This window comes from Eumetopias jubatus, unplaced genomic scaffold (assembly GCF_037043125.1).
Source record: "Eumetopias jubatus isolate StellerSeaLion01/CBP00866 unplaced genomic scaffold, mEumJub1_p1.0 scaffold_6, whole genome shotgun sequence".
Classification (NCBI taxonomy): Eukaryota; Metazoa; Chordata; class Mammalia; order Carnivora; family Otariidae; genus Eumetopias; species Eumetopias jubatus.
Genome location: NW_028274812.1, coordinates 27,878,631 through 28,022,809, shown reverse-complemented (window position 1 = coordinate 28,022,809; position 144,179 = coordinate 27,878,631). Strand labels below are relative to the sequence as shown.

General features: G+C 40.2%; 2 protein-coding genes and 1 non-coding gene across 5 annotated transcripts; all 3 read right to left on the bottom strand.

Moving 5' to 3' along the window:
• Positions 1-78,351: 78,351 nt before the first annotated feature.
• IL22RA2 (interleukin 22 receptor subunit alpha 2) lies at positions 78,352-112,174 on the bottom strand. 3 transcript variants are annotated; one of them, XM_088023863.1, is made up of 7 exons: positions 109,105-112,174; positions 106,754-107,001; positions 102,409-102,444; positions 99,038-99,173; positions 97,186-97,364; positions 80,530-80,699; positions 78,352-79,079 (listed from the first exon to the last, which is right to left on the bottom strand). In XM_088023863.1, the coding sequence occupies exons 2-7, from the start codon at positions 106,767-106,769 to the stop codon at positions 78,930-78,932; spliced, it is 687 nt and encodes a 228-aa protein (XP_087879989.1). In that variant the 5' UTR covers positions 106,770-107,001; positions 109,105-112,174; the 3' UTR covers positions 78,352-78,929. The 3 variants fall into 3 exon arrangements, with proteins under 3 accessions (XP_087879989.1, XP_027977221.1, XP_027977220.1); XM_028121420.2 differs by lacking the exon at positions 106,754-107,001 and adding an exon at positions 99,761-99,864; XM_028121419.2 differs by having other exon boundaries at positions 102,409-107,001.
• On the bottom strand, positions 81,199-81,362 carry LOC114222803 (U1 spliceosomal RNA). Its single transcript, XR_003612021.1, has one exon. It is a non-coding gene; the product is annotated as a U1 spliceosomal RNA (small nuclear RNA).
• Positions 112,175-115,527: 3,353 nt separating the features above from the next.
• On the bottom strand, positions 115,528-136,872 carry IFNGR1 (interferon gamma receptor 1). Its single transcript, XM_028121418.2, is given in 9 exon segments — positions 115,528-116,391; positions 116,394-116,930; positions 118,820-118,947; positions 122,018-122,207; positions 123,690-123,859; positions 125,611-125,774; positions 126,905-127,019; positions 134,878-135,036; positions 136,704-136,872. Coding segments are annotated over 9 exon segments (1,584 nt in total). The 5' UTR covers positions 136,789-136,872; the 3' UTR covers positions 115,528-116,355.
• Between the last annotated feature and the right edge of the window lie 7,307 nt (positions 136,873-144,179).

Below are 144,179 nucleotides of genomic sequence, written 5' to 3'. Positions count from 1 at the left end.
TACAAGCCAAGGAATGCCTGGGACTCCCAGAAGTTGGAAGAAGCAAGGAAGTAGCTCCTCTAGAGGCTTCAGAGGGAGCACAGTCCTGCCAACCCTTGAATTTTGTGCTTCTAGCCTCCAGAACTAGAAGAAAATAAATTTCTGTTGCTTTAAGCCACTCAGCCTGTGGTACTTTGTGAAGGCAGCTCCAGGAAATGAATGTAGGTGCTGCTATATAGATATCTAATGGTGAATACAGACGGGTTCCCGCCCTTCTGGAGTTCCCAGACCAGCAGGAAGTTACCGTTAACAAGTAAAAAAATAAACAAACATGTACTTATAAATTTGGTGATTAGGCTATGAAAGGGAATAAGGTTGGAGCAGTGGGCCATAGAACCTACGCAGATAGGGTGTTAGGAGTCAGCTTGGCGAGATGGAAAAAAAAAATCTCATCCAAAAAGACATTTCCTTGGAACTGTCAAAAGGCCAGTGTGTTTGGGAAAAAAAAAAAAAAAAGTGAGGAAGAGGAGAGTGGCCAAGAAGAAATTGAAGAAGTACATAGAGCTGGAGTCCCCATCTCTATAAGCCCTGGGAGGGAATCTGGATTCCATTTGAAATTCAGTGCGGAAGTATTGAAGCCCTTTAAATAGGGGGTGCTATGAGCCTATTTATACTTCAAATAGATTAATTCATTACTGAGGGGAGAAAGATTGGATGGGGGCAGGAATAGAACTGGAGAGACCAGCAGGACCATAATTACAGCAGTCCTGTAGGACCGGGGAAGGATGGGCTTGCACCCCGATGCTGGCTGTGGATATGGAGATGGGTGGGCAGTTCGCAGCTCTGTTTTCAAAGTAGAAACAACAGGGCATCCTGATGAGGCAAAGCAAGAGTCTCAGCAGCAGAATTCCTATGTTATGAAAGCTAACAGATGAAGATTTATCAAGGAATACTTGCCCTTTTATCTGTTTTGATGATGCAAAGGAGTATTAAAAAATAGAATTAGCACTTTTTTTAAGGAGAAGAAATAGCACACTTAAAGACAGTTGATAACTAGTATTTTCTCGTGTTTCTTAAATCTTTGTGAAGTTTTTAGGCATTATGTTTGTTTCAAGTTTGGAAAACATAAAAGAAGACACTCTTGAGTAAACATTTAAATTGAGGTAAGTCATTTTTCTAACCTGCCAGTACTGATAAGATAATTTATTCAACACTGAAGTGAAAATATGTCACACCCACATCGATGTCAGGAGTCATGTGCCAACTTATGAGTAACAAAAGCATTTTTGTTCACATAGATTTATGGCCTGTAAGTACAGCTCTGATTCTCTGGTAGTCCATCCATTTCACATCCTAAATCATAGAGCTGTTGGATTGGCACACAGAGTTTTATTTCTGGGAATGCTGTAGGATTACAACTTTAGTTTGGAACACAAGATTCTTCATGATCTGGTCTAACCTTTCCTTTTGCAGTTCTGCCAAATGCACCATATTCACCAGCCACACCAAACTACCTGTGATACCCTAACTTGTTCCACTGTTCTGTGCCTTTACGATTTTGGTGCCCTCCTCCTAAAGCATCTTTTGGAACTAAAAGACCCCTCATTCCTCCATGTGTGTATCCATGTGTGAATACTGGCTCGGACTATTTTAATGACGTGATGATGCTGTGATGTTATGTAGGGTATGCATGGTCTCCACTAAAGGGCGGGGTGGGGGGCATTCTTGATGACAGTCATCTGGATAAGAGGCTGGTCTTTGAAGAGAAAATGGAACTCAGCAGACCTCAAAAAGGGATGGGAACTCTGGGCTCCTTTTCAGCTTCCCTGACCAGGTATGGACTTTGAGCAAGGGAGGGATACTTAATGGTGCCCCTTGAATTGTGGTTATTTAAGATGGCCTCTGCATTATCAAAGCTGTGAAAGTTCAGTAAGGAGGTGTCTACTTAATGAACTTCCAACTAATGATTGGCTAGCTCTATCTGTAAGCCACCTCATTCAGATTTGTGTCTGCTCTCAGTGTTTATTTTCCTTTTGTAATATCTTGGCCTTTGGGGAAGTTTTCTAGCCCAGCCTCATTTATGTTATACACCATAAGGAGAAAGTCTTGTCTCTGTTCTTGGGTCTTTTTAGTAGGAAGAGAATCGATAAATGACATTTGAAATGTAAATCTGTAACAACTTCATTGGTGGAATATTATAAAATGTGGCTACTACTTTCGTTCCAAGAGTTACCTTACATAAATATAGATCTCCAGGTGTAGCAAAATGGTATGCAACATTTTCCTAGTGGTCTCAAAGCTAATACTACATCCTCTAAGAATGTTGCTGTTGTACTTATATGCCTGACAGTCAAAGACATTTCCATTTCATTATACTGTGGGAAAAGCTCATGTATAAATTAGTGCCTAATGTATGCCCATAAAAAGTGGTGAGGTTTTCAGAATGAACTCACGAAGGGTCAGGGTAATCAGTCTTGAGGTTACCCAAACCTCTGTCCTTGGGTGCTGAGGCAATTTGATTTTCCTATTATGGACTCTATGCTCATCCACCAGTGAGGAAAATAACTAGGCTGTAAGAGGCTCAACAGTCAAATGTGTCCACCTCTGGTGACTTCCCCTGTGGGGGGAACTTGAATACCATTCAAGTTTCTCAAGCTCATGACTAACTAGGGAACCTTGGCATAGAGGAAACCCTGCCTAACCTTACCCAGAGAACGTTTCCAACCCCTAGCCCCTTCTGTCTTTCTGAAGCTAGAGCAGAGTTAAGGAATCACCAGGTTCTGAGCCATTGGACATTGGGCTCCATGTTTTATAGTCTTTGTATCCCCAGCACTGGGCAAATAAATGCTTTTGAACTGAACTAACCAGGGGCTGGTGGGGCTCATATAAATCATGAAGGCAGGGCAGGACCCAGATACACATGAGGATTGAATGGGGGTGGGAACCGCCTAAACTGCCAAATCTTGGTATCTTGAAACCACCTTGGTCAACTTACATTGTACACAGGGGATTGACACAGTCAAAAGACACTCAACAGATGCTTTTTAATGAAGGAATAGTAGCCCACACATGGCAAGTGGCTGCTACATATTGCAAGTCTCTTTTGAAATAGGAAAATACCTTAATATGCTTGTATCAGCTCTTTATTGTGGGGAGTGAGGTTAAAAAAGTTAACAAAAAGCACCAGAGGGTGATGAACCAATTTCAGAAAGCACGAGCTGTACACAACTCATCGTAACCACCAAATAAGCATCAAATGGTATTGCTGCCTGTAGACAGATTATCTTTGGTCTTGTTCTAACTTCATCATGCTGAAAGGAAAAGCAGGTTTTCTTTTGTCGCAAGTTGTAAACTAGTTCTCTTGAAAAATATTAACTCCTCTTTCTCCTCTTTTCTTTAATTATATATCAAGGACCCTTAAAAACTAGTCATCTAAAAACAGCCCTTACAATGTGATTCAGGAACTATTTTCCTAAGAAAAGTTACATAGCTGTGTTCTATAAAGGAGAGAGCATGGGTTGGCGTTAATATTAGTTCCTGTAAAATCGATGGTCTTCCCCGAACCTCCATCTCCACAGTTATTTCTCTACTCTCTCTTGGCACACTCACTGCTGGATGTGTGGGCTGCCTCGATGTTCTCTCTAATAATACTGTCCCTCACACAGGGCTGCCACCTGCCCTCCCTCACTGGCTTCTAGTAATTGTTTATGTGAGTAGGTCAGAGAGAAGCTCCAAGAACAAGAGTTCCAGAGCCACACTGGAGCCCACTCTCTGCTCTACCACTTAGCACAGCCATGTGCCCTCAAGTCGTTTACTTAACCTTTGTGCCTCAATTTCCTCTTTGTAAAATAAAACAATACTATGTGCTTCATAGGATTGATGGGATGATTAAATAAAATTCTTTACATAGACCTCCTGGAACAGTGCCTGGCACAAAGAAAGAGCTCAATCATTGTTCACTTAGTGTTCTCCTCCATAGTTACTATTCTCACTTTACAGCTGAATCGATAGAGCCCCAGAGAAGCTGCATGCCTTGGCCACGGTTATTCAACCATTTGGAGGATACCTGACTGAGGCCAAATGTTCTGACTATGACAGGGCTCCTATAGTAGGATACTCACCTACCGCCTTTAGGAAATGCTACAAAGAACACTGTTGTGGGAAGAAGGGATTGTATGATTATTATAAATTTTGCATGTGATAGATGATTTATTCTAAGGAGAGACAGAAGAAATGCAATGAGGAAAACCCAAGTATTTCTTCTTCACTGAAGCTTTTCCTGGTGGAACTGTACACAGCCATGTCATTCATTCAACATAGTTACTGAGCACCTACTGTGTGCTAGAGATAGAAACTGATAGGCACTAGTGGGCAGCAGAAGCCAGAAATACAGAGAAGGCTCTGCTCTCATGGAGCCAGCAGATATTGCTTGAATCTGGGACACAATCCATCAATATATGCTTTCCCTGCCAGGAATGTGAAAATTTATGTGGATGAGTGATGCATGAATCATACAGAAAAAGCAGTGCTATTTCTTTATAGCCACACCTCAACAAATAAATTTATGTGCTTAAACATGTTTTTGACTATTGCTGTTGGTACCTAGTAGCAAGCAAGACCTTAAAGTCGAGACTAATTTTTAAAAGAAATATATTGGAGTTTAGCCATCAAAGAGAGTGTGCATCTTCCATGTGGTTCCCAGGGGAGGGTTTATAATTATTCTTATGGTACTGCTCAGCTCATGGCATTTGGGGCATGCTTCCTTTCAGCTATAATTGTTATCAAAGGTAGCTTATAAACATGCAAGAAATTCCTTCTCATTTTTTTTTATAGTCACACCTTGTTTTCACCCATTCGTAGCCTGATTTCCCAGCTTGATTACCCAAGTTTATTGGAAATGGCTTGGAATACTTTGAAAATTAAATCATATCTCCAAGATGAAGGTTTGCCACTTAATGGGCTATTCTGACCAACATGTGCAGGCTCTATTTGGAACTCTGAAAAAAGGAGTTTAAGAAATACATTGTGGTGAGATTTTTGTGCATCACCTCCTAAAAGGCCTATTTTGAAGACACCATTATTAACTTGTATATGTCAGCCCCACTGCTAGAAAACCAGTTGTACTACCTTATGTCATATCTTATATAAATGTCTTCCTTTCCCTTTTAGAAGTTAGCCTTTTGTGGACAGGAATTTGATTTTCTCTACATTTTGTGATCTCTAAAGTATCTTGATTTGTAATAACGAACATCATAGTAACTGTGAAGAAGTAGATTTGAATGTGGGTTGGAGCCTCTACTACTTGATAACTTGCCTTAGAAAGGAAAAGATGAAAGTAAGAAGAGAGTTAAGGGTAACCCATTTGGGACCACTAAGGTATTGAAAAGAATAGCTGTTGGGAATTCCAAGTTCAATCAACAGGTATTAATTAAATATCATCTATTTTTCATCTGCTCAAGGTCACAAAGTTGGTCCATAGCCCATTTGTTTGCCTAAGCTGACCTCCCAGAAGAGGAAAGACTGTGAGTGTCATCTCCAAGGCTCTTGATGATGAGCACAATGGAAGCATGAAAGTCAGTAAAGGCTGAATGCAAAAATAAATAAACAAATAAATATCATCTATTTTTCAAATCATTTTCACAACTAGTTCTTCTTTATCTTCACAGAGCAAAGCCATTCTTTTTTTTTTAAAATAATTTATTCTACCCTCATTCTTTTTTTTTTTTAATTTTTATTTATTTGACAGAGAGAGAGACAGCAAGAGAGGGAACACAAGCAGGGGGAGTGGGAGAAGGAGAAGCAGGCTTCCCGTGGAGCAGGGAGCCCGATGCGGGGCTCGATCCCAGGACCCTGGGATCATGACCTGAGCTGAAGGTCAGACGCTTAACGACTGAGCCACCCAGGCGCCCCGCAAAGCCATTCTTTTATTCATATCTCTATCACTTGAAATTTTCAGAGAGAAAGTCAACAAAACAAAAATGTGAGAAAATAATTAATAGAAAAAGTAAGAGAGTTTTAAAAATAATTATTTAGTGGGAAGGAACTGGGAAGTAATTATTTAGGGGCGATTTGTAAGTCATTAATAGTATTTGCTTCTTGTTCATTGTGGACTGGCATTTTGAGGTAAATGAAGTTGATGGTGTGATCACCGTTATAATCTCAGATTTTCCAGTTGGACAAGACCAAAATGGAAGTGTAGAGTAGCCATCAAAAACACTGTCAGAAAGGTAAACATGGTTTTCAGTAGGCTAACTCTCCTCTATAGTGAAAGTAGAAGCTTTGATGTTTTTGAGGGTGACCAGGACTACGATCAGACCTCTCTGGGGTTGAACTATGCCTTGATGAAGTTGTGTAACTACATGCAATAAGATGAACAGAAGTCCCACATTCTGCCTGGGCCACACTGAAGATCAGCTCTTTTAGGTCCTTAACTGCCACAAAGATGTAAAAAAGCACGGGTCATTAGAAAAGCAGAGCAACAATGAAGAGGCCACCCACAACGAGGAGTCAAGGGCATTGCTGCACTGAGCAATGGGCATTGCACCAGCCTTGGAACTTCTCCAGGGACAACTGAGAGAATGGATCAATTAAGATATTCCCTTTGCTCTTGCTCACTAAAGCCAACAGAGCCTTCAAAGGGCTGTGTTGATTAAGGAAGTGGGAAATAGCACCTAGGACACCAGCCTTATCTTGCGAAACCACAGCTGTAACAATTGTGCCTTTTGATAACCGAGTGTGTGGTTTGATTCCGTATTGCAAAAAGCCACAGACCACAGTGATTTGAGGCTGCCAATGACCATGAAGTCAGGCTGTCCTATAGCTACCAAGCTCCTTACTCCTGCCCACGTTTTGTTTGCTGATTTGTAGTTTTATAAGAAAGAACTGTAGGTGTGAAAAAGGAATATTAACTACTTGGTAATTTATAGACAGAATATGCTTAGAGCAGGATTTAGCTTCACAGGTATACCTTGGAGGTATTGCAGGTTCAGTTCCTGGCCACTGCACTAAAGTCAGTATCACAACAAAGTGAGTCAAATGAATGTTTTGGTTTCCCAGTGAATACAAAAGTTATGTTTACATTATACTGTTGTCCACTAAATGTGCAACAGCATATGTCTAAGAAGCCAATGTACATAACTTAATTAAAAAATACTTTATTGCTAAAAACTGCTAACCATCCTCTGAGCCTTCTGCAAGTTCATAATCACCGATCACAGATCACTGATAACCAGGACAAATCTAATAATGATGAAAATGTTTGAAATATTGCGAGAATTACCAAACTGTGATACAAAGACAGAAAGTGAGCAAATGCTGCTGAGGACAATGGCGCTAATAGACCTACCTGCTTGATGCAGGCTTGCCACAAATCTTCAATTTGTGAAAAATGCCATATTGACAGAGTGCAATAAAATGAGGTATGACTGTATCTTCCTGCTAATATTTGAAATGAAAAAGAGCTGAATTTATAGTAAGTTATAATTGTTTTACATAATATGGATGACAGCCTACCTATAACTATTTATTAAATTTATGTTTTTTTCTAAAAGCATTGAAGTATTTGTTCATAACAAGACATTTAACTTCAATACCTCATTGCTTGTATAATGCATCTTTTCTCCTCAAATAGGGAGAATGTGAAGTGATATACATAAAATTTTGTATATATCTAATATCAAATTATACACACACACACACACACACACACACACACACACACATACCAGCAACTCTTATGAGTCTCAGTTTAGAGGACCCTTTTTATAGGAAGCCCTGCCTGCCTTCTAGATTTGATTGGTTACCTTGTTCCGTGCTTCTAAAGAAGCGTGTTTTTCTCAGTTCTGGGATTTATACTCTAACGTAATTACCTGTCTGTGACTAAAAGCTCTGTGAAGAAAGACACCTTGTTTTCATGTTCACCTCAATACCTACAACTGTTCCTGATGGATGTGAATGAATGACACTGAATGAATGAAAAGTGCTCAAATCACATTGTGTCGAGGTATATGTTAACTTCTGAAAACTCAAAATGGATGCATGGCGTGTTAAGGTAATTCTTCTTCGTTAAATCTGATCACCTCGAATACCTTATTCCCCTAAGTTATTTGCTCCTGAAATGCATGTGATATTCTATTTTACACTTAGAAATTATGAGCTAATTTTTAAAATAACGAAGTAGAGCATTTAGTAGATAATTTCGTGGACTTTTTGCAACACATATATTTTAATCTAAAATGGAGGAGGAAGGCTAGCTTGGAATTAGAATGATAGTTAGCCTTAAATATGAAAATGGTCCTTGTTGGAGCAAGAGCGAGGATTTTGCAGTGAAAGTGCCCCTAAGATAAGCCAAGGCAGGAGGTAGGGGTCTGAGGAGAGTGAGCCCCTCTGCTGAAGAAATTTGAACTGTACTGTCTTTATTACACACCACTGATGGCTCTCCCCCCGCCTTTTTTTATTGAGGTAGAATTGACCTATAACATTATATTAGTTTTAGGTTTACAAAATAGTAATTCCATATTTGAAAATATTACCAAATGGTGTCTCTCTCTTATGTTCATACCTCATAAAGTAACCTTAATTAGGTATAGTGTCTGTAGAGAGGTAATCAGTTAAAAAGAGGTCATTAGGGTGGGTCCTAATTCAATATGACTGGTGCCCTTATAAAAGGGGGAAATTTAGACACAGAGACACGCACAGAGGGAAGATAATGTGAAGAGACAGGGAGAGCACCATGCGAAGGCAGAGAATTGGAATGAAGATCAACAAGCCAAGGGATGCCGAAGATTGCCAGCAAGCACCTGAAGCTAGGAGAGAGGCATGGCACAGATGCTCCCTCACAGCCCTCAAAAGGAGTCAACCCTGCTAATATCTTAATTTCAGGCTTCTAGCTTCCAGAACCGTGAGATAATAAATTTATGTTATTTTTCAGCTACCCAGTTTGTGGTACCCTGCTATGGCGGCCTCAGAAAACTGATCCAGGAGGTGTCTTTTGCTTGCTTGTATCTTTCCTCAAAAATGAACACAGTGTTTACTGAGCAATGAATGCTTTAAAGGCTGCCCAATCTCCAGAAAGTAAAGATGAAGGGATTGACGCAAGAGGCAAAATATCTGCAAAGTTGAGAAGGAGAAAATTTAAATGGGGGAAATAATGTAAACAAATGCTTTAACTGGGACAATGAAGTTGCCAAAAAACCTCCTATCCCCAAAATACAAACGCAACTGTATGGGCTGGAACTTTGAGGAGGCTGGATGAAGAGCATACATGTTGAGAATCAAGAAGTATGAAGACAACTTACTGACAACTAGTCTGTATAGGAAAAAGTCTGCCAGTTCTGTGTGACTGAAGGCAGAGCCAGCAGCTGTACGGGAGCCATTGTGGCTCCCGTACAGCTCAATGTGCTCAATGTGCAACACAGTGGCCACCACAGTGGCTCAATGTGCAACACAGTGGCCACCACAGTCAAGAAACAGAACTAGCGTTGGATAGCTAATCAGTAAAACTTTTTTTTTTCCAGAAAAATGTATCCTTAATTGCATCACAGACCAAAGCTCTAGATAAAACCTTATGCCATACTTCCATCCTTTATCCGTCAAGAAGCAAACAGAAAGAACACTACCTCCACAAAGGGAAATTGTCTTAATATGAAAGCCTGAGTTGAAATGAGGGTTCAGAGTCTGTGTCTCTTAGGAGAGGACAACAAAGAAAAGGAGGGCAGTGCTTTCAGGCCTCAGGGACCCTATGTTCACTGAGAACTTGACGCTGAATCATTTAAGGACAAACAGGCCGGGCATAGTGCTTGAAATGTTAGTAGACCAGCCATCTCATCATGACCTACAGGGAGGCAGCGTGGGAGCTTGCAGACAAACTGGAACACACACATGCTAGAAAGACCAGGAGCGAGAGGCTGACATGACATAACTGGGAAGGTGGTTAGCTGAGAGCGGAGAAGACACAGACGGTGCGTTTGGCTATCTGCATGGCCTGTTCTGCATGGCTTCGACCAACTGTGGGTGAAGATGCAAGAGAGTAAGACCTTAGCTCATTACACAGAAGGGACACTGTAATAGCTGGAAGTCTGCAACGACAGGACATCCCTGCCTTGGGTGCCAGGCAGTGAGTGTCCCGTGATGACAGGTGCTCCAACAGACAGGTAATAATCTGGAAGTAATGCTTCGGAGGAGATTCATACGAGAAGCACTTGGATGGGACTTTAATAACCTCCTGTCAACCCCAGGTTTCTATTTCCAAAGGAATTCTGAAAACTAAAGTAGAGGATGTGTTTAATTTTAATGTTTCCAGTTGGCAATTATTCCCCTAAAATTTTCTTGTTCTCCAATTTTATAAGTAATTGACATATCTTGGAATTGATTATAAAGATTTAATTCATTTTTCCGGTATCAGCTTTTGTGTCAAATAATCATAAATATGGACCAAGAAAAATCAGAACACTTTCGGAATATCACACACATAGCATAAGTGTAATGTTAATAAGATGGATAAAATGATTTTACTCATTAAAATAGACGCTACATTAAGCTGCAGCGGATTCTCAGATGTCTATTTTTTAAAATTATCATGGAGATAAATGTGTCAATGATCACCTGGTAAAACTGTACGAAGAAGAAAAAGATGCAAATAGAAAATCGTTTTAAAAACGTCACATGCGTAATGAAAGGTGTTTTTAAGCAAAAACCTGCAAATGTACTGAGTAATATTTTGTGAAAAGTACTATGCCAAGTCCTAACAACAGCAACACACAGATACGCAGTTTTGTTTATTTAAAATACTATAGGGGCACCTGAGTGGCTCAGTCAGCTTAACGTCTGACTCTTGATTCCGGCTCAGGTCATGAACTCAGGGTCGTGGAACAGAGCCCCACATCGAGCCCCGGGCTCAGCGGAGAGTCAGCTTGTCCCTCTCCCTCCGCGCCCCCCACCCCGAGCCCGCGCCCATGCTCTCTCTCTAAAATAAATTTTAAAATCTTAAAAAAAAAATAAAATGTTATAAAAATAGGTAATGTTTTATGTCGAAATGCTTATCCTAACATGTTCATTTTATAACATGAATAATTCCATCTGCCTACTCCTTTGTCCAAAGTTTATGCTTAAATGGGAAATAATACGTCCTACCTATGGCTCTACCCGTCCGAGCCGTATCAAAGGTACAGAAAACTGTCAGTCCCTCCTCAGCCCTACCACATTTTTCCTATACCACACCACCTCCCAGGGGTGACGACTCTCCTTAGCTGGAGAGTGAATACTGCCTTTCCTGGGTTTGTTCTATAGGAAGCTCAATAAACAGTTATTACAGGCCGTAGCTACACACATTCTGAAGAGAGAGGCTGGTGATCCTATGCCACACAGTTGGATCTGGGATACATCATGCTCTCTAGACAGGCTGAGGATGCGCCTCTAGCTGATAAATGTGGAAGCCATGCAAATGTACAAGAAACGACCTTGTGTCTGCTCCAAAGTAACAGTAACTACACAATGAAAATCTCTGCAGACACCACTAACCAAGCGATCAAGGTTAACATCAGCATCAACAAGACATATTGATATCATAAATCCTTAGCTATGATGCACTGAGAAAGACAACATAGTTTGCTCAAAAGGAATAACCTCACTCTCATCAAATGAACCCAAACTGAGGGACATTCTAAGAAGAGATGACACTCCAAAGGGTCAAGGACATAAGCAAAAACAGGCTGAGGCACTGTCATAGATTGGTGGAGATGAAGGAGGCATGACAGCTAAAGGTAAAGCGGGATCCTGGAACAGAAAAAGAGCTTTAGTGGAAAAATGGCTGAAATCTGAGCAAGGTCTATAGTTTGGTGAGTATATTATACCAATGTTAGTGCCCTGGTTCTGAACATTGTACAATAGTTATGTAAGATGTTAAACTTGGGAGAAACCAGCTAAGGGATTTACAGAAAGCCTGCGGTTCCTGAAACTTTTCTGTAAGCTTCAAATTATTTCAAAATTAAAAGTTAAAGAAATAATGAAGGTAACTTAATTAGTTCACTGGAACCATCTGTGTGTGTACAAATAATTAACTCAGTGAAAGAGAATACCCAAATGCTGCCGTGTTGATATCAAAGAAGAGACATTTGAACAAATACCTTCACTGTGTTAATTATAGTAAATTGGTTCTAATGAGCATAGATGTAGTAGTAATATTTAGACTGTGGTCCACAAAAAACCTTGCAGGCGAGTTCAGAATTGTTCTACAGCAATGGATACCTCTGAAAGGCTTGAGGAGAGGAGAACATGACCTTGGGAAGTCATCTTCTCCCGCTCTCTCTTATTGGCTTTGGATGCTTGTTTATCTAATGCTGACCACAGTTCCTTATCTTCATTGAAGAATAAGCATGGAAATGGGCCAACAGGGCAGAGTTTGATATGCAACAGGGATAAACTTGCTGGTGAAACTTCTACCCCAGGAGAGTTTAAAGAATGAAAGTGAATGCGGGTGTCATGGCTGCCTTGAGGGAACAACACAGATGTTCTGAATAACGTTAAAAGCTTACCTGAAATTAAATATCAATATTTTCCTAGAATGTTGATGCTACGTTGAGTCTTGTTTTTTCCTTCTCTTTGAATGTTTGGTTTATACAGCCTGATCCAAATACTAAGTTTGGTGACTGAATATTTGTGCTAAAACGTTCAAAAAATTTAAGTAGTACCCTACCCAAGAGTGGCAATGCCATCTAACCCTTAGAAAGCCCACATTGTTTAGCAGATATTGTGGCTGATCCATCGGGATAGAAATCACTCTCTATTAAGAAGCTGTCTCTCCCACTCCCCTTCAATGGTTTGCCCATTTCCCACCCTTCTCCCTCTGGCAACCATGAGTTTGGTCTCACTATTTATGGATCTGTTTCTGCCTTTCGTTTGTTTATTCATTTGTTTTCTTTTTTAAATTCCACACATAAATGAAATCATATGGTATTTGTCTTTTTCTGCCTGACTTATTTCACTTAGCATAATACTCTGTAGGTCCACCCATATGGCAAATGGCAAGATCCCATTCTTTTCTATGGCTGAATAATATTCCTGTACGGGGTGTGAGGGTGGGTATCACATCTTGTTTAGCCACTCATCTATCATGGGCACTGGCATTGCTTCCATACTAACTGTATCAAACTTAAACAACTTTTTCTTTGACTACTAAGAACACTGCACTTTAGAGGACAACTTTCTTTCCGTATTCACTGTTGTTCAGCTCTGGGTTAAAAGTCATAAAGGCCTGAACCATGTCCCTCCAAAATACAGTATTCTGGGAAGCTTTGCTGGTTTTAGTTTTTTTAAAAAATCCCCGATATCCTGCTTAAAAAAAAAAAAATCTTTTTCTCGTATAACAGTGCAGAAGAAAAAGAGAAATCAGGTTAATGAATCATCCTGGCTTACTGGATTCCAGTTGGTAGAATTTAAACTTAACACAGCAAAGCAAATTTCAGTTACCTTATGTCATAAATCAGTTAAAAGTTTTGTTATTTCCGAAAAATCAAAGAGCACATATCTGTACAGGGTCTTAACTGCAAAGGAAAAACAAAGACGTGCTCAAGAGAGGCGATCTTAGTTTAGAAACGCTGCGTCTTTCTGGACCCTGTTCTTTCCGAGCAGACCCTTCCCCGGGAGTCCGGTATTTTTAAGCAAGCGCAACCGTCACCGCCCGCCGCGGGTTGGTCCCCGTTAAAGGGCGGCGGTCGGTGCGGGCAAGGGCGCCGCGCACGGTCACTGTCGCCAACCGCAAGTGCCGAGCTGCCGGTTCCACTCAGAGCGACCCCTGTCACCCTTCCTCCACCTCACTGCACGCCCCGCAGTGGGAAGAGTGAAGCTCTCAATCCTGCGAACTTGACGCTGGCGCGCGAGAGGCGCGCTGAAGTTTCTCCCGGGGCTCCCAGCGCCGACCCCCGCGCCTCCCGCTCGGCGCGCGCCACCCCGAAATCCGCGGGCGGACGGACCCCGGCGGCGCTGGGCAGTCGGCGGGCCGGGTCCCGTCACGTCCCGGTCCCTCACCAGGCTGCCCGGCCGCCACCCACCTACCTGCGCGTGCCGACGGCGCGGCCGCCAGCAGCTGCAGCAGCGGCGGCAGCAGCAGCAGCCGCAGGGCCCGGCGGCCGGGCCCCTGGGCCGCTCTGGCCGCCGCTCCCGCGGGGGGTCGCCGGGCCCACATGGGCTGCGGGGGCCGGGTCACATCTCGGCGGGCGTCCCGCCGCGTCCCGCCCCCTCGAGCCGCGCGGCCTTCCGCGGCGCCCCGGGCCCTCGGCTAGGGCGGCGCGCGGCGCAGTCCGCGGCCGGGAGCCCCGGGAGGCGGTACCCCGGCTGCGCCCCACCCGCGTCCCGCGGCAGCCCAGCTGGATGCCGGCGCGGAGGGGAGGGACCGCGCGATTTCTGGTCCCCGGCCACGCAGTTCCGAGAGTCTGGGTGAGTTTCCACTGCCACGACCTGTTGCGAGGTCACTGGTGCAGGTAAAAGTCTGCACTCCCCGGAGGAGAGAGTGAGGTGAGCACACAGAAAAGGGAGTCTGGTATTCAGGCCTGAGAGTCGCTCCTCTAAACTTTGAAATGTCAGAGTTCAGTGCCGGAAGAATGAAATGGGTATTTATTTCTCAACATACCGCCAGGCACTCCGTCATGCGTTGTATTTGATTTCATGCAATCCTCGCCACCGGCAACCAGGTTATTGTCCCATTGTACAGAAAAGGGAGACTCAGAAAGTCAAGATATCTGCTTGAATGAAGTCCCCCGAGCTTGTGAGCAGGGAGGAGCCTGCGGATTTCCACACGGGCCCGCTTCTAGGTCCCAGGCTCTTCATAACGGGACGGCGGGGGTGGAAGTGAAGAAATGTGTTGAAATAATTAAAATAGCATAAAGAACACCCGAGAGCCTGTCTCTGCTCTGGTCCTTGAGAGGGAGTTATAAAGGCTGGGCACCGCCTTAAAATAGAGAAATAAACGATTCATCTCGGGTGTGTTCCCTCTTTCCCTCACAGAAAACCCAAGTGTACCAAATTAGGTGAGCTACCTTCATAGAAAAAAGAATCTGAAGTATTTGAAAAGGAAGAAGTCTTTTTGCTGGGAGGGAGTAAGTATGCTACATCCTTCTCCCCAGAAAGACTTGGAAACAGAGAATAAATCCAGCTCGGTTGTCCCTTTGGCTGAGCTCCGTTGTTGGGTCGCGGAACCTAGGACTCTACAAACGTTTGTCAGCCGGGTCCTTTAGGTTCCATCGATAGGGGACGCTGGGTGAGCGCTGACAGCTGGAGGAGCCGCGAGGGGACTGGCCTTCCTATTTGCTGCTCTCCTTAGAGGTGCCGCACAGTGGCTCCTCACCCTGGCAGGAGTAGCTGGTGCCATACTCCCAGAATCAGCTTCATTGCACCCCCTCAGAAACACCAGCACTGGGCTGGCCAGGCCCATTCTCAAGAAGCCAGAGTTCAGCTTCCGGGGGGTTCCTCTGCCAGGATGTAATTCCCACATCTTCCTTTTGTTCCTTCAGCCCTGGGGGCTGAGTGTTGCTTCCCGTAGTTACTTCCAGGGCCTCAGTCCGAAAAATCCCCTTTTTACATTTTTAGTTCTCCAGCGTCTATTTAATCAATTCTACCTAGCAAATTCTGTTGGAAGAACTAGTGTGGTTTCTGTTTTCCTGGCTGAGGTCTTACTGATTCAGGAAGACGTAGGAAGGACTGAACATTTTAGGAAGGACTCTATGTTAGCAACTCATCATGAGCATTGTGGTGAGTCACTGTTGTCCTTACTGACTGTAAATTTTATTAGTAGGGCTTCATCCTTATCATTTTAAGTCTAGTGGGTTAAATGTGACGTATATTTGCCACAAACGCATTTGGGGCCAATCATCTTTGGTATCTAAACTTTAGATAAACTTATATGCGTTTCTGTTCAAATAGGAATCATTCGTGGTCCCAAAGGGGCTAAAGCAGACACGTACATTAGCCCTCCTTCCCTTATTCCCTACCCTTCTTAACTTGAGCAGTAACAGTTCTGTTACTTCGGCACACCCGTCTTCCCTCTGTCCTCAAGTTCCCCTTTGCACTTGTCAGACAGCAGGTCAGAATTTCACTGGTCTCATACCTGGTAACAAATTCACCACTCTGTCCTCAATAGATGCCTGTGGTTCTCGTAGGAGGAGTGGGACCTAAAACATTGTTAAGTGTTCAGTTGATGTTTCCCATGCCTTAAATTCAAGAGTGTAGTCATGACTTCTTTTGTTTTTACCTGTAACCTGGAACTCACCTTAGGGAGTTTCCTTTGTACCTTTAAAATCTACCATCTTACCCACCCTGCGAACTTCAGGAAGAAGCAGTCCAGTTCCCTCCCAGTCTAAACTTTCCCAGTCAAAATAAATCCTAGTATATCCTTCAGAAGATTTTTGAAATGACTCAACACATTCAAACTGATGTATTCTTCTGTCATGAAAATTACAACCTTTTTTTTTTTTTTTCCTGATTGGTGCTTTATTTTTCTATTAAGTTTTTAATTTCAGGGCACCTGGGTGGCTTAGTCCATTACGCATCTGCCTTAGGCTCAGGTCATGATCCCAGTGTCCTGGGATCGAGCCCCACGTCTGGCTCTCTGCTCAGCGGGGAGCCTGCTTCTCCCTCTCCCTCTGACTGCAGCTCCCCCTGCTTGTGTTCTCTCTCGCTCTGTCAAATAAATCAAGAAAATCTTTTTTAAAAAGAGTTTTTAATTTTAATTCCAGTATAGGTAATATACAGTGTTATTTTAGTTTCAGGTGTACAATACAGTGATTCAGCAATTCTACTCAGTGCTCATCAGGATAAGTGTGCTCTTAATCCCCTTTACCTGTTTCACCCATTCCCCACCCACCTGCTCTCTGGTGACCACCAGTTTGTTCTCTACAGTTAAGAGTCTCTTTCACAGTTTGTCTCTCTCATTTCTTCCTTTGCTCCTTTGTTTTGTTTCTTAAATTCCACATGAGTGAAATCATATAGTACTTGTCTTTCTCTGACTGACTTATTTTGCTTAGCATTATACCCTCTAGATCCATCCATGTTGTTGCAAATGGCAAGATTTCATTCTTTTTATGGCCTAATAATATTCCATTGTATTTATATACACCACATTTTCTTTATCTAGTCATCTATCCGTGGACACTTGGGCTGCTTCTATAATTTGGCTATTGTAAATAATGCTGCTGCTATAAACATAGAGCATGCATGTATCCCTTTTAATTAGTGTTTTTGTATTTTTTGGCAAATACCCAGTAGTATGATTACCAGATTGTATGGTAGTTCTATTTTTAACTTTTTGAGGAACCTCCATACTGTTTTCCACCGCGGCTGCTGCAGTTTGCATTCCCACCAACAGTGCACGAGGGTTCCCTTTTCTCCACATCCTCATCAACACTTGTTGTTTCTTGTGTTTTTGATCTTAGCCATTCTGACAGGTATGAGGTGCTATCTCATTGTAGTTTTAATAGGCATTTCCCTGATGACAAATGATATTGAACATCTTTTCATGTGTATGTTGGCCATCTGTATGTCTTCTTTGGAGAAATGTCTAGATGGCAATCCTTCTTGCCATGATTTACCACCTGCTGAGATCTTAATTTCGTGGAATCTGATGTATGGGTTTTTGAGCTTTTTGATCAGCAAGGCTGTAAACCAATACCTTCCATCCTCAACCCCAGCACTAATACAACAAACAAAAAAATACAAACTTTTCCTATTCCAGTTGAACTCCTAAATAGTTTCCAGGAATGATACATCATCATGATCATCACCATCATCGCCATCATGTGAGGCTACTGAATTCTGACTTTGAGCTAGGCACTATGCTAAGAAGGTTACACTTACCACCTTCTTAGGTTGTTACAACAATTCTATGAGTTAGTCAGATTTTCCCAAATGACAAAATGAGGAAACATGCTAGATCAGGTTGTTCACTTAATAAGTGACATAACTGGGATGTGAAGCCTGGTTAATCTAATTCCAAAGTCTGTATTCATAATGACTTCCCTATATGCCTCTGCACTTAAGAAAAATAAAGCAAATACATTTATGGGGTGAACTGCAAAATAACACACATATGAAGATGTATACTTATTAATTTATGAAAAATGCAACATTGGTGTGATTTCCATGTTGTAAACTACAACGTGAATGGAAACATGGGAACATTCCCATGGACACACAGTTATAGTCAGGGGCAGGTTCAGAATATACTAGGTTTCCAAAAGTAAACCTGAAGATTAGAGGGCAGATGATAGTTGGGGAAAAAGGAAGAAAGGAAAGAGTCCTGGGGAGATAATAAACATCCAGTATTTAGGAGATTTCTGAAATCTTTTTAGTCTACTCTGCCATTCGTTGTGGATATTTGGGACCACTAACAGTGTTTACATTATGCTGTCTGCTCAAATATAAATAATATCAAATAGTTAAAATCTTGTGGAATCCTATCTCATCAGATCTTCCTCTAACTCTTCCAAAAAATTTTTTTTGAGAAGTGGCCCGTGCATTTTAAAAATTTTGTAATTGCTAAGTATAATATACATCAGAAAAATGCACCAATACAGATGTTACAGCTCAATGAGTTATCACTAAGGGAATGTGTTGGCAAGCATCACCCGAGTCAAGAAATAGAACAATGCTAACCCTACAGAGGCTGTCCTCTTACCGCTTTCTTTCTCCACAAAATCAGGCATTGAGTGTGTATTCCATTGTATCTGGCTTCTCATACTCAACATTATGCTAAGAATCATCTGTGTTACTGCCTATAGATTTAGTGCAACACTGTAACATTATCCATTATGTGACTATGCTACAATTTATTTATACATTCTATTTTGATGACATTTAGAGTGTTTCCAGTTTGGAGCTATTAGCAGTAGTGCTGCTTGGAACATTCTAGTTCATGTCTCTTGCCTAGGTGCACATATTTCTGCCAGGTACATACCCAGAAGTGTAATTACTGGGTCATAGGACAGACATATTTCTGCTTACGTAAATAATACCAAACCTGTTTTCCAACGTGGTTATAACAATTTACATTCCCATCAGCTGCAATGCATTGAGAACTTTTTCATAAGTTTATTAGCCATTTGGATATACCCTTGTGTCAAGGATCTGCTCCCATCTCTTGCCTATTTTTTTCTAGTAGGTCGTCTTTTTATTTTATTTTTGTTTGAAGAAATTTGTTACATATGTTGAATATGAAGCCTTTGGCAGTTGTGTATGTTGCCAATATTTGTCCTTTTATTGTGGCTTGCCTTTCTGCTCTCTCAGTAGAGTGATAAAAGACGTTCCTAAATGTAATATGGTTTAATTTACCAATTATTTCTCTTATGGTGATTATTTTTTTGTGTCCTGTTTAAAAAATGTTATCCCACCTTAAAATCATGAAGATACTCTTCTAAGTTCTCTTCTGAAAATTTTATTGCTTTATTTTTCACATGTAAAATTATGATCTGCCTTGATAAACTAGGGATTCAAATTTTATTTTTTATATGAGTTTGACTGACTCAGCACTCTTTATTGAAAAAAATCATCTTTTCCCTAAAGCTCCATCTTCTTCATAAATAAATATCATTTATTAATGGGTCTGTTTATAGATTATGCTCTGTTCCATTGGTCTCTTTGTCTATTATTTTGCCAAATCTCACACTATTTTACTTCCTTTCTTTTTGCTGGTAAACCAAGTCCCTCTACTTTGTTCTTATTTGAGTACCTTGGCTAATGTTGCCCTTTGTATTTCCATATACATTTTAGAATCACTTGTGAGTTCCCACAAAACAACTGGCTGACATTTTTTTAAAGTTTTTTTTTTTATTAAGTCATACCATACATAAAATAAGGTGCCTAAAGCACACTAATCTTAACTTTTTTCATATATACACAACCATGTTACCAACCTCAGATCAAAATATAGGATATTTCCATCACTCCATAAGATTCGCTCATGCTTGTCATATACCTCTACCAGAGGAACTCACTGTTTTGACTTTCATTATCATCTGATTAGTTCTGACTCTTCTTGACCTTCTTATTGCTGGAACTATACCATAGGTATTCTTCTGTGTCTAGCTTCTTTTATTCAACATAATAATATTTTTGAGGTTCATTCATGTTGTTCCATGGATGAATAGTTTTTACCTTTTTTTTTATTATTGCTAGGAGTGTTCCATGATAAGTTTTATTCATTTATTTATTTTTAAAAGATTTTATTTATTTATTTGAGAGAGAATGAGAGAGAGAGAGTACATGAGAGGGGGGAAGGTCAGAGGGAGAAGCAGACTCCCTGCTGAGCAGGGAGCCCGACGCGGGACACAGGATCATGACCTGAGCCGAAGGCAGTCCCTTAACCAACTGAGCCACCCAGGCGCCCACCATGATAAGTTTTAACTATCTGTTTATTTTTATGCCAAAAGCAAATATGAGGTTCCCAGGACAGAGATCAGTTTCTTAGGATTACCCACAGCAATAACCGCATCAGTTCTCTGGCTTCCATTCCTCTCTCTCTTTTGGGGTGATGTGAAGATAGCCAGGTGGATCCTGTGCATGCACCACAGGAAAGGAAACCCAAATTTATAAATCTAGAAGTTTAGATAGGCTACACACCCTTAGCTGCTGCTCTGTCTTTCTGAGAGAGGGACAGAAACTCTATCTCTCTAATGTAAACAAATACTTTGGAAAGTAAATGAATGCCCTCAGGAAGGCAAAGGGGAAAGTCCCTACCCTGGACTGCAAACACTTGGCTCTGGGGGGAGGTTAGTTTTATTATCTTTTGAATGAGAACACAGGGCTCCAGGTCTAACCCTCTTGCAATGTGAGGAGCAGATAAGTCAGGGAAGAGGAGCTAGTCTATGATGTGCCAATTTCCTTTGCTTAAGAAGGCAGACTGTCCAGAAACATGAAAATATTCATGGAGCATTGTTTCCCTGACATTCTATTATACAAATGTATATAACCTTTGATTTATCCATTCTCCTGTTGATGGACATTTGGGTTATTGCTTGTTACTGAGTTGTAAGAGTCCTTCATGTGTTCTGGATACAAATACTTTGTCAGATTTAGTGTTGCAAATATTTTCTCTCAGTTCATGGCTTGCCCTTTAATTTTTACAATAATATCTGCAAGAGCAAAAGTTTTTAATTTCATAAAATCTATTTTTTTCCATTTTTCCCCCTTGATGTATGTGTTTTGGTGTCTCATCTTCAGAAATCTTCATGCATTCCAAAGTTGAAAATGTTTTCTTCTAGAAATTTTATACTTCTACCTTTTACAATTAAATCTATAATACATTGTAAGTTAATTTTGATGCCTGGTATGAGGAAAAAGTAGAGATGAATGCTTTTTCTCAGGCAGCTGTCCTATTGTTTCTGTGCCATTTTTTGGAAAGATTTCCAGTCTACATGAAATTGTGTTAGCCACTTTGTTAGAAATATATTGACCATATATGCATGAGTCTATTTTTGGATCTCATTCTTCTCATTGGTCTATTTGCTTATTTTTGCACCAATACCACATAATAGAAAATAAACGTGTTTGTTTTTTATTTGTGTACTTTTTATAGAAAATTGCAAAGGCAGTGCAGAGAGTTTCTGCATACTCCTCACTCAGTTCCATTAGCATGGTAAGTGTTCTAAACTATGCAAGTTACACTGGCATATTATTGTTAAGTCAACTTCAGACTGTATTCAGATTTCTCTACTTTTTCCATTTCTGTTCCAGGATCCAGTTGAGGGTACCAGAAGGGTACCAGACTGCCTGTCGTTCCCATGTGTCTTCGGTCTCCTCTGGTCTGTGATACTTTCTCAATTTTTCTGTATTTTTCATGACCTTGATAGTCTTAAGGAGTATTGGCCAGGTATCTTGTGGAGCAAAAAAACATCTATGGATAAATTTAAAATATTAACATGAGAGTCTAGCAGAGCTTCTAGGCATGAATTCAATCTCCAAAACACAATTGCATGTCTACACACCAATATTAAATTAGTAGAAAATGAAAGAAAAGAATCATTTGTAGTAGCATGAAAGATACCTAGGACATACGAAACCTTTATGGGAAAAAGTATGAAATCCCAGCAAGTGACATTGAAGAATATTTTTTTTTTTAGATGGGGAAATATGGATTGTGGTTATGGATTGAGAACTCAGTAGCTGTTAAAATTAGGTCATAGATATAATACAATTCCAATGATGGGGTGTCTGGGTGGCTCAGTGGATTAAATATCTGCCTTCGGCTAGGTCACAATCCTGGGGTCCTGGGATTGAGCCCCGCATCAGGCTCCCTGCTCAGTGGGGAGAGAGAGAAAGAAAAATGTTTTAGAAAAAAATACAATTCCAATGAAAATTTTAACAGGTATTTGTGAAAGGTGATTATAAAATTCTTGGCATGGTGATTATACAATTCATGTGGAATTTCAAGGTCCAGAAATAATCAATCAAGATGCCTTTTAAAAAGTTCAGATGGAGGGGTGTCTGGGTGGCTGAGTTGGTTAAGTGTCTCTTTTTTTAAATTTTTTATTGTTATGTTAATCACCATATATTACATCATTAGTTCTTAACCAATTATTTTTTTTAAAGATTTTATTTATTTATTTGAGAGAGAGAGAGAATGAGAGATAGAGAGCACAAGAGGGAAGAGGGTCAGAGGGAGAAGCAGACTCCCCGCTGAGCAGGGAGCCCGATGCGGGACCCGATCCCGGGACTCCAGGATCATGACCTGAGCCGAAGGCAGTCGCTTAACCAACTGAGCCACCCAGGCGCCCCACATCATTAGTTCTTGATGTGCGTCTGACTCTTGATTTCAGCTCAGGTCTTGCTCTCAGGGTCATGGGATCGAGTCCAGTGTAAGGCTCTGTGCTCAGCATGGAGTCTGCTTGTCCCCCTCCCTCTGCTCCTCCTCACCCCCCTTGTTCACATGCCCTCTCTCTCTCTCAAATAAATAAAATATTTTAAAAAAATACAAAATAATAAAAGTTCAGATGGAAGGACTTTCCCTTCCACATTTCAAGAGTTATTATAAAGGTACAGTAAGATCATGGGGTAGAATAAAAAGATCCATGAAACTCTATATAGTGTCCAACATTTACAGACATTTGATAAATGAAAAAGAGGGTACTTTAGATGAGTGGGGAAAGAATGGGATTTTCAGTGAATGCTTCTGGGAAAATTGGGTGTTTACCTTTTGCCACATCACATACAAAAATAATTTAATGTGGATTAAAGGGCTGTTATGGGTTAAATGATGTCCTCCCTCCAGTTCTCAGAAAAGTTAAGTTCAGATGAGGTCACACTGGAGTAATCCAATGTAACTGGTGTCTTTATAAAAAGAATTTTGGATGCAAAAATGCACACAGGGAGAATGCCATGTGAACATAAAGGCAAAGATTGGGGTCATGCACCTACAAGCCAAGAAATACCAACGGTTACTGGTATGCCACCAGAAGCTTAGGGGAAAGGCCTGGAACAGACTCCCCCTCACGGGTCTCAGGAGGAACGAGCCCTGCAAATACCTTGATTTCGGATTTTTAGCCTCCAGAACTGTGAGACGACAACTGATGTCAGTTAGACCGCCTTTTTTATAGCAGCCTTAGCAAACCAATCCAAGAGCTAATTTTGAAGGCAAAGCCAGGAAAATTTTAGAAGATGGTATAGTAGAATATCCGTATGAAGTTTGGGTAGGAATGCATTTCTTAAGCGTAAAAGCACTAACCATAAAAGATTGATGAAAATTAAGAATTTCTGCACATCCAAAGACAATAAAGGAGAGTTAAGAGACAAGCCACAAATTGAAAGACTATATGTTCACCATATGTGACATAAATTATGCAGAATATTATGTCATATATACATATCTTCTGGATATATATATATATACACACACATATATATTTCTGGATACTTGACAATTTTCATTTAATTTCAAAGAATATTTTTAACTAAGGGATCTGTGATATTGTTTTGGTCATTTCTATTTTGAGGTTCAGAATTACTGTGGAAAATGGAACAGTACTCTAGCAGAAACAATGGCTTCTGGAAGGGTTTATAAACAGCCACAGAAGTTACATTAGTCAGTACCATAAAGAATGGTGGCAATAAAGAAGATGAAAATCCTTGCAAATATTGAATGACCTTGGCATTCATGATCACCAGAAAGTTCTCAATGCAACAACTGTTGGTATAATAAGTCAGCTGGTGGTTGCACCTGCTGGGAATGCTAATTAGCCAGAGTATGTGAAAAGAAACTAAAGAGTCCTCGTTTCTGGTATGGAAAGACAAAGCACAACATTAATAATTTGCGTTGGTCCAAATCCAGAGGTAGTCTGGCTTTACTTGGCTGTAATTTAAGGAATTTAGATCTGAGGACTTTTGGGAAAATGCCAGGTTGGCACATAGGGCATTACAGAGTTTTTATTTCAAAAGGAATAGCCACGATAATAGTGAAGGAGAACAAAATTGGACAGCTGAGACCAAGATATCAAAGCTTACTATAAAGCTATAAATTGACAAATTAGAATTCATTAAAATTAACTGCTGTTTATCAAAAAACATTGTTAAGAGAGTGAAAAAGTACATAGCAGAGGATATTTGCAATATATATGCACATGGAAAGAATGCAGAAAATATGAATAACCCTTATAAATCGATGAGAAAAAGATAGACAACCCAATATAAAAAGGGGCAAAAGTTTTAACAGGTACATTAGCAAGAGAAGCTATCCAAGTGGAGGACAGGCCTCACCACAGCAGCATCATTAGTCATCAGGGAAATGCAAACTAAAACCATCATGAGCTACTAATCCACTCCCAGTATGATGGTAAAATGATACCAAGTATTGGTGAGGAGTTAGAGTGACTAGAACTGTCATATCCTGCTGGTGGAAGTGTTAGACTGGGAAAACTGCCTTGGAAAACTGTTTAACAAAACTGCTTCCAAACAGGGCCCAATTCAGGGAGAGATGACCTGTGTAGTCACTCAGGGCCTGAAACTCAGCAGGGCTCTGTGCATGGCCTAATGCCTGGCCAGCCACATCTTGAAATTCTTAATTATTTCCTCCTTAAACATGTTTTTTTTTTTTTTTTAAATTATGATCAGTTAGCCAGGATAGAGTACATTGTAAGTTTTTGTTGTGGTGTTCAACGATTCATTAGTTGCATATAACACCCAGTGCTCATCACAACACGTGCCCTCCTTAATACCCATCACCCTGTGACCCCATCCCCCCTCCCTTCTGTAACCCCCAGTTTGTTTCCTGGAGTCCAGAGTCTCTCATGGTTTGTCTCCCTCTCTGATTTCTTCCCATTCAGTTTTCCCTCCCTTCCCCTGTGGTCCTCTGAGCTATTCCTTATGTTCCACATATGAGAGAAACCATATAATAATTGTCTTTCTCTGCTTGACTTATTTCACTTAGCATAATCCCTTTCAGTTCCACCCATGTTGATGCAAAAGTTGGATATTCTTTTTGATGGCTGAGTAATATCCCATTGTATATATGGACCACATCTTCTTTATCCATTCATCTGTTGAAGGGCATCTCGGTTCCTTCCACAGTTTGGCTGTTGTGGTCATTGGTGCTATGAACATTGGGGTACATGTGCCCCTTCTTTTCACTACATCTGTGTCTTTAGGGTAAATACTGAGTAGTGCAATCACTGGGTAGTAGGGTAGCTTTATTTTTAACGTCTTGAGGAAACTCCACACTGTTTTCCAGAGCGGCTGTACCAGCTTGCATTCTCACCAACAGTGTAAGAGGGTTCTCCTTTCTCCACAACTTTGCCAACACTTGTTGTTTCCTGTCTCATTAATTTTGGCCATTCTAACTGGTGTAAGATGATATCTCACTGTGGTTTTGATTTATATTTCCCTGATGGCTAGTGATGTTGAACATTTTTTCATGTGTCTGTTGGCCATTTGTATGTCTTCATCAGAGAAGTGTCTGTTCATGTCTTCTGCCCATTTCTTGACCGGATTATTTGTTTTTTTGGGTGTTGAATTTGGTAAGTTCTTTACAGATCTTGGATATCAGCCCTTTATCCGAAATATAATTTGCAAATATCTTCTCCCATTTCGTGGATTGCCTCTTAGTTTTGTTGACTGCTTTTTATAAGTGCAGTCTTGTTGAGAGCGTGGAGCAGGGGCTCGAGCTGGGAGGCAGGAGCAACTTGTGAGCCTGCCACTGTTCTCTGCTGCCCCATTCATGTACAGCACGTGCCATGACCACAGCACCAAATCTGCGCAACCTCCTGCCTCAGAGGTCAGTGAGACTCAGAGGAGTACAAGGTGCGTGAGGGCACTGACATCTCTGAGCAGCCTCGTTTCCATTCAAACCAGAACTTGCATTGAATGGAGAAAGAAGGCAGTGCTGTTTTAAGAAATGTGAAGAACCAAAGAATCCTATCCTATCATTTCTTACTTATGTTACTTCCCTGCATTAGCCAAACACATATACTTGAAATGAGAACATGGAAGGAAAGGAAAGGAGAGGGCAACCTCCAGTTCTTTCTCCTTTCAGTCCTTCTTTCTCACTGGTCAGCTGAGGGTAGGAAGCATTGGTATAATGTGCATGTACCAGGAAACAAAATAAAAATATTTGATTTAGTTCAGTGCATTTTCACTGTTCTGTTAAGAAAGGAATCCGTGGGGCGCCCGGGGGGTGTGGTGGGTTGAGTGCTGACTCTTGACTTTGGCTCAAGTTGGGATCTTGGGATGGAGCCTTACCTCTCCACCTTGGGCCCCTGTTCAGTGGGGAGTTGGTTTGAGATTCTTTCCCTCTGCCCCCCACCCTCTCAAATGAATAAATAAATGAACCTTTAAAAAAAAAGAATATGTATATACAAGCTATGAAATACAAATTGTGTAATTGCAGTGATTCTGCATACAGATTAAACACCCTTACATTTGCATTTAAAACTACCACTGCCCCGTGCCTGGGTGGCTCAGTTGGTTGAGCCACTGACTCTTGGTTTCAGCTCAAGTCGTGATCTCATGTGGTGGGATTGAGCCCCACGTGGGGCTCCGCACTCAGCTGGGAATCTCTGCTTGAGACTCTCTTTCTCCCTCTGCCCCTCCTGCCACTCAAATAATAAATAAATAAATCTTAAAAAAAAACCAAACAAACCCTGTCAATGCACAATATAAAGGTGAATGGTGAAATTCATGCTAATATCTAAACATTTTAATTTTTCTTTAAAGTGACATTGAGTAGCAAATGAACACTGTGATAAGTTGAGAGTGATCATGGAAAAAAGGAAAGAGTTTTATATTTTAGTATTGTGGGTGGCACTTTTCCCTTACTTTTTAAGCAAGAGGACTTGCATTTTCATTTTGCGCTGGGTCTTGCAAATTACGTAGCTGGTCCAGTTTACAAATCAGTAATTTTAGTCCTGGAGACATACTCAACAAAGATGAATGCTTATTTTTGCCAAAAGACATGTACAAAAATGCTAATAATGGATTTACCCATAATAACCCCAATCAAGAAATAACCCAAAAGTTTCTCAACAGTGTAACATATCAACTGTATATGTATATATTTATACTAGAATACTAGACAGCAATGAAAACAAATTATTGCTACATATAGCAACAGGAATGAATCTGACAGATGTGATGTTGAACAAAAGAGCCCAGATATAAAAAGAATATATACTCTGTGATTTCATTTGTAAGTTCAAAGAACAGACTAAACTAAATAAACGCATAGTGATAGAGTCAGAATAATGATTACCTTTTGGGGGTTGTGGGAAGGAGGGCAAAAGAGAGGCTGAGGAGGTGGGAATGTTTTATATATTAATCTGGGTGGTAGTTAAATTTATACATATGAACAGGTGTAAAAATTAAGCCAGTTGTACCCTTAAAGATATGTGTATATCATACCTCAAAAAGAGGGAAAAGAAACAAGTTATCTTTCCCAAAGTTGTATCTTTACTATATACCATGATGAAAGTGAAACTTTCTCCATTGTGTGTGTGTGTGTGTGTGTGTGTGTGTGTGTGAGAGAGAGAGAGAGAGAGAGAGAGAGAGAGAGAGAGAGACGGAGAAACAGAGAAACAGAGGTAGTGCCCTTAGCTACCACTGGGTGGCCTGTGTTGTTAGGTTCCTTTTGAGTGTACTTGGGTAGGAAGGGGACTGAAGGAAGCAGGTGTCTACATTTCCAACCCTTTGCCTTTTCATTGAAATAAATTGTTTGTAAATAGTGGCATTTTGTTATTTTAGGGCACTGTTTTACTTTAGGTCTGAATTCCTAATTCAAAGATTGACTGTAATTAACTTTTGCACTCTTCTTTCTAAAGTATGGAAGTTGAGTTTAGGCTCACAGCTTGGGCTTTTATGTATAATTATTTTTATTTTGACACTGATGATCTCATTTTTAATTTTCTCTAGAATCTTGATTTCATATGACCGTCATTTTTATCATTTGCTTTTTTCTATGTTTAGAATGCTCTTCCTCTGATATAGACATTATCTGACCCTTCATTTCAAATGTGCTCAGAGAGACCTTGTATGATCACCATCCCAAACAGCACCAATCTCCTTGTCAGAGTCTATGTTTTCACCTTGTTTCCTTTTCTTTTTCTTTCTTTTTTTAGCATGTACCATGATCAGACATGTCTATATGTGTGTATGTATAGTTTATGTACATTACTGTCTGTCTTCCTCAGTAAGAATATAATCTCCAAGAGGATAAGAATTCTTCTTTTGCTCACTGCTTGTCACCTAGTGGGTGCACAATAAACATCTGTTGAATGAATGGCCAACCTTATTTTCAAAACTAAGAACAAATATAATTTTGGAATTTTACATTTTCTCAAGTGTTGAACATTAACAGTTATTAAATTTTTGATGCAATTTAAAACATGGCAACTCTGGAGAGAGATAGATGATTACTCTGAAAGAAAACCCCAGAAATGTGGAAGGATATATATTACTGGTAGAACCTGGTTGGTCTGACATCAGAATCTCCCTGGAGTGTCCCAGGGTTGCCAAATTGGAAAGACAAAGCAGAAGTCAGCCTCTAGAGCAAATAGTGAGCTTCATCCTTCAGGGTCTGTGTGCACTGCACGTCAAAAATGCACCCAGCTGGCCACTGGATGTCACTCTTCTCTCACGCTCCTGAGTCTGGGTGTCCTAGCCAGTCTCTCCGTGTATGAATATGCAATATCCTAGTTTACAACCATGACAGAGGGCGCAGACTCACCTGTACAGGCCTCCTCAATATGGGACCACTTACTGTTCCTAAATAAAATTGATTTTCGGTTCTGAACTGCACAGAAAGCTTTAGAAGACAGGAGTGATCTCAAGTGTGGCTCTCAGCCTCAGGCTCAGCCCTAAAACAATGCTCAGGAGAAGACACAGGGGCCAGAAGGAACAGAGGGGCCATTTTCTCTTGCAGTCAAGAGTGATGGATTCTTCTTCAGGCCCGGTCTTGGAAGCAAGGACCAGACGTCCTTTGGGTTTCACAGCTAGGTGAGATTACCTTTGAAGATAACACTAAAATCCTTCCATGAAAACAAAACAGGAAATGAAAAGCAAGGCTGAACGACCAGTTTATGTCGAAACATGATGGTTGCTCTCATGTTGAAAAAACTTCTTCACAGCACAAGGTTACAGCTTGACTCAGAAGTGTATCTTCAGCCAGTCCCATTAAGATTTTCAACCTACAGGCATTACCTGTTTGCCTCCCATACTTGTCCACACCTATAAATATAATAAAGTAGGCAAGTTGCTACAGCCTCCTTACCCATTGCTTCTCTCCCACCCCTTTAAGCCTGTGCTCACGTTTATCGTTCATATCAAGGTATAGATGTAGGAATTTGCTACCCTCTCATTAGGAATATTTCCTTTAAAAGTCATTTATTCAATTCTCAACAACTATTTATTGAGTACCACCTTCTAAGTACCGAGCACTCTTTTTTTTTTTTTTAAAGATTTTATTTATTTGAGAGAGAGAGAACGAGAGATAGAGAGCACGAGAGGGAAAAGGATCAGAGGGAGAAGCAGACCCCCTTCCTAGCAGGGAGCCCGATGTGGGACTCGATCCCGGGACTCCAGGATCATGACCTGAGCCGAAGGCAGTTGCTTAACCAACTGAGCCACCCAGGCACCCCCGAGCACTCTTTTAAGAGCTGGGGACACGGCAGTGACATAACAGATAAAGTCCCTGTTAACAGTGGAGCCCACATTCTAGTCAAATAGAGATTACAATCTTAGGGAGATGGCCCAGATTGCTTCTGTAGACGTCAACCAGTAAGTGGTGATGCACTGGCCTTCCCATCACTAAGACGGCGTTTGAGAGCTCAGTGAGTAAACCAGGCTCTAGTGAGTCACCGCCTCCCAGTATGGGCCACCCCAACAGCCTGTAAGAGGGCACAGACTCACCTGTCCAGGCCTCTTCAGTATGGGATCACTTAGTATTCCTTTGTAACATTGATTTTTTTTCTGAGCAATGCAGAAAGGCTTTCCTCGTGTACATTTTTGTTTTCTTCCATCAGTTCAGAAATAGCTGAAGAGATCTTTCTTAAGGCAAATCTTATCGTGTAGCTTTCTTGCTCCAATCCAATGAATCCAGTGATTCATCATGACTGTGAAGAGAACAACAACAATCTCTCCCATGCTGTGATTTGGCCCCTGCCTATTCCACCAGCCTCAGGAGGCACCCTTCTTTCCCTGTTTCATTTCCGCTCTCCAGAGATTTGTCCCTCACTCTCAGTTCCTCTCATTGTCAGGCACTTTTCTGAATCAAAGTTTCTGTCGATGCTAGTTCCTTTGGTGGGTGGGGGTGGGGGGAGGAGGCTCTTTTGTAATCATTCCTTCCCCTCACACATGCACTCACCCTTTAGTGTTGGCTTGAACTCCAAGCACTTCTGCAGTGAAATCTTTCTCTCTGATTAATCAGGTTTCCCCTATTCCATCATCCTGACAACGGTGATGCCCCCTGCACCTCTCAGACGCCTGAGCCCGTGCATTGCCTTTCCTGTCATCCTGTCCCAGTTCAACATCAGCTGAACCCTTGGACAACGGACCCCTACGGTGTGCCAGGATATCAGTTTCGTGCTTCCTGCCTCATGGCCATCTGGTCAGTGGGCAATCTATCTCCAAAATCCCGTATTAGAGTCTACTTCCTAGGGTCAGTTCTGTAACCAAGTGTCGTTGGCTGGGTCCCCTGGAAACAGCTCTAAAATGGAATTTATGGTCCGTCGTTTATTGGTGAGTGCTCCAAGGATCAACATAGGTGATGGACTGAGGGAATCATATTGGTAGAGTGAGGTTGAGCTGTGATGTAGTTGTAACAGAAGCTTCAGCCAGTCACATAAGGGGTGGGGGGCAATAGGGTTGTCTCAATTGAGGCAAGGGGTTGCTGGGCCTTATAACCCTGCATCCTTCAGTTATTGGGGCCAGTTGCTCCAGGAGAGGGGAGCATAAACTTGGGTGAGGCAGCTCCCTTCAGCCAGGGGCAGTTTCCTGGGAAGGACATACCTGTATCAGTCAACACTTACAGTGCCTGGAAAAGGATTATGTCAGTCTGAAGCGGGGATCTGGTTGGTATAGTTCAGTATTCGTTATGGCAACCGACACAGGCTGTTCTCACATGGGACTTCGAGAAATTATCAATGGGCTCTTTTATTTCTAGAAAACATGAACCTGCCGCTACCCTGAACTGATCCTGTTTTGCTACTCTCTCTGTTTTCAGATTTCGCCTTTGTTGACACATTATCTCTGCCTTTTGTTCTTTTGAACCTAGAGCACATGTTCCCCTGGCAGAAAAGAAAAACTTGACCAAAAAGCTTTCCACCAGACACAGTGCTGGATACTTTATGTATCTCCTCTTTTCAAATACTAAGCTTTATTTGTATTTTCTTCCAAAATTTGTTGAACTCTTAAATTACCTCTTTGTTTCACCATTTTATTTCTGAGATTTTCATAAAGTTGTTCTAAAATTTCATTTTTAAATGAAGACTTCTAGGGGTAGTGTGTATGCTAGTTACAGTAATAAAATGAAAAATAGACAAAGAGTGAAAAAAGATATTTTACCTATAGTATACTTAACTATATCATGAGTTACTTTATTATCTTCGCAGTTGCTAAAACTGATGCAGCCTTACTATTTAACATGAACTTTGCTAGAGCAAAAACTTCTAATAACTGCCTTTTACATTGATGTATGTATTTTATCTGTAGATTTCTGCAAACAATCATTGCAAACAAGAATGGATTTTTAAATGAATTATTCCACAGCTCTCCACAAGTGTGCTAAATCCTATACCGTGCCTTCTATAATTCTTAATGAGGTATATATTTCTAGCCCTCTGTAGTCCCAACTATGTAGTGAAAACTGAAATGTATATCATCTGGGTCGTCATAATATTCTTTTGTCTACTGATTTAATAGCCTTAAAAACCTTTGATCATTATATTTTGGTCTTAGAGTCTGTTCACTATTTTCAGCTGTGTTTTCATATGATTCATCTCTTCCAATATTCAATCTGGTGGTATTAGCACTGGCTGAGAAGTAGCCTGGGTGACTAGAATCTAGTGTGGGTTCTAGAATGAGGTTCCGTGTTCTCATATGTGAAAAAGAGCTTGTGTTTCTGTCAGATACTGCTGTGAGGTCAGTTAAGAAATTCTGTGTAGATGAGCTTTGAAAACAGTGAGATGTTTTTAAAATGAAAGCATTATTACTGAAAAGAAAAGACAGAAAAAGAAATGTCAAACACATTAATTGGCTGTACACTGTGTTCCAGCAACTTTCTACAGGCTATTTCACAGCTATGCCCCGAGGCAGGTGTTACTATCCCCATCTTCAGGATGAGGACACTGAGGCATTGAGAATAAAATAACCTCTTAAGGCCACTGACTAGTAAGTATCTGAGCCGTGATTAACACTTACTTCTTTTGGATTCCAACCCCTGCCTTCTGTTCCCTTCACTTAAGCTGGCTTTTAATTAATTGTATATAATCTGTGGAGACCGGTTTGCTATTGTGAATTTTCCCATTTCCCTCCCATCTCTTTCCTAGTCATCTTTGGTAGTGGCCCTTGAAATCTTAGGGAGGCAGTGGTTTATGATTTAAAATCTCTTGCTTTTGGCATTGCAGCTTACCTTGTTTCTCATATTTGTCTTTAGATCAAGAAATCTGAAACTGAACATGCATGTTATCCCTGCTAGTTATGTGGATCTTTCTTTTTCTAATTTCAGTCCTTAGAGGCAAGAAACTGGTTTGAGGATGCATCTCACAGGTCAGTTCCAGAAGGTCAGGAGGTGCAAATGAGCTGAGCTGTTGATTCAGTTGAAGTAATTTTGATGAGCACATGCTTGCATGTGGGTCTATAATGTGGTTCATCTCCATAAAATCCCAAGCTTTATGGGTTTGAAAGCATTAACTCATGTCTTAGGAACATCCCACATAGATTATTATAATTCTTGGTATGCTGCCTGACCATCTGCTTACCTACAGGAATTACAATCAGATGGAATGGCCCCGCTCAAATCTAGGCTCAGAAAAGAATTATGAGAATACCTCAGTGTTTTTGTTTTGTTGAAGCAGCATTATTTTTTTTTTTACTCTGCCCAGCATAATAGTAAAAAGTGTGTTAATTTGTGATTTTTCTTGTTTCACATTGATTAGAGCAGGAAAATAAAGTTATCTTCCCCCCACCTTGTATTTTTATGAGAAAATATCAGTGATCTCATACAGCATGCCTATAAATTAGTGATATTCAAATGCTTGCTGCCTTGTATTCTGTAAAGGTGCCCACCTAATTTCCATTTGCAGATTTAGCTAAATCACAGGGAAAAGTATATGGCAGCTCTGTTGGGTCACCTACTCATAGTTTTAGTGGAAAAAAGGAAAAATGTGACACAGAATGACCACATTCTCTTTTTTTTTCTTTCATCTCTGATAACCAAATATTAATTTTTTAAGCACGTTGCTAGCTGAATGGTAGCTGACAGGAAACACGCAGCACAATCTAGCGAAGAGTTTGTAGGACCTAAAGAGTGTCATGATCACGAAGACCATAATGAGATTTCTGTGAAAATCATAATGATCAAATACTCATTTCTTAGTTGCATGTAACCAGTATAAAAACACTACATTTCAACTCCCCTCATCCCATTGCTTTCTTCATATGATGTCATATAGATTATATGACTCTATCCAGGTATAGAATCCAGATGGAATCCATTTAGTATGAGAACTACATTTTTTCTATTATTCTATTATCATTTTTTTCTACTGTTGCAAAGACTGATCAAAGTACAAGTACACATGAAAGTGATGTCATTGGAGCGCTTGGGTGGCTCAGTCAGTTAAGCATCTGCCTTCAGCTCTGGTCATGATCCCAGGGTCCTGGGATCAAGTCCTACATCGGGCTCCCTGCTCAACGGGGAGTCTGCTTCTCCCTCTCCTTCTGCCTGCCTCTTTCTCTCTCTGTCAAATGAATAAATAAAGTCTTAAAAATAAATAAATAAAATAAAATAAAAAAGTGATGTCATGATTTAATGCCTATGTGGGTTCATTATCTCTTATTTCATGGCCATAGATTATACACTTAACCTTGGGGCCACTGAAAGAACCAGGCAAAATAGTGTAAACCCATGATCACTCTGGGAAAGCAATCAAACCTCAAAAAGACCCCATTCTTATTCTCTCCTTCCCTCCTGCCCTCCCTCTCACTTCCTCCTCCTTTCTTAACTTCCACAAATATTTTATTGATACATTCTAAGTGCTGGTGCTGTACTACTCTTGAGGACACAGAGATGAACAAGCAGACGCAGTACTTTTCTTTAAGAAGATCACACTCTAGTGGGTGAGACAGACATTAAACAGATCACTTCACCACAACCCTTGGCATTACAATTATGGAAAGTGCTATGTCTGGAAATTCCTGGATGCTCTGGGGGAAAATGTAGTATTAGTATTTTATTTTTTACTAATATTTTCTTTTACTTTTTGAAATTGAAGTATCATTGACATGTACCAATAGATTAGTTTCAAGTGTACAACATAATGATTTGATATATGTATATATTGCAAAATTATCATCACTATAGGTCTAGTTAATATCCATCACCACATGTAGTATTTTCTGAAGTGAGATTACGTTCTTCATTATTTTGCTGTCAAGAAGAAACATTCTGGAATTCAACAGGCCATTTCTCATCACTTTCTTTTCTATTCTTCTCTCTACTTCTTGACTATGCCCAACAATTGCCTGTTGGTGTTTGAGCTAATGGAATTTCATGAGAAAATAGTCATAGTTCTAATACCTTTGCATAGCCCAAACGCCATTACATACCTGTGAAAATGACTATTTAAAAATCACTTTTTATGTTTTTATTCTATTTTTCTTAGACATTTCCCTAACATTGTCCTACTTGGGTACATGTATTTTTTCAAATATTGCTAGCTTCCGTCTATAGACAGAGGTCTGTTTTTTACTGAAGCTCAAAGAACTTCAAAGAGTTTTGTCCTTAAAACAATGCTGATAGATAACTAGGGTGGCGTGGTGGGAACTGAAGGGAGGGGAGTTACAGTGTTTGGATAGAGCACAAAAAAGTAGGAAATGGGTTGGTGCAAACCCTAGGGACCAGAGTTGTGTGTGTGATTCTGGTTCTCTAAAGTATAGCTTTGAAGTGTAGCTGTGGAATTTATTATCAGTTGTTTTATCTCCCTCTTGGTTTATTTACAGAAGTTTTCCCAAAATGTGTCTGTGAATACTTATTCCATGAGATGTTAACAAATGTTAACATGGGAAAAAACAAACAAAAAACAAAATAATAAACCTGTCCATGGTCAAATAAGTTTTACTGCCAGACTTTTCAGAAATTTTAAAATCCAAGGCACATTGTGAACTGTCAAGAAAGGAATCGTAGGCAGTGTATATTCAAATTTATTTGATGATGAACCTCATTTTTACAGAACATCCGGTAAGAATAGCATTGCTTGGAAGGAAGTTTGGGAAATATAGGCTTAGATTACTTTCTGAATGAATTTGTTCTCTTGAGGATACCAGTGGATGGCAAGGAAGATCTTTCATAACATATAGAAGAGTAGAGAATAAAATAAGTCTGGGCTTAGAGTGTTGTTATAATTTACAAAATGGCTAATTCACAGGGATAAAATCATTGAGGATTGAGAGTTACAATGATTTAATTTCATAAAGGAATGATGAAGATGGGCACTAGTGTAATTTTTAAAAAATTTTAAAATCTTTAAAAAGATTTATTGGGGCACGTGGGTGGCTCAGTCAATTAAGAGTCTGCCTTCCGCTCAGGTCCTGATCCCAGGGTCCTGGGATCGAGCCCCACATTGGGCTCCTTGATCAACAGGGAGCCTGCTTCTCCCTCTCCCTCTGCTGCTCCCCCTGCTCTCTCTCTCTGTCAAATACATAAATAAAATCTTTTAAAAAATAGTTACTTATTTTAGAGAGAGCATGTGTGCGTGCATGAGCGGGGGCAGGGAGGAGCAGAGGGAGAAGGAGAGAGAAACTCTAAGCTGACTCCATGCTCATGGTGGAGCCCTATACAGGGCTCGATCTCAGGACCCTGAGGTCACCACCTGAGCCCAAACCAAGAGTTGGTCGCTTAACCGCCTGCACGACCCAGGCGCCCCACTAGTGTAATTTTTATATATACTGTGAAATTTGGCAATAGCAAATTGTTCCTAGGTACTTCAGGATCAATTATGTAAAGTTAGAATCATTTTTATTTCATTTCTTTCAATCCACCAGAGTTGATTTTTAAAAATTCTAGATTCACTCATGTGATTTAAGTAGCACTGGTTTGTGGTATTTCCATTCTTCTTTACTGGAAATGAATTTCCTGGTTAGGATATGGCTTCACTGGAGATGAATAAAAGGCAAACATAACTGAATGCTGCATGATTTCATAACTCTGTAAAAACATATCAACCAGTTTGAATCAGTCTATGAAGATCTCTTTCTGCTTATTTCAATACCAGCTTTCCTCATTACTCTAGCTCTTGCATTCAGTGGGACTTTATGGTGTCTCTTTGGATTCTAAATTCCAAATTTCATTTCCTAATTTATTTGATAGAGGTAAAAACTACAGTTGTGCTTTTTGCTCTCTGGTGTCTGAAAAAAAAAAGTTTGCCTTCTTTTCTGAAACTAGAGTCTTAAATTTGTCTTTCTTTATCATCCTTTAATTCATTGGCCATATAGTAAGAAACTTAACAGATAAAGTAGAAACACATTTCAGCTAGCTGGAACTGTCCCTATTTGAGGTTAAAAAGAGGATCCCAACTTACACTCCAGTGTGAAGTTGGGAGTTTCTGAGGCAATGGATTTGAGGCATGGGTTTTGATTTAGACATCAAAATTTTAAATTCCACCAGTGTGTTCAAATAGAAATCTTGTTTCAAAAATTAAAATGCTCTAAAATCTTTGCTCAGAAAGTGTACCAGATTAATAAATTATTATAATGCATTTGCACATAATGAGACATTGTCTAACATCAAATAATGATGGGAGAGAAGTGGAACTTAAGATCACCTCTGCTCTAGGATGTCCTCCTATCAATGCAGTTCATGGGACCCTCCTTATTGTCAGGTTGGATTTCAGCCAGTTCGAAAGTGGGATGTCTTTCTTTCCTTTCTTCTTTTTTTTTAAAAACAATTATCTATCCTCATGATATAATTATAACATAATTGAGTCTTAAGATGTAAAGAAAGCCAGACATTTCTTCAACAGTTATGGGTGGTTGGATATCTGATATCCACAGTGTTGTCTTTATTTTTCTTCTATCACCTGAGCCAGGGAAACACCTCAGCACATAGGGAGGGTATCCTCTTGGTGTTGGGATGAGCAGGAGGCTGACTGAGCACATGGTTTAAGGACTGTGGCTTGGGAGGTCTAAGGTTCACACAAGGTGAGAGCTCAGCTAGTTGGATATGATCATTCATTCATTCAGTTATTCATTCAGTATAGATTGAGCATCCACTGTATGCCAGGAAATACACTTGCAAGGTCAGATCCCAGAACAATCTGAAGTCAAGCTGACATTGAAATCGCTATCCAGTGCTAGGAAGCCTAGACATTGCCTCAGGAGTGACTTGGAACAGATAAAGGGTTTTATAATAAGGACCCAAACCCGTTTTAGTTCTCCCCTGAGGTTGAGGCTTCCAGGTATTTAAAGAGCTGGTGCTTTATGGTCTGGGTAGAAGTTTTAATTCAACTGGGATTGTAATTGCAGTGGTTCATGGGTGATTGAGGATAATGCTAACAATTTCCTATAGTTAAGGAAACATTATACTTCAGGAAGAGCTCTCATAGGAATTAATTAATTTAACCATTATAATTCTGTAAGGTAGAAGGCTGTGACCTGTCAATATCACATTTGAAGTAAAGATCAGGTGAGTCTGACTATATGACTGTTCTCATTTCTTTCCCCAACTTGCCTTCCCAAGGCTTAGAGAAGGGGTTAGCAAACTATAGCCTGTGGACCACATCTAGTCTTTGGGCCAAATCCAACTGTTTTTGAATAGCCCAAGCACTAAAAATAATAAAAGGATTGTAAAAATAAAGAAGAATTGGGCATCTGGGGGGCTCAGTTAGTTAAGTGTCTGACTCTTCATTTCAGCTCAGGTCATGGTCTCAGGGTCCGGGGATTGAGCCCCGCATCAGGCTCCAGGCTCAGTGGGGAGTCTGCATGAGATTCTCCCTCTCCCTCTGCGTACCACCCCCACCCTGCTCACTCTCTCTCTCTCTCAAATAAATAAATGCATCTTAAAAAAAAAAAAAAGAAAAATATGCAACGGAGACAGTATGTGGCCGGCAAAACCAAAACTATTCACTATCTGGCTATCCTAGTCTAATCAGGCTGCCACAACAACATACAACAGACTGGGTAGCTTATAAACAAGAGAGATTTATTTCTCACAGTGCTAGAGGCTGGAAGTCCAAGATCAGGGTGCCAGCACAGTCAGGTGAGGGCTCTTTTTTCAGTCACCGATGTCTCCTGTGTCCTCACAGGATGGAAGTGGCAAGCTAGCTCTCAGAGCCTTTTTATAAGGGCACTAATCTCATACATGACTTTTCCATGAATCCTTCCAAATGTCCCACCTCCTAATAACATAACCTTGGGCATTATAATTTCAACATATGAATTTTAGAGAGGGCATAAACATTCAGACCATATAGCACTGACCCTTTATTTAGAAGGTTTGCCAGCTTTTGGCTTAGTGGCTTCTACATGGGTCTTCATGCTTTCTAGAGACTATTAGTATAAACCACTCTGAAAAAACATTTGGAAAAATTAATAGTAACTCAAAAACTTGTCAAAATTCTTGTAACATATTCTTAAAACCAAAACAGTTTGGGCTTACTTGAGAGTATGAAGAATAGCAGCTTAAAAATGGGTTACACCTGGTCCTGGACCAGTAATGTGTCAGAACCAGCTTGCAAGAGCTGATTGTGCACATCTGTTCCCAGCTCCAAATCAACCTGGTAGCCTGAAATGGCCACAATGGAAGTAATTCCACCATAGAAATTGGCAAGATTTACAATTTGGGGCCTTTTCTCCCCAGAAAGCTGGTTTTGAGACATTTACCAGTACACCGCTAAATATAAGTCATTTGATGTCTGAAGTCATTTATAACCCAAGCTGATGTACTTATTCTAGTAATAAAGAGATTTGAGTGTTTTAATTTCATAGAAGCTTTTTTTTTTGACATGATACTGATACATTTTCATAGAACCCAAAGCCAAGGGCATATATAGATAGAAATCATCTATATAAGGGGAGTAATACAATTAACTACATTACTGGGTTGTTGTGAGAATTAAATATGTTAATACTGGTAAATATGCAGTAAGCTTTCAAAGGTAAAACATTTAAAGTAATGCCAACACATGCTAGTTATACTATCAGTGTTAGTCTTCAAATATCCATATCCAGATTCTAGCTCTGTGGAACAGAACACATTCAGATAAATCCCATCTAGGTCCCATGTGGGGATAACTTTGGGCTTGGAGTCCGAAGAATAGACTATCCATCCTGTCCCATTCTTTACTGCTCTGCATCTCAGGGAAGCCGACCTCAGGATGGCTGGCTCTACTCATCTGCATAAAGAGCTTAACATCACCCGCCTTGCCAGTTAGTGGGAGGATGAGACAAGATAATGGATGGGAAGGCACTTTTCTAATGGTAGTACATCACACAAACATAAGGTATTATTATCTTACAACAGTAAGATCTTGAAATGTGTGTGGTTAAGACTCAGGCTGACATTCTCTTGAAAAGAAGAAATAAATGAGTCACATCTTCCTTTGCCTCTCACCCTCTTATGTCAAAAGTGATGAATCACTGGCCAAAAATGTAAATGAGACTGTCACGAAGAGTCATTTGAAAGTTTTTATTCCACTTAGAGGAGCTCTGAGGGCCCTCTGTGTTATAGTAAAACTAGCCTATTGACAAGAAACCAAGGTACTGAACTCTACTATGGTAGAAAAGAAACATGAATCTGTTCAGTATAGTTCATTTATTTTTCTATTATGTGAAATATAAGTTTTATAAAAATATTTTATTTATCCTTTTAAAATGTTAGTTGTGTTATGTACTTGCAAAAGTGGTTTTATACTGATATAGTTTTACCACTATTGCAAAAGTTTGTGAAGAAATTTGTTGTAAGAAGCTATCCTAGGCGCCTGGGTGGCTCAGTTGGTTAAGTGATTGCCTTCGGCTCAGGTCATGATCCTGGAGTCCCGGGATCGAGTCCCACATCGGGCTCCCTGCCCAGCAGGGAGTCTGCTTCTCCCTCTGACCCTCTTCCCTCTCGTGCTCTCTATCTCTCATTCTCTCTCTCTCAAATAAATAAATAAAATCTTTAAAAAAAAAGAAGCCGTCCTAAACATAGTAAGATAATTAAAATGATAAAAAAAATAAATAAAATAAGTAGAAATTAAGCTCACGGTGTACAATTGAGTTGAGAGAGAGCAATAATTACTCTTAATATTTGCTACTAGCTCTTTGGAATCTTGCTACTCAAACTTTTTTTTTTTTGCTACTCAAACTTTATATATGAATCATCTTGGGATCCTGTTAAAATGCAGATCCCATTGCAGAAAGTGTGGGGTGGAGCCCTATATATAGCGCATTTCTCACAATCACCCAGGTAATACCCAATACTCTTCTGCAGACCACACTGTGAGTAGAGGTAGAGGCTATGCAGTATTTAATGGAGGAAAGAGTTTTTGAGCCTCTGTTGATTGACTGCAGATTCAATTCCAGCTACCATGTGAGGTCCTCAAGAGATAATGCCCCTCTTTTTGCATAAGTTTTAAACTAGTTAGAAAATGAAACAAAAAGGTAAATATTGAAGCAAAAGTAACACCTTTATTACTGATGGGAGTCTAAAGTAAAGAATGTAGCTTCACATGAGAGCCACATGGGCTTATTCTGGATGATGGCAGGCCAACTTACCCACCTGCCCAGCAGCACTGGACTGAGGCAGTGTCCTAGGAGAGAAAATTTCCTGCTCTTTTGACCTAGCTCACTCCCCAGAGGAAGAAGACAGAGCAGAGGTGAGAATGCCTGGTTATTCTTCCTAAATTGACCAATCAGGTAGTTAAAGGGATGGAGAGCAACCTGGAGTTATAGACCTTCACAGAAAGTAAACATTGGGACGGCGAAAAAAGCAGTCCCCATGCCCACCTGCTGCCTTTGAACCAGGCAGCTGCAGATCAGCAGTGTCTCCATCTTTAACCTTTAGGGAGAAAATGCCTTGGAAGAAGGCACACTCTCCAGGAATCATCAGTAACCTTAGGGGTTTGGGGGGCAGTCTGCCCCTGTTCTCATCAGTATTTCACCTGAGCTGTGTTTTTGTGCTGCCCAGATAGAACCCCTTGGAGGACAATACTGAAGACCAGCTGCAGTTAGTTGCACAGCAAAGAGGCAGGCAGGAATTGTCACATGACAATGTGGGGAGAGCAAGGGGAGCACTTCAAAGGTTTCTTCCAGACTCACTGCCTCTACTAAGTACCCTACTTCTCAATACCATATAGATAGTGGACAGAAAACATCAAGGTAAGAAGTAGAGCCTAAGTCTACATCAAAAAGGCAAGAATCATGGAAAAAATTCAGAAAAGATGTTCAGAGGGTCACAAAATTAAATGCAATTGATAGATCAGAGATAAAGTTAGATGTATCAAAGAAGATATGGCAAATAAGCATGGAAAAATGTGCTCCAGATCATTAATCACTAGGGAGATGCAAATTAAAATCAGGAGATACTACTACACATTTATTAGAATGGCTAAAATATAAAAAGAATTATAAACATTTATCAAAAGGCCCTGAGCCTAATAACTTCACTGATGAATTCCACCAAACATTTAAAGAAGGAAGATCAGCCCTTCTCATACTTTTCCAAAAACTGAAGAGGTGGGAAAACTGACTAACTCATTCTATGAGGCCAGTAATACCCTAACGAAAAAGTCAAAGATACTCCAAGAAAGAAAACTATGGACTAATATCTTTTATGAACATTGATGCAAAAACCCTCGACAAAATACTAGTAAACTGAATTCAGCAGCATATTACAAGGATTAAACGCCATGACCAAGTGAGATTTATTCTGAAATGCAAGGATGTTTCAATATGTGAAAATTTATCAATATGATACACCAAATGAACAGATGAAGAAAACAACCCATAGGATCCTCTCAGTTAAAGCAGAAAACTCATTTGACAAAATTCAACAACCTTTAATGATAAAATCACTCAACAAACTAGAAGTAGAAGGAAACTACCTCAACATAATAAAAGCCATACATGAAAAAACCCATAGCCTACATTATACTCAAGAGTAAAAGACTGAAAGGTTTTTCTCTAAGATCAAGAACGAGACAAGGATGCCCATTCTCACCATTTTTATTCAACATAGGACTGGAAGTTCTAGTCAGATAAGTTAGCCAATAAAAAGAAAGAAAAGTTATCCAAATTGGAAAGAAAAACTAAAATGATTTCTGTTACAGATATGATCATATATATGCACAAAACCTTAGCAATTCCACAAAAAATTGGTAAAACTAATAAATTCAGCAAAGTAGTAAGATACAGTCAACAGACAAAAAATCAGTTTTACATCTCTACACTAACAATGAACAATCTGAAAAGGTAGTTAAAAAACAGTTGCATATACAATAGCATCAAAAAAATACTTAGGAATTAACCAAGGTGATGAATGATTTGTACAATAACTACTACAAAACATGGCTGAAAGAAATAAAAAAAAATAAGTAAATGGAAACATATCCCATGTTTGTGGGTTAGAACAATTAATATTGCTTAGATATTCATACTGATCTACAGATTCAATGCAATACCTATCAAAACCCCAATGATGTTTTTTGTAGAAATAGAAAATCCATCTTAAAATTCATATGGAATCTCAAGGCACCCTGAATAGTCAAAACAATATTGAAAAAGAAGCACAAAGCTGTAGGACTTGCACTTGCTGATTTCAAAATTTACGACAAAGCTACAGTGACCAAAACAGTGTGTTAGGGCATAAAAAAAGACATATAAACCAATAGAATAGAATAGAGAACACAGAAATAAAACCTTACATATATATGGCCAAATGATTTTTGACAAGGGTGCCACGACCATTCAATGGAGAAAGCACAGTTTTTTCAACAAATGGCTCTGGGAAAACTGGACATTCACATGCTAAAGAATGAAATGGAACCCTTACCTACCACCACATACAATAATTAACTAAAAATGGAGCAAAGACCTAAATGTAAGACCTAAAACTAGCAACCTTAGAAGAAAACATAGGGTAAAAGCTATAGCAATGATTTCTTGGATATGACAACAAAGGCATAGATAACAGAAGAAAAAAGACAAATTGGACTTCATGAAAATTTTAAAATTCTGTGTATCAGAAGACAATCTTAACGTAGTAAAAAGGCAACCCACAGAATAGGAGAAAATATTTGCAAATCATCTCTTATAATGTATTAATGTCCAGAATATATAGAGAACTTCTCAGCCTCAATAAAAACAAAAATGTAGGGGCACCTAGGTGGCTCAGCTGGTTGAGTGTCTGCCTTTGACTTGGGTCATGATCTCAGGGTCCTGGGATCGAGCCCCGCGTCAGGTTCCCTGCTCGGTGGGTGGCCTGCTTCTCCCTCTCCCTCTACCCCTCTCCCGCTTGTGCTCTCTCTCTCTCTCTCTGTCGGTCTCAAATAAATAAAATCTTAAAAAAAAAGTACAACCCAATTCAAAAATGGACAAAAGACTTGAATAAATATTTCTTCAAAGAAGATATACAAATGGCCAATAAGGACTTGAAAAGATGCTCAATATCACTGATAATTAGACCCATGCAAATCAAAACCACAATAAGATACCACCTCGCAGCCATTAGGATGGTTGATATAAAAAAATCAGAAAATAGCAAATATTGGTGAGGATTTGGAGACATTGGAACTGTTGTGCCCCACTAATGGGGATGTAAAATGGTTTAGCCAGTGTGAAAAACAGTACGGCAGTTCCTCAAAAAATTAAAAATAGAATTACCATGTGATCCAGCAATTTCACTTCTGAGTATATACCCAAAAGAACTGAAAGCAGCATCTCAGATATTTGTAAACCCATGTTCTGAGCAGCATTATTCATGCTAGGTACACCTGGAAGCAACCCAAGTGTCCATCTGTGGCTAAGCAAAATATGGTACATACATACATACAATAGAATATTATTCAGCTTTAAAAGGAAGTAAATTCTGCATATGCTACCACATAGATAAACCTTGAGAACATTATGCTAAGTGAAATAAGCCAGTCACGGAAAGACAAATACTGTATGACTTCACTTATATGAGGTACTTAGTCAAAATTATAAAGACAACAGGGGGCTGAGGGAAGGTGGAAATGGAAGGCTATTGTTTTAGTGGGTATAGAGTTTCAGTGCTATAAGATGAAAGTGTTATGAAGATGGTTGGTGGTGATGATTGCACAACATATGAATGCATTTAATACCACTAAACTAGACAGAAATGGTTAAGATCATAAACTTGATCTTATGTTTGTTTTATCACAATGAAAAGAAAATTGGGAAAAGAATCCAGGTGAATGGATAAACAAATTGTGGTATACCCATGCAATGGAATTCTACTCCGTAGTCAACAAAAATGGTCTACTGATACACACAGTTCTGTGGAAGAATAATCGTGCTTAGTGAAAGAAGCCAGACAAAAATAGTATATGCTATAGGATTTTATTTATATAAAAATTCTATACAATGCAAGCTAATGTATAGTGAAAGCAGAGCAGATTGCCGGTAGACAGAGATGGGAGGGGAGGGGTGGAGGGAGATAACATGAAGGGGCAGGACGAGATGAGACATTTGCAGAGATGGGTGTGCTCAGTAACTTGATTGTGGTGATGGCTTCGTGGATGTATGCTTTTGTCATAAGGTATCAAATTGTGTACTGTAAATATGTAGAGTTGATGTCAGTAAAACTATTAAGTTTAAAAATCCTGGCTATCATTTTGGGGATACTCTGTTCACTGTGGTAGGTGTCTGACAGCTGGTAAGCAGGCCTCATTTAAAGGTCAAATGTGGTGTGGGCAGCCATCACGGTTGCCACTGATGTTTGCTGATGGTGTGGCTCTCTGGACCACGTGGGCATCCTGGGTGATAACGAAGTGCAAATGAGAGACCGAGGACAGAGTTACTGCTTCTGCACTGTGGGAATTCTATACCAAGTCCCTCTTTCCCAGCTGGTCCTAGATGCTGGCCACCCTCCCAAGGGCCTGGAGGAACTTCTGTCATCACTTACTTTCTTCCTCTTTCCCACCCCTCTCCAGAACTGTGCACAGACTCCCAAGCCCCACTGCCCAGGTTCACGTTCAGGCTTCACTAGTTAGTAGCTGTGTGGTCTTAGACAACTGTATCATTTTCTTAGGCTACCTAACAAAATAACACAAATGGGGGTGCTTGGAACAACAGAAATGTATTATCTCACAGTTTTGGAAGCTACAAGTCCAAAATCAAGTGTGAGCAGATTGGTTTCTTCTGAGGGCTGGGAAAGGGGTTCTGTTCCAGGCCTCTCCTCTAGCTTCTGGTGGTTTGCTAGCAATCTTTGGCCTTTGGCTTGAGGCAGGAGAACTCTACTCTTTACTTGGCCTTCTCCCTGTGTGTGTGTATGTCTCTTTTTAAAAGGATATCGTCATCCTGGATTAGGGGCCCACCCTTCTGCAGTACCATCCTGTCTTAACTAATTGCATCTGCAATGGCCCTCTTTACTAATAAGATCACATTCTGAGGTACTGGGGATTAGGACTTCAGCATATGAATTTTCAGGAGATGCAATGCAATTCATGACAACAACTTCTTTAACTTCTCAGTGCCTTAGTTTCTCTGCCTGTAAAACAGGGATATTAATAATCCCTACATCTTGGGGTTGATATAAAGATTCCATCATCAGAACACATGAAGCATTTTGAGATGCCCGGTCCCTGACACAGTGAGCAATTGTGAAGTGTCACTATCACTGTTGTTCTCTCCTGCTGCATGTGCAGATTTTGACCTGCAAAGAGTTTCGGTTCTGGATTCACAAGTCTACACCCCCTCCCAGCCCGTCACCACCCAAAGTTTTTACCAGCACACATAAAAATATACAAAGCAGAATATGCCAAGTACGGAGGTCCTGAGGGGGTGATAGTTCCATGTGCCGGGTAGTCATGGGGGCCTTCATGGAGATGTTAGCAGACTTTGAAGACAGGGAGGAAGATTTGAATCCTTTTTTCAAAGAGGAATTTTATGTTTCAGATTTGGGGGAAAATTACCGATCTTCGAACTTCAACATCTCATTTGTAAAATGGGAAAACCACAATTATTGCAATGATTAAATGAGACAATGTAGCTAAAGTGCCTGTCAGATACCCCAAATATAATAGGTTGTCAATGAATATAAACAAATAAACAAAGATAATTCCACACTGGAGTACAATGACAGACTGTTCCCCAAGGATGATACAGGAGCACAGGGATCACCTTACTAAGGGGACCTCTGCTGCAGTCACTTGGACACTTGGAGCTGGTTTTAAGTTGAAGAGGGCACCTTGAAATACAGCCACAGGGGATCAGTGGTGTGCTGTGGGTCTACAAAGAGGCAAAAAACTCAGCCCCCTCTGCTATCTTTAATTCATAAGTTCCTTATTCCAAACTAGGAGTTTCTTATTCCTTTTATATAAATTGACAGGTTAGCTTGAAGAAAGCATGTTCGCAGCTTATAAAATAGAATAGGCATTAACCTCTTCTTAAAGATTCATGTGCTTGAAGTATTTGAAGAAATGGTATTTTTATTAAACCCATGTTTGAGTTAAGGGTGTTACCACATACATCACATTTAGATCACAACTTTTCAAAGAGAGGAGACTCAAACACATCTATAATAGAATTAGAGTAAGCATAATTTCAGATTTCTTTGATATTTGGGACGGCACTTCAGTATCTTGGATTTTGTCATTATGGATCCTTACATTTCTTTTTTGAGCTTTAATTCTTCATCTTTAAAATGGGGATGATACGTTAGTATAATTAAATGAGACAGTGTAGGTGAAGGACCTATTATTATAAAGCCCTAAAATTTGTGGTTCTGGATACCCAGTGTTCTTCCTATTTGGGGAGAATCCAAAAACTGATGGTAGACAGGGCTTGGTTTACCCCAGTGGAAATCAAACGGAGGTAGATTCTGTTTCTACTCTTGACCCTTGGCTGCTAGAGCATGGATGGGTGGCCAAAGGGTGACTGGTCAGATGCTCCCACTGGGAGCATTCAAAGGCTCAGGGCCATGTAGATATTATTTGTGGTGGCAGCTGGTGGCCGTGCAGCAAGGACTCAGGACCATCAGAGCCCAACAGGGTGTTGGCTGGGCTTTGCCCACAATAGTTTCTGCCTAAACCCAGGTCCCCCAGCTATCTGGGGAACTAATTTCTATCTTTCGAACAAATTCATATTTTATTTAAATTAGCTGGAAAATCTGCTTGTTGTTTGCAACCTAAATCACTGAGCAGTGCAAGCTTCAACTTTAATTTTACAGCAAATGTGCAAAATTACTAGTTAAAGAAGGATTATGGCTGGTGGATGGTTGAGTTCCTCCTGAGTTTTACTCCACAATACAGTCGATTGTTACAGAAAACCAAGATTGGCGCGAGCCAAGCTACTCATGCTGTTTGACAAAGTCCAAGTATGGGGGATAATCCTGAAAATCAGGAGACTCCACAGCTGGCTCCTGCTACTTCCTTTCATTTTATTTGCGGCAATCTTTATAATCATGGGATTTTTTTCTAGGGTTTCATGATAAAATGATTTATAAATTTAGTTATGCCTATGCAAGCAATCATAATGAAACTGATTCCAAAAAGGCCAACGATGGGCCAAGAAGTAAAATTACCCAATGTCCTCCAATCTGTAACTCATCTAACATGAGCAACGTGGAGTTCTTTGATAAGCTTCATTTAAGGGAGCTGTTGGATCCAGGCCCAGTAAAAATTCCTATTGATGAGATCCCACAGGCACCTCAGAAGCACCAGGGTTCTAAGAGAAGGGGATCTCATTGTCATTCCCACAGTACAGGGACCTCCCTATGTTACATACAAAATAGGAGGCCACCTCTGGTATGCCCCTCGAGGCAAGCCCTGGAATAGGATTAACTTCCTTACCCCTACTCCTCCCATTCCTTATACTGGAGTTGATAATGAGGACATGAACAAATGGTATAAGATTAAGGGAAAAAGGGTGCGGGCATCATCTGACAACCTCTGGGAAAGGATTAAGAGGAGTAATCCTCCGTGGTGTCTATGGAGCAAGGACAAGAGACGAAAACATATAGAAATGGAATAAGTACTTTGATAAGGTAGGGTGCACACATTGTAAGCTGCCTTTGGAGAAAGAATAAACTTTAGATAACCTTTAAGCAAGAGTAAAAGAATGGAAAAACAAGGAAACATTCTAATGAATAAATAAAGTCCCTCCGAGGCTATTGAGAGGGAGATGCTTACAACCTGATCCTGTGTCCGTGTCTCCTCACTCGCCGACGCCGTCCTTTCCTTCAATGACCCTTCCCCTGCTGGAGCTGGACTCCCGCACAAGATTATTCAGAAGAAGGGTGGTGTCTTGATATTCCAATATAAATAATATTTTCTAGGCACCAAAAGCAGATTTTCAGCCATATAGTGGTTGTGCCAAGAAGTTGTTAGCTAGTGTCTGAGAATTGCTGTGGGTATTCACCATCCCAGACTGTCTAGATGAGTTACCTTGGTCCTGAGTGGCTTCTCCTTCTTCCTGTTTAAGAGGCTGCACCCAAACTCAGTTTCCCATTGGAAACAGTGACTTCCTCTCTCGTTTCCAATCCCCACCAGACCTCAAGGAGACTAAACGGAAATGCCTTTGAAATCCACTGGCAAGAGAGCAGCAGACGCCTGGGTGGCTCAGTTGGTTGGGCGACTGCCTTCGGCTCGGGTCATGATTCTGGAGTCCCGGGATCAAGTCCCGCATTGGGCTCCCTGCTCAGCGGGGAGTCTGCTTCTCCCTCTGACCCTCTTCCCTCTCGTGCTCTCTATCTCTCATTCTCTCTCTCTCAAATAAATAAATAATCTTTAAAAAGAAAAAGAGCAGCAGAAACATTGTGTATGTATGTGTGTGCAGACATGTTTCTGTATTAAAACATAGACTCCCGTGTGTAAGTCACATAACAATACCATATGGCCACCAGCCATTGTGTCAGAAGGTAAGTATTTTCCCTTCAGATGATATTGAGTATCATTTGTTCAGTTTTTAAAGTTAAATGTCATCTGTCTTTTAAATTTTCATTGTGATTGTAAGCTGGTAACTAAAAATAAACCAACAAAAGAAAATAAACCCCAAACCCCGCAAAATGCTATTTGTCTCTCCAAACTGTGCTTATCGCCCGACATGAAAACTCACCAAGACAATTTTCTTGACAATACTTTCGTTTTCTTCCTTCCTGCTTCCCTTCCTCTCTCTCCCTTTCTCCTTCTCTTTTTCTCTTTCTTTCTCTTTGGAAATGTATAATGTTTGGTTTAAATGCTTTTAATGCACTTGGAGGGGTGAATTTTTTCTCTTTTTCCCTTGCTGTCCCCCCCAACCCCGCTCCCATCCCCTTTTACCCTGGGAATGAAGAGGTCAGATAGAATGAGCTCCTCATAAATCTCTGAGGAAAATAGGTTTGCGATCCCATAATAGGGAAAGACATTTGTATCATTTATATTTTAGGTTGGTTGATAATACCATCTTATAAAATTGGTTAATTATGTGGGGGTTCAATCATTTATCATGTTGGAAAAGTGGGGTTTGGGGGAAGATCCAAGAAAAAGACAGTGGTGAGAAGGGAAGACTCAATTTATAGCTTTTACCAGCAGTAAAATCTGAAGCCTTATAAAATCTCAATAGGGCCCAGTTACATAAAACCAAGTTAATTTTCCTTGCATGATCGATATTTAAAAGCCACTTGGTGAGCCATGTTGGGACACCTATGTTTGGAAGCATGTGAGCAAACATCTGTGATCACATTTATAGGAATCTATTGAAAAAGATGCTTTTAATTCAAGATGTGTTATTTCAAATTTGTAATGTCTGCAGGCATCTCTGCATCCAGAGTACCTAAAAAATGAGGTAAAATCATAGAAACTCATTTCCCTCACTTCTTTTGCTTTTTACAAACCCTCTCTTTAACTAATGCTTTTTGCATGATGGTCCTTTCCCTCTAATCCTTAAATATTTTCAAAATCATGTTCAAGTCTTCAATGACTCCTTTTTGTGCCACGCAGAGACCTACTTTGCATAGCCCCTTCTTCTCAGCAACTTTAATATGCAAACCAACATACTAACATATGTCTGCAAAATGGTAAAAGGGATGTTCCCTTTCAAGAATAAACAAAAGAAAAATGTAGGTAACCAAATCCATTAAAGAGAATGCATGTAACATCATGGTACTGTAGAAAGAACCAAGTTACATTTTCAGCATCACTGATACTGATAAGTCACTCGAGTCATTTTGAGACACCTCTGTTTGCAGTGTGCAAAGTTATCAGCTGGGTCCCACTTATAACATTCCACTTAATAACAGGCTTCAGAGTCCAGGTTTAGAATTTCAGATTTGCAGTTTACAGGCATACTTGCCTCCAGATATCAGAAGACAATTTTAAATTGGATAAAATCATTGAGGGAAGGTAGATCATGTTACTGCATTATCTTTTAAAACTCTTTATGGGAGTACTGTCATTAGTATGATAGGTTTTTCTTGTATTGCTTTAGTTTTGAATCATCTTAAGATCTTAAACCATTCCCCTTCCTACCAGAGTCATACTTAGTAGCCTCTTTCCATACCTACCCTGGAGTACAAAAATATAATCCTCCAAACAATTGAAAACAACTTTTTAACATGGAATGTTGAATCTTATGATGAGTCTTGTTGAATTCTCCAGTCTTTGGAGCATAATATTTTGAAAAAACAAAAAACACATGGTTTGTGGAGGCTGACTGATCTGTGTTCATATAGCTATTCAGTTAGAACCTCTGCACTTGCCCTCACTGAGCCTTGCTTCACTCTTTGTTGAAATGGGTAAAATATTGCCAACTTTTCAGAGTTGTTTCAAGGACTGAATGAGAATGGCAATAATAGCTAAGATTCATGAAGGAATTTCTATGTGCTAGAAACTGTTGGGGAGGAAAACACTTTTCCTCTACCCTCAGGTTCATTGTCTGGGGGGGCCTGTGAATTTAACTGAAAAAAATACAGATTAAAATGAGAGAAGGTGGGCGCCTGGGTGGCTCAGTCATTAAACATCTGCCTTCGGCTCAGGTCATGATCCCAGGGTCCTGGGATCGAGTCCCACATTGGGCTCCCTGCTTGGCAGAAGCCTGCTTCTCTCTCTCCCACTCCCCTTGCTTGTGTGCCTGCTCTCGCTATCTCTCTCTCCGTCAAATAAATAAATAAAATCTTTAAAAATAAAATAAAATAAAACAAAATGAGAGAAGGTTCCATGTTCCATGTAGTGTTCCATGTAGTGATCCATTACTAATGATGTAATGTATGGTGATTAACATAACATAATAATAAAAAATAAATAAAAACATAAAAAATAAAATGAGAGAAAGAATACAAATTTATTAATATGTTTGCATGCACAGGAATTCACAGAGAAGAAGTGAAACCCACAGGAGTGGTTAGACTTGGGATCTTATATACCATTTTAGCAAAGGAAAGAGGGTTTAGGCTTCAAGGAACTATAAATTGTGGAGAAGTAACAAGGAAATACATGGCAGAACTAATGAAAGGTTATTTTGGTAAGCTTTGTTTATGCAGACTCATTGTGGTGCTGACTCTCTGTCTCTTGCAATGCAGGTTGCTTTCTTCATCCCAGTACAGGAGGGTGGGGAAATCTTATTCCAGCTTTACAAAGGGAAATGCTTGCCTTGCACGTAGGCAAGAAAGGGGAGGGCAGAGAACTCTTTCCTGTATCCGTTGATTCTTAATAGCCTCTAGTTGAAAATAATCTTTATGCTGGGTGCCTGGGTGGCACAGTTGGTTAAACATCCAACTCTTGGTTTTGGCTCAGGCCCTTATCTCGGTGTCCTGAGATCGAGCCCTGCATTGGGCTCCACGCTCAGCATGGAGTTTGCTTGAGTCTCTCTCTCCCTCTCTCTCTGCCCCTTCCCATCACTCCCTCTCTCTCTCTCTCTCTCTCTAAAATAAATAAATAAATCTTAAAAAAATAATCTTTATGCTGAAGTGGCATATTTTGGGGTAGCATACCCTGATCCCTTCAGTATCATACTGAGAGCTTTACATTGACTTGATAATTCATGCCGATCAAGTGCACATGGAAAAGGTGCCACATTGATTAGGCCAGAGAAATGTGAATTTATTCCCTCTTTCTATGTCATAAATTTTTGTAAGAAATTTTTACATAGTAGACATAATAGCCTAATGGACACATCTTAATATACTTTACCATTTCCCTATAGTTGAAGAGCATTTAGATTGTTTCTGCTCTTTGTTTTGTTATTAAAACTTACATAGCAATGAATATTACTGTGCCTGAATTTGTATTTCCATTTTGAATTTTTCACCTTTTTACAGAGGCCCAGAAATACAATTACTGAGTCAAGCTATATGAACACTTTAAGGCAAATTTGCTTTCCACGTGGTTACTCTAATTTATCAATCTCATCCCATCCTTGCTATTATAATTTAATCTTTTTCTGGTTGATGGTTGTAGAATGGTACTTTGTTTTACTTTAACATTTTAACATTACTAATGAATTGAATAATAAAAATATTTACTGGCAATTTGTATTTCTTCTATTGAGAACTGTTCATTTATGTCTTTTTCCTATTTATTTATGTTTTGATGTTTTTCTTATCGATCCCTAAGAGTTCTTCATATATTAAGAGAAACTCTTTGTTCATTATCTGTTAAAAAACAAAACAAAAACAAAATGCCCACACCTTTCTGTTTGTCTTTTACTTCAGCTTATGTTAAATTTTAAGGTCTATTATAATTTGCGGTTTTATGGGGTAAAAAAAAAATCTATCAACCTTTTCTATTAAACCTTCTTCCATTGTTTTTATAATCTAAAACTCTTCACCTTCCAGAGATCAGAAAAAAATGTTGAAGGGTTGTCTTCTAAGTTTACTTTTGGTTTGAGTTTTTTCAATTTAATTTTCTGGTTTAGAATTTGTTTTGATGTGTGGTGTGGTAAAAATATCACAGTATTTTTTTCTACTGTATCAGAAAGATAGGCCCTCATAACTTGGGCCCCATTAAAATAAAACGAACAAAGACATCTAAAGCAAAACACACAAAGCCAAAAAAATCAATTAATGGATTTTTTTTCTTGGAAAACTGTCTTTACAAAAGAAAGAAACTTAGAAAACTGTTATGTAAGCTCAGGTTTAGCCCAGGATTTTTAAAACACAAGAAAAATTTCTTTTCATATTAATTATTCAAGGCATACAAAACATTGTTTTTCCCTTATTCTAGAGTACTCATATCTGTTTCTCTTGCTATATAAAAATGTTGAGTCTTCTATATCTCTATCTCTATGTCTATCTATGTACATACATGCATACATTCCTCATGTGGCCACTACTCACCTCCTAAACCTCGTGAAAATGAAATGATCCTCCAGGTGAATGAGAACTTGTAGTTGTGGTACAAAGGACTTGCTGGATTAATTCTTTGCCACGCTGCAAGTTGAGACCTCAGGAGGGTATCCTGATTGAGATTGAAGCGTATACATAAATAAATCCCCAGCCAATGCTTGATTTGAATAGATATATGGGAGCTGGGGATGGAATTGACCAGATGCTGGACCATATGATAAACACAGAGGGTCATGGTGTGGTATAAAAACCGGGCATTTATATGGTACAGCTGGCCGTGCATAATCTTCTCCTAATTTATAAGCAGGAGCATCTGTTCTCTAGCTGCCACTCTTTCCAATTTTCTAACGGCCTTCTCCTTGAGTCTCTTGTTTAATCGAGCAGCTCCCCCATGCTGTGGGGAAGAAGGCAGGAGTTACCAGCAGGGAAAAATGGCATGGCCCTGAATCTGCCTTTCAGAGAAGAAAGGGAAAAATACCTCCAGAAAGATTCTTGGTCTCATTCTCAGTAAGATTTCTTTATTATCCAATGGCATTTTGAAAATGGTCTTAAATGCAGTATCTTGGGCTGCCATCATTGGGCCGGGTCATTATAAGGAGAAATTTCTCTCTGCCCCTTAATCAATAAGAGGAGAATTGAGGCCAAATTATAGCCTCACACTGCTTCCAGTCAGAGTAAGTATCTCTTTCTGTTTAATTTGGATCAGCTAGCAGTCCAGGAGACTACACTGGCAAAATTGGGAGGTAAGAGCCAAGACGTCCTTCTCACCATACAACTCATTTCAAAAAACAAAAAAATACAACACCCCCCCCCAAAAAACCCAAAAAGCCTTTGAGAGGGACTATCTCCCTACTCACTGTTCCTTCCTTCTGTTACCATTTTTCTTTCTGCTTCCTGCCAGGGCAGGGTGGGGTTGTGGTGGTGGTGGCATGCCCTTCATTACCTACTAGAGGAGGTCCAGCTTTCCATTGCCTCTCTGTTCAACCTCACTGATATCATAGGTGATGGAAACTTAGAATGTTTTTATTTCAAAAGGGACTTCTACCACTGGTATTAAAAGATTCAAGGAAATGAATATCTTGATGGAATTTTGGTTTTTGGGGAACATATAGATAATATAGTTTAAAGAGAAGGAATACTTTACCTTCAAATAAGACTATTTTGGAAGAAACTCATTGGTCTGAGGCTTAGAAGAGTCTTTAGTTCTTATTCTGCCCCTCCTAGTATTGTGATGTTGGTACAGTCCGCCTCTCTGAGGCTGTGTTTCTAGAACTTAACAATGGGAATAATAAGTACTCCAATTCATTTTACAAAAATACCTTTTAAGGTAAAAGACATGAGACAAATAGAAGTGACTATGATTAAATCCGTGGACATGTGGAATATTAGAACTACCTGAATTTTTCTAATTTATATAAGTAATATAATTTATCATCCAAACCAGGATACTTTGAAACAGAATGGGGGTAAGAACTGCACAGGAAGCTGTGATAATAGTAAACTGTCCTGGGAAAACCTGGACACATGGTCTCCTTGGCCTTAAGAAGCTCTAGAAGTCATATGCTCTAATTACTCATAAGACCAACTTTGTTGGGGTGCCTGGGTGGCTCAGTTGGTTAAGTGACTGCCTTTGCCTCAGGTCATGATCCCAGGGCCCTGGGATCGAGCCCCACATCGGGCTCCCTGCTTGGCTGGAAGCCTGCTTCTCCCTCTCCCACTCCCCCAGCTTGTGTTCCCTCTCACGCTGTCTCTCTCTCTCTATCAATTAAATAAATGAATAAAATATTAAAAAAAAAGAACAGCTTTGTCCCTGGACACTATACACATAAGAGAAGATAGAAAAATAAATAAATAAAAGGCCTTTCCACTGATTTGTTGTTATGTGTTAGGGGAAACTTAGAACATTCAAAAACTCAACGATGTTATATGTGATGATCGTCCAATGTTGCCTTTTGACCCAGTATCACCTTGGCCATTTGTATTCCCAGGAGCCTCCTGCCCTCTCCATCCAATAGTGTTGATAGAATAATAAAGAAGCAAGCCAAGTGGTTGAGATGATTTCTGCAGTGCTTTGCACACAGTGGGTAAAGGTCAAAGGAAACTGTGATCCTGATGATCCCTTCTCACTCCCTCCTTCAGCTTTACCCATTTCTCTTGGGGCATGCATGCTGTCCTTGAATGCCTGTGATCTCCCCACCATGTCCTGCTCCAGCCTAAGACCATAAACACTGATGGTGCTCTGTGTTTGATATAATAGTTTCCCCAAATCCTCTGATCATAAGAATCACCTGGGGTGCTCTCCTGGTGATTCTGAGTCAGTAGATTTGAAATAGGGTCTGCTGATCTACATATTTAACCAAGTTCCTGGGTGATTTTTATGATCACATGAGTCTGAGATATATGGATTTAATAAATTTGAGAGAAGAAATATGCCTTCCAGATCTTTTCAACCAGTGGTTATTAAAGTGTGGCTTTCCAACCAGCAGCATCAACATCACCTAGGGACTTGTTAGAAATGCAAATTATTGGTGCTCTATTGGGTAGGAAGTCTGGAGGGTGGAGGGAAGTGACCTGTGTTGTAACAGACCCTCCAGATGATTCTCATGTAAGCTAAGGTTCCAGACCACTGATTTGTACCAACCCTTTTTTCTTGTCCTCCATTTTATAGATTAGGAATGTTGGCATGCTCTTCTCTCACTTTGGGATCTTGGGGGTTGAGAGAGGGACCTATAATCCCCAGATGATTGGGAACAGGGTAGAAGACAGATGGTAGGTGATTATTGAAGATGGGCATGACCCTCCAATTTGTCTCTCTGCTCCCAGAGTGAGGGGTCTTGTATGTGTAGATAAAAACTCATGTTTGCCAAGGAATTGCTAAAAGACACAGGTTTCTGAAGAGCCACACCCCTGTGGTAAACCAGAGGCTGGGTGTTAATAGTGACTCCCCACCTAAGAAATCCCCTGAGAACCCAGACACCAAGAAGCCTCAGTTCCTTACAAAGAAAGACATGTTTCATTCTTGGTGAAGTTTCAGCTCTGCTTTTGGTGGTTAGTCTCTGTTTATTCTCAGGGTGGTTGATGAAAGACTCTTCTAATTAGTGCTGCAGAAGAACATCTGAAATTGTAAACTATAGGCAACTACTGATGTGGTTTAATTACACATCTTCCCCTGTCACACTGAAATAATGAGTATTCAGACATCCCTCATATACTCAAAACAAGTGTTCCCAGACTTCAGTCATTGACTACAATTTTCACAATGTTTTCAACGTTCAAGTACAATAAGTGCTATTATTTAATATTTTTCATTTATTCTACTTAAAAACTATTTTAGAACAGTTTTAAATTTCCAAAAGATTTATGAAAATAGTACAGAGATTTTCCCATATATCTGCCCCTCACTCAGTTTCCCCTATCATTAACATCTTACATTAGTAGAGTATATTTGTCATAATTAATGAATTAATATTGATGCATTATTATTACTAGAGTCCATACCTTATTCCAGATTTTCTTAGGTTTTACCTAGTGCCCTTTTTCTGTTTCTTGATTCCGTCTAGGGTATCACTAAATTAAATTTATTACTCATATTTGGCTTTTAACTGAGACTTATTGAACAGCGAACTAATGCGAAATGATGCTACTCTGGCTACTGCATTTGCTGTGAGTATAAAAGCCCTTTGTCTCTGACCCGAGTCTCCTGTCTACTGTCAGCATCAAAGAAACTTTGACAAGCTAACTTGTTAGCTTACAATACCAGATCTCTTAAAGTTCCCAACAGTTTGTTGTACAATTGAAGTGGGGCGCCTGGGTGACTCAGTCAGTTGAGCATCCAACTCTTGGTTTCAGCTCAGGTCATGATCTGGCAGTTATGGGATCAAGCCCCTAGTAGGGCTCTGCACTGAGTGCGGAGTCTGCTTCAGATTCTTTCTCCCTCTCCTTCCCCCTCTACTCCTCCCCACACATGCTTTCTCTCAAATAAATAAAATCTTAAAAAAAATAAATTCAATTAAGTTGTGAAAGCCCTCTTAAAAAGTTATTGTTAAAAGTGGCCAAATTTAAAAAGAATAATAAGCTTTATGAGTTGAACTGAAAAACTCAAAGAATATCAAGGGATTTGAATTTTTTTAGTTTCCATAAATTAAAATATTTATTTAAAAACATCACAACATTCCCAGAGTAAATTTTCTCGCATGAAGGATGCCATAAAACTTCTATAGGTAATGCTCTACTGGACTGTCTCATCTTGGGTAACTGTCATATGAACTTACCCAGAGTGTTTATGGCCACAAATGAAGGGCTTTACTGCCTCAAGGGCATTTAGCATATGACAAAGAGCTTTAATCCAAAGAATGAATCTCTAATGGTGGGTTGGGCACCAGTGTGGGACTAACATTCCTCAAGTCATATTATGAGGCAGGGACTTATTTTGCAGAATCAAAGGATGGAGCAAAGGCCTCTTATCTTGATCTCTCCTGAATCCTCATGACCTAGAGTAGGCATATCATTTGTGCCCATTAAACATGTGTTAAGGCCTTGTGATTGAACTAATTAATGATTTTAAACAAGAGAAAGCCATGATCAGATTTTCATTTTAGAAAAGTTATTCTGGCTATCACATGAAAATTAGATAGGAGGAGGCAACTCTAAATAGAAGACCGAAAAGGAAGTGGCAAGTGAACTTGATAGTAGACACACAGCCGAGACTTCTAGGGTTTTGGAGAAAATTTTACCCTCTTCAGCAAATAACTAGTCTGGTTCAGGAAAACAGCTCTTGGCTTGTTACCAGGCCCTTAGGGAGGCCAAAAGCCTGACCAAGTGTAGCTTGTGTGACCATGTCACCTAAGCTTCCCATCATTAATGGGTGTTCTCAGGGGCCATCAAGCTGGAAGGCCGGAGGGGCATAATCAAGACTGGACCCAAACATGTTCTTAGAGCACAAATAAACTGCAGGACCTTGAGAATCAACAGATAAGATGACCCATTCTGTGAATATGTTATTAAATAAAGACTACCACAGCTTTTGCCCTTGCTTCTGCTTCTTTGTTCCTGATGGCTGACTGGTAGGAGCCCTGGAAGTGCAGAAAGTGTCTCGGAACCATGAGGCAGCAAGAATGCGGACAAAAGCTGACAGGCAGAAGGATGGCAAAGTGGAAGAACAAAATGAGCCTGGATCCCCAAGGACTTGTTGCACTGCCATCATGTCTCAAAAATGGAGAATCTTTGTAAGAGGCAGGGATATGAGTGAAAATGGCTTTATTAAGTGTACTCAGCTTGTAATCAAAACTCAAGTTTAAATGGTTGTGGACTGTGTAACCCAAAAATTTGTGGGCTTTACCCCAGAATCTGCAGGATCAGCTGGTCTGTGATGCTTTTTTCTTTTTCTTCCTTCCTTCTTTTCTTTCTTTCTTTCTTTCTTTCTTTCTTTCTTTCTTTCTTTCTTTCTTTCTTTCTTTCTTTCTTTCTTTCTTTCTTTCTTTCTTTCTTCCTTCCTTCCTTCCTTCCTTCCTTCCTTCCTTCCTTCCTTCCTTCCTTTCTTCCTTTCTTTCTTTCTTTCTCTCTCTCTTTCTTTCTTTCTTTCTTTTTTTCTTCCTTCCTTCCTTCCTTCCTTTCTTCTTCTTCTTCTTCTTCTTCTTCTTCTTCTTCTTCTTTTCTTCTTCTTCCTTCCTTCCTTCCCTTTTTCTTTCTTTCTTTCTTTCTTTCTTTCTTTCTTTCTTTCTTTCTTTCTCTTTCATTTCTTCCTTTCTCTCTCTCTCTCTCTCTCTCCCTCCCTCCCTTCCTTCCCTCCCTCTCTCCCTCCTTTCTTTCTTTCTTTCTTTCTTCTTCTTTTTTGGATTTATTTATTTGAGTAGAGAGAGAGGACAGGCAAGAAAGAGTGCACATGCACGGGGTGGAGGGGCAGGAGAGTGAGAAAGTCTTAAGTGGATTCCTCGCTAAGCACAGAGCCCACCATGGGGCTCCATCTCAAGCCCCTGAGATGTCTACTTGAGCCAAAAACAAGAATTCGTGGCTTAACCGACTGTACCACCCAGGTGCCACATCCCTTTGTTTTCTTTAGGTCCAGTAGGACTACTAAAATCCTAAGTAAGTCATAAAACAGTAGTTGGCAAGATTATTGAAACCCCAAGAAAATGTAAAACATGAAAGCCTCAGACTTTTGATTTCAGTGTGGGTCATGATCTTAGGGTCCTGACATCGGGTCCCACATAGGACTCTGTGCTCAGCACAGTGTCTGCTTGTTCCTCTTCCTCTGCTGTCTCAAATAAATAAATACATAAATAAATACATAAATAAAATCTTTAAAAAAATAAATGAAAGCCTGGGAATGTGAAGGATAAGAATAAAAAGTTTATGCTATATAATCATTTTGGTACAATAGTTTTAATCGGTTTTATAAACTTCGCAATAGTTTGTCTCCTTTATGTTTCTTCAGGGATTTAGAGCATTTCTAAGTCTTTAAATTTTAAAAGGTCTTTGATTAAATTTTTATTAAGTGTTTAAATGTTTGGATAAATCTAATTGGTTATATTCATTTTTTGATTACTTGTGTACATAATATATGGTTAGGGAAATGCTTTTTTGAAGAATGTCACTTGGTTAATAAGTTAAACAGATATATAAATGGAGCACTAAATGATGTACTACTATTTTTTTTTTAAAGATTTTATTTATTTATTTGAGAGAGAGAATGAGAGACAGAGAGCATGAGAGGGAGGAGGGTGAGATGGAGAAGCAGACTCTCTGCTGAGCAGGGAGCCCGATGTGGGACTCGATCCCGGGACTCCAGGATCATGACCTGAGCCGAAGGCAGTCGCTTAACCAACTGAGCCACGCAGGCGCCCGATGTACTACTATTAAGAACATATTTCCTTCATAGGCTAAAACCCCTCGAACATTAAAGCATCTGTCCATCCCTTTCTGCTCTGGGTTCTGTGGCCTCAGCAGCACAAGATCCACTCTGTTAAGGTGACCTAACTAACCACAGGTTCTTTGATTCAATACAAATATATTGAAAATATTCTGCGCACCACAGCCCTAAACATCTGTTCTCTTGACAGACACCATCTAGACCATAGGATGGCACTGATTCCTGCTTCCTGCTCTATGTCTAGAAACGAGATAGTGTGTGGAGTGGTAAGTTCTGTTCTCAAGATGCCAGAGCAAACAGCTTCAGATTACATTAGGAGGACTTGAAAAGTAGACCTGCTTAGTAAGAGAAAAGACAAATTGATTTGCCACTCTTCCTTCTATTACACTAATTAAACTAATAAATGTTTGCATCCAAGGCATCATTTTCCAAAATCATCCATTTTCTTGCTTTGTTCATGCTCCAAAACACCTTTCCAGAAGTGTTCACAAATGAGTGTTGCATATGCAGCAGTTGCATGTAGTAGTAGCTAAGACATATTTTGCAGGACTGAACAATTCTTTTTTTCTATTGTATCTCGTAGGTGTAGATGGAATGTCATGAAAGGTGACACTGTTGCTTCTCTAGACAATCAGAAGGATACAGTACCTTAGAATTGTGAATTATTATTATAAAATATATAATATGATTTCATTGAAATCTCAAAACATTACATTTTCAACTTAAATAGCTTTGATATTGAAATATCCTTAGTTATAGATATAATTTTATTAATTATAAAGTGGTCATTAGTTATCCCTTTATTTTGCCTTTTTTACTTTTTTAATTTTAATTTTAATTTTTGTTTTAGAGAGGGAGAGGAAAGGAGAAGCAGAGGGAGAGGGAGAGAGAATCTCAAGCTGGTCATGGAGCCTGACATGGGGCTCAATCTAACAACCCTAAGATCAGAACCTGAGCTGAAATCAAAAGTCAGATGCTTAACCAGCTTAGCCACCCAGGCACCCCTATTTTGCCTTTTTAAAAGAAGGTATCCTAGATATTTTAATGGAAAATAGTTTTTTGAAAACAATACAATAAAAATATTTACATTTTGCCTTAACATTTATTTTAAAAATATAATCAAGTTCAAGTCCATATAAATTATATATTTTTTTAATCCTAAGTCATTAAGAATAGCTGTAAGTCAAGAAGGTGGTAGGAACTGAATTTCATGATAGAGCATAATATAATTTGTTCATCTGCTTATAGATGGAACAGTTTGGTGAAACATATCATGAAAAAAAGGTGAAAAGAAAAAGATATAGAAAATCTTGAAATAAATGGCCAACTTAACTTAAAATCTGGAAACAATGATAGAAACTAGACTTCACAAACTATTTAATGAAATTTTAATTACTCGTCAAAACAATGAAAACGAATAAGAAAATCACTCTGAAATACATGGTTCAATCATTTCAGATGGAGTCCCTGTGACTTTATATTCTTTATTAAATGAAGATTTAATTACGGATCATAAAATTGTACACACAAAAAGCACAGATGTAATCATTCAGCTGGAAAGAAAGAGGGAATAGATAGCAAACAATCAACAGTATTTGAGCAAGGCAAATTAACACCAACAGAAAACACTGATGTCATGTTTATATAGAATAATACTATATGTCCGATATTTAACCAAGCATAATGATGCTTTTCTGGTAATAACAGCAAAATAGTTAAGGAAAGCAATGTGAAATTTCTAGGTTCTGTAGAAATTATTCTGAAATTTGACTCAATAATTGGCCAACACATAAGACTTTTTAAATGCAAAAAGAGTCCCTTTCTAGGATAGAGAATTCAAACTGAGATCATTCACTAAATATGTAATAAAAAGAAAGAATGAATCATACATAAAAATCAAAAAGGCGGGCGCCTGGGTGGCTCAGTTGGTTAAGCGACTGCCTTCGGCTCAGGTCATGATCCTGGAGTCCCGGGATCGAGTCCCACATCGGGCTCCCTGCTCAGCAGGGAGTCTGCTTCTCCCTCTGACCGTTTTACCTCTCGTGCTCTCTATCTCTCATTCTCTCTCTCAAAAATAAATAAATAAAATCTTAAAAAAAAATCAAAAAGGCAAACATTTTAAGTTTACCTAGAGCAAGGACAAAGGTCAATGTTTTAACAACAAATATTTATCATACATATTGCTGAGCTAACATAAAAAGTAAACAAGGAAGTTGAAATTAATGATTACTTCACTATCTTATACCTAATTTAAAAAAGTACAGGTCTGAACTGAAAAAAATAACTTTAATCTTGAAATTTTAGTCATTGATTTAAAAGATTATCCAAAGCAAACCCATGATAATGGCATTAGCATTGGTAATGAAAATGGTATATACCCAGAATTTTGGCCCCAATTCCAAAAGGATTCTTTTTTTTCCTAAGATTTTATTTATTTAAGAGAAAGAGAGAATGAGAGAGAGAACACGAGAGGGGGGAGGGTCAGAGGGAGAGGCAGACTCCCCACTGAGCAGGGAGCCCGATGTGGGGCTCGATCCCGGGACTCCAGGATTATGAAGGCAGTCGCTTAACCAACTGAGCCATCCAGGCGCCCCAGAAGCATTCTTTGTGCCATGTATAGTATAGTTAGAATCTGTTACCAAGAGAAAAGGCTGATAGTAATGAAATTCTTTGGAACAGCACAGAGATTATATACATATTTTCCTCTGCCTAAAGATGAAGCAGTTTGATGAAGCACATATAAAATTTGACCTTACAAGTGCGCTTGAGTGGCTCAGTCGATTAAGTGTCTGCTTCAGCTCATGTCATGATCCTGGGGTCCTGGCATCGAGTCCCACATTGGGTTCCCTGCTCAGTGGGGAGTCTGCCCCCCCACTCATGCTCTCTCTCAAATAAATAAATAAATAAATAAATTTGACCTTACAAACCCTCTCAAAGGATGAGCATGCTGAATAATTGCTGTTAAATGAGTTGGTTTTTAATTCAGGCAAGATACAAGATGCCTTGAAAGAGTAGCGTGGAACAGCTGTTCTCCAAAAAGAAAATCATGGTCTTTGGTGGAATATCAAATTAATTTTGAATTTTTGTTCTCTACAGTTGTTTGCTGTGAATCATTATTCACTATTAATAAAATAAGCAAAACTTTCTAAAAATAAAATATAGACAACAAAACCAAACTAAGTTTGGCTATTTCACTTTTCCAAAACAGTCTGTGGGCCTTGGTAGAGGAAAATTTCTCCAAAGTGAAATCAGTAAAAACGATATCAGAACTACAGTGTCTGTAGGAAGGTTGTTTACTTCATGTTACTGACAGCAGAACACAAGATATGTGAAAATCTTGATTCAAACAACATAATTAGTCATTGTAAAATGAAGTGAATAGAAGTGAAGGCATGAATAATATTATGAAGTAAATAGATAATGATAATAATAAATAGATAATAATGTATAAATCACATACCTCTTTAGTTACTCGTCTGAATGTCACTGGCCATCCAGACATTGTAATAATAACTAAATTCAGTCATCATGGATATTTGACAAACTTTAAGTCACATAAAAACCATAGTTTTCCACACTTCTCAATTTCAAGCTTGTAAAGGCACATTTGTCAAAATTGCAGGAGAGGATGTATTTTAACAGCTTCTTTGCTTTTAAACACATAGTTTCTGAAATGTGAGCCTCATTTATTTCCACTCTTCCCTTAGTTGCTGTAAATGCTGGGAACAGTTCTGCTCTTCACAAAGGATTGGGCCTCCAACACACAGGGCCTCCCTGAGGCTGGCCTCACTTCTCCCCCTCCCACCTACCTAGCAGGAAGTGAAAGGGACGTCTCCCTTCATCTTAGAATTGCTGTGAATGCACAGAGCTGAGGCCCACGTGAGGTGACTACCTGCAAAAGTTAGAGTACCGCCAACTCCTGTCAGTTATTTTTCTTCTGAAATACAAAGTGGAGGCCAAACTGGTCCTTTAATCCTCATTCCTATTCCCTCTGCCAGTTTATACAAGCAGTGATAAAAGTTTATTGAAAAGAGAGGAATTCAGGGGTTCCTGGGTGGCTTAGTCCATTAATCGTCTGCCTTCGGCTCAGGTCATGATCCCAGGATCCTGGGATCGAGTCCCAGGTCTGGCTCCCTGCTCAGAGGGGAGTCTGCTTCTCCCTCTCCCTCTGTGGCTCCCCCTGCTTATGCTCTTTCATTTTCTCTCTCTGTCAAATAAATAAATAAAATCTTTAAAAAAAAAAAGAAAAGAAAAGAAAAAAGAGGCATTCATAGGAGACTTGGTGCTTTCCCCCCATTGACATCTGAGGGGAAGTCCAAGACGACCAATCCTGCTTCAAGGGGAGACTGCGTCTCACCCCCATCTGGTGCTTGCTGACCTGCCACCACTTACAGGCTCCCCTGAGTGTTCCAGAGAGAAGGCTGATGAGAGAGCTCTGGTGGGGAGCATGGTGGCTGAGAGTTCTTGACTTACAGGAGAAATAAATGTGTTCCTCAGATTTGTGAACATGCATACTGGTGCCTGCCTTCCTCCTGAAGAATTCTGATAGCAGGAAGCTGGCTAGAGTAGACTTGAATGGCTGCACAAGGCAGGAGGGAAGGAATAGTAGAAGTGCATTTCTCCCATTCAGTATGTCAAGGATGGTGATTTTCCCAGAGACAAGTAGGATAACTGGGTTTGAGCTGTCTTGGAACCTAACAGCAGAGGACTCAAGGAGTAACATGCTATGGGGTGGTTTGCTGAGGGCAGAAAACTGAGGGGGTCATAAAAGATCAGCAGTTGTAGTGGTCAGATTTCAAAACGGCCCCCAACGATCCCTGCATCCTGGTATTTACAGCCTCATGTTGTCCTCTCCCAGATTGTACCTGACCTGACCATCCTAGCAGAAGGGAGGGCATGTCACTTTTGAGACTGAGTTATAAAAGACACTGCTGCTTCCATCTCTTTTTTTCTCTTTCTTTCTCTCCCTCTCTCTCTTTTTCTGTCCAATCATGTGCTTTGGGGGAAGTCAGCTGCCATGTCATGAGCAACCTTATGGAGAAATCCATATGGCAATGACCTGAGTGAGGCCTTCTGCCAACAGCCACCTGAATGAGTTTGGGTTTCTGTCTACATTCTCCAGCCTCAGATTAGCCTTGAGATGACAATATCCCCAGCTGACAGCTCATCCTCAAACCAGGGTGGGGAGAGGGATGGTAAATGGCAGGAGAGGAGAAACTTTGAATTGGGTATGGTATTATGGTTTTGGTTTATCCTAGACTGGAGTTTTTAATACCTGAAATTGTCTGGAAAGTTAGTTTGCCTGAGACGCCAAGAGTTAGGGAAGGGAGATTCAACATAGCATGAATGGAAGCAACGATGAGAGACAGACCCAATTAGGTCAGCCCATTCAATATAACAGGAACAAGCTAGGTGGGTGTTTGTATGTGTGTGTGTTTCCTCTGATATAGAGGAGGTAGGCAATCTTCTCTGTGAAAGTCTAGATAATATTTTAGGCTTTGTGGGCCACATATGGTCTCCTTGTACAGTCTTGAAAAAACACTCTTAGCAAATGTAAATACACTCAGCTCATGGGTTGTACAAAAATACAAAATTCAGGGCAAGGACTAGATTTAGACTTTGGACAATAGTTTACCAACCTTTGATCTATGTGATATACATGAACAAAGAAAGAGACACTAAGAGAAAACAGTTATCAGTGATAAAATGAAAGTTGTTCAAACCTAAGGATGGCATGACCAGAAGAACTAAATCTATATTGAACTGAATGAGTAATGTGATTCTTAAAATCTTAAAGATTTAAAGATGCTAATTAATGTACATTTCATAAAATCCAAACGTCCTAAGTGCTCATTAATGGATGTCTTCATTTGGGTCATCTATGGCTCTGCACATTGGTCCCAGACCCTTTTGAAACTGGGCATTGAGTAGCTAACTCCTACACAGTGAATTTAGGCTATTTGGAACAGAGGAGGCCATGACCAGGCCATTAACTTCCACATTTGATGTGTTCAGAGTCCAGAAATCTTATGGAGAACCTAATTTCTTTTTCTGAATAATGACAACAAAACAATACTTCCTTTCCTGGAAAAATACATTAATTCCATAATCCAAAGTACTGTTTCCTTATTAAATACTATTTAGTCCCTTAAAACTTTGGCACTAAAAGTGCCATCTAAAAATAAATATCAATTTCAAACCCCAAGCCCAAGGTGTAGATGCAATAGATATACATTTTTTGGTATGTTTTAATTCTATTTTTATAAGTCATGAAGCAGTTTGGAATTCCAATTTACAACAACTGAAATATAAGAAGGTTCAAAGCCATAGGTGTAGCATGTAAGGATTTCTTTCCTCATTGAGAGGAAATTCTTATTTTTAAGGAGGAAACTTTTATTCATGTTAGCATTTGCCTAAAATTCAGTGTGGTACTGAAACAGATTACTTGTAATAAAAGAGAAAAGAACACAGAAAATAAATGCTGATCTCAGTGCCTTATGAAATAATTGAACACCATCACCCAAAGTGTTTCCTGTTTTTAGGAGAAGAACCTCATTGCAGAACGTTTTGTGAGGTGGAGTGAGGGTAGGACAAAAATTAAAATATCTCCCCAAGAAGATCCAATAAAGTCATGGATAACAGAGTCAAATGGAATACTAAAAGAAAGTTAAGATAAGTCAGGTTATCTTTCAATGTTAAGAATGACAACAAGGTGAAAGCCTCACTTGTCTGAGGGATTATTTCCATCGTTTAAAAAAGGTTTTCAAGTGGCCTTGTTCTTTGGGACACACAGAAACAAAATACTGGGGTGCTTGGGTGGCGTTGTTGGTTAAGCATCTGACTCTTGGTTTCAGGGTCATGGGATCGAGGCCCATGTTAGGCTCTGTGTTCAGTGTCTGCTTCAAAGACTCTCTCTCCTCTGCTCTCCCCACTGTGCTCTCTCTCTCTCTAAAATAAACAAATAAATCAAAAAAAAAAAAAGAAAAAAGGAACAAAATGCTGGGTTGATTGAATCATGGGTTGATCCAAAGTGGCACTTCTGATCTATATGTACACATATATACACACACACTTCACATCATTCAAAACCGTAAACTAATCCATATGTGAATACATGTATATCTGTGCATATACATATAGGTACACTTGCATATCAGAATTGTTTCCTAAAGACAATTGTTTTCTTCTTTGACATTTAAGAAATCTTCATTTTTTGCTTTTCCCCGAAATTTAACTATTTAAAATAAAGTTTTACTACTTTGAAAGAATTTTACACTGCCTCAATGACCAGACATAGACTATTATCAGTTGTACGTGCTTGGAAATCCCAGTATGTTTCTCTTAATACTTTGGTTTATGAATAGTAGAATGTGGAGGGAAAAGGAAATGGAATGCAGAAGAATTTAAAAGAAGTCTGCTCAGAAACTATGCCTTTCTGTATTCTACTACTAACTCATGTTTCTCAAATTTTGGTGAACTTAAAATTCCATGAGAAGCTTTTCCAAAATACATGGGTATAGCCCCCAACACTGGAGATTCTTTCAGTGAGTCTAGGGTAGGGATTGACAAACTTTTTCTGTAAGGGCTTGGAAAGTAAATATTTTAGGCTCTAGGCCATATAATAATTTGTAATGCAGGAAACTAGACTATGTCACTCCAAAATAGGCCTCTTTGACATAAAAAAATATTGTGAGCTGAAAGCAATGAAGAATCAACAAACACAAGAAAACACTCGATACCCTCCCCCTTTTCTGCCTAAAGGCAAGATATAAATTCTCCTTTTATTGGAGACAGACTTCTTGGCCCAGGAGGGCACCAGAGGAGTCTGCCAACAAACCTTCCGTTAGTTTCCTCCCGTATGTTGACCTTACCAGTTTGCCACCCTCGGAAGCCTAAACCTGCCTTCCTGTGTCCCGTCAGGTCTGTGTGAATGTATTGCTCTTTGTTGAAGATGCCAGATGAGCTGGAATACTAAACCGCCATCTGAGTCACTCTTTGCTTATGTTCCTCCCTCTTGATACGTGCTGCACGTGTTAACGAATGATTTGTTTTTCTCTCGTTAATCTGCCTTTTTGTTAACTTAGGCTGAAAGCCTAAGATGGGGCAGAGGTGAAGTTTTCCTCACCAATAATCACAACTATTTAACAGGGCCATTCCAGCGCAAAACCAGCCAGAGACAATATGTTAGAAAGTGAGCACTATTGTATCCCAATAAAACTTCAGTTATAGGGTGGATTGGGTCCACAAGCCTATTTTTTGCCCATCTCTGATGGAGAGCATGGCCCAGGTATACTGTATTCGGAAAAGCACTATGTCTTTATAAAGTGCTCATAAAAATTTGTAAAAAAAAAAAAAAAACCCAAAACCCAACAGAAAAATGGCAAAAAAAAAGAAAAGAAAAAAATAAATAAAATGATTTTATAAAGAAAGGGAAAAAGCAATATAAGCAATACTTAAAGAAATGCAAAATGAAACAGAATACCACTTTTACCTGCTAAATTAGCAAACCCTAAAAGATTGGATAAGATGCACTTTTGTCAGGCTGTAGGAGAGCAGGTATACTCAATGCCCTTAGTAGGAGGATAAATTAGTCCATCTTCAGAAGACAGTTGAAGCACAGCTATCAAAATTATGTATAAAGAAGGTTTACAATAGCAATAAATTGAGAACCATTTAAAAATCCACCAAGAAGGACATGGTTGAAAATTTTTGGTATGTCTTTTTTTTTTCAAATTTTATTTACTTATTTATTAGAGAGAGAGAGCACACACAGTGGGGAGAGAGGCAGAGGGAGAAGGAGAAGCAGACTCCCACTGAGCAGGGAGCCTGAAGCGGGGCTTGATCCCAGGACCTAAGCCGGAGGCAGACGCTTAACTAACTGTGCCGCCCAGGTGCCCCTGTCTGTTCCGTCTTATACTATAAAACATTATGAAGAATAAGGCACATCAGTATGCTGACCATGGCAGACTGTTGATTACCCTCCCAAATCATTCTCTCCCTTTTTATTGAATGTGGCCGCCCTCTTTGGGACATTCGTCCAATTCCCTTGCAACTGGGTGTAGCCATGTGCCTAAGTCCTCACCCATGGGAAATGAATGCAATTGATGTGTATAGTTGCCAGTTCATTTTCTTAAAGATGTTTCCTTTGAATCACTCTTCCTTTTTCTATTTCTGTGGCAGCCTTAGAAAGCTATGTGTTAGAGATTACAGCCCCCCCCCACTTCATTCCAATGGGTCCCTGAATGATTTCCTGGGGCAGAACCTACTTTTCTAAAAGTTACAGAACCTGCACTGTAATGTGAGAAAGAAATTAAGAGCTATCATACTTCAACCAGGATGTTTTGGATTCTCTTTACAGCAGCTTAGCCTTTGCCCTAAAATAGAAATGGGAAATGGTGTGGTCATAGTTAAAACATAAAATGTGGCATTGGTATAATGGGAGGGTGGCAGGTGATGGGGTCCATACGGCATTTCAGGCTCAAAGGCTGATGACCCTTGTTCCTGTTGACATACACACACATTTGGAAAAATAATCATCTGCAATAATGGGGAAAGCAGATTCCTTCCTTTGTTTCTGCAGAGGAAGCTCTTAGAAATTCTGAGTCAGAATGTTAACCGTGTTCACCGTTTTTTGCTGTTTGTAAAAAGGCTTTTTAAAAAGCAATGAACGAAGGTAAGAATTGGTAAGTTCGTGAGGACAGATGGAAGAAAATAGCATCCAGAAAGGGGAGGCTTATCATGTTTGAAAAGCCAACGGATTCTACATCCCAAACTGTAGAGATAAACCAATGCTCAGAGCCTTTCTCAAAAGCCTGTCAAGACTCCTCAAAGAGAAGTCTCCAGTAAAGAACACATTCCGAGTGCTGACTTCCTACCTGACCTGATTTTTTTTTCAGGTAGCTTTGAAGTACCTGCCATTCAAATAAGGAAAAGTGGGTCAAACCTACAAGGCAGGAACTATGTCAGTCTGAAAATCTGTGTTCAGACAAGAACTTTGTTCTGATGTCTGAAATCGAGGCTTCGGGAGGGCATACTCTCTCTGAAGGCCTTGGGGAAGATCCTTCCCTGACACTTGAAGCTTTTGGTGATTGCTGGCAACCCTAAGCAATTCCTTGTTTCGTGGCTTCATAACTCCAAACTCTGCTTCCATCTTCATATGGTTACCTTCTCTGTGTCTGTGTCTAATTTTCCCTAGTTTTATAAGAACATCAGTCATAAAATTACTTCTGGATGAGTTAAGTTTTCTTGCAATTTTGTCACCTTTTGCTATGTTGATTTTTAAATGCTATCTGATCACTCTTATCAATAGGTGGCCAGACTCCTTACTATGGTCATTCTCTGATCATTGATCACTAGTACCTATGTTATTGAGTCAAGTGATCTCCTGTGTTAATTCTATTGGTTTTGTCTTTCCAAGGTCAGATCTTGGATGCATCAGAAGATTTTTTCAAGATGTTTTACAAATAACCTATTACAAACTGTGTTTCCCGGGAGGTCCTCCAGGCAAAAGACCTAAGTGTGAATGTATATATGTATGTATTTAACTTTATTAAAGAAGGATGCTAAAAATAATTAGGTTTGGTGTGGCCCATATTTTTAGTTAGTTCAACACTGTTATGAGAGCTGCATGGGAGGGGCACCTCGGTGGCTCAGATGGTTAAGTGTCTGCCTTCGGCTCAGATCATGATCCCGGGGTCCTGGGATCGAGCCCTGCATGAGGCTCCCTGCTAGGCAGGGAGCCTGCTTCTCCCTCTGCCTCTGCCTCTCTCTCTCTCTCTGACTCTCATGAATAAATAAATAAAACATTTAAAAAGAAGAGCTGCATGGGAAAAACTATCAAATAAAGGAGATGCTCAGGCTTTTGTAGGTTAATTCTGTGTTGATAAAGTATTACTGATAAATGTGTTTCAGAGCATAAACAACTTTACAGGATAGATTGGAAGGTCCTGGAAATTTGTGAATGCCCTGCTATTCACAAGCCATTCTTACCTTCAGGGCATGTTCTACTGACTGAGCCAGCCAGGACCCCCAGGCTTGGTGTTTTAAAATATTTTGGGGACCTTGAAAAGAGAGGAACTCACTCGCATCTATAGTAACTGCAGAAATCTGGTGGAGATGAATTTCTTGGGTTTAGTTTTCTAAACTTGGAATAGAACAATTGAAAAAACATCTTTGGAGAGATGGAAATTATTGAAAATACAATTTCTGCAGAAACACACTTCTTTAACACACACACACACACACACACACACACAGAAAATACAATTTCTGCAAAATTTTGAGATAGAAGTTAATCTTCTGGTCTTAGTCAATGCTTAAGTAGGTGCAGCTCTAGATTTGCTTATTATAGCACAAGTTGGCTTCTATATGTTAAATAATAGTTTTTGTTGATTCTATATAAGTGTGTCAGGCTGAAATACAAGATTATGATGACAGCAATGAAGGAACCATTAATAAAGGATAAAAGGGATTTTATCTTCATTTTTCTTCCTGTAGAGATATATGTGATTTTCAGAAGATAACCCTAAAGGTTATAGTTTCATTGACCTCAAGACATTAACCAGATTTGTGTCTAACATTCTTTCTTTCAATGACTATAAGTACTTCTCTGTCTCCTGTAGTCCTTTGAATAAGCTTTACCATTCTTCTGGTACTCTCATTCATGAGTTAAATCTCTAATACACACTCATTTAAAGACACACACACACCACTGAAATATGACTAAATACCAACCAGTATGGCTAAAATTTAAAATATTAACAATACCAAATATTTACAAGGATATAGAACAACTCAAATTCTCTTGTATTGCTGATGGGAATACAAATTAAAATAATTACTTTGAAAAAATGGGTTTGTTAGTATCCACTAAAACTAAACATACTTACACCTAATGACCTACTCCTGGATATATATATATATATGCAACAGAAATCCATGCGTATGTCTACCAGAAACATACATAAGAAAATTTATAGAAACTTCGTTTGTGATAGTCCCAAACTAGAAGCAACTCTGTCCATGAATGGAATAGATAAATTGTGTTTTAAATATACAATGGAAATCTATGCATTAATTTAAAGAGATGAACTATTGATACATGCTACAGAATGGATGGCTTTTACATAGCTAACATTAAATGAAAGCAGACACAGAATACTACATACTGTATGATTCTATTTATATGAAGTTCAAAAACAGAAACAGCTTGTCTCTGAGATAGAAATCAGGATGTAGGTACCCCCTGGGGAAACTAAGTGGGAGGGCTATGCAAAGAAGCCTTTGGCTTGTTGGAAATATCCTATATCGTGGTCTGAAATACATACAGAATACCTATGTAAGAATTACTGACCTATATCCTTAACACTTGTGTTCTTTTTGGCATATAAATTATAACTTAATTTTAATAGAAAGAAATAAATGTATTTTGGATAACCCACAGGCTCTGGAGGGTGGGAGTGGGGCAAGGAAGAGGACCTGATTTGGAGGCTGCACAGCCAGGAACAATGCCCAAGTTGTGTTTTAGACTGGCCCATTAAAACCTCCTGTGCTGCAGTGGGCACAGCAGGTGCAACTCACACCACTTAAAGCTCAAACACTAGCCATCAGGTGCTGCCACCAAAACCACAGCCGCGGCTGTCTCTGTGCCACTCTCTCACCACTCTGGCCAGCATGGATTCTGTACCAGACTGCTCATTTGAAACCCATTTTGGGATTCAAAGCCTGGGGCCAGGCTGTCAGATTGGCAGAGCCTCAGTACTTGCCTCTTAGCTACAAGGGAAATGTGGAGAGAAAGCACCTGCTACTATTTCATAAATGGGGAGGGGGGGATTCCTCAAACATAAGACAGTAGTTCCAATATGAAGCATCCTGAAAGAATAACCAAAGTCTGTGCAGGTGACGTAATTCAATTAGTCAACAAACACTTCAAGTGTGCCTCTGTTGTCCTAGCTATTGTGCTAGCAAAGGAAATCCTTAGGCTGCTTTCCTATTAGATTATTTTTCCTCCCTTTTTAGTGGGAGAGGAAAGGAATTCGCACCCATTCAGGGTGAAGGTGTTGAGAGATTAAGTTCAGATCCTAGTAGTAGATTTTTTCCTTCCAGAACAACATGAGCTCACTTTTCTTTTTATAGGTTTATGAAAAGAAAATGATCTCAACTACATTTTCCTTAAAAGAATGAGATTTATTACTTTTAATAATGAAGTTGAACCACTGGAACACTATATATTGATGGCAGTGGGTCCCAGCTTGTGGAGGTCTTGGCAAACTGTCAGTGTCTTATCTCCATAGCTCCATTCTTGCTACTGTGGCAAAACTACTGATGCCTAGGATTGTGTCCTGGGGTACCATACAACATCAAAAATAAGAACAGAAATATACTTGTAAGCTGGAGTTCTGTTAAGGAGTTGACAATGTTTCCGGAAACATTCTTCTTTGCTAAAGTTATTTTGAGAAAACAAAAAAGAGCAGATTAATTTTAAACAACCCAAAATATTATTCTCTATGCAGATATGGAAGATAGAGGTGAAATCAGGTCTTGGCTGGAATTTAGACAGAGTTACAAAGCCCTGTTCTCAAACCAGTAGAGATGACATGGTAGGAGACTATAATGGCAGCTGCTGTGTGTGTGTGTGTGTGTGTGTGTGTGTGTGAAAGAGAACAAGAGAGCTGTAAGCATTTGAGACAAGTATTGAAGACATTGTAGGTGTGGTTCATGGAATAGAGTCACTAGTACTGTGAGGGGCATATACTAGGACATCAACAAATATTTGTGGCCTGAAAGCTGACCCCATCTTTGATAAAGCCCTGACCAGAATAATACACAGTTGTAGGCCTTTCCTAAGCCCAAACTGCATTAATTTTATCCTCCATAGAAAGACACACTTTCTAGCAATGTTCCTCTCAGTATTTAAAGGTTATAGTAGACACAGAAAAAGTTTACTTTTGTTAATACAGCACACAGTTCATGCCATACACAACTTGTTATTTTATTCTACTAGTAAAGGGTCTCTGGGTTGAAAGTGATAGAAATTTAGTGAAAATAAAGTAAGGGGTAAAAGTAAATTATTTGCTCACTCAAGTCAAAGTTCAACTGGATTTACTTGAATACCATCAGAAATCTCTCTCTCCATCTCTGCTCTGTTTTCCTTTGTGTTCACTTCAGTCACTAATGGGCTTCTCTATCCAGTGGGAAAGTTGGCCCGTGATGGCTCCACATTTAGCTGATCCTCAGAGTGCATGATCCCAGAGGAAAGAGCAGGCTTCTCTCCTCTGTTCTCAGTATTTGAGAAGAACCCTGATTGACCTACCTAAATCAGATCCCACTATGTGGAGGTGCTGTGCATGTGGCGGGTAAGGAAACTCCCTTGATAAAGTGAAAAACAGGGGCAAAAAAGCAGAGCTATGGGGGCTGTTATGTGGTAATCTTAGGGTCAGTGGATGACATGAGGGGTGACTGGGAAGAAAATATCAGCTCTGCAGTGATCTACCTAGGTGCTGTGCTGTCTCTTCTCACCATCTCCCACCTTTCTAGACCTTGAACAGGATTAAACAGACCCATCTCCAGGATCATCAGCTTTGGTATGATTTCAAGGGCAGGGAAAAGGGCCTTTCTGCCTAAAATATATATTTCTAGTTGCATAGTATATTTGGAATTAGTTTTACTCAAGGCAAAGTATATTGCTCCAGATTAATCTTTGATAGATAAAAAGCCCCAATGCAAATATCTGAAAGAACTGGCTCATGGTTGCCTCTGTCACCAACAGGGGGGTCAGAAAGGATGAAAGCCTAGACAGGGGAAAGAATATCCAATGGGCCAGCCCCTGCCCACAGCAGGGAGGTAAGTAAAGACAGGCTAGCTATCACTGAAGTACTGAAAGGGATTGAGGTCTTAGCTTTAAAAAAAAAAAAAATTGACATCTTTGGGGCGTCAGGGTCAAGGTCCCTCTCTCAGGATCACTCCTCTTCTGTAGAGATCAATTTTGGTTGTTCACTCTGAGCAACACCAAGCACTGGGCTATGTAGTGAGTTTTATTATTGTTAAGACACAGAGGCCCACTTTCCTTTCTAGAGAATATGGTCCCAACCAGCATGATAAAATAAACAAGGGAAAATCCACTGAAATAATAAAAAATGTTCTATTCTCCAAGTTCACTTATGTCTCTGGGTAAATGGCATATAATTAAAGGGAATCATACAGTTTGGTGTAAGAATTTCTATGGTTATAATTTTAAAAGGCTTGTCTAGAGTTATTTTGTATCAGCTTTTCAACTCATCAGGTTGTTTTGTTGCTACTGTTGTTGGTTTTGGTTTTTGGTTTTCCTGGATTTGTTTTTTGCCTTGAAAACTTTAGGTGTTCTGTTATAAAATAAATTTCTGAATTTCTGAATTTCTTCTTGAAAATCAAGATACCATAGAAATTATTGATACTAGCCTTCAAGGCAACTTGGAGATTGCCAACTAGGGAATGTTTGCTAATAACTATATAGACTTAAGAGATCTTTCCAGTGAATACATACCTTCCAACCATCCAGGACAAACAGGTATTACTGATGCTGCTCTATTTGTCCCTGAAAGCAGATGGCTACCCACCAGCTGCTCAGCTGTCCCATCGGATCTTCCTGCCCCCATTGCTTTCTTGTCTTAAAAGTCAATACTTGCCCTTCAGTATACCAACTGACATTAAAGAAAAAAAAAAAAAGTCCCAAAGTTCAACAGAGTGAAACTGACATTTAAAAAAGGGAATTTTAGGGGTCCTGGGTGGCTCAGTCAGTTAAGCATCCAACTCTTGGTTGCAGCTCAGGTCATGATCTCATGGGTTATGGGATCGAGCCCCAAATTGGGCTAGCCACTCAATCAGGAGTGTGCTTGAAGATTCTCTCCCTCTGTCCCTCCCCCACTCACACTCTCTCTTTCTCTCAAATATATAATCTTTTTTTTTAAGATTTTATTTATTTATTTGACAGAGAGAGAAAGACAGTGAGAGAGGGAACACAAGCAGGAGGAGTGGGAGAGGGAGAAGGCTTCCCGCGGAGCAGGGAGCCCAATGCGGGGCTCGATCCCAGGACCTAATGACCTGAGCCGAAGGCAGATGCTTAACGACTGAGCCACCCAGGCGCCCCTATAATCTTTTTTTAAAAAAAGGAATTTTAACTAGCAAACTAAAGGGATATCTGTATGTACAAAATCCCAGAGAAATTTCTAGAGGGTCTGATAAAAGCGCTTAAGCTTTGAAGCAGATAGCTATGGTCTCTGACCTTGTCAAATCACAACTTCTCGGAGGCTCACCTGTAAAGTAAGTGACCTTCTATTTCATGATAATCATGACTGCCTTGTGGGCAGATGTGAGGGTTAAAGATATAATTAATGTATGTGCAAATGCAGACTTGTATGGACTGGAGCCTGAACCTGCTGAGGGATGTGCCGGGAGAAATGACCATCCCTCCATCCATTTTTATGGTCAGTTTTTGGTATTGGGCTGAGATTGTCTCTAGATCTATGCTCAAATTCATTTTTTTCTGACCATATGGGAAAGCAATGAAACTAATTCTCTAGCTCTTGCTCTGTCTCTTACTCTCTCCCTCCATGCAATTCTGGGTAATTTTTAATCCATCTATTATTGTGTGTAATTGTATATAACCAGAAGCATTTACTATATTTTTATCACATTTTGGAGCAGTTTTCATGAGGAACTGTACAAATATTATCTGATATGTATCTCTTCACAAGAAAGACAACCTTAAACACATATACAAGACAAAGCCCAAAGTGGAGAAAGCAGTTTTTTTTTTGTTTTTTTTTTTTGCCTACACAGCCTTAGGCCACAGACCTTTGCTCAGGGGGCAGTGGAGCTGCTGGGAGGTCATTGATGGGTTTTCTTTGGCCCTATAATCTCTGTCCACTTCAGTCCCTCTCCCAAATAAGCCTACCACCCACTGTGTGCTTTCAGCTCCAAGCCAACTTCTCTACCTGGTCTCCAACCATCCCCCACATCCCCCAATCAAAATGTCATTCATAACATCCTTGTATATAGAGAATATGAAGGTGCCACCAGCAAGAGACCCTTTGCCCAGGAGGGTTGAATAGTAAGTATGGTATAAATTGGGATCAAAGCTTCTTTTTACTTTGTTGCTAAAAGATATTTACTTGATTTTGAGAATAAGGATAAATTATTTTATGGCAATATGAAAAAACAAACACAGAAAAGAAAACCTTAATGTGAGTAAATGAGAGAAATTGTGTTGCATAGGATTCCTTTGGTATTTAGATGTCATTGTCAATATTAATCTAGATATTAGTCCAGAGATCATGAGTTTTTTTCAAATACTATTTTTATTTACATAGAATTTAAAAGAAAATATTAGTTCATTAAGTAGAAATATCTTATAATAGAAATGTATGAGACAGTATATTCATATGAAATAGGAAATGTATGGGAAAATATTCATTCAGGTAAAAGTTCCAGTTATGCAAAAATTGGCCTATCTATGTCAAGTTAACTGTCTCAATAGAGAGTGAAAAAGGATTGCTTCAGGATTGCTTCTGTCTGTAATGTTATCTTAAAAAAAATTAATCCAACAATAGTTTGTTAAATGCCTACTCTTACCTTGGCTCTCAAATGTTTATTTAGCTTAGAGCAAATGCAGATTGTTGTTGGGATGTTACATTGAGAAATAAAGTTCTGCATTTCAGAGAGCCCTTTATTCTCTGCCTCCTCTTTAAATTCCAATGTTTTGAGCAGTGTTGCTTAAGTTAGTTCACAAATACAACGTAAAGGAAGAAAGAATGGATAAACAAAGAGTTCCCTGAGGTGTAATGGTGAAGGCTGCATCAAGAAAATATAAACACAACTTTCAGTGAGATCCTTCAACCATGAGCCATCCCATTCTCAGAGAGTTTTCGATTTCCATGCTGTGGAGCACTCCATACTCCTTCAAGGAAGTTCCACACATCTCTCTTCACTTCTCTGACTTCTTCTGTCTAGCATGGGCTGGTACATTTCAGCCACCACACAGTAAACAGAGTGAGGTGCCAGAGCTCCAATTTCAACAACTCTGCCGGCTCCTTCATATACCTTTTGCTCCTATACATAAAGGGGAAAAATAAGATTGTAAATGGTTTTTGGTTAGTCACCAACTTGCCCTATTTGTGATAAAATTAATAAGTTCTCCGTGGTCTCAGTAGTAGTTAGGTTATAGGCTTTCTTCCCAGACACATCCTCCTCCAGAGTCCTTATTCAGAGCCTGATAAATGGACAGGTCATGGCTACGTACATGCAACATGAGGGCTGCTGACTGGCTGACCGAGTGGCCAGAGTCTCTTGTCCAAGAATTTGGACTGTACAGTGAGGAGAATGGGGGAGACATGGAGACCACTGGAGACACTGTACAACATGTGGCTAGAGAGATGAACTCACATCCTTTAAGAACTGCTTCTCCATTTGTCCTTCCCAGTCACTTCAAAGCCTGGCAGCACTATCTTTCCTGCATCTGCCTGTCCCTAAGATCACTTGTTACCTCCTAATAAAACTCCCCTCTCCCTCCCCTTTTCTGTGTGAACAAGTTTAAACAGGTTTCTGTTCCTTAGAACCAAAGGAACCCTGCCTTAGATGGACACTGAAAAGGAACATTCAATTAAGCATCATACAAGATAAAGGCACTGATGGTGGATTAAAATATTATAGCAAAATTGGCATAAAGACATAATGCTGTGACCCAAAAGCCACTTAAAAAGTGTGCCCAAATGTTCATAGCAGCAATGTCCCCAAGAGCCAAACTGTGGAAAGAGCCAAGATGTCCTTCAACAGATGATTGGATAAAGAAGATGTGGTCCATATATACAATGGAATACTACTCAGTCATCAGAAAGGATGAATACCTACCATTTGCATCGACATGGATGGAACTGGAGGGGATTATGCTAAGTGAAATAAGTCAAGCAGAGAAAGACAATTATTATATGGTTTCTCTCATATGTGGAACATAAGGAATAGCTCGGAGGACCACAGGGGAAGGGAGGGAAAACTGAATGAGAAGAAATCAGAGAGGGAGACAAATCATGAGAGACTCTGGACTCCGGGAAGCAAACTGAGGGTTACAGAAGGGAGGGGTGTGGGGGGATGGGGTAACCAGGTGACGGGTATTAAGGAGGGCACGTGTTGTGATGAGCACTGGGTGTTATACGCAACTAATGAGTCGTTGAACACTAAAAAGAAAAGAAAAGTTTGTGTAAAATCCATAAAAATGAGTATGGAATTAAATATCATTCACACCAATCTTTAGATATGCAAGCAAGATTAAGTGGACACCAGCTGAACAAAGGCAGAAACACAGATACACATACACAAGAGTTGTAATGGTGATGCCAACTGCTAATTGTTTATCAATGAGGGTGGAAGTGAGAAGGAATTTAAAAAAAGGTTAAGAAAAGTAAGAGGGGATTGAGTGGCAAAAGAGAGGACATACTTTAGAGCTAAAATGTTACTTAAGTGAACAAAAGAAAAATACCAAACTTATCAATTCACCTGAACTTACCTTTTCCAGTGAATTATTAATTATAAAGACTCGGTATACTAGCTCATAGTAATTTTCTACTGATACACTTTTTCCTTTTTTGTCCCTATATGGTAAATTTGGAGCATGGAGAATCACCAACAAAGATCCATTAACTTGGGTTATATTCATGACGGGAGGATCTATTTTTGCTGGAGAAAGAATAGGAAAATTTGACAAATCATTCAAAAAATATAATATTTCACATGAACACACTCTAGATAACAACAAGTCAAGATTAGAATCAGAGATCTGGCAGAAATCATTATAAAGAGTTACTGTTGACACCTAAAATATGAATGTCTGAGAAGTTTCTTTAAAGATAATTTTTTCCTTGCAAAGACTGATACCTTTATCAGATGAGCTCTATTTGGGTTTTTTTCAATCTATTTGGTCCTTAAAAATAATATTTTGAACTTTGATTATGCTTTTATTTCCTCTGTTATGTCTTTATTTACTTTGCTATCTGCTTCCACTATTATAAATACTTGAAAGGCTAGTCCGGTAGATGACTGTTTGTTCCAAACTTGCTTATACTGATCTGTTCCCTTGTGTTTTTATTGTGAGCACATGTCTAAAGTTGATACTTTTGTTTTTGTTACTTTTGTTTGAATTTTTTTAATTTAATTTTTAATTTTTTTTTTTTTAAATCAGAGGAAAGTGTGAACACAGTCCTCTACCAGCAGAAACTGTGCAGCCGAATTTCCTGTGCTTGGGGAAATTGCAGGGGTCAGAATGACCTGAGTGCAATGGATGAGCCTCACCCTGAGAGAACCACCTTCATGATCATGCTATCTCTCCCACCAGGTAAGTATGAATTTTTAAATTTTAAATAAACTTTTATTGACCTGTAAGTTAGATATTGACAGATAAAATAAATCATAAATAAATAAATCATATGGCTCAACAAATCTTCACAAATAAACACTCTTGAAGAGCTATTATCCAGATTAAAAACAGAACATTATTAGCACCCCAGAAACTTCCTTCATTTTCTCTCCCATTACTTAGCCCCAGAAGATAATCACAATTGTCCTCACTTCTATCATCATATACATTAGTTTTTTTTTTTTTTAAGATTTTATTCATTTGTTGAGAGAGAGAGAGAAAGCATGCGCACCTGAGCAGGGGAGGGGCAGAGAGAGAGAGAGAATCTCAAGCAGACTCCATGCTGAGTGTGGAGCCCAATGTGGGGCTTGATCCCATGGCCCCAAGATCATGACCTGAGCCAAAATCAAGAGTTGGATGCTTAACCAACTGAGGCACGCAGGCATCCCCATATATTTAAGTGTTTGAAATCATACAATATACACTTTTTTTGTGTGTCTGGCTTCTTTCACTATTTATATATATATATGGGCTGAATTGTATCCCCTGAGAATTCATAGGATGAAGCTCTAATCCCTAGTACCACAGAATATGACTATATTTGGAGAGAGAAGCCCTTTAAAGAGGTAATTAAGGTAAAATAAAGTCATACTGACTTCATGAGTGATATGGGTGGGGCCTAATCCAATATGACTGGTGTCCTTCTAAGAAGACATTGACACGCATGAGCACAGAGAGATGACTGTGTGAGGACACAGAGAGAAAGCCAAGGAGAGAGGCCTTGGAAGAAACCAAACCTGCCGGCACTTTGGCCTTAGCCTTCTAGACTCAGAACTGTGGGAAAGTAAATTTCTCTTGTTTAAGCAAGTGATCTGTGGTATTCCGTGGCAGCCCTAGCAAATAGCAAATACATACAAATATGTATATATATATATTTGCCTATTTGTATATATATATGTATATATTCATCCATGTTGTTGCATGTATCAAGAGTTTGTTCTTTTGATTGCTATGTAGTATTTAATTGTATGAATATCACAATTTATTCACAGGTTTAGGTTATTGTATACAGATTTAGCTTTTATAGATATTTCCATGTTTCAGTGGACACACCAATTTATATTCCCTTAAGTGGTATATGAAAGTTCCTATTTTTCACATTGTAACACTTGACATTATTATTTTTACAAATTTTAATTTTGGCCATTCTGGTAAGTCTATAGTACCAATTCATTGTGTTTCTGAGTTACGTTTTCCTGAGGACTAATGGAATTTCATGTGTCTATTAGCCATTTATTATTTATTAGCCTCTTTTGCAAAGAGCTGTTCAAGTCTTTTGCTCACTTTTTAATTGGTTGTCTGGTCTTATTAATTTGTAAGAGTTTGCTGTACATTCTGAACATAGTCCTTTATCAAGGACATTGTAAATATCTTCTGTGACTTGCATTTTCATCATTTTAATAGTATATTTTGATAAATAGAAATTCTTAATTTTAGTGTAGCCCGATTTATCAGTTATTTCCTTCAGCATTAGTACTTTTGGGGATCTGCCCATCCCAAAGTTATGAAAAATATTCTCCCATGTTATCTTATGGAATGGTAGTCAACAAACATTTTCTGTAAAGGGCCCGATAATAACTACTTCAGGCTTTTGGGCGGTACGTGAGTCTTCTGTAACTACTCCACTTTGCCATTTCTTGCAGTAGGAAAGCAGTTACAAGCAAAATGTAAATGAATGGGTGTGATTATGTTACAATAGAATTTTACTTACAAAAATAGAAGCAGGCACTTTGGCCGACAAGATACAACTGCTGAGTTTTATTGTTTTCAGCCAGCCAGACCGATTTTATAAATGGGTGATGTAGGGGAACATGATTTATTGTTTTATTTAGTCTCATTTAGACCATAGTGACTCCACTGGACTACACAGTGGACACAAATCAAATGACCCTAGATGTGTTGCAATTCTTCTGAACTCTGGTATTTGGTTTTGTGTCTGCAAGCTGTCCTGTGGCACCATCAACCTGGTTCAACCTCAAGTTGGTGTTTTCTGAAACACAAAAGTTGGATATATTTGAATCTCAAGCCTTTATGAATTTAGGAAACACCTAATTGCTAACAGAGTAAATACTGAGACTAGGCCCTCCTTTGTTTCCTCTTTCTTGGAAGGGTTTTTCCTAGTCTGCTCTTTTATTTATAGGAGGCCTCCAAGTGTCCAAGATTTTGTGAGGGTACTAGTTTTAACTCCCCACCTTGTGTGGGCTATAACCTAGTCTTCTGCCCCAGGAATGGCTGTTACCACTCAGGGTCTAGTTACCAAGGTGGGAAAATGCCCACAGGATAATAAGTCTTCACTTTGTTTATCCTCTGGTTTCCCTTCTGGTTTCCAGCTACTTTGTTTTGGACCCTGGAGATTTCCTTTCTTTCATGTTCCTCTGTAGAGTTAAAAGAATGTGTAATGTTTTATCCAGACTTTGTGAGCATTTTAGAAGAAGACAGTTTCTACCCTTGCAACTTCCAACCCACGCCATTTAATCTGAAACCAAAAGTTGTTAATTCACTTTTCAAATGTGAGAAATTTTGCATAATTGCTTGGTGAAGGATTTCCCCTTTGTTTACACTTTAAGTTTCTGAGGTAGTTGGTATTCAATCCTCTTTGTGATTTCCATGTTCCAAATTCTAGTGACCACAGACCCCTTGTGTATCCCTTGCAAGATGAGAAGAATGAGTTATTTCTTAGTTTTATATGCTAGTTTGATGTATGTTTAATTTTCTCCTAGATAAAAAACATATTTCTAACATTCTTATCACATATCTAGCACCAAAAAAACCAAAACCAAAAAATCCAGTCCTTTTTTAATAATGTGACTCAGAGTTTAGACTTATTTCAATTGGTAGACATTAGTTAAGGATGAATAGTGGCAAGATTAAATACTACTATGTATTTTTTTTCACTTTTTAAAATTTATGTGTAAGCTGACCAATCCTTGCGCCTTCTGGCCCAAGTTATTATTACTGAAGAATTTCCTTTTAATCATATGCATGCAGAACCTATCCTTTGAATGTATACCTTCATTATCTTAGATTTGGTTGCTTAATGTGATACTTAATCTTAAATACAGGTGAAATATATATTTCAAGCATTGGCCTAGAATACCAGTGAGCCTGGCTGCAGACATCACAGGAGCTCCTGGTGTGTGATCTAGGATGCTGAGCTTTGTAACCGAGTGACCATTCTTGACCTATGCACTGAATCGTGATTGTGTTACAGTGGACAGTTTAGGATTACTTGACCTCACAAGTCCATTTTACTCAACTGCTCTCTCCTTGAAATATTCTCTTCCCAGACCATTCACAAATATACCAGTCCGCTGGGTTCCTCCTACCTTGTTGGCTATTTCTTCTCAGTCTCCTTTTGAGATATGTCTTCCCTACTCAGGCATCTTTTGTTGAGATTCTTTTAATATCTGGCCTTACTCAACACTCCTTCTCAATACTTCTTCCTGCTTCAGCAGTCTTATCAATGCCCATTGTACTATATGCCAATGTGTGTCTAATAGAGTTCTGGATCTGCATAGATATTTCCCTTGGATATCTGAAAAGCATATTAAACTCAACATATTCAAAACTGACTTATGATCTCCAATACTCTGTACCCCATCAAATTGGTCTTTTTCCATCAAACCTCATAAAAAAAATCTCAGTGATTCATCCAATTATGCAAGCTGGAAGCTTAGAGGTCATCTTTGACATGTCCTTCTTCCTTATTTCTACATACAACCCATCACCATGCCCTGCCAATTTTTCCTACCAAATGTCTCTTCAATGATAAATTTTTTATAGTCCTTTCCATTTCCTAATTCAAGCCAAATCCTGACTCTTACAGACTATTACAAGAACTCACTAACTCGCGGGGGAGGTGCAAGATGGCAGAGGAGTAGGAGACCTAAGTTTCTTCTGGTCCCAGGAATTCAGGTAGATAGTTATCAAACCATTCAGAACACCTACAAACTCAACAGGAGGTCGAAGAAAATAATAGCAGCAACTCTCTGAACAGAAAAGCAACCATTTCTGGAAGGTCTCTTCTGATTTGTTTAGTGTATATTTTTCTGGGGTTGTTGTTATCCTGTTAGCATTTTATTCTCTCATTCATCTATTCTCCTCTGGACAAAATGACAAGATGGAAAACTCACCTCAAAAAAAAGAACAAGAGGCAGTACCGACTGCCAGGGACCTAAATCAATACAGACATTAGTAAGATGTTGGAACTAGAATTCAGGATGATGATTATAGCGATAGTAGCTGGGCTTGAAAAAAGCATAGAAGACACTAGAGAATCCCATTCTGGAGAAATAAAAGAACTAAAATCTAACCAAGTTGAAATCAAAAAGGCTATTAATGAGGTGCAATAAAAAATGGAGGCTCTAACTGCTAGGATAAATGAGGCAGAAGAGAGAATTAGTGATATAGAAGACCAAATGATGGAGAATAAAGAAGCTGAGAAAAAGAGAGAGGAACAACTACTGGATCAGGAGGGGAGAATTCGAGATATAAGTGATACCATAAAGCAAAACATTAGAATAATTGGGATCCCAGAAGAAGAGAGAAAGAGAGGGGCAGAAGGTATATTGGAGCAAATTATAGCAGAGAACTTCCTTAATTTGGGGAAGGAAACAGGCATCAAAATCCAGGAGATACAGAGAACCCCCCTCAAAATCAATAAAAATAGGTCAACACCCCAACATCTAATGGTAAAACTCACAAGTTTTAGAGACAAAGAGAAAATCCTGAAAGCAGCTTGGGACAAGAGGTCTGTAACCTACAACGGTAGAAGCATTAGATTGGCAACAGACCTATCCACAGAGACCTGGCAGGCCAGAAAGGACTGGCATGATATATTCAGGGCACTAAACGAGAAGAGTATGCAGCCAAGAATACTATATCCAGCTAGGCTGTCATTGAAAATAGAAGGAGAGATAAAAAGCTTCCAGGACAAACAAAAACTAAAAGAATTTGCAATCAACAAACCAGCCCTACAAGAAATATTTAAAGGGGTCCTCTAAGCAAAGAGAGAGCCTAAAAGTAACATAGACAAGAAAGGAATAGAGACAATATACAGTAACAGTCATCTTACAGGCAACAGAATGGCACTAAATTCATATCTTTCAATAGTTACCCTGTATGTCAATGGGCTAAATACCCCAATCAAAAGACACAGGGTATCAGACTGGATAAAAAAACAAGACCCATCAATATGCTGTCTGCAAGAAACTCATTTTAGACGTGAAGACACCTCCAGATTTAAAGTGAGGGGGTGGAAAACCATTTACCATGCTAATGGACATCAAAAGAAAGCTGGGGTGGCAATCCTTATACCAGACAAATTAGATTTTAAACCAAAGACTATAATAAGAGATGAGGAAGGACATTATATCATACTTAAAGGGTCTATCCAATAAGAAGACCTAACAACTGTAAATATCTATGCCCCTAACATCAAGCAGACAACTATATAAGCCAATTAATTACAAAATCAAAGAAACACACTGACAATAATACAATAATACTAGGGGACTTTAACACCCCCCTCACTGAAATGGACAGATCATCTAAGCAAAAGATCAACAAGGAAATAAAGGTCCAGATACACTGGACCAGATGGACTTCACAGATATAGTCAGAACATTCCATCCCAACGCAACAGAATACACATTCTTCTCTAGTGCACATGGAACATTCTCCAGAATAGATCACATCCTGGATCACAAATCAGGTCTCAAGTGGTACCAAAAGATTGGGATCATTCCCTGCATATTTTAGACCACAGTGCTTTGAAACTAGAACTCAATCACAAGAGGAAAGTCAGAAAGAACTCAAGTACATGGAGGCTAAAGAGCATCCTACTAAAGAATGAATGGGTCAACCAGGAAATTAAAGAAGAATTAAAAAAATTCATGGAAACAAATGAAAATTAAAACACAACTGTTCAAAATCTTTGGGATGCAGACCACCTCTTAGGTGGTCCTAAGAGGAAAGTATATAGCAATACAAGCCTTTCTCAAGAAAGAAGAAAGATCTCAAATATACAACCTAACCCTACACCTAGAGGAGCTGGAGAAAGAACAGCAAATAAAGCCTAAACCCAGCAGGAGAAGAGAAATAATAAAGATCAGAGCAGAAATCAATGAAATAGAAACCAAAAGAACAGTAGAACAGATCAATGAAACTAGGAGCTTGTTCTTTGAAAGAATTAATAAGATTATAAACCCCTGGCCAGACTTACCAAAAAGAAAAGAGGAAGAACCCAAATAAATAAAATCATGAATGAAAGAGGAGAGATCACAACCAATACCAAAGAAATACAAACAATTATAAGAACATACTATGAGCAACTCTTTGCCAGCAAATTAGAAAATCTGGAAGAAATGGATGCATTCCTAGAGATGTATAAACTACCAAAACTGAACCAGGAAGAAATAGAAAACCTGAACAGACCCATAACCACTAAGGAAATTGAAGCAGTAATTAAAAATCTCTCAACAAACAAGAGCCCAGGGCTCTTGTGAAATATTGTGAAAATGCCTGTGCTAGCTAGAGCAATTCCCAGGGGAATTCTACCAAACAATCAAAGAAGAATTAATACCTATTCTTCTGAAACTGTTCCAAAAAATAGAAATGGAAGGAAGCCTTCCAAACTCATTTTTTGAGGCCAGCATTACCTTGATCCCAAAACCAGACAAAGACTCCATCAAAAAGGAGAACTACAGACCAATATCCCTGATGAACATGGATGCCAAGATTGGAACTAGAGGGTATTACGCTAAGTGAAATAAGTCAATCAGAGAAAGATAAGTATCATATAATCTCACTGATATGAAGATTTTGAGAAACAAGAGAGAGGATCATAGGGGAAGGGAGGGAAAAATGAAATAAGACAAAACCAGAGAGGGAGACAAACTGTAAGAGACTCTTAATCTCAGGAGACAAACTGAGAGTTGCTGGAGTGGAGGGGGGTGGGAGGGATGGGGTGGCTAGGGGAGGGTATGTACTATGGTGAGTGCTGTGAATTGTGAGACTGATGAATCACAGACCTGTACCCCTGAAACAAATAATTTTTTTTTTTTTTTTAAAGATTTATTTATTTATTTATTTGACAGAGAGACACAGCGAGAGCAGGAACACAAGCAGGGGGAGTGGGAGAGGGAGAAGCAGGCTTCCCGCGGAGCAAGGAGCCCGATGCGGGGCCCGATCCCAGGACCCTGGGATCATGACCTGAGCCGAAGGCAGCCGCTTAACCGACTGAGCCACCCAGGCGCCCCTTTTTTTTTTTTTTTTTTTTTTATGAAACTTAAAAGCTTCTGCACAGCAAGGGAAACCATCCACAAAATGCAAAGGCAACCTATGGAGTGGGAGGAAATAGTGCAAACCATCTATGTGATAATGGTCAGATATTACGGTCAGATATGGTCTGATAATGGTCAGGTATTATATTATCTTGATAATATCAATATGCAAAATATAAAAAGAATTGATGCAAATCAATAGCAGTGATAATAATTGTAATAACAATGCAATATTGCAATAATGCAATAACAATGATGTAGCAAGTGGACAGAGGAACTGAATAGATATTTGTGCAAAGAAGACATACGGATGGCCGAGAGCCACGTGAAAGGATGCTCAGCATCACTCATCATCAGGGAAATGCAAAAGGAACCACAGTGAGACCCCACCTCACATCTGTCAGAATGGCTAGAATCAATAACAGGAAACAACAGGGGTATTTGTTTCAGGGGTACAGGTCTGTGTATGTTATATGTTAATATGTTAATAAAGAAAAAAAAAGAACTCACTAACTCACTTACCTGTATCCAATCTCTTCTTTTTCTGATCTGTACTTCTGAATATAGCCAAAGTGATCTTTTCAACACACAAATCTGATCATGTCATCCCTGATTAAAATTACTTTATATTTTTCCAGGGGCACCTGGGTGGTTCAGTCGGACTCTTGATTTCAGCTCACATCATGGTCTCCGGGTGGTGAGATACAGCTCCATGTCAGTCTCCATGCTCAGTGGGGAGTCTGCTTGAGATTCTCTCCCTTGGTCCCTACCCCCCCATGAGCTCTCTCTCTAATATAAATAAATAAATCTTAAAAAAATTACTTTGTAGGGCGCCTGGGTGGCTCAGTTGGTTAAGCGACTCCCTTCGGCTCAGGTCATGATCCTGGAGTCCTGGGATCGAGTCCCGCGTCGGGCTTCCTGCTCAGCAGGGAGTCTGCTTCTCCCTCTGACCCTCCCCCCTCTCATGTGCTCTCTCTCCCTCTCTCTCTCATTCTCTCTCTCAAAAAATAAATAAAATCTAAAAAAAATTACTTTATATTTTTCTGGAAGAAGTCATAACTCCTTAATAGAAAATTTTCATTCCTGGTCTATCTCTCCAGTGGTCCCCTCTTATTTCACATTCCTCCTGCCTGCTCTTCTTCACCATGCATCTATCTTTCAGTCTCTTGTCCTTGACCTGCTTCATCCTGCCAGAGGGACTTGCCAATGCTATTCCCTTTGCCTGGAAATCCTCCAACATTTTTTATCTAGTTAACCTCCATTCATCTTTAGATGTCAGCTCAAGTGTCATTTCCCCAGAGATGCTTTTCCTGACATCCCTGATCAGGTCCCTCCTTGACTAGGCTCTGATAGCACTGTGGATCTCTTTTGTACCACCTGCCATTGGTATCATGTTTGTTTGTATTACTATTTTATTAAAGTCTGTCTTCTCCATTAAACAGAAATCTCTGTGAAGAAAGAAAGTTCTTTATCTGCTGTGCTTCCTATTTTCTCCCCAGGACCTAGTATAATGTCCAGAACATAGTAAGTGCTTCATAAATACTTGCAGAATGAATGGAGCCAAGGTGATTATTTAATCTGAATTTAAGTCACTCCATTAGAAAATCCGGCCTACTCCAAAACTCCACAGCTATTTTTAATTCAAGAAAATATGGTTTTAAAAAATACTGAAATCATACTGAGCCTCAAATGCTGCTTTAACTTTAGAAGATTTTTGGGTTTTTTTTTTGTTATTGTTGTTGTTGTTGTTGTTTTTTTTAATGTTGCTTTGTCCCTCGATAGATACCAGGAGCCAGAATCCCTTAACCTAAAACCACACCCCAATGTTCAGAAACAGGTCTCAGATGAGTCAATGAGCCAGTTGATTCATTAGGCCTGTCACAGACTCTAGGAACATGCTGTTCTAATAGCCTAGCAACGTGTTTTTCAAAACATTATTTTCAGAAATCCTCAGGACCTGTGGCAGGAGAAGCAAAGTTCAAGGTAAGGAAACAGGCAAGTGAGCAGGGCTCTCATCATCTCTTCAACAAGAGTATCTCCAGTTTTGACTATGTTACACACTGCTTTTTTTTCTCTCCTTAAGAGGTCCTGGCAGAAGGCTTTTTTAGTTTTGGGGTTTTTTTTTCCTTCATGGGATAGTCATACAGAGAGAACACAAACTCTTCTTAATGCAACACTATCTAAATTAAAATATAATTGAGTTGAAGCTCATCTTGGCCAATGTCTCTGGCTAATCGTATCAACTAACCTAATGGATCATACTCAAGAAAGCTTTGTTTGAGGAACAAATTTGAACTTGACCCCTTTTCTAGACTTGAATATAGTAATTAAACTACTCCTCAAACTCCCTCTTTGCTGTCTACCAGCTTAGTCATACAATTTCCTTTTCCTCAACCAGAGAATTGGTGGTAGAATGTATTGGGCTTGAATCTCGAGTTATTCCAAGAAATACTGTGCTGGATGCCATTGATAGTTTGCTCAATTCCCATTCCACTCTTCTACTAGTTGAACACTTGCAAAACTAAAGATGCCTTATTCTAAATTCCAATGCATCTAGCATTCTGGACATGATCTAATTAGTTTGTGTTTAATTGGACATTGCACTAGTTAGATCACTAGGGTGAGATTTGGAAGGCAAGTGAAGTAATAATGCTACCTGTTTTATGATAAATCTTCTTTCATCCTTCCCTAGAGGATAACTGTGAACTGGAGAAAGGTAAGTACAGACTCTGGCCAGTAATGGGACCCTGATTCTGAGTTGATGATAATCTCTGTGGACTCAGAATGCCTCATATAGTGCATTCTTATAGTGGTCAGGTAATAAAAGTAAATTTAATGAGATATACACAACAACTGATAGAATTCATTTCCATTCCAGTTCCCTGATCTGTGGCATAGAAGTTATTATGGGATGCAAGGCCAAGTGGAAGCCAATGGAGTTCCTCTTTTGAACAAAATTTGTGCATCAAAAACATCTTGAAAAATGCAGGAGTGGTGAGATGTATCACTTCCCCACTTGACTCATTTATTTGAATTATACCCTCCTCTTCCAAAAAGATGGATCTTGAATAATAAAAAGGGTAATTGTAAATGTACTCAGGTGGTAACCATGGTGTGATTGCTATTCAGTTACAGTATCTCTGTTCTGGAGCCAATCAATATAGCTATTGACTGGAGAATTTTTTCCTTCCTTTTTCCAATAATTAGAAAGCATCAGAACAATTTCCTTTCACTTGGCTTTCATTGTCATCTAGATCTCTGTCACATATAATCTACAGGGTCTTTGATCTTTGTACCACCGGATATCATGTTGGTCCACTAAAGAGCTCATGGTGCTGATTGAACTTGGTATACCTTAAGTCCTACACACTGTAGATGCTTTAGTAAGATACACTGAAGGAGAGTGTTGGAGTTAAATTTCCTCTGGGGTTTGTTGAGACATTTCCTCTCAAGTAAAAGGCAAGTTGCTTTGCATCCTCTATTGCTAAGAAAGATTCACTGGGTTTGTTGGGTCTCTATGCATTTTGGAGGAAACACAGATTGCATTTAGTTGTGTTACCCATTTGCAAAGTAACCCGTAAGATTTTCAGCTTTGAGAAGGACCCAGACTAAATGACAGACTTCTCAACTAGTTCATGTTGCCAACAAGCAGCTCTGCCTCTTGTCTTTTATGATCCAGAAAATCCAACAATCTTCAAATTATCTCTGGCAGATCAGGATGCTATTTAGAGACTGTGGCGATTCTAAGTCTTTGGAACAAAGTCATACCCTCTTTAGAAAATAACTATTTTTCTTTTGAGAAAAAGTTCCAGACTCCCTGAGCCCTGATAAAAACTGAACACTTGAGTCAAGGGATATTAGGGAAACATGTGACCTGAATTTCCTATCATGAACTGGGTGTCCTCTGATACAGAACATCATAAAGTGTTCAAAAACATGCCAATATTAAGTGGAAATGGATTATAGGAGTCCACCCTCTAGTAGGTCTTACCATCAAGTTAGTTTGTGAAAGTAGGTGGTCCATCCTCTCAGTGCAACTATATCTACTGCCTTATCACTTTTTCCTCCTCTACAGTTATGGCATCTTGAAGAGTCCCTTATGACCACTTAACGTAAGAAGAAAAAAAAAAAAAAAGAAGAAGAAGAAGCCTGGTTCCCAGAAGGCTCTGCATGACATGATGGTACTGGCCAGAAGTGGACTTCTACAGTGTTAAACACACTCAGCTGGTGGCAGGAGGTCTGGATAAGAAGTATATGGATGGACCCCTAAGCAAATATTTCTGTGTCCATGTGAATGCAAAGCAAAATACACCTACCAAAAGGAAGCTTTCAAAAATCTAGGTGAATATAGAATTGCAAGGGACCCAGAATAGCCAAAACCATCTTGAAAAAGAAAAAAAAAAGTAGGAGGGCTCACACCCCCCAATTTCAAAATTTGCTACAAAGCAACAGTAATCAAGACAGTGTGGGGGTGTCTGGGTGGTTCAGTCAGTTAAGTGTCTGCATTCAGCTCAGGTCATGATCCTGGGGTCCTGGGATCAAGCCCAGCATCGGGCTCCCAGCTCAGCGGGAAGTCTCTCCCTCTCCCTCTGCCACTCCCCCTGACTTGTTCTCTCTCTCTCTCAAATGAATAGATAAAATCTTTTTTATAAATTTTTTTAAGATTTTTTTATTTATTTATTGGACAGAGAGAGACACAGAGAGGGAACAGAAGCAGTGAGAGAAGGAGAGGGAGAAGCAGGCTTCCCGCTGAGCAGGGAGCCTGATGTGGGGCTCGATCCCAGGACCCTGAGATCATGACCTGAGCCGAAGGCAGACGCTTAATGACTGAGCCACCCAGGCGCCCCATGAATAGATAAAATCTTAAAAAAATTCCTTGGTACTGGAACAAGGAAAGACATATAGATCATTGGAATCAAACTGAAAATTTAGAAATAAACCCACAGGTCTACGATTAACTTACTTTCACCAAGAGCACCAAGATCATTCAAGGGTAAAAGAATAGCCTTTTCAACAAAATGACACTAGACAACTGGATAGCCATTTATGAAAGAATGAAGGTGGACGCTTACCTCACACCATACGCAAAAATGAACTCAAAATGGATCAAAGACCTAAATGTAAGAGCTAAAACTATAAAACTCTTTTTAAGAAAACTTAAGATATACCTCCATAGCCTTAGATTTGGCAAAAGATTTTTAGATATTACCAAAAGCATGGACAACAGGGAAAAAATAGTTCATCAAAATTAAAACATTTTGTGCTTCAAATCACTCTATCAAGAAAGTGAAAAGACAAACCACAGAATGGGAGAAAATATTTGAAAATCATATATCTGACTAAGGTCTGGTATCCATAGTATATCAAGAACTCTTGGGGTGCCTGGGTGGCTCAGTCATTAAGTGTCTGCCTTCAGCTCAGGTCATGATCCCAGGGTCCTGAGATTGAGCCCCTCATCGGGCTCCCTGCTCCAGGGGAAGCCTGCTTCTCCCTCTCCCACTCCCCCTGCTTGTGTTCCCTCTCTCAGTGTGTCTCTCTCTCTGTCAAATAAATAAATAAAATCTTAAAAATAAAGAACTCTTACAACTTAATAATAAAAAGCAAATAATCCAACTTAAAAATGGCAAAGGATCGAAATAGATTTTCCTCCAAGAGAGATACACAAATGGCCAATAAACACATGAAAAGATACTCAACACCATTAATCATCAGGGAAATGCAAATCAAAACCACATGAGGGGGGTGCCAAGATGGCTCAGTCGGTTAAGTGTCTGCCTTTGGTTCAGGTCATGACCCCGGAGTCCAGAGATCAAGCCCTACATTGTCCTCCCTGCTTAATGTGGAGTCTGCTTCTTTCTCTCTGCCTGCTCTTGTGTTCTCTCTCTCAAACAAAAACAAAAACAAAAAACAAAACCAAAACAACCCATGAGATATCACTTCATACTGACTAAGACAGCTATAATCAAAAAGTCAGGTAGGTATTGTTAAGGATGTGGAGAAATAAGAACTCTCATACACTGCTGAAGGGAATATACAATGGTGCAGCTGCTTTGGAAAATAGTCTGGCAGTTCCTCAAATGATTAAACAGAGTTACCATGAGACCTAGGGATTTCACTTCTATGTATATACCTAAGAGAAATAAAAACATTTGTTTACACAAAACTTGTACGTGAATGTTTATAGGAGCACTATTTACAATAGCCAAAATGTAAAAACAAATTAAATGTCCATCAACTGAGGAATGGATAAACAAAATGTTATATATTCATGTACTGAAATATTATTCAGCCACAGAAAGAAGTACTGATACATGCTATGTGAATGAACCTTAAAAAACATTTTGCTAAGTGGAAGTGGCCAGTCACAAAAGACCACATATTACATGATTCCATTCATATGAAATGTCAAGAATGTTAGAGTTCCCTAACTCTATAGATACAAGAAGTAGATTAGTGGTTGCCTGGGACTAAGGGGCTGGAGAAATGAGAGAGTAAGAGGCTGATAGTCAAGGGGTATGGTGTTTCTTTTTGAGGTAATGAAAATGTTCTAAAATTGGCTGTAGGTGAGGGTTGTAATATCTATTAATATACTAAAAACCACTGAATTGTACACATTATATAGGTAATTGAAAGGGGTGTCAATTATGTCTCAATAAAGTTGTTTAAAAAACTCTACAGGGAGGCAGTGAAAGCCTATTTCCCCAGTGTCTCATACTTATTCCTTAGGCTCATGAACAAAATGGCTGTGTGAAAGGGATGGAGACTATATATAGACTCAACAATATGGACTTCCTTTGGCCAAGGCTTGTGGTGACACTACTGAGAGTCCACCTTCCCTGTGAGGAGAACCAATGCTGAACCCCTAGTATAGTTCACTGTATATAGTAGATTTTTTAATCCTTCTAACAGTGAGGAGATAAGACAGAGTGGACTGGACACTTTTCTGATGATAGATTCGTCTTCTCTGCTTCAATGCTTTTATCAGCAGCCCCCCTGACCACCCTAGAGTGACTGTAGCGACGTCTTACTCATGAGCATAATATTCGACCATACATTGCTTATGAGAGAAGAACCAAGTTCATGTGGAAGAGGTGAAGTCAGTCTCATACCCACAAAAATATTTGGCCTTCCGATATATCCCATCACTTAGAAACCCTTGGTTTTATAGGAAGGTAAAGTGGCTAATTGAAAACACAGTTTGAGAGACAGGACCTTGTGAGGTGGCCTATGAACTGGTATATATATGCTCTAATCTTGTGACCGATATATGGTGCTATTTCTTTCATAGATGGCGTTCACTGGCCTAGGATATAAGAAGTATATAATCCTCACTATTAAACATGGTGAACGACTCATGAATGGTTTGTTTCCCATACACTTGGTTATAACAATGGTTTCAAAGAATTGGAAGTTGAAGCTGCCTCCTGACTGGAGTTCTTCATGCCATTTAACCAACACAGAGAAAATGAGGTCCTTATGTGTTGTCTGGGGCAACTGGTTCCAAATATCAAGGGGAAGCAGAGTTGCTATATATACCACAGGACCAGGTAGAAGTATGCTTAGTATCTTCTGGGGTGCCTCTAGAGCTCTTCTATTCAATGATAAAAATTAATGTAAGGTTATGTTAAACGAATATAGGAAAGACCAAAAAGAACCCAACTCCATGAGAGTGAAGAGCTGAGGTACTGACTGGAAAGAAAGCGAACATTGAGTTAAATACTGAGAGAAGTTAGAGATATTAACTACCTTCATGACTAGTGGTGATTATGAGGACTGCAGTAAATATCCATATTTTCTTTCTTGCTTTGGTATGCGTGCCTTTATATATATATACACACATATATATGTATATACACACACACATATATATACATTAAACACTTTTCTTTTTCTCTTCCTCTGTCTAGTTTTTTTACATGGTAATGGTTTATTTTATAATTCACATTTTAGATTATATTATTCTAGGATTATGACTAAATTAGAAAAAATAATATGTCATTGAGAAATGAATATAAGAGCAAACTTCTGGTCTCCCATTTGGGTGGATGACAAAAAGTCTTAATTTCCTCAACAAAAAATCCTTCTGAAGTGTATCGTCCGGAACTTCACTCCCATGCTTAGGAAAGGAATAGAGCTTTAGGACTCCTTTTCCGCTGTCTGAAACTACTTTTCTTCCTAGGAGGTAGCAGTCTGGCAGCAGGCTAGATTGTGGGCTCTGCAGTCAGATGCAGCAGAATGTGAATCCTGACTTGGGGCGTGCAAGCCATGAGAACTGGCCAAGCACTGGAGCCTCGGTGCCTTGATTTCATGGGCTATAAAATAAGGATAGTAAAAGCCATCTTCTAGGGTTGTTCTGAGAATTAGGTCAAACGAGATGATTCTATAAAGCTCAGCAAAGCACAGGGCCTGGTTTGTGGGGCTACTCAGGGGCAGGAAGAGCAAATGCAAAGAAACTCCCTGAACTCACTTTCCCACCAGGGAGTGAAACGTTGCGTCATGGTCCAGCCGGAGTGGATCTCAGCCGAGGTGGTCCTCACCCGTCCATAGTAAGGTTCCTGTATATCTGATGTTTCATTAGTAAGGTCGCAAAAGAATTCTAGAATACCCCAACAGTCGTCTTTATTTTTCCATTGTCTCTGTCCATACCTATAGAAGGGAAAAGGCAAAGATCTGAGGGTTGTTGTGTGTTTTTTTTTTTTCCCATTGAAGGAGTCTTCCATTTTTTCAGTCTGTTAATTTTTTAGACTAGTTGGGATTTTTGTCCTCCAACATCAGAACCACTGTGAAAGCTTCCAGCTGCACTCATGTATCTTTTAAAAAGTTTTTATTCTTGGGGCACCTGGGTGGCTCAGTCCGTTGTGTCTGCCTTCGGCTCAGGTCGTGATCCCAGCATCCTGGGATCCAGTCCTGCATCGGGATCCCTGCTTAGCAGGAAACCTGTTTTTCCCTCTCCCTCTGCTCTTCCCCTGCTTGTGCTCGCTCTCTCTGTCAAATGAATAAATTTTTTAAAATCTTAAAAAAAATTTTTTTAGTTTTATTCTTGTTAATCAAAGCGTTACCTTGCTGAAAGATAAACTCAAGCCTGACACCTTCTGTATCAGTAGCAAAAGGGTTTTGGGGTTTTTAATACTTAGTGAAGTTTTTCTTCTGGTATCTGAACCAACTTCCACTTTTGAGTACTAGCTTCCCACATCCTTAATGCTTCTGAGGTTTCAACCCTGTGGTTTTCTTCACTTCTCATCAGCCTGCTGTTGAGTAATGTGGCCGATTCTGAGAAGTTGCTACCACTTTTCATCTCAGGTATTGCTTACTCAACACATCTCGTCGATCTTTTGTTGAAAATGGAGCGGGGGTTGCATAAATTTTAATGTATAAATAAAGATGCATAAACTTTACGGTTGCTATACAAAATATGTTGAGAAAAGCAGCAGGAGTTAAAAACTGAAAAACTTCTGGAAATAGTTCTTGTGACATTAACAAGAGGTTAATAAATGGGCAAATCTGACCTTGAACCTACCCTTGTGCTAGAGAGACAGGGATGAGGGTATGGAATAAGAATTGCTATTTTGGTCCACAGCTACATCTGATTTTCTGAATTTCGAATGAAAAATCGTGAACGTGAAACTATACTATCTCTGTCTCAGTCAGTATCTCTCAGCCAGCATCTCAAAATGTGGAAGAGAAGGAGGAGCCTCAAAAAACCTCCAGAAATGTGTGAGTGGGAAAACCCGCCATTTGCAAATCAGGGGTTTCTGTTTCCAGGCCTCGATCCAGGAAAGGAATTGCTTACATCTGAATTTGGCAGTGATCCACCAGAAGCAGCCCGAGGAGCATGCTGCAGCACGGTACAGGCGCCATTTGTTTTTGAAAAGAATTTTCTAAGTTTTCAAAAATGACTTTTGGATTAAAATATATTTTGTACGCTCATCTCCATGTGCCCCATAGCTGCTTCTTCAGCTGTCAATAACGTCAGCTTGGTTGAGTACCTACTATGTGCTAAGCAATTTGCTTCCAACATTCACTAGATAAATATGTAGAGAGCCCACCATGTGCCAGGCTCCATTGTGAAGCCAGAGGCTCAGCTGGTAAGGTCTCGGCGCTGGGTCTCTGAGGGATGAAGCGTCTCCCCAACAGAATGCACATCATCGTGCATTTTGTATCCCCAGGAAGCCTTCAAGGAGACAAGGCACTCCTGTCCCTGCCTCTGCTTCTTCTTAAACCCTCTGAAACTGAAAAAAGATCCTAACACTCCACTGCATTCTAGAGCATGTAATTCCAGGGGCCATCTCGGTCAGCTGGAGGAAGCTCAAATTACTTACGTTTTATACTGCACAAAATAGATACTGCTGTTGCTGGTGCAAGCCCTCCCAGGCTGCCAGTGCAAAATGTTGTGAAAATTTCGAGACTGGAAATGTACTCTCTGGGGTTTCAGACACTCGTGGGCTGACTGAGTTTCTAAAATAAAAAGAGACGGAAAAACTTTGAACATGAACACGGGCACCATTGTTCTTAGCAATACTTTGCAGTGTGATGCTTGCAGAAGGTGTTCCTAAAGTAGTTGCTAGAAGTGCAGTTGGGAGAGGTGGAGCCAGAAGTCAACATTTTGAATCTTGAATGTGAGGATTTTTATGCACGCTCAAGTTGCAGAACAACCGTGTTCCCGGCCAAAAAAAAAAAAAAAAAGGTGGTAATAGCCTCCCACCCTATTCACAAGCTCTACAGGGAATAAATAGCAGTGAAAAATTAGTGTCCTCTGTCCCTTCCGTGATGGTGATGGAATGTAATGACCAAGATGAAAAGCCCACACCAAGGCCACTCACCCACTTTCCTAGGAGCCATTATGTGACTGCTACACTGAGGCAAAATTCTGCCTGGGATCCATTTTTGTTCCAGGCCCTCAGCCCAGCACTCGGTTTCTCCTTTCTCAGGATCTTGCTCAACTGCTGGGTCTTGCCTTACTGGCCCCTAACCTCTCCCAGCTGACCTGGCTTTATTCCAGGTGATCAGCCCTTGTTGCCCGGGTCCTGAATGGCTGCACTTACCAGCTTGCATCCTGGCTCCAAGAACTCAAGCATAATTGCTGAGATGAACCCGTCCATGCTATCAGGGGAGACCGTCCAAGGCCCTGTTGTGGGGCCCACTGTTCCTGAAAAGAATCTTGAGTCTAATGGCAGCAGGAGAGGGTAAGTGTGTACTGTCAGTGGCTTATGCTTCGTTCCTTCATTCACTGAGTGGGTGATCAGTCTCACCTGCATTCAGTCCCGTGGAGGCAAGAGACTCTGACAAAATTGTATTCTAGAATCTGAAGGAAACTAGACCATGTCCCTCTAAAATAGGCCTCTTAGACATTTAAAAAAAATATATTGTGAGCTGAAGGCAATGAAGAAGCAACAAACACAGGAAAAGTCTCGATACCCTCCCCCTTTTCTGCCTAAAGGCAAGATATAAATTCTCCTTTTATTGGAGACAGACTTCTCGGCCCAGGAGGACGCCAGAGGAGTCTGCCAACAAACCTTCCATTAGTTTCCTCCCGTATATTGACCTTACCACAGTTTGCCACCCTCAGAAGCCTAAACCTGCCTTCCTGTGTCCCGTCAGGTCTGTGTGAATGTATCGCTCTTTGTTGAAGATGCCAGATGAGCTGGAACACTAAACCGCCATCTGAGTCACTCTTCGCTTATGTTCCTCCCTCTTGATACGTGCTGCACGTGTTAACGAATGATTTGTTTTTCTCTCGTTAATCTGCCTTTTTGTTAACTTAGGCTGAAAGCCTAAGATGGGGCAGAGATAAAGTTTTCCTCACCAACAAGTGTGACCTTTCCGATCAGGGATAGGAAGTTGGGCAGAAGGAGAGGCCATCAGGAAACAACCTCGTCTTTTCCCCTGACTTCATCTCCTACCAGACGCCCCCTTCTCCAGGATGCTCTCCTGTCTCCTGCCCCACCGTGCTGGGTGTGCTCCCGCCGGGTGTGTCCCTGCACTGGCCCTGCTCCACCCTGGAACTCTGCACGCCTCCTTTCTTCACCTCCTTTAAACCTTTGCTCAAAAAATCATTGAGATGCAAGAATGTACTTCTGAGCCCACGATCTCAGCTCTGAACATTCAAGATTTGTTATGTTCTAATGAAGGGGGCTGGTTGGTTTTTGTTTGCTTTTATTTTTATTTTTTGGAACTCCTTCAGTGTGTCAAATGGTGGTGTGTCCTTGGAAAGAGCCTACCGCCGCCATTGATTTAGCTCACCCAAATCACGACCGGATCAGTCCTTGTAATACAGAAAAATTCCAGAAGTGTCAGGACGTGAGGAACACTATCTCCTGGATCCTGCGCCTAGAGTTGATTTGCCACCCCTGAAGATAGTCAGTTCAGTGTCCTTTAGCGCCTCTGTCTCTGGATTTCTTGTCTCACTTTTGTACCATCACTGCGGCTCCCTCCGACGATAAGACCAAATCACTGTGTACCAGGTGCTGAGGGCCTGTACCTGCCTTAACTCAATCTGCCCAGCTGTTCGACAAAAAAGGGACTATTGCAGTCTCCCTCTTCCAGACAAAATTGCTGACGCTGATTTTGTACCCAGGCATCTGACTGCAGAGCCTGCCTGTCACCCACCACAGAAACCAAGAGCAAAGCCTCAGAGAGGGGAGCTAACGGTGCGGAAAAACAACGAGGGCCTGGGGATATTCTTTCTCCCCCTCTTTCCCTCCTCCTCCTCCTGTGGCATCCACCGACCACTGAACACATAGGAACATTAGACAAGTATCAGGCACTGTGCTGAAAGCCTTACGTCTTATCCCATATTCACAACCACTGAATAAGGTAGCACGTTTTACAGATGGGGAAGTTGAGGCTTAAGGACATTGTGGCTCTTGCCCCAAGTTACAGGCCCGGTAACATGTAGAGCCCCGAATCATTTTGACAGCACTAGTTTCCCGCCATAGTTTGCTAAACGAGCCCTTTCTATTGCCAAGGACCAAAAGTATAGTCTACTCAAATCCATACATTTCTGAACAATGAGGGCTTGAATTGCTTTCATGTTATCAGTCCCTGAGCAACTGTATTGTCTTGGGAACATTACTTGAGTCATTTACACTGAGAGGTACCTATCTTTAACGGGGGGGGGGGGAGTTAATGGCTTTGATCAGAGGTATCTTGGGGTGACAAGTTGTTCTCTGCTCTTAAAAAGTTCTCTGTGAAGACCAACAGCAAATTCTCACATGCAGTTTATGGTCTCTATTCTGTCAGGCACTGCTCTAAGCACTTGAGTATATATTAACTCGTGTGATCCTCACAGTGACTTACAATCCCCATCCTACAGATGAGGAAATTAAGGCACAGCGGGGGTAAAGTCAATTGCCCAAGGTTTCCTAGATGGTAAATGGCAGAGTTGGGATCCAGACTCAGGTCGTCTGGCTGAGGAGCCTGCTCATAACCACTATGCTATAGTGTCCCTTGAAGGCAAAAGAAGTATGAAGTTTCTTAAGTGTCTCCTCTTTAGTAGCTACATATTAAGTCCACCTGGAGTTACGCAGGCTGCAGAGAGAGACTGACCCCATGTCTGTTCTGACCATTTCATGTCAGAAGAAAGCTGACAATTGGACAAAGCCAAGAAAAGCACTAGAGCCCTTTCCAGCAGTCCCTTGAGCAGACTCAGATGACAAAGTCGTGAGCAATTAAAAAGAAGTGAAGCACTTACCTATGACACCAGTCGGGAAGAAACTGATGAGGAAGCCTAGAAAGCAATGTTTAGGCGTCATGGTTGGAGCGCGACCAGTCAGACAACCAGTGGTCCCCTCACTGAGAGCACAGCTCTGGACAGAAGAGGAAACTGGAGAATTCTCATGCTGGACATCCCCTCGTGGGTTTAACCATGGTTCCTTGAAGCCACTACAATTTCACTTTGTCAAGACACTATGTTGTTTATTATTTTAGGGTTATTATAAAAGTATAGAAATCACTTCAGAAAATATTTGCCATAAGTCACTTCAATGTGGAAGCTTGTTTTTGTTGGGACTGGGACTTTGTCAGCTCTGAAAAGGCAAAACACTGAGGACTGGCAGACTGCAGGGCAGGGTAGGGCAGGAATTGTGCAAGGTACTTGAAGGTGGGGGAATCCAGCAGCTCGTGACGCCCTCAGGGAATCTAGCCCTGGGAGGCAGAGGTGCTGCCAGCCACCAGCATGTGGCTGGCAGGGTGATTCTGAGAAATGTTCTTGGCAGTTACAGCTACCCGGGCTCCCGATCGTGGTTCAAGCTGGTGGGGTCTCTGGTTGATTCTTCCTTTTCCTCCCTTCGTGGAAGCTCTCTAACTTCCTGGGTATATCTCAGACCCTCTACACCCTCTGGCTCTCCACAGGGCTTCCCTGCCCCATGCATCTGTCTTCCCAGTCCGTGGCGGCCCCGGGGCCCCACTCAACCAATGCTCTTCCTTTTCCATTCCCACCCTCTGTTTCCAGCCATCTGAGGAAGATTCGGAACTGTGAAACTACATGAGTCCTTAAAAGGTTGAATGTGGAGGACAATCATTTCGAGCTACATTCTATCTTTTTCATATCTTCTTTGAAATCTGATCGAACTAGGTCATCTGTTCTTTGCCTATGATTCATTATATTTATTTTTCTTACCATTTTTCTAACTGCATGTTTGTAGAGGCACTAAAATTGTACATTAAAGCCCAAGAAGAAAGTCATAATTTTTTCAAGTGAGGATTTTTAGGTCAAAAGAGGAAATACCTCTGTAGTCTCTTTTAAGTCCTTGGTAGAGTAGCCTCTGTAGTAAGTACTAGGGAGGGCTGTGAAGCAGTTCTCATTCATTCCTTCCCTCAGTAACAAGGAACAGACATTTGCTGCCTGATTAGTCTCAGCAGCAAGGGTGCAGCAGCGATTAAGATAGACATTGCCCCTGCCTTCCAAAGCCTACTTGTAAAGGAAAGTAGACATAACTGCCAGAGCACTATAGAGGGGTTTGTGAAGATAACGCCAGGCTTTCCAGTGCCTCCATGCTGTGTCCAACTTCAGAACCAGACCCCTCATCTCCTCCAGGTGGGATTTCCATTGCTCAGAAGAGAACGAAGGCTTTCAAGGAAGAAACATGCAACAGATCTTAGGCTCCCTTTGTACCCTCTGGTGCTCCTTGTTTTCTAGATGTCTCAGCAACACCTACTTACTCACTGACTTTACCCAGTGAGCTCTAGACTTTGCATTCACCTTGTTTTTTTTTTTTTTTTTTTAAGTAGACTCCATGCCCAGCATGGAGCCCAATGTGAAGCTTGAACTCACGACCCTGAGATCAAAACCTGAGCTGAGATCAAGAGTCGGATACCCAATCGACTGAGCCACCTAGGAGCTCCACATTAACCTTGGCTTTTAAGTGGGGGCAGGGGAGTGATAACCTGTGTTTGAACTACTGATGTTCCATATCTTCTGCACAAATAGCTCTTGTTTCAAAGCAACCCAATTACCCCAAATTCCAGTTAAGAAAAAAGGAAAAATACTTTAATTCAAGGTTTAATAAGTAGTGCGGCCAACAGTAAGATCAGGGTTTCCACTGGGTTACTGACTTTTGTAGAACGAATAAGGGACAATTAGAGGGGAAGGGAGAGGATCACAGAATATACTAAGAACTGAATTCTCTCAAAGACATGTGAACTTTTGTGCTATGTTAAATTGCAGAAACCAAACCAGTCCTATAACCATTCAATGAGCTCTCTGGTTGTGTGATATAATCTGCCTAAAAGCCAATTCTGCCACGATGTCTCAGGTAGATGAGAAGATAAAATTAAATCCTAAAATCCTCCCAATTTGGAAGCAGAAGAATTTGAACAGAATTATTTCCAGTGAAAATACATTTGCTTTGGGAGGAAGAAAATGACAGATAACTGGAGATGTCTGCTCTACTTTGCTTCAAGCATGAAATGCTGGCTTCCAACTCATTACCCACATTCCTCCCCTGCCCTCCCCCCTCTAATTCATCGGCAGGAAGAGTCCACCTTGACAGTGACAGGGGTGCCTCCATCGTGTTGGGTCTGGAGAGAACTTGCCTAAGCCCCTGCCTTGGACAGACCTGATTCTCTTCTTTTTCTCTGTGGCTTCCTGGAGACCAACAATTCACCTAATTAAGAAATCATTATTAATTATTTTTAAGTGTGATATGGGATTTTGGTTATCATTATTATTATTGTTAGAAATACATATTGAAGTATTACAGATAACATGACACGATGTCTGGGATTTGCTTCAAAATAATCCAAAGGGTCAGGAAGAGGGTGACCAGCCGGTCACAAGCTGATAATTATTGAAACTGGGTATTGGGTACAGGGATACTCATTATACTTTCTACTTTTATATATATTTGAGCTTCTTCATAACAAAAGGAAAAGGAATTTAAAAGCTTATCTACAAGATGACATCTTTATAAAACTTCTTTTGGTAATTTAAATGCCATTTTAGTGTTGGTAACGGGAACTAACAACTATGTGTTAAATCCTTTTTATGTGTTATTTTAGTTAATCCTCAGGACAAGCCCAGGAGGTCAGTATTATTATCCTGATATTACAGATGAAGAAAACGAGACATAAGCTCAAAGAACCTAACCAGCTCTACAGCATGTAGTGACAAAGCAAGGGGTGAAGTCAGGTCTGGCTGAACTAAGGGGTCTATTATAAAATCAGTATGTGTTATTCTTCACTTGTAATATTTATTCCATAAAGCGATAGAACAATGTCAATTAAGACTTGGCCATTCATTCCTTTAATTGTTGATTCACTCAAATGAATGTTTACTGAGCATGTGCTGTATCCCCGGGCACTGTGTTAGGGATGCAGTGATGAACTAGAGGGCAGAGCCGGTCCTGATCGGGCCAGCTTCCTTTTCTTCAGCCACGTCTTGGTAGTGAAGGGCCACATGTTCCTTATTCTCTTTCAGAAAAGTGTTTAAAAACTGCCTCATTGGAGTGTATCTAAGATGGACTGGGTTTCCGCTCCAGGTTCTTTCCCTCATTCTATGATTTGGTAAATGGGAGGCCTCGTTCTAAAGTTAATTTAACAGAGCACAATGATAACTTGAAATCCACTCTTCTCCTCCTCAGACCTAGAGAGAACCATATACTTGTAGTACCAATAACTGGGAAACTATTTGTTCTTTGTTATGCTCCAGGCCCTCAATAACTCTGAATAATACTCATGACCTTTAAGCAGTTCTGCATTCTGGAAATAACTGGCATGCATTTCAAAATAGTTTATGGACTTGAATCCAGAAAAAAAAAAAGGAACTTCATTGTTCAAATACATGCAATAAACACAATGACCAATCTGATCAAGTTTAGTTTTGATTAATTTTTGGACCACGAACACTAATACATTATTTAAAATCTCCATTCATAAGACTGAGGGCGTCCTTAGGGTAACTTTCCACTCTTCATGCCTATTGTTCTGGTTAAAAGATGTTATTGATTTTGCTTTGACTGTTCTTGACCAAGGTCTTTTACTGACCCTGAAAACCCTATTGGATATAACCAATCATTATGCCCATCCACTAGCATATGCCTGGACATTGTTTCAACTCTGGAAAGATTTCCATGGCATAACCAGAATCCACCCAGTTGTCACGCCCTCCACTGCAACCACTCGGGTCCCCACCACTACTATCTGTTCCCCGGGCTGTGGCCGTAGCCTCCTGTCCATTCTCCCTACTGCTGCCTCTGTCCTCTGCATCAGTAGGAGTGTTTCTTCAAAATGTTCGATCAGAGCCTTTGCTCAGAGCCTTCTAATACCTTCACATCTCTTTCAAAATAAAAGTCCATATTTTTCTACTCACCTACAAGGCTGTGGACCGTCTGGCCCCATTACCTCTAACTTCACCTCTTCCACTTCTCCTAACCCACAGTGCTCCGGCCCTAATGGCCTTTTTGCTGTTTCTCAGGCATGCCAGGCTCATCCCCATGCTAAGATCTTTGACTCCCTGTCCCCTCTGCTTGCATACTCTTTCTGAGATGCCGAGCCTCACCAGTCACCCCCTTTATGTGTCTACTCAGATATTACCTTACCAGTGACTTCTTCCATGGCCACCCAGCATGGCTGCACTTCTCCCCGCTGCCATCTGGCCGCATCTCCTTTGTCCGCTTAATTTTTCTGCATAACATCTATCATCATTTGATAGCCTGTTTATTTTATTCTTGCTGTCTATCTTCCCCGCTAGAATAGAAACTCCAGGAGTGACCTCCTGACATTGTAAGCGTTGTTCACTGTTCCACTATGGACAGTGCTGGGCACGTAGTAAGCACTTGCAGCATAGCTAGGGAATCAATGAAAAGGGAATGTATTTTAGCACCTGGCCGGAATTTACAAGATTTAAGCCACAAGAACATGAAGATGCTTCTCTGCTTCTTATGGTCTGGGGTGCGAGTCCTGATGAGACGGGGCTGAGATTGTCAGATCTGCAAGGTCACTGTGGTTCCTTCAGACACACACAGACAACTAGGGCTTTGCAACACCATGTGGCACCTCTACCAACTCTCCAGCCAGACCAGTAATCTGTGTGACCTGGGATGTAGCTGCTTCTTGACGGTTGCAGAGATTTCCCTGATCAATCATCTGGGTGCTTCTCTGGGTGGGAAATGGGGTACATGCTGGGGGGGTTGCATTTCTTTGGCAATTTTCTAATTTGAATTCTCCTGATTAGTCCGTTCAGATGTTCTCTTTTAGATTCAGTTTCTACAAATTGTATTTTCTTTAGAAGAATGTCCATTTCATTCATGCTTTTAAATTTATTTGCAGTTATGCAAATTATTTCCTAATGATATCCATATTCGACTTCCCTTGTTTCTGTGATTTCTCTTTTATAATTTCCTATTTTGAGTGGTGATATTTTCTCCCTTCTCTAAAATTTTATTCTTAGTTAAGTCAGCTAGTTATTTATCTTCAAAATTTTTTCAAGGAACCAGATTTTGTAATTAGTTGTACCTCCTACTTTTTAAAAAGATTTCATGTTTCATTCATATCTCCTTTTGCCTTTTAAAATTCCTTCCTACTGTCTTCTATTTCATTTGTTGTTTATTTTTATAAGAACTCTGGGAATCAGATGTTTATTTGTTTTATTCCTTTTTTTTGAAAGACCCAAAAACTTTAATAACAAAAACCCTAACATTTGAATAGGGTTATGAAGGTTTCAGTGGACATTTATGCACATGATCACTTTTTCTGCTTTAAAAAAATTTTTATTATTTAAGTACAATTATATTTGTTTCATTCTTTATTTTATATCAATACAAGTAATTTACAGTAGAAATTTACTCTGAAATATATCCCAGGGGCTCTGTCTTTTGCTCTGAAGTGGAATATTTTCCTTATTTTTTTCTTTAACAATTCTCAATTTAGATCACTTTTCCTGACCCATGGATAAAACTTTTTAATTTTAATTCTCATTGTTTTTTCATGATTTCCAGAGAAGAAGATGCTGACTTATGCAACTATGTGCAGCTGGAAATCCCCTTTTATTGCTTTGCTTTCTGGCAATTGAAGGACAGAAGGATGGATTAGTATTCATTTGTGATTCATGAACAAAGATAAAATATGGCCACACAACTGTTTAGGTGTAATATCCATTCGACAAGATGTACACTGAGCTCCTAAACAAAATTTAGAAACCCTCATGAACCTCAGAGTAAGGAAAGTACTTTTTGCATTTTAAAGTAATGAATTCTTGTCTTATTTTACTGTAGCATTGTGAGTAACCACCATAAATAACTTATTAGTATTAGAGTGTATTTCCAGCTTTACCTAAGGCTATTTCTGGAGGGAGCTGCCTGGTTATCAAAGTTAAAGCATGACTTATATTCAAAAACAACCAGGAAGAGCCTGCACTTTGGAAACAGATAAAGCTTGAGTTCGAATCCCTCAAAATAGATCTGTCTCAGCTTCATCCACTTGCCATGGGTTTCCCATCCTGGTATTCAAAGGCCCGGTTCTTATCCCCCCAAATGCCCAGGCAAACCTAGAGCACAGACTAAGTTCATTTGATTTCTGGGACCTCTGGATTCTTTACCTGAACCCATTTAAACATCCCATATTCAAAAGGTACAAACTTCAAGGTTATAGATAAGGGAGTGTCACGTACCGCACGGTGACTAGCGTTAATGATACTGTACTGTACAACTGAAAGTTGCTTAAGAACTCTTAAAAGTTCTCATGACAAGAAAAAAAAATTTCTAACTATGTGTGGTGAGGAATGTTAACTAGACTTACTGTGGTGATTATTATATAATATGGACAAACACCGAATCATTCTGTTGCATACCTGAAACTAATATAATGTTATATGTCAATTTCATGTCAATGTTCTAAAATCCCATATTCCCCAAGGTGGGGGCCCCACCTTAATACTGCAGAGGGCGCTTACCTTCTTCCCACCCGTGTCCTTCTGTCAGCCAAACACAATTCCAGCAGAGGTTCCTGGGCAAGGCTGCAAGATCCAGAGTCCCATGTCACAGCTCTTGGCTGACTCTTTAGCCTCTCAGGTGCACCTTTTCCCAGGCTCTGTGGCTCCCCATGGCCCCAGCCCTGCCATCCTCCATGTTTTATGTACATTCTGAGTTCCTACTATGTTGTATTCTCAAGATATATGCCTTTGGTTTCTAGTTTACAAAAAACAAAACAAAACAAAAAACCACTTTCCTGTGCCCTTGTTTCCTCACTTGGAAAAAAATGTGTAATACCTGCCTCACCAGATAGCAAGGAGGGTCAGTAAGAGAAATTTGCCAAACATCTGCCCGTAGCGGAGCCATGATAAATATCAGTCCTCCTTCCAGGCTTGGTGAGTTGGGACAGGTGCCATAATGTTCCCCAAACTGTCAAGCAGGAGTCAAGCAGGAATCCTGCTGTGTGGAGAGAGAGGAAATCCTGCATGCCACAGGTCCGGAGAGGGAGGGAGTCAGGTCGGTTTCCATGCTGGCCCTACCTGAGCACTATGGAAATGATGGGAACAAACAGTTCTATAAATGGCATAACACGGGTAGATCATTGACGTAAAACCAATTCACTGCATTTGGCAAACTGTTACAGGACAGGGAGGTTAACACCCTTCAAAATCAAAGAGCTGGGTTTGGGGGTTCTTTGCAACTTATCTAATTTTTATCATCCGACTATAATCCCACACCTTTATTCCATTTATTCCATATATTTGGTTGAGTCAGTTCTGGTTTGCAAGAATTTCTGCAATTCTGTACAAGTTTTCAAATTTCTGGAGTGTCAATAACAGACATACTCTTCCTCTACACACACACATACAGACACACACACACACACACACACACACACACACGGTTGCAAAAAGAATAACACTGATTTGGGCATGATGATAAGCCAGATAGGAGTGGCTGCATAGAAAATTAGACAATTCTGCGAGTCAACAAATATTGACTCGCACACATTGACTCGCAAACATTGACAGAGCACACGTGCTCTGTGTCAGGCACGGTCTTAAATTCTGGAACTATATGGTGGGTTAGGCAAGTTCTGGTGCACATAGAGCTGACATTCTAGAAAGTGTGTGTGTGGGAGGCAGACAGTGAATAGGCACACGACTATTCCGTCAGTGGCGATCAGTGCTGTGGAGACAAAGCAGGGTGCGGGGAGCAAGACTGCCGGGCAGATGCCGCTGCACAGAGTGGGGGAGGGAAGGCCACGCTGACCAGGTGCTGTGTAAACAGAGGTCTGAGCTGGGGGAGGCAGGCAGCCAGGCAGACAGGGGGGAAGCACAATTTGAGAGAGGGACAACAAAGTCCAAAGGAAAGAGCGAGAGGCCATGTGGTTGGAGGGGAAGGAGCAAGGGCCAGAGTATTGGCAATGAGATCAGGAGCACCCAGTGATTGGGGCAAAAGGCCTTGGGAGCCATGGCAAGGATTCTGGATGCTTTCTGAGAGAAGGGGAAGCCACTGGAAGGTTTCAAGCACAGAACTTGAAATGAGACTAATAATAAAATGTCTGATGCTGAAGTAGTGGATTGGGAACATAAGATGGGGGGAGCTCTGACGCCCCTATTCTGGTTGTTCCTTGTCTGCGTCAGTGCAACACAAAGCCATTTATCTTTTGCCTCGAAGTGGCAACACTTCCTGGGGAGAGTCCTGGTTCTGCTTGATGGCACTGCTCAGCTATGAGGATGAGAGGACATTTTGAAATGGGAAGGAAGCTGAATTAAAATACTATCCTTATGCACGTTAAAATACGGAAAAAAATAATAAAATTTGTAGCTCAGGATCCTACATTCATTGTTTCTTAGGTTTGGTAGTTTCTTCCCAACTAGCTCTCCCCTGCACCCACCACCCAATTTATGCTTAAATGTCACTTACTCAAGAGGCTGATCCCCAGTCTCAGCTAGGTCCCCTTGTTATGCTGCGGCTGCACCCTGGGCTTTTGTTTGTAATTGACAATGTGATGATTTGTTGGTTCCTTCCCACACTTGGGGAGCTGATCTTTATTAAGTGCTTGCATAGGGCCCTTCCAAGGACTGCGCTAAGGGCTGTAGGAGCTAATCTCATAACCATGTGTGTGCTAAGTACTATTGTTATCCCCGCTTCAGGGTAAGCCAAGGCAAAGAGAAGCCAAGTGACTTGCTCCAAACCACTAGGTGAGTAGCAGAGCTGGGGCTCTAACTCAAGGGTCTGACTTCAGAGCCCCTGCTCTTCATGGACCACTACCCCACACATATTTGAGACTAGAGGCTACTGGTGCGTCCTTGGCTCTCAGTAGGTGAAAAAATGTTGACCCAAAGACTTTTCTTAGACCACATCCTCATTCAAAGTTGATCCATCTTTGAGATTTGAACTTAGAGCGCCCTTCTCCAGCCATAATTTCTAGCTCAGGGCGGGTTAGTGTCAGGGACACCTGTTGCTCAGGCCCACGCACTTCACCCCGCCCACTGTGGGTACCAGGCCACCATTCTCGGTCTTCTCCAGCAGGAGAGAAGGGCCATTCAACCCTCTCCTCAGTGGTGCTCTAGATCCCTCCGTCTCCTTCCCGGAGCCTCTAGGCTGGCAATCCCATTCTCACTCTCCTTATTCTGAAAAAGTGGCTTTGCGTGGGGTAGCTACGTGACAGGCTCCTTTTCCTCTTCAAGCCTTCGTCCCTTCACTGAGGAATGCGGGGAACATGGGATTTTAGCAATGAGGCCGCCCAAGAGAAGCACTCAGCAGGGTGCCGGGCACACAGTGAGGACTCAATCTCAGTGGTTCCTAGGTTACAGAGGTTTCTGAAGAATCTGAAACATCCCCTAAACTGAAGCGTTAATCTTTGATGGGAGACTCAACGCAAGCCGGCCACCCTTTTGCCATCTCTTTGGCACACGTAAGTTATCGGATGTCTGTTTCTGGCTTTCTTTTCCCCTAGCTGCTTAATTTCTCCTCACCCCTTTGGTTTTTAACGAGCGTTCCTTTATCGCCTCTTAACACAGCTGAAGCATCCCGCGAAACATTCCCTACTCTAAGATCTCTCTACCACCACACTTGCCAACAACCACTAGCAGGCAGAGATTTCCTGGAAAAAGCCCGGAGGCAGAATCTTTATCCCACCAGTCACCAGGCGAGTCACTACCCGTGCTGTCATGCTTTCTCGTCTTCAATGGGGACAGCAATTCCTCCTCCCAGCGTGCTGCAAAATGAAATGAGGTGGGGTATTTTTACAAGCAGTTCAATAATTATACATTTGTTCTTTTGTTCATTCATTCCTCCCTTCATTCTTGATTAGCAGCTCTAGTTAGAAAGCAGCCAACAGTCTGACTCCAGAATCTAGAGGCAGAAAAGGAGCAAATGCAGAGCAAGTATCTCACCTCATAACTGAAACTATCCATCACCCTATAAAACTGGAATTTTTGATCTAAGTCACCCTTCCATATTCTTGGGTATAAAAACCAGTATCTTAATGTGACACAGCCAGTGGTCTTAGACACACTTCAAGTTGGCATGAAATGATGCAATGACTGTTGGGTGACTCGTAATAATTCAGGAGAAAAATTAATTTAAGCAGAACTGTGTCAAGAAGAGGATCCCCTTACCAGTTAATACAAGTGCAAACTTACTCTTGGAGACAAAAGATGGAGAGAATTTAATTCAACTCCCATGAGGCTAAGTGATTTACTCACAGTCACCAGCTTTTGACCTAAAATTTAGTAGGTATATTGCTCTAGGGAAATAGACCATACCAACTCATCAAAGTCTGAAGACAAGGAAATAAAATATGAAGAATAATATTAGCAGCAAGGCATGATTATCCTTATTTATAGATGATACAGTGGTATACTGGCACAACCAATCAACTGAAAACTCAAAAAGTTTGGATGTTGGCTGTATCAAAAATAATCTGTAACAATACGTTTTTGTTTTTGCTTTTTACAAATAGCCAGTTAGAAACTGTAACATCAAATACCAAGGAATAAATTTAGTAAGAAATACCCTACCCCCTGAAGAATAACACTCTCATGAGGGATATAAGACTTGAATAGAGACATAGTCCCCATTCTTGCAGAAGAACATTCAACTTCGTAAAACATAAGGTATTCCTGAACATTGTATAGGGCAAATGCAATGCCAATACAACTCCTAAAAGACTTCAAAACTTGGGGAGAAACTAGGTGAACATTCTTAGAGTTCACCACAAAGAACAATTGTTGAGGAGAAACATGAGCAATAAGCATTGACCTAAAGTATTAAGGAGGGCCTCAAAAGTTAAAATATGCCAGTATAAAGCTCTAATGATTAAAATAGTAGGATGCAGGGCCACCTAGCTGGCCCAGTCGGTAGAGCGTGCAACTATTGATTTAGGATTCTAAGTTTGAGCCCCATGTTGGGTGTAGAGATTACTTAAAGATAAAATCTTTAAAAAAAAAAAAAAAGGAATAAAGAAAGATAGGTAGATAGATAAATAAATAATAGGATATAAATACAAGAAAAGACAGAACAATGGAAGTCCCAGAAGCACTGAGAATTTGGCATATGATACACGTGATATTTGAAATCAGCACAGAACTTAGATGATTTAGTAGTATTGGGATGGCTAATTTATCAAGGAAAATATGAGTTGAATTGTGTCCTCCAAGAAGATATAAAGTCCTAACCCCTGGTGCCTATGAATGTGATCTTCTTTGGAAATAGGTCTTTGCAGATCCAATCAAATTAAGATGAAGTCATACTGAATTAGAGTGGGCTCCAATCCAATGACTAATGTCTTTATAGAGACAAAGATTTGGACACAGAGACACACAGGATAGAATGCCATGTGACAAGAGGCAGCGGCTGGAATGACACAGCTAAAATTCAAGGAAAGCTGAGGGTTGTCAGTTACCCCCAGAGGCTAGGAATAGGCAAGGAAGGATCCCTCTAGAGCTTTCCAATATAATCTAGCCCTGCCTCTGAATGGTGAGGGTGTACACTTCCATCGTTTTAAGCCACTCAAGTTCGTGGTAGTTTATTATGGCAGCTCTAGAAACCAAAATAATAATAAAGCTGGATCCCTACCTTAATGCTTATACAAAAAGAAAAAATCTAGAGGGATAAAAGAATTAAATGTAGAAATGAAATAAACAATGACCCCCAAATAACACAAGAAAATGTGGGTAGAAGTTTGTATCTTCTAGGGAGTTTCTTTAAAATGGAAGGAAAAGATGGAAAAATTTGACTTTATAAACATTAAAAAACAAACAGAAAATAACATTTTAAGCATCTGCAGGTAAGAGATAAAAAATTATAAAATAAATGTGTAAGTCACGGCAGACAAACGATACAGTCAATAAAAAAAAAAATAAACAGCGCCCAAAGAAATGCACAAAGGACAAGATTAGGCAACCACTTAAATATAAATACCTAATATATAAAACATGCTCAACTTCACTAATTTTTAAAGAAATGCAAACATAAGTATTAAAATGGCTTACCTATACAACTGGTGGAAATTAAAATGACTGCTATCCTAATTAGCTAGGGCACAAAAACCAGGTACTCTATTCACATGTGGCTGGAGTATCTATTATTAGCACAATCCTTTTGGAGAGAAGTAACTTGTTTATTTCAATTATTTTCATATTTTTGCTTTTTCCTTTTCTAACTTGAATGCTTTTGTCTTATTTTTTATAATTTTCATACAGATTAAATTCTGAAAAGAATTTTTTTATGGAATATATCTACTCATATATTAGTTAAAAAAGCTGTTAAGACATTGTGTCCCCAATAAGTGAGTATACTAGTTTCACCAAATCTCACTAGTATTTACTACTACATTTTTTCTCCCACTAATAGAATAAAATAGCACCTCATTTTAATCTGTACTTTTAAGTGAAGGGAAATGTTTCTCCCTGGTTAACTTACAGAAGTTGTATTTTTAAAAAAATTATTTGGTCAACTAATTCATTTGAATTTTAAAATTACTATCCCCTTAGTAATTCCCAAGAATTCCTTGTGTAATATAGAAATTAACTCTTGGCTTGCCTCTCTTTGGGGACTCTCTCTTCACACCACATGCTTCTCAGGGCTCCCACCTACTCTAATGGCTTTGACCACTGTCTTTATGCTAGAGGACCCCTCAATCCTCAAGCTCTACAGAAAATCTGCTCTTTTCCCCCCTCCCCAAACAGCTTGGAACAGTGTTCTGTACACTGAGTGCTAAATATTAAAATACAGACATAAAAGGACCATTTTTAAAGATTACATTGTTTTTAGGACTGTTTTAAAGATTAGATATGAATAATTAGAAAATATAGTCTCAATGCATGGAACAGGCAAATACATAAAAAATACTAGGTTAACAGTGTGAGTGCTTGAATAAATGAGTACAAAAATGAATTTTAAATACACTTTATTTACAAGTCTCTAAATGCAATGTTCCATAAAAAATATCTACATGTTTCTATTTACATATTCCTTATTAAGTCTATATGATTTGAATTAGATTTTAAATTCAATTTTGGAAAGCTTCCAGGATTTCTTAAAGTGAGCATTTAAAAATACTATATACATAGGGGCGCCTGGGTGGCTCAGTCAGTTAAGCATCCAGCTCTTGATTTTGGCTCAGGTTATAGCTTCAGGATCATGAAATCAAGCCCCACATCAGATTCCGTGCTGGGTGTGGAGTCTGCTTAAGATTCTCTCTCGCTCTCCCTCTGCCCCTCATCCCCCCACTCATGCTCTCATGCTCTATTAAATATATATATATTATATATACATATATATAATACACACACACACACACACACACACACACACACACAAACTATATAGATAGAGTTCCAAAAACAAATACCAAGCTGAGACACAGAAAAGAAAAAAAATCTATTCTAGGTCTTGGAAGTGATTAGAAAGGACCCTGGGGTATCTCACCTACTATCATAAGAAGCAGGGTTCTTAGAGTTTTCACTGTTAACTAACAGCCCACCTAGATGGAAAATTTCAAATGTGACAATGGTTTGTTTTTTCAAAGCCTTTGCAGTTTTCAGACCAAATGTAACAGTGCCAAAGAGGCTCTTGGCAATTATGTAAACCCAGATACTCTTACTTGGTTAATAGCGACAAAGATACAATTTTTCAAAGAATGATCCTTTTGTGAAATCAAAGCAGAAAATCTGTTTGGGAAAAGCCAATCCTTCAAAGTTGTAACATCTTCGTTGCCCTTAGGAAAACTCTTTGGAATCTGCCGTCAGTCTATATAACCAATCAAGGATTCCTTACCACCTTCGTCCACAAGCAGATCCACTAACACATGCGGCTTGTCGTAACCAAAGGAGGTGGTAGTGTTTCTCAGCACTACGCACTCCTGTCCTTCGGTCTTTAGTTCAGTTTTATTATTTGGGGAAAATTCTGAGTCAGATAAGAAGCTGTCGGATTCCACAACGCCACTATCAGAACCATTTCTGGAGTGATAGGAGTTTAAGGTGACGACACAGGGTTCAGACTGGTTACTATTTGGATGGACAGAATTCTCTCTCATTCCTGGGGTCAGAGGGCTACCAGGAGCCATGTCAGAAGTATTTTCTTCAGTGGTCACCACTTCTATTTCACTGGAAACATCTTCTCGGTGTTCCGTTTTTTCTAGGTTGTCTTCAGTGGGCGTACCAAGTGTTGCTGGAGACAAGTGCTCTTCCCAGATCATCTTCTCATTTTCTGGGGCAATTGGTTGGTAGGTGATGGGTGATACACATTTTGATTCAGATTTTGTCTCTGAAGAGGCATTTTTTACCACAGACAGCTAAGGGAAGAGAAACCAATGATTAAAAATAATAAATTATTAAACTCAAGTGCACATCCTTAAGAAGACATGGTCTAAGGGTAATGGACAATGAAATATACCACTAAATGGCAGATTTATGGTAACAATATAATAGCACTTGGTGGTTGCCTTGCCTTGCTTTTTAATGAAAATATACTATATTAAGTGCAAGTGTTTTTAGGATTTTTAAAAAGTCATCCACCATTTAATTAGGATGTGTTGCTTTTTCTCCATTACCTCCACATCTATGCACGTTACATTTGTAATGGGAGTACACCTACTTATATAATATTTTCACCTTTTGCCTTCATAATTATAATTTTAATTAGAATTTTCACTGCCTCATATAATTTCTTTATACTGATGATTAAAGTAATTTCTCTAACAGTGCATTTTGAAGTCTTTCAAATTTTTACTATTTATAGAACATGTTGAAGTGATTATCTTTATTTATGAAGATTTTTTTAAAGAATAAATTCTTAAAAGTAGAATTACTCAGTCATAGGCTGTGGCATTATTTATGGTACTACTAAACTCTATACCCATTAAATGCTTACTTTCCCACCATGGCTGCATTACTTTTACCAGTATATACCAGTTTTACTACTACTGGTACTACTGGATATTCAGGTTTATTTTTCCTTCTCTAATGGGTATAAAGTTGCATACTGTAAGGTTGTTTTGTGCTTGCTTACTTATCCTTAATTAGTAAGGACAAATACTATACTTCATACATGAATTATCTACTACTGATAGAAAGATTTTATTTATTTATTTGAGAGAGAGAGAATGAGAAATAGAGAGCACGAGAGGGAAGAGGGCCAGAGGGAGAAGCAGACTCCCTGCTGAGCAGGGAGCCCGATGTGGGACTCGATCCCGGGACTCCAGGATCATGACCTGAGCCGAAGGCAGTCGCTTAACCAACTGAGCCACCCAGGCGCCCACTACTGATAGTTTTTATTCACTTCACTTAAGGTAGTGTTTTCAAAACAAATTGAAATGTGTCCTTTGCATGTTACAGATATTATTCCTATCCTATTTCATTCAAACAATTACCATCCTGTTAGCTGTGTATGTTCTTTTCATCATACAAAGGCTTTTAAATGTTGACATTAAAAGGTCCAACTTCTGGGGCGCCTGCATGACTCAGTCAGTTAAGCATCCGATTCTTGATTTTGGCTCAGGTCATGATCTTGGGGTCCTGGGATTAAGCCCAGCATCAGGTTCCGTGCTCAGCAGGGAATCTGCTTGAGGATTTCTCTCCCTCTCCCTCTGCTCCTCCCCCTGCTTATGCTGTCTCTCTCTCTCTCAAATAAATAAATCTTCTTTAAAAAATGCCAAATTTCTGGTCTCACTTGTGGCCATCTTTCCTTCTACACTCCAACCATAATAGTGTTTCTGTATTTTAGGATTTTCAAAAGCCAGGCTTTCTTGATGCTGGGCTTTGGCACGTACTGTCCCTTAGTACCTGGATAAACTCCTGTCTGCCGTCTAGACGCTCAAACATCACTGTGGAAAGGCCACAACGACACCCCATCCCCCAAAGGTAGACAAAGTCCTCACTGGCATGGATGTAAACCTCTATGTTTGAACATCGTATACCCACTGAATACTTATCTTCTTCTCCCACTAAACTTTAAGATCCTTAACAGACTTATCCAATTATGCTCTTGTTCCGTGCATAAAAAAGTACATGATGTGTGGTAAAAATTGTGTGGTTTTGGATGTGTGGCAGATTGAGTGATTTATGATAGGTGACATGCTGCTGAACATCATTCTACTTAAAAAAAATTTTAAGAAAATTATCGAAAAGGTCCAAATAAACACTTTAGTGTATATAATTAAAGAAAAATATTTAAATATGTTACCAAGGACTTGGGTAACATGATGCTCTCCCTCTTACACGGATTCATCTTCTTAGTGTAACAATATACAAATATCAGGATAAGTACTAGAAAAAGTAGGAGAACGGCAACAATTGGAATCCAAACAGAATCTAAAAAAAAGGGAAAAATCACAAGTTAGAATTAAGATGGAAATACTGCTATATCCATGAAATAGTATGAAGTCTTTACTAGATTTGCTCACTGGGTAATTAATATGATCAGGGTTGCAAAGAACACTTGCCACAGAAGTTGGGCAAGATGAAAAAAGCTTAGGTACACCTGTCCTAGATACTAAAAGGGCTCTTCCCAGCTCTGCAATTCTCTACCTTCTGCACCTATCCCTCCACGATACAAAGTGGCTAACACAGACTTTCACAACAATTTCCTTAAAACCCCCAACATAGGGTGCTTCCAGAGTTGCACTTTTCTCTCCGTTAAAAAGGCAAAAGAAAATTTTAAAAAATCCACCCCTTCAGAAATAAATTCTGACAATGACTATAACTCTAAAATAATTTAATCCCACTCCTCAGAATTTCGTTCCATTTTATATTTATTTGAAGATCACAAATACTTGTAAAGATACACAGACACACACACAGCACGCACGGACAGGAAAAGCCGCACCGGGATTAGGGGCCCTTAAACGCAAGCCAGAGGTTATAACTTAGAGTAAGAAAGATCTGCTACAGAGCACATACATCTATAATCACTATTGTGTATTTCGCTCTAATGCTGCTTTTTATTTTCAAAGCACAATCTTCAGTATTCTATTTTCACTACTCTATGTATCATGGTGGTGTTTGGCCTCTTTACTGGCATTTTATTACCTTTAATTTCTATTCCAAAGTTACTTTTTTGGAATAGTCACTCTGGAAATGACGACTAAATGAACACGTGTATAACACCTATTACAGGATGTGGAAAAAATGAAGTTATTACAACAGGAAAGATAAAAGCCCTCCCTAACTGAAGCCAGCACTGCATTTAGAAGCAGGGCAGAGGCGGGCAGGGAATACTGCTTCTGGGCCACAGTGCTGCCACCACGTGGCCACAGTACCTGCCCAGTTTATAATTCAGACTTTAAAAAAAATAAATAAATCTGAGGCATTTGCATTATTTCACATTTTGTGTATTAATTAGGATTTTAGTTTTTCAAAATAACACAATGCAAGTTGGCATAATGGGATATTGGCATAATAATGGCATAAAAATGGAATAATACACTGCATTATTTTAAGTCACCTACTATTTGAAACCCTTGTTATAATAGCCTAAAAGTTATTAAGTTTCAGGCATTTTGCTCTAATTCTTCAGCCTAGATTCCCGTTCTTCAAGAGGATATTTGTAGGGACTCCTGGATGGCTCAGTCGGTTAGGCCTCTACCTGTGGCTCAGGTCATGATCCCAGCGCCCTGGGACGGAGCCCTGCATCGGGCTCCCTGCTCAGTGGGGGAGCCTGCTTCTCCCCCTGCCTGCCGCTCCCCCTGGCTTGTGCTCTCTCTCTGACAAACAAATAAAATCTTTAAAAACAACAACAACAGGGCGCCTAGGTGGCTCAGCTGGTTAAGCGACTGCCTTTGGCTCAGGTCATGATCCTGGAGTCCCGGGATCGAGTCCCGCATCGGGCTCCCTGCTCAGCAGGGAGTCTGCTTCTCCCTCTGACCCTCTTCCCTCTCGTGCTCTCTATCTCTCATTCTCTCCCTCTCAAATAAGTAAATAAAATATTAAACAACAACAACAACAAAACAAAAAAGGGAGATGTTTGTATCATAAAATTTGGGGGGGGTGCCTGGGTGGTCCAGTCGGCTAAGTGTCCGACTCTTGCTTTCAGCTCAGGTTGTGACCTCAGGGTTGTGAGACAGAGCCTCACTTCAGGCTCCATGCTCAGTGTGGAGTCTGCTTGAGATTCTCTCTCCCTCTGCCCCTCCCATCTGTGCTCTCTTCTCTCTAAAATAAATAAATAAATCTTTAAAATAAATAAAAAATATATTCTAAAAACAGCCTCATAATTAGAAAAAATATATATACACAGTTACCAAAGCATGTTATCATAGAGAAAGTCATAAATAATCTGGAAGTCCCAAATTGGGGAATATTAAACAGAATATAAATTCTACATGATGAAACAGTCTACAGAGATTAAAAAATAATATTAATGAAGTATATGAATTAAAATGGAAAAATATTTATAATACATCTTAAAGCAGTACATAAAATGTTATGTACTATACAACATGATCATGGCTATACAGAACAGGATGAGAAAAAAAAAACCCAAACTGTAACTAAGTATTTGGATGACAGACTACAGATAATTTTGATTTCTTCTGGCTTTTTGTATTTTATAAATTATCTATAAAGAACATTTAAATTTTGTAAGTGCAGAGAACAGGCCAAATTTTTGTTAAGGTACCTGCCACTTGAGAATATCAGTTCTAAAGTTCTATCATATGTACCCCCCCCTACACACACAAAGAAAAGAAAATGAAACAAAATTATTTTTAAGTGTTATAAAAATGACCCATAACCTATCAACATTTATTTTTGGATACTAATTTTTAGTGTTTGTCCAGTTCATGTCACACATGCCAATGAATATTTCTGCTACTCAATTTTTAAACTTACCATCCCCATAGAGAACACTCTAATGGATACATAACATCTTACTACATGGAAATAATAAACTGCTTTACATCACTACGTGTAATCCTGAAATGCAGACATTTAGGCATAGCGTGTTAGGCGTTATGTTTCTTTTCTTCCCTGGGTCAAAAGGTCATCACACAGCTTTCCAAATCGGTTGTTTTAGATCTCTTAATACCTGAGAAATGAACTTATTTTTACTCTTGGACTTCTCTGAGAAATGGAACCACTGAATATTTTTAAAAGAACAGGGATTTACTAAAACTGCCTCTTCTTTTTTTTTTTTTTTTTTAAGATTTTATTTATTTGAGAGAGAGAATGAGAGAGAGCACGAGAGGGAAGAGCATCAGAGGGAGAAGCAGGCTCCTCGCCGAGCAGGGAGCCCGATGCGGGACTCGATCCCGGGACTCCAGGATCATGACCTGAGCCGAAGGCAGTCGCTTAACCGAATGAGCCACCCAGGTGCCCCCTGCCTCTTTTCAATGACCCTATTTCAGTTATCCCTCCCTGTATTCCTGACAAAACAGCAGAAACTTGCCTTCCATGCGGTTATCATCAGAAGTGGTGATACAAAGTTCTTTGGACATCTCAGTTTTAACAAGCCAATCTTTGGACTCGCCTTCTGCTGAAACACAGTAGTCAGAATTCAGGGAGGACACGGGGACCACGAGATGGCACTGAGTCTCACTGCAATCATTTTCATTCTCTACTTTCATTTTATACGTGGTCTGTATGGGGAAAACAACAACAACACTGAAAATGCGTTTTAGCCTTCGTCCAACCAGCCAAAGGACGTTCGTCTCTTACGCCACGGAGCCCATGAACACACGGAGGTAGGACAGTAGCCAGACCTCCAGCAACGCGCCCAGAGCAGAGAGGAATGTGAGCCACCAGTCCTGCAAAGGGACTCTTCTACGGAACTAGGAATGATGGAACCACAGAGGTGCAAACAGTGGCTGGTGTGAGAGGAGAACTCAAAGTGGAGATGAAATGCCAGCTGAATACTGAAGAATGAGCAGAAAGTTGCCCAAGTGGAGAAGGTGGAAAGGGCGTTCTGGGAAACAGCACGGCACCTGCAGGGAACGAAGAACTAAAAGCAGTTCACCGCTGCACAAATAAAACTTAAGTTGGAAAAAGCAGGGAGACAGGAAGCTGGAAAGGACTCGAGCGGCCAAATCACGAAGGCCCGGGAGGCCACGCCATGAAAGGGGATTTAGATATTATTTTGTAGCTCATAGGGATTTGTGAAGGGATTTTAAGGAGTGAAGGAAGAAGGTTAGATGTGCACTTCAGAAGGACGACTCCACTAAGCATCCAGAGTGATGTTTTAAAATCTAAGTCAGATGCTACTCTTCCTGCTAAAATCATTCCAGAGACGTAACGCCTTCATCAGAATAACATCAAATCTCTCCTGTGCCCCAAGTGATGTGGCCCCCCGTGACCCCTGACCTCATCTGCGCCTGCACTCCGCCCAGTGTGCTTCTGCCAGATTCTTTGTCTGAAACACTCTCCCCATCCAGATCCATGAAGGTCACCTCCTGCCCTCCTCCACACCTGGTCCAGTAACACCTTCCCTGCTCCGACCACCCTACTGATCACTACTGCCCCCAACCCCGCTGCCCACGGCCCCTCCCTGCTCTGTTTTGCTCCATCCACGAAGCACCGGAGCAGGGTCTGTACTGTTCATTGCTACCTGCTGGTGCCAGGAACACACAGAGCACACGCCTGACAAATACTATTAAATAAAGCAATGGCGGTGCTGTGGAGAATGGATGGGCTAGAATCATTCCAATCCAAGTGTGGTCTGCACACCAGCGCCCGAATGTAAGTTTATTCCCACAGCAGAATCGCTAACTTTCTCTTTCAAAAACAAGGATTCCACTTATAGCTTCCTATTATTTTACACCACTACCCATGAGGAAGAAAAGATTAAAATGATCTTTGTCTTACCAGTGGAGAAATAGGAATAAACAGGTTTAAAATCCTAAAACAGGGCCATGCTGTTAAATGAGGCCAAGACAAAACTTAAATGTATTCACCTGCCCAGCATTAGTGATTAACTCCAAACCCAACTCCCCTCAACATTTATTTATAGGCAAAATCTATGATCCGTAAGTCCTGCCTGAGTGTTAGCATTGTACTTTCATTACATATAGAGACAACTTATGCTAGCAACAGAAAAACAGAACAAAGGAAATAGAAACACCTACCTTACTTCCATTTATTCTCAAATCCACCGTGTACATGAATATGTGACAATTATTTTCATCATAGATGGGTACTGGCTCTCTTCCACTTATATTAGTTAAAGGGTGAAATATGTCAATGATGATTTGGTTTTCCATCTTTCTGATACCCACTGCAGGTGGTCCGATGTTCCCTGGGGGGGCGGGGGAGGGACCCAAAAGAAGCAGAATTAGTACTGGCCCTGGAACTTTATAGCATGTTCCAGAAAACTTCCAAAATCAATCCATCAAGGTACTCGCTCGGTTGTTCTAAAGCGGAACCATATTTAAACCATTCCACAAAGATCTAGAAGATACTCTAAATGTCCTTAATAAGAAATATTAAATAAATCTCAAGCAGGAAGTATTTTTATCTAATCTAAACTCCTCTTTAACAACTTCAATTCACTTCTCATGCTAAAGGTAAACAGGTCACGAAACCTGTTAAAAAACCTTGACATAAAAGAAGCTCTCTTAAGTTATTCTTCCTTTTTCTGTGGATCTGCAGATTAAAAAGAAAACCTATTCTCCAAAAAATGTTTCAGAGGGCGCCTGGGTGGCTCAGTTGGTTAAGCGACTGCCTTCGGCTCAGGTCATGATCCTGGAGTCCCGGGATCGAGTCCTGCATCAGGCTCCCTGCTCAGCGGGGAGTCTGCTTCTCCCTCTGACCCTCTTCCCTCTCGTGCTGTCTCTCATTCTCTCTCTCTCACATAAATAAATAAAATCTTTAAAAAAAAAAAAAATAAAATAAATAAATAAAAAATAAAAAATGTTTCAGAAAAGGCATCTTAGTTACTTTTGAACACTCACTGAAACTCTTTGTATTGCCAACAATACCTATGGATGTCTGGCATGAAGGCTGTGAGGAAAGTTTGCCAAATACATTGAATTTTTATGGTGAAAATCAAAACTAGACATTCATTCAACAAATATTTATTATGTGTCACCGACGCTTGAGACTTTGTTGGTGAGCCATTTACCTATTCTTCACGCATTTATTGTACACTTACTATGTGCCAGTCAGGCCTATGTTTATTTGCTAATTTACCCTCAGGGCCTGGTATACTTTCTAGCACACAGTATGCCCTTGATAAATCTGTATGGGAAAAATCTGATATACAGATGGTATAGTTAACAGATGACAGGCATGGACTCTGGGACATAAAATTATTTCAAGGCAAGTCGAGGAAGGGCCTGTAAGTAGGCACAATCTGAAACGCAGGAGCAGAAGCAAGGCCGTGGTGGACGAAACCAAGCGTGGAGGCTGAACAAGGAAGGAAGTGAAGGTGGAGGGCAAGGCACAAGGCTGAGAACACAAGGGAGGAGTCAAGTGACTAATTGCCTCTTTACCCACGAGTGAGGGTGTGAGAGCTACAGGGCAGGATTTCAGTCAGAGAAGGGGAATTGGCAATGAAGATTTTGGAGTCTGAGGTGATAACTAAGATCAGGTATACTGCAGGAATACGCTGCTGGCAGGAGAAAGGGCTAAAAAAAAAAAAATCACTGGGGTTGGGGAGATTCTAGAAATCTAAAATTAGTTAATGTATTAAGTTGGTATATAAAATTCCCAGAGGCCTTGGGGACGATGCACAGGGTGGAAGAGGGAGAGCTGTCCTCCGCGAGTGTAACTCAGCAGGGAGTGCTGTGAGGAGAGCGGGGAGAAGGCCCCCCAGAGCCCACCCGGGCGGCACTGATCCATGCTTGTGGGCAGTGGAATTGTGATGGTTTAGAAGCAGCAAAGTGATGGGTATCTCTTAGTCCTATTTTGTGGGGCTTGGGGAAAGAGGAAGAAATGCCTTTGGGCATTGTGATAACTCTTAGCAAGTGCTGATAAAAGCAAATACGTACAGAAGACACGGGTAAGTATTTTCAAACTTAACATTTCAAATTTAAAAGTTCTACTTACCTTGTTTACATAAAATAAATTCTTTTGACTCTGCATAGGCTGATTCTTTTTGTCCAAGCCTAGCTTTAATTCTCGCCCAGAGAGAAAGTGATGGATCATTAATTACAGAAAAGATATTACAATAATGATGAGAGGTATTGCAGGCATCAATCCATACTGCTTCCCTAAAACAAAGAGGAATAAAGAAGCACAATGGTAACTTTTACTGTTAATATATAAACTTGAATCATCTCTGTCTCTGCTTTGCTTTTCATTTACAGCATGGAGCTGGTAGAAAGAGCTGAACAAGAATAGGATGGAGAAGCCAGACAAAGCAGGAAGCCCTTACTCTGGTTAGAAGTACTATAAATTCCTTTACAATAAAGAGGCTCAATTCAAAATACAACACCTGAACAAAGTACATTCCACATACAATTTTTAAAAATCTGATCTTTAAATAACTCTAGATTCTATTAACATAAATAATCATTACTTGGCTGCAGAATCTAACGCATTACAAAGACTCCTGACATTTGTCAAAAGTTTTTTTGAAATTTTTATCTTTCTATTCAACAATACATTCACTATGGAAAGTAAGAGGACATCATTATTTTTTTTTAAGATTTTATTTAGTTATGAGAGAGAGAGAGAGAGTGTGTGTGTGTGTAGGAACAGTGGAAGAAAGACAAGCAAACTCCATGCTGAGAGTAGAGCCCAACGTGGAGCTGGATGCCAGGACCCCGAGACCACGACCTGAAATGAAATCAAGAGTTGGATGCCCAACCAACTGAGCCATCCAGGCGTTCCGACATCATTACTTTTAATACAGAACTGTAAGTTTTATTTGCCATGCCTTTCAAAAATCTCTAATTCCTGGAGTGCCTGGGTGGCTCAGTCGGTTCAGTGTCCGACTCTTGATTTGGTGGCAGGTCATGATCTCAGGGTCCTGGGACTGAGTCCCATGTTGAGCTCCCTGCTCAGCGTGGAGTCTGTTGGAGGAATCTCTCTCTCTCTCTCTCCCTGCCCCCCAATAGCATGCACACATGCTCACTCTCTCTCTCTCAAATAAATAAATCTTTTAAAAGGTCTTGACAGTAGACTCCTCTACTTCAATTCTGATGGGAAGAGGAACTAAGAGGCAGGAAGTACTCTGAAAATAAATAATTTGCATCCTTAGCACTTCTGGAAGTCTACAAGCAGTTTAAGAAGTTCTGCCACATGGGAAAGAAAGATGATGGGAAAAAACCACAAAGTTATGGGAAGTAGAGAGACCTAGACAAAAACAGAATAAAAAAGATGAGAGAGTAACACTTACCCATAGTTCTTTACCTGTACAGTAAAAACAGGGGTCTGTGGCATGGTTGGGTAGTCCCAAAATAGGACAGTATTAAAGTTATAGGCCTCAATTTTAATGTTGGTTGGTATCGGCACTGTAAGAGATTCAAAAAGTAAAATGGACAATTGTAAGAAACTCATGTTAATATTAGAAAACTTTATAAGGAGCCTAGTTAGCCAAATATGTACTTTGAAGTAGAATTCACCAGGACAAACATAATTATTTAAATTGAGATTTATAAAAATTAATTTTATTCGAAAATGTATAGCATTCTGATCCATTTTAAATTCCTGAAACAATATGGTAGTATGAGAGAAATATAAATATAGTAGAGGCAATCAATCCCTATTATGTTTTAGGAGTTTTTATAAATAAATTTGCTGCCTGTTGTAATAATCATGCTCAATTCATTTAATCACTAGAATTTCCTACATTTGATACCACAGATAGCCTTCAAAGGCTAGCAGAGAACTGGCTACCCACCCCAGGGATGGTCAATTTCATTCTAAAATACCCCGTAGGCTGGAAGCCCTCTGCCTGCTATCATCACACACCCCAGCACCTTTTCTGTAACACAGGAATAGAAGCCTAAGCCGAACACCTTGTCAGTTCCATTAACATTTTGCTCTCTGGGGTTTGCAGGGCTTTTTACAAAACATACTCAATATTCTTGCCTTTGCTCTTTTAAACCATTTCAGAAACCATCTACTGAGGGTGCCTGAGTGGCTCAGTTGTTAAGCGTCTGCCTTTGGCTCAGGTCATGATCCCAGGGTCCTGGGATCGAGTCCTGCATCAGGCTCCCTACTCAGTGAGAAGTCTGCTTTTCCCTCTCCCACTCCCCCTGCTTGTTGTTCCTTCTCTCACTGTGTCTCTCTCTGTCAAATAAGTAAATAAATAAAATCTTTAAAAAAAAAGAAAATGTCTACTGAGCTGTGAGTCACACGAGAGTTCCTTGGTTCTCACTTTAACATCTTGTAACTAGTTATTAAAAGCGGCCATTTACTCCCCTGCTCAGGGGCAAAGGCTGCTGTCCACCACCCCTTGGGAAACACTCACACACACACATCTCCATTTCTCCTTTTCTCTCTCTCTCCCTCCTTCTTCCCATCCCTTCCTTCCCTTCCTTATGAATGAACATGAAGATACAGAGTTGGCGATATGGACCCCAACTTCAAGATTATTCAATCCTTCCTAAAATAAATGAATGAATGGCAATGCAGTCAGGTACAGTGGCTTCCAAACATATCATCTTCCTCAAAAACTCTGAGAGAGCCAAAAGTTGTTTTTTGTTTTGTTTTTTTAAGTTCCCCAGCACAGGACACCTGGGTGGCTGAGTTGGTTAGGCATCCGGCTCTTGATTTAGGCTCAGGTCATGATCTCAGGGTCCTGGGATCGAGCCCCGCATCTGGCTCTACGCTCTGCGCTCAGCAGGGAGTCTGCTTGAGATTCTCTTTCTCCCTTTGCACTTGTCCCTAGTGCTCTCTCTCTCTCAAATAAATATTTAAAAAAATATAAAAGTAAAAAATAAAAATAAAAGTTCCCCAGCTGATAATGATGATTACTTGGGGTTATATAAACTGGACTGCTCTAATAAGAAAAATATTCCCTGGGTTGGAGATTAGGAAATGTGGGTTCTTTCCTGGCTATACAACTAGTCATTTCAGATTTCCTAATCTGATATGTGAGGTGTTAATTTCATATACACACGGTATTTGCTTACTGTTGAAGGACACACCTACTGTATTTTTTCCCAAAGCAAAAATTCCAGTATGCAAACCCAAACTGGTGCATTGCTTTAATTTACAATTATTTAACACTCGTATTACCTTTTTAAGGCAGAACACAGATTCAGAATTATTTAGGGAAAAAATATGACCTTGTGGACAATTAAATTCTACTGCCTTTTCCCTCCCTTTTCTGGTTACTTTTTCCCCTTATATCAGTGGTTTTCAATAGGAAGCGATTTTTGTCTTGCAGGGAACATTTGGCACTGTCTAGAGACATTTTTGGTTCTCACAACTGGGTGATAGTGGTAGGCTGCTGCTGGCATCTCCAGAATAGAGGCCAAGGTTGCTAAGTATTCTAATAAATGCACAGGACAGCTCTCCACATTTTGGCAGTCCAAAATGCCAATAGCACTAAAGTTGAGGAACCCTGCTTCATATGTTCACAACTTTAGGAATTTTTTATTATTATTTAGGAGGAAAAACTGACTTAAAAACAGATTTTTTTTTTGATAAACCAATATATTTCATAGCGTTCCCACAATGAATAGCTTTGGTTACTGCCCAACTGTCTAACTTCTATAACTACTTACCAAAGCAATGTGACAATTTGTGCCAAAAGGTTGAGATTATGAAGCTGGGAGGATGTCTCACCGATTCAAACACCACATGCTTATAATATGCTCTTTCTGCAGCCAGTGATCAGACACCTACAAGTGTTCTATTTACTGTTCCTGAAATACTGCTGACAGCTGTTGGTACCTAGCATCTTTGGTTCTCTAAGCAATTTCCTTGCAGGTGAGCCAAAACCACTGGTCTTGGCAGACTTAGCCCCGGTTCTTCTCTTTTGGTTTTGGTAGAGTTCCCATGGCCTTACTTAGCAGGGTGTACTGAGACTTCCTTTTTCTAGGTTTCTTTAGATATGTTTTCGTATGTTTGCACCTCAACTTCATGAAACGACCTACTCTCAAACAGCTTATAGTCTGTGAGGAGGAAATACAAGGCACCACCCTTATCCCCCAGGTTCAAGTCAACATCAATATCAAATAACATTCACATAGGGGCACCTGGGTGGCTCAGTCAGTTAAGCATCTGACCTTCGGCTCAGGTCATGAGCCCAAGGTCCTGGGATCAATCCCTATGGCCCCCTGCCCCATCCCCTGCTCATGCTTGCTTGCGTGTGCATGCTCTCTCTCTCAAATAAATAAAATCTTTATTTAAAAATAATAATATTCACACAGATAAACATTATTTTCAACCAGATGAGAGGAACCTGATGCTAAGAAAACTCACAATGAATGCGCACTTCTCTCAAAAGCCATCCCTTAACTTTAGCATCTTTTGCCTCTCCAGAGGCTGATAATTTTCAAAACTTCTGGTCCTGGTTCCTTTTTGCTTAACAGTCCTTCTCTTGGTTACTCTTTCTAGTCTTGAATTTTAACTACAAGAAGCAAGAAGAAACCACGTGGCACCTTTGGCACTGCTTGGCAACCTCCCTGGCTAGGTCTAGAAGCTCACCAGGCACATTTCCTACTCTTCCTGTTACCAAAGGCAACAGTGTTGCTAAACTTACTGCCTCTGGTAACAAGGACCTGCCTGCTTCCAGTTTCCAATAATGAGGACTTCTTCACTGCCTTTTAAGTCTCTTTAAAAAAAAAAAAAATTATTCCCAATAGTAATGACTTTTTAATTGTATAGACTTGGGCTGAGATTCCTGTATTTGAGGGAAAGGCATATAGAATATTGAATAAAGTGCATTTACATTTAAGAAGAGGTTACTGAATCATAGTTATAAAACCACAAAGTAGACTTGCACATTAGTTTTTAATGTGAATCAAATGATGTTTCCCATAATTTAAGTTAAAGCTTGACTTGGTTAGATTAGAACTGAGGCTTAAATCACAGCTTTCAAAGCAATCAAGACAGGTCGTGGGAGGAAGGAGGTTTCAATGGATACTAAGAGACTTTACCATTCTATTAAAGGAGAAACTTTGAATATAGACACCAAAGGATGTAGCCTGTGGTTTTAATACTACCAGAAGAGAAACCATGTGGTTATTACACATCTGCCTTTGTCACTTTCTGCAAAACTCGCATGATAAATAGGAGTAGTTTTCTACTGTTTCATAATTTTGTGACCTAACGTTTAAATTGTTTTATATTCAAATTAAAATAATTAAGGCTTACAGCAAACTTCCATCCAAAATAAATTTACCTATGTCAATAAAAATATGTGTAGAATAGCAAGAAAAGATTATCTGTGGAGTTTAAAGAAAGATCCTACTAGAGTATCTCATCAAATAAAATAATCTTACAGATTTCTCCATCTCTTGAAAATGATACAGATGGTTTTCTGTAACTCATGTTGTTTTGGAGAGGAGTTCCGTTATTTGGTGCATGCTACCTAGAATAAACATTCACTGTTTTCAAATCTGCTTCTCAGAATGTCTCTAGAACAGCTGAGGCTTTAACAAAACTAAACACAGTAAAGAACAATCAGTTTTTTCTAACACTCTACAGTGCGGGGGGCGGGGGGGAGGAGAGTTCTGGTTACAACCAACTGTTTCCTCTTGATAAACTGGGAGAGACAGGATATGAAAAAAGAGCAAGGAAGACGACAGAAAAACTGATGAAGATCAGTATGTGAGGTGAGGAAGCAGTGCCACAAGACAGGGCAATGGGGATGTCACGTAAGACCAGAAAACCTCAACCAGAAAGAACAGCTCTGTTGTAACTGCTGGTCAAGCAAGGAACTACAGACATCTCCAGATTTCCTCTCGATCGGAGTACGGGCTGCCGTGCGTCCTCCATCCCATAACCACCAAGGGCATCTGTGCCTCTACTACAAAAGGGACAGCCACAGAAGTTCTTCCCCAATTTTAACATAATCGCCTACAAATACTGTATAAAAGATAGGTACATCTACCAAAGAGCAGAGCTCTGGGGTCTGCAGACACCCTCTGACAATCTGCTTACTCACCTCTCTATGGGAAAGGACTAAGGATAAAGTGGCCAGCAATCAAATTGTGTCAGGGCATTCTAAGCCATCTGACACTACAGCTCAAAAAGAAATGCTCCAAATTAAAGCATCCAGACCTTTTGTAAATGAACAACTCAGAGAAAAGCTCTAACACCTTTCCCCTAGTGAAAGATGCAGGCAGGGCCATGGATATGGTCAAAGGTTTCTTCTTACATTGCAAACTGAGAAATGGCATGAGAAATCCAGAGAGGAAAAGGGGGAAATATCAAACCAAGACTTCTGCAATTTTTTTTCTGAATAGATTTATAGATCACAATCTACACCTCCTGAATGGTTTTATAGTGTTGATAAAATAGTTATTTTCTTAATGCCTTCCAAATTTTTCTCTTAGCAAGCAGCGGTGTCTTCTAGATTTAAGATGAATAAAGACATTTTGAGAATTCTTGCACATGTTTCAAATGTTCATAAAAGTTTTTTCATTAAAACACTGCAATATTTTCGGGCTTTCAATCATCCATCACTTTGTGAGATGAATACAAAAATCTATTTTCTACTTCTATTATTTTCTTATACCTTTAGAAGAGATTCAGAGCTAAGAGTTCAAATAATAAAATTATCATAAATAATAAAATAATAAATTATTACTTTCCATAAAATTGTTCCTTAGCTGGGTCAAAACTGTTAATATGTCTGCAGTCTTCTCTTCTTCCTGTTTGTCTTCAGGATTTATTCTGATTTTATCACTCACTCTCTTAAGTTGTGGAGCCCAGAATATAACAGACATGAATGAAATATTTTCCGTCCTCTTTTTTTAGAGAGATGGACATATCAAATAGTGGCTTATGCTGAATTTGTAATTATCTAAAATCCCCCCAGATCTTTTACTCAAACCACCAAGTTAGAGCTTATCCAAAAAACATCTGCTTAGCCACTTTCTGACCTAAAATGCAGGATTTTTATATGTGTTCCTATTCAGTTTTATCTAGGTGGGTCTGCTTGGCATGCCAATAAATTCTAATTGGACCAGACCCAGCTAGTCCCTGAGAGAAGTCATTTCTCAAGACTAATTCCCATTTGGACTAATTCACTCTAAGTTGAGAAAGAGGAACTGAAAAACTAGAGTCTTTTTCAGTCTATGAAAAACAGGGGAAAGGTAGAAGAACAAGTTAGTTGCTGAATCTATTTTAAATTTCTCATACTGATTTGGATGAGTTTTTTTTTTTAAGGTATCACAATCTCTCATATACAACCACAACAATTTAATATTTTAAAATATATTTGTTAAAATAAATAACAATGAACATTATTGAATGGTAATCTCTAACGTGTAGATTAAACACTTACTACAAGACAGGCAATGTGCTCCATTGTTATGTACTGCCTCAATGAACCAACACAAACCATTCTATGAGGGCGGTGATATTATTATACATATCTTTACCAATGAACGAACAAAGGCTTAGAGAAGCTATTTAAAGATTTGGCAGCCTATAAAGGTTTGTTGGTTTTAGTTAAGAAAAGCTAGTTAGGCATCATTTTTGTGATAGTTTAACAAAAATAAGAAAATGACCTCCATATATTAATAGGAACTGGAAATGATTATTTTCTGATGATTTCACATGCATCTAATTGAAGTAGTTTTGCCTGATTTATTATACTATCACAATTATATGATGACCACTGCAAAATCTGAACAATGCATTAAAGGAAATCATTTCTTTGGAATGGACATGACTGACATGGCTATCGGAAAAGAGACTTTCTCCACTTTTCAGTGGAGAAGGCAACTTAAGAGACCCACGTCTATGTGAGAAAGTACAGTGTGCTCTTGAGTATTACTAATACCCAGAGTGGAAGAGCAAACAGCAAGAAGGTAGACGCTGCTTCACTTAAAAAAATATATATATACTGCTTTTATAGGTAAAACGGGATGAAAAGCGAAATATCCGATTATTAGACAGCACACATGGGTTTATTTTCCCTATCCATTCACTAAGAAATACTAACAAAAGCCCGTCACTGTGGCACGATACATTCCCAACCACTTGGACTTTGGACTTTGCAGGGACTGACTACGTTCTCTTGCCTGCTTCCCTGTTCCTACCAGGTTCCCTCATCTAAGATGAACTATCAAGCATACAATAAAACCCAACACTGTAAGAATTAACACACTGAGGGCCTATTAAATGTCAGGCACTAGTGAGACAAGGAAGCTAGCTAGCCAAGAGCCAGAAGTAGGTTGTCCTTGAGGGTTTTCCTCCTACTCTCTGCAGACTTTCTATTTTAAACTAACTTTAAAAGCATCGGGAACACAACACAAGCTAGAGAAATACACTGAAAAGTCTAGACAAATGTATTGAAAATGCATTGAAAAAAGGGAGGGGGTCACTGGCACTTGTGTTTACAAAATGCTGGAGTACAAAAGGCCATAGGAGATGTTCCCATGGGAGCAGACAGGCAATTCTCCCAGAGCTGGCTTCAAGGATGTGCAAATTGTGTAATCACAAGAGGCCCCACATTGTTCTAGGTGTTGGGAATACAAACATGGAAGGTACCGTTTCTGCTTTCAAGGATCATGATATGTAGCTAACAGTTACTAAGTGCTAGGCACCGCTGTTAACTTATCACATCTCATTTTCACATTTCATAACCAGTCTCTCCATTAATGGATGAGAAATCGAGGCACAAAGAGGTCTGCCCAGTTTGTACAGAGGTCGCTGCTACTCAGGAGGGAGCTGGAAGTTGGGCTCCAGAGTCCACGTTCTTAACCATTCTGCAGACTGCCATTACCTAGAGCAAGTTAGTCGTCTATAAGGGCAATTGCAGTACATTGTGGTAAGAGCCTGGACTTTTGCACAGGTTACTGGAAATTAAGCTAGGGGTACCTGGCTTAGGAGGACCCTGTCTGTACTCAGAAAGGGCATGGCACATGGTTTAATGCTCTACCTAAACCAGGAATCCAAGCCATTCTCTTCCCACACCCAATCACCAACTCCCGCTGACTCTGCCTTTTAAATGTTCTTCAAACCGTCCTCTCTTCTGCATTTGAACTGCCATTTTCACTGATTCATCCCAACTTAAGCAGTTAACTTAACTGGCCTCCTTCCTTCGAGTCTACCCCCAAACTATTGTGTAAGATGAACGGTCTTTCTAAATAGCCTAACCAACCCTGCGTAAAATCATTTCTCCTCTTCAAATAATCCATTGACCACCCACCAACCAGAGCAAGGTATAGTGAACATACTTACTTTGTTGGCCTAGCACCTGTACTTCCTTCAGGAATATTTCTCTTCTGGAAACTCCCCTACCGCCACCTCCTGCAACATGGTCCTTCCCCGGCAATCTGGTGCCTGACCCAAGCATGCCAATCAGAGCCTTCTCCTGGGATTTTGTTAGGATGGCGGAAGCTGCAAGATGCAAAGCCCAAAAGCTGTCCACATCCATGATTCCTGCCAAGGAGGAAAAGCTGTCCACACCCAGAGTCAGTAATAAGAAACAGTATTTGCACTTCTGAGTGACTGGTTCAGCTTTCTGAGGCCCAGGTGGTATCTCTACCTTTCTAACTCTTGCTTGGATTCTCTAAGCCAATAAATCCCCCAATTTGCCTATCTTGGCTAATGTTACGTCGCCATCCTTTGTTGTTTGTTACACATGACAAGGCACTTCATTTACTGGGTTCCTACCTCTCTACCTATCTTATCTCCCCTTGTAACCTCACACACATATTCTACAATGAAACCCTTAGTATTCCACTAATTCAACATGCTGTTTCACACCTCTCCCTCTGCTCACACAAGTCTCTCTGTATCTCCAGCTCCAACTCTGGGGTTATTATCTTTCTCTGTGAAGTCCTTCCTGATTCCCCTGGTCATACCCAGGTACCTCTATCTTGCTTTTCCAGTAGCCTGTGCGAAAGTCCAGGCTCTTATCACAATATACTGCAATTGCCCTTGTAGATGACTAATTCGCTCTAGGTAATGGCAGCCTGCAGAGTGGTTAACTTGGACTCTGGAGCCCAACTGCAGGCTCCCTTACTGAGCAGCAGTGACCGCTCTACGAACGGGGCAGACCTTGTGCCTCGATTTCTCATCCATTAATGGAGATACCGGTTGTTGTGAAAAGGAGATGTGATAAGTTAACAGCGGTGCCTAGGGCTTAGTAACTGTTAGCTATATAATCGTGATCCTTGAAAGCAGAAACTGAATAACTCCCATTTTTGTATTCTCAACATCTGGAACAATGTCCCAAGGAAAGACTAAGTATTTGTCTGCTTGCCTCTTAAAGAGCAAGCCAAAGGACAGGTGGATATCAATGGAGCGCACAGACGAAGTCATAATATAGAGGTTCGGACCCAGATTTTGCCAAGGATGCAGAAGGCGGGGCCTCCCCGACCCCTTCCAGGCAACTGCTAACTGTGGATACTGAGCAGACACTCAAGAGTGAGGGGTTTCTGATGCTTTAGATTTAACCCTCTTGCAGAAGAGATTCACTGATCTCACGGGAGCTCCTAATCACCACGACAACCGAGCTCTGGAAACCGTATTCCCTGCATTTATTTCCGGGGAAATCTCAGTGAGCCGGCAGAACAAACAAGCTCCGAGGAACTAAGCTAAGAGATGTACAGCCTGACAAATCTGCTCCCAAGTTCACGCCGCACGGCTGCCAGACTTAGACGTAAAATGACCAATCCCTGCCACTTAAGGATTCTCATAATGGGGGGAGAACAACTTCTCTCTTAAGGATTTTGGGTTTACCCTAAAAATATTTAACTCACGAGCGCTGGCCACAGTCCAAATGCTGACCGAGAAACTCACCTAGTCAAAAATGAATTAAAAGAACTGGAAGACCGAGAGGCTGTTTTGCCGTTTCGGCAACAACGGAAGAGCTGAGAGAAAGGGCACTGAAGTCCGCTGACCGCGGACGCCCGGAGTGGCCTTCCCCGCGGCCGCCCACGCAGACGTCCCAGGGCCAACGAGGACGCGACCCCGCGGGGCCGTGCTTCCAGACCCGGGCGACTCCCTCCCCAGTCCCATCCCCCCCTGGCCGCCGCCCCCCCGCCCCACGAGCGACGTACCCGAAGACAGCTCCAGATCCGCGAGGCTCATCTCAGCCCAGCTCCCGGCCTGCAAGACGAGCAGGAGCAAAAGTTGCAGAGCCATGCTGCCCGGGGTTGACTCAGGGTGCGGCCCTGAGAGAATGCGGGCGTCCAGCCTGCAGCCGGAGCCTCGCGTCACTTCCGGACCAGCAGACCAGCGCTCCAAAGGGAGGCCGGGCGTGCACGTAGTGGCGGGGCCGGGGCGGGGAGGCGGGGCCAGAGCCGTGAGGCGGGGCCATGGCGGGGAGGCGGGGCCAGAGCCGTTAGGCGTGGTCAGGGCATGATCTCGGGGCTGGCGGCTGGGAACCGGCACGTGAGCCTGGAAGACCGGAATAGGGACTGCCAAACCGGGCGTTGGCTGGGAGGCAAGACTAGCACGGGAAGGCCCGGAGAAGTCGGCTCCAAGGGCTCCTGGAGGCGTTAAGAGCGTGAAAGTCTGTGGTCGTGACAAGGGCTCACAGGTTTATGAGGAACTTGGGTCCAAAGGTTAGGTTCTTTCGATTTGGCACCACCTTCCGCGATTCTTCTTCCTGTTTTTACAGTGTTCAGGGGTTGCAGAACTTTTCCTGAGGCCGCAACCCAGCCATGATCCTTACTTTAACCCTGTTAGACTTCGCCATCAAGGCGTCTGGAAGCCTGAGAGTTTAGAACAGGAAGAACCCTAAATGCCTTCTCTAATCCCTGCATTTGTATTTGAGGGAACTAAAGCTTCAGTGCTGAAACGGTTTGTGCAGACTTCCACAACCTACATAGAACTGGCTTGGCCAAGAACTACTTCATCCTTGGAGGAAAAGCAACTTGTGTTTTCTTTTAAGCGATTACTTATCACGTAGCGATTTATTAAGCAGCCTCTCATCATGTGATCTGCCCTCTTTCCTCCCTGACCATATTACTCTGCATTTCTCACATTCCTGTTCAGCCGAATGGCTCTGCCTTCCTAGAGCACTCCAGGCTTGTGCTCAGATATGTATATGGCCAACTACCTCACCTGCCTCAAGTATCTTCTTACCATGGCTCTGCAGAAATTTGAAATCACAACCCAGCTTCTCTCACCTTACCTTATCCTGCCCTACTAATTTTTCATGGCGCTTTCCTTATCTCACACGGTCTGATAACGCGCCTATCGATGTCTATTTTCTCCTCCTTCTGGAATGTAAGCTCCATCACCCTGAAATCTTTGGCACTTGGTTGGTACTTGTTGAATAAAGGAATGCATGACTGTGCTAGCATTAAGCAAAATTTTAGGGAGAAAAAAGCTAAGATGCTGTACAAACTAGAAAGGAATCATTAACAGGATTGTTTTTTTCTATTAATAAATCTCTTAGCTCAGTACTTCTGAAACTTCAATGAACATACGAACCACTTGAGGATCTTGTTAAAATGCATATTCTAATTCAATTGGTCTGATTCAGTGGGCCTTGAGACTCTGCGTTTGTAACAATATACAGAGAATGCCAGGGCCATTGGCTCTAAGACCACACTTGGAATAGGGATGCTTTACCTCTATCTAGACCGAGTTTTGGGGAATACCTTGGTATTTATGATGCCCACTGTCTTAGTCTGTTCAGGCTGCTTCAACAAAATACCACAGACTGAGTGGCTTATAAGCAACAGAATTTCATTTCCTGAAGTCTGGAGACTTGAAGTCAAAGATCAAAGTGCCAGCATTATCAGGTGAGGGCTGCCTTCTGGGGTGGAGACTTCTAGTTCTGCCCTCACATGATGGGAGAGGGAGTGAGCTCTCTGGAGCCTCTTTTATTAGGGCGCTAATCCAATTCGTGAGGTTTCCATCATGACTTAAGCATTTCCCAAAGGCCACATTTCCTAATACCATCCCCTTTGGGAGTAGAATTTCAACATATAAATTTTTGGGGGACACAAACATTCAAACAATAGCACTCACTACATGAAAGGCGCCTAGTCATTGCAAGAATGCCAGGGTGAATAAGAGCTGATCTTTGCTGGAGTAGGACAGAACATAGTATTTAATTCAGTTCAGTAGGGATGCCTGGGTGGCTCAGTCGTTAAGCGTCTGCCTTCGGCTCAGGTCATGATCCCAGGGTCCTGCGATTGAGCCCTCCATCGGGCTCCCTGCTCAACGGGAAGCCTGCTTCTCCCTCTCCCGCTACCCCTGTTTGTGTTCCCTCTCTGGCTGTCTCTCTCTGTCAAATAAATAAATAAAATCTTTAAAAAAATTTAATTCAGTTCAGTAAACATTTCTTAGTAGCCATCACAGGTTGGGTTACCCATAAGGTGGACTCTACAGGGGAGATTAGCATGTAGGACATGCTGTTGTGTGCTCTTGGGATCAACCTCTGTGAAAGGAGGTGGAAGAAATAGAATTGAGCAGAGAGAGAGACTGATCTGTGATGTCTTCCTAACAAAGGCTTCAGCTGAGCCCTTGGAACTGGAATAGTCTTTTAGAGGTATCATGAGTTGATATGAGGGGCTGGCCCTTCAACTCCCAACATTGATTTGTCATTGGATACAAACCACCCCTGAAAGGGGACATGATTTGGGCTTGTCCATTACTTTAACTGAGGCATTATCCAAAGAATGCTGATAGTTAAGGGTTTTTACCAGCAGTACTCCCAACAGCAAAGAGGGGATGAGGCTAAGTCTTCTGTTCTTAAAGGGGATTGTGGGCAGAACTTCATAATCAGCATTCACAATAGTACCTGTCCTTCTGAGGCACCTTTCTAGTCACTTGGAGACTAAGGATATTTAGTAATTTACTAAATATTATTGGGTGCCACCACTCTTTATATATAACCCTGTTACACATTGAGATATAGAGCTGAGTAAGAGAGAGATGGCCCCTGCCTTCATGGTGCTTATAGACTATGAGGGATTAAACAAGTTTTAATCAAACTATTACATAAATAAATACTGAAATTGTGGTAATCCTTATCAAGGAGAACAATGGATTTATAGGAGAATAAACAGAAACTTAGTGTAGTCTAAGTTTTAAGGAAATTCTTTCTTAAGGCAGTTATAATTATACCATGACCTGAAGGATAAGAAGGAATTAGTTTGGACAAAACTGAGGGATTGGGGCTCACAAGCTAGTAAGAGAGGTGGGAGGATGATTAATAAATATACTTTAAACTCCAATATATAAATCTTATAGAGCCACACAGAAGGCAAATGAGCAGTGGCAGTTGCCTTGGTAAAAATCTTGTGCCTAAGGGGTGGAGGATATCCAAATACATGGGTGGTCCCTCTATATCCTCTGGTGAGTTTTTAAAACAAAACAAAACAAAAAAACAATGTAGACTAAGAAGTGGATAATTCCAAAGCCAAGTATAAACTGAAGTGCCACTCAGGAGCTAAGGCTGCATTTTGTAGGCCACGCTCATAACAGAAAATTAATAGGCCAAATAAAATAACTTAAGATATTAGACTATGATCTAATGAGAACAGAGACTGAGTGTGTAGTACAAACTATGCTCTTTTGGCTCCTGGCTCTGTGTATTTCCTTCTGTTTTTCACTAGAGCAGAAATGTCTGCTCATTTTCCTTTAAAAGCAGCAGATTGAAAAGTTTGTGGCTAAAGCATTTAGTTCTGAATTCTAATTATTCTATAAATTATACCTAATGCTCCCCTACCCCCTCACACTTTACCCATGCCTCTACACTGCCTCTTACTTATGTTTTCACCATAGCACTTATTACCAACTATATGCAGAGATATATGTATCTCTCTCCACAAATATATAAGTACTACAATTGTGCTAATCATTACCAAAGAGAACAATGAGGTTACTGGAGCATAAGTTCTCTCTCTCTTCCACTGGGAAGTAAGCTCCTTATTTTTTTAACTGCCATATCCCCTGTACCTAGATAAGCACCCAGCATTACACTAATATTTATTGAATAAATATATGAATGAACAAAACAAGCTTGTGAATAGATGTGGGATTTTGGCAGACACAGTTAAATTTATGGTTGACTAAGCTATAATTGAGTCACTGATGAGAAATTAGACGTTTGTATATCACACTGGTACCAGAGGACTATTAGTGCTTGCCCTGCACACAAGGAAAGCTGTCGTGCTAACATCTGATCATATCAGATCAACCTCTGACTCCAAGACAGTTATCCATTGACGGCAAAGTCTTTTAGCAGATGGCTTGTCTTGCAGCATGGCCTAACATAGATGCCATGTGCAAGATGTCAACTGTGGCAGACCTTGTTCACTCCCTGACGGCTGATAACCTTTCTTAATATCCTTCTGCCTTGCTGCCTTCCCGTGATAGAGGCTGTCAAAGCTCAATACTCACTTTCCCAACCTTCCTGGCAGCTACATGTCATCATATGACACATTTCTGGTAAATAAGACATAAGCAGAAGTCTGTCTGTGTGTGTGTGTGTGTGAGCATGTGATAGATGCCGCAGGAGAACTTGAGAGCCTTGCTCCTCCCCCAATCTTCCTGCCTTCTATGTTAGACACATGATAACAGCAGTCACCTTGCCACCATGAGGCAACATGATCAAAGATAAGAAGCCAACAGCTAAAAATGGAAGACTAGAAAGATAGAAGGCTTGAGGAGTCGATGTAAGCATTGAGCAGCTGAACGGATATCTGCAACCGCCTACCTCTGGACTCTTGTTACAGGAGAAAATTAAAGCGCTATTGCGCTATTGGTTTAAGCTACTGCCAGTTTGGTTTTCTGTTAATTGACCTGAAATTTTTTTCTCACTCTCTGTCAGGCCAACCTGAATCTCTTTTGAGAGAGCAGGAATGTACACCACAATGGTAGGGAGAATGGCTGGGGGTAAGGAGAAATTAAAAAAAAAGCAACAAACTCAAGGACAGAAAGTCGAACTTGAGACTACTAAGCAAAGACGATCCCTCCTCGAGGGGAGAACAAGAAGCCCTGATCTGAGGGTGGCAGCAGCAGCTAGCACGGCTGTGTCCCCTGAACACTGCCCCCTCACTGTGGCCCCTGAGGACTGGTTCACGGCTCACTGTTTCCTCTTCTGACTTGCCTGCATATCTTCACCACAATCCCTCATCACTAAAGGTAATCTGAGTGTCTCTGTCCCTGTCAACCTAAAAAGCTCACTTAACGTAATTCCCAGCCATGTGTGGCCAGCCTCTTAAAGGACAGCTACCATATTCTTTTAGAAAACATTTCTCCATATCATACAAAACACTAGCTGCATAACTGCTGCTGGAAAAACAACAACAACAACAACAACAACAACAACAAAACACACACACACACAAAACAAAAAAACAAGTGACTTAAAGAAGCATGCAATTTGTCCCCAGGGCCTCCTCCCGCTTCCTCTTTCAGTGCTTCTTCCTCTTCAAGTGGTTTCCCTCACCACACCAATGCCCAGTGCCCTCTTTCTGCTCTTTCCATACTAAGAGACCTCCCATGCTGAGAATTACCTAGAACTGCCCTGGTTCATAAGGCTTCAGCTCAAGTCTTCTCTCAACCTTGATCTTTGACCAACATTTAGGTTTGACCAACATTAGATTTGATAATCCACAGGCAGATGTTCTTAGCTCCTTTGGGTAAAGATGGATGAACAGCTTAATTTAGAGATATCAGCATTTGATAACTCTTTTTAGGATTAGCACCCTTAGCACCCTTAGATATTTTAGCATTGTAACAGTTTCTAACTAGCAAAACAATGCATTTGCAACAGTGACGTTGGAGGTCCTTTTTTTTTTTTGGTTGTCAAATGATCCTTTATTGAAACATTTTTCCTTTGTAGTTAACTAGCCGGGCATTCCAGCCTACCACTGTTGATGTCACCAACCTTTTTTGGAGACAGACCCAGCGGCTCTGTCTTCGGGGCCAGGGCAGACGTGGCACCGACTTCGCCACCGGTGCACCTCAGGTACACGACTTTGATCTCGTTGGGGTCGAACTAAGGCAGCATGGCAGAGGTGGCTGGTGTCGGATGAACCCGGATTCGGGATGACCGAAGAAAGTTGCACCTTTGCCTCCCCGAGCCGAAAGCCAAAAGCGTGACATTGGAGGTCTTAAGGTCTTGACAAGTACATAGAGAGTACAATATTTGCTCTGAGAAAAGGGATCTTTTGGGTACCTTTCAAATTATGATATAACAGCATATTTTCCCATCAACCTTAAAAATAAAATAGCCAGTTATTTTACTAGCAGAACAGGTTTATTTGGGAATAGCAAAGGAATTGCAATTGCAAGCTCTGGTGAACCATAGGCAAGTCCAAAGAGACAAAGGGAAGGGCAGCCTTTATTAGGATTTAGGAGGAAATTGGTGAGGGTTTTGAACAAAAGTTCACTGTAGAAGAACAAGAATTCAAGGTTGTGATGGTTTCTCATTGGCTGCAAGTGGTGGTTGGTGCATTGTTGCTGAGCAGGGAGGAATCTTCCTTCTTTCTCTTAAAAAGCAGAACATAAAATAGCTATGTGAAAAATGTCTTCCCTTGTCAAAATAATTCTTATCTTTTTTTTTTCCTACTGATTCTTCAGGTTCCTGAGAGCTCTCCCTTCAGGGCTTTGTGACTCCATGTTAAATTTAATTTTCATCGCCCCAAACACAGTGCACACTTGATGCTAGTTTCTACAAACTAGCAGCTCATGGACTGAATTCAGCCAGTAGACCTGTTTTGTTTGGTCAGCAGAATGTTTTATTTGTATTGGTTCTAGGCAAAGTATATATTCCTTTTAAGTTTTTAATATCTGTTTTTATTATTATTATCCTGTATGCCTATATAGAGTTTCTAGAGCAGAGCAGATTATAATTTACATACAGCAAATAGTCATCCCATCTCTCCTTTGTCTTAATTCTTCCCCCTGGAGCAATGTCATGAGAACCAGATGTCATAACAGTGACGACTGTGGGGAAGGAAGCTTTCCCTGCAAAATAAATGTGCACATCCCTCCCCTTCTGAGGGATAAAGAAGGGGAATATTTATATTTATTTGGAAGAGAGAGAGAAAGAGAGAGCGTGAGTGGGGGAGGGGAGCAGGGATAGAGGGAGAGTATCTCCAGCAGACTCCCTGCTGAGCAAGGAGCCTGCCGCTGGCGCGGGACTCCATCCCCAGACCCTGAGATCAGGACCTGAGCCGAAATCAAGAGTCAGATGCTTGACCTACTGAGCCACCCAGGTGCCCCAAAGAGAAATCTTTCGCTTCCCATTATGAACTAAGTCTCTCTTAGAAGACAAAGGAAAGGGATCCTGGGTTCTCACCCTTTGGGATATAAATAAATTCCTCCACAGGGGGATAAAATTGGAGTCTCCAGCATTACCTCCCAGGAGATGTCTCCATGGTCCTGGAAGGAGTTTATTGCTCTAAGATGACATTAAAAAAAAAAAAAAAAGAGCTCTGGGGAGGAAACTCTCTGGAATACTCATTAAGTAAACATTCATAAGCTTACTTCCAGACTTGTTTTAGCTCAGACCTCAAAGGTCAATAAAATTTGCTCAGAAAATTAACTACAGAAACACAAATTTT

Coding starts and splice junctions, on each gene's coding strand:
- IL22RA2 (XM_028121419.2), bottom strand. CDS start 102,469: ATGACGCCTAAACATTGCTTTCTAGGCTTCCTCATCAGTTTCTTCCCG. Junction 97,365..99,037: donor TATTTTGTGCAGTATAAAAC/GTAAGTAATTTG, acceptor TCCCTTCTATAG/GTATGGACAGAGACAATGGA. Junction 79,080..80,529: donor TTAATAATTCACTGGAAAAG/GTAAGTTCAGGT, acceptor CTTTATGTATAG/GAGCAAAAGGTATATGAAGG.